Below are 122,775 nucleotides of genomic sequence, written 5' to 3' on the forward strand. Positions count from 1 at the left end.
ATGTACTCAGATTCATGAAAAAACTTCCGCGCAGAGATATTATTACAGCTGAAGATATCAATGCAGCTGAATTACTGATAATTCGCACAGTACAACGCTCAGTCTTTCAGACTGATATTGACAACATTAAAAATAATAAACCATGTTCGTCAAAATTACGAAAATTATTTCCTTTTGTTTCTGAGGACATTCTTCGAGTGGGTGGACGTCTTGCTTACTCGTCGTCAGATTACTCGCATAAACACCCAATTTTATTACCCAAGAAGGGACACATAATAGATCTGTTAATTGATCACTATCATCGTAATCATTCACACGCTGGCCCTCAATTGCTTCTGTCTATATTGAGACAAAAATATTGGATATTATCCGCTCGTTGTGTGGTACGTCAACGCATACATAAGTGCAATGCATGTTTTAGGCATAATCCTAAGCCTACATTTCCACTTATGTCTGACCTTCCTAAGTGTAGGATAGAGAAAAGTAAGGCATTCCTACACACAGGTGTAGATTACGCTGGACCTCTCTATATCACATTGACTAGGAAACGCGGCTTACGTAGTCAGAAGGCATATATATGCCTATTTGTTTGTTTGGTTACAAAGGCGGTTCATATAGAGCTAGCCTCTGATCTGAGTTCTGCCGCCTTCTTAAATTGTTTCAAAAGATTCCAGGCCAGGAGAGGAAATTGCGAAGTCCTGTACTCAGACCAAGGGACCAATTTCGTTTCATCCAAGGCTTATTTGAATGAGTTACATACCTTTTTAAAGTCAGAAGATTATTATAAGGACTTTAGTTCCGAATTAGCTAAATATCGTATAGATTGGAAACTTAATGCACCAACTGCAAGCCATTTTGGAGGAGTCTGGGAGAGTAATATTAAAAGTGTTAAAACTCTACTTTTTCGCGTAATCGGCAAACAAATTCTGACATACGAGGAAATGCTTACTGTACTTAATGAAATTGAGGCTGTACTTAACAGTCGACCTCTGTATGTTTTAAGTTCAGATCCCTCTGAACCCTCCGCGCTAACGCCTTCGCATTTTCTTTCAACCGTACCTTTGGAATTCATTCCAGCTCCAGACGTAACTGGAGAACGCGCTGGTCTTTTGTCTAGATTTTCTTTATTGGATTCTCTGGTTCAGTCATTCTGGAAGAGATTCAGAACGGAATATCTGCACAATTTGCAAGTGCGTCAAAAGTGGAACACTCCCACGAATCCGCTTACAATAGGGACTGTTGTGATAGTTATTGTACAAAACGCGCCGCCCTTACAGTGGCCACTTGGGGTCATTACTAAGGTGCTACCTGGCAAAGATGGAGTTGTCCGCGTAGTTCAAATAAAAACTACGAACGGGACTTATATCCGGCCTATCGTTAAGTTATGTCCGCTGCCAACTCAATAATTTTATCACTAGTTCTCATTTAATCTTATTATGCTTTAGTTAATTTATTTTATTTCTCTTTACGCATTACTCTTGTATAGTATACTTACAATATTAGGTCGTATTATGAGTTGCAATTATGTTTATATCCGTTTTATGAAGGGTTCCTTCATGTCCGGGGGGATATTTGATAAATTCTCATTAATCTGTGGTCGAAGTAATAGATAATGGCTACACTATGGATTTCCATCTTCCATTTTTTATATATCCGCTTCCCTTTTTCCCGCATCACGCCGTTAATTAGTTGCACACCTATATCCGCGGCAAACGCACGTCAATCTTCCGCTCATCCATTCAATAAAACCACATGGTCGGCCGGCCAAAGAACCTTATACTGGACGATTAATAGTATTTAAACCTACATCAGTGCTTTAGTGTTTAGTGATAACTTGTGAAACCTTGTGAAGTGACGAGAAATCAAGGGAAAACTGCATTACGAAGAACTGTAAGTCCACGTGCAAATACTTTTCTGTCCAACCCTAGTTATCCCTTGTTTTATATCCTTTAAAGCCATAGTTTAACATTAAAAAGGGGAAAAGAATCCAGCAAACCCTAAAATATACAGTCCACTAAATTTACAAAGAAAATACCATTTTATGGTGATAATTCCCCGAAAGTAAAAATGGCGTCACCAATGATAATGATCGATGCTGTAACTCGTACATCGCCTGTGCTTCAACAGGCAAAGCTGCCGTTGCCATTGACGGAACTACCGTACATACTGCCCTAAAAATATCTTTGTCGAAATTACTTCCACTAAGCACTGAAGTAGCACATCAATATAGAGCACTATTCAAATACGTCAGTGTTAATCATTGATGAAATAAGTATGATTGGTGCTGAATTACTTCTTCAGATTGACTCTAGATTGAAACAGATTTCTAGAGATTTCAAAACTAATTTTGGTGGTTTAGATGGTATTTTGATTGGAGATCTACGCCAGTTACTACCAGTACGAGCTACTTCAATTTACAAACAGCAGAAGCAGAAAATTGTTGGACCTATTTTATGGCGTGGATTCAAATTTTATGAGTTAGATCAAGTTATGCGGCAGGCAAACCAAGAGTTTTCTTCAATATTGACAAAAATTGGGAATGGACAACTACTCAACGATCGCGAATTAATTTTATTGGAATCGCGATTTGTAACAACTCCAGAGGCCGAAGTAGAATGTCCACATGGAATCAGATTATTTAATACAAACGAGGCTGTCACATTGATACTGGAGGGTTGCTTTATGAAACCGTATTTGTGCCGAATGTTTTTTATATGATTACAACAAACATCGATGTGTCAGATGGCTTAGCAAATTGGAGCTGTTGGAAAATTAGTTCTACTTGAATTTAATGATTAAGGAGATGTGAATGTGGTATGGCTTGATTTCCCAGACTCACAAAAAATTGGTCAAAAATAAAGAAAAAAGTCGCTGGACATGTAGCTTCTCATCAAATCAGTACAACTGCTGTACGATAAATATTAATCGATAAATGTTAAACGATCGCATCTACCTTTAGTTTGCGCTTGCGCAACTACGATTCATAAATCTCAGGGAAGTACATACCCTGAAATTGTTTATGAATATGATAAAACACATCAACTGTCATTAGTGTATGTTGCATTGACGCGGGTGACTAGTCTTCAAGGTTTGTACATTACAACAAAAGACAATGATAAAACTTTTTATCATGGCCGAAGAGCATCCACAGCTATAAATAGTCTTCAAGAAGAATTCCGTAGACTCTCGCTTAATCGTTTACAAACTACCACCAATGATCTGTTAGATTTTATTAATCAAAGGAGAGAGTTGGCAATATATACTTTTAACTGTCAAAGTCTCCGTGCTCATTCCATTGATCTCATTGATCCAATTATGCAAAAATCTAATGTTTTACTTTTAAATGAAACCTGGTTAGCCAATGAAGAGTCGATTAGTATACCAAATTTCAATTGCATAATACAATATAAGCGATCAAATGTTCGAGCTGGGGGAGTTGCGATTTATCAGAATATGCACGACACTACCAATATCATTACTCCAAACATTGATATGACTGTAAGACAGGCGGAATTGGCAAGCTCAACAGTGACATCAGTTGGTGAGTTTTGTGCAGCTGAATGCAAAATGGAAGACGGCGACAAAATAGTATTGATGGTAATTTACATTACTCCAAATCAAAACATGGACGACATCATTCATTTCCTGAAAAGAATATTAGGGCCATATACAACAGCTGGAGGAGAATATCTTGGTAGAGGAGAAGACAAGTTACCGATAATTTTAAGTGGAGACTTCAACGTCAATTTTTCCCGTGAAGATGCTCGTCCACTTATTGATTTTCTCCAAAATGACTTGAATTTAGCCATGAATAATAATACTCTGATTTCGACAACACGACATGGCACTACCATAGATGCTGTATTTTTACGATATCTCAATGCTGTTAATACAAAACTTTTCGTATCATATTTTAGTTATCATAAGCCACTGATAACTGAAGTTCCGATTCAGACATTACCGGAAGATACTATGGAAGTGGACATCATTTAATTAAAAATACAATTCGAATAATAAGACAATTTATGTTATACTTAATGTAAGAAAATAAATATTTATTTATTTAATTTTTCTAATTTAAACTGAACTTTGTTGATTATCCTTTTCCAATCCTTCTATTATTTTATTGTAATTAATTATTTGCATGCAATTAAAAACTATTTTTTTATGATGCCAAAGAAGTATAACTTCTCACGCGCGTACATAAGTACACGCACCCATTTTTTTTCTCTAGGTTACGCTGCCAGACATAATATAGCACCGCCTTTCACAGCAAACAAAATGTTGACATAAATACATGAAGCTTGTGTACACGTAAATGCCTATGATTGGAAAAAGGTAGTTGAGAAGACAAAAAATGTGATTCAAAAAGGTTGGGAGCATGATCTTCAGTTTGACAGCATATGCGATCAAGAATTAATTATTAATCTGCAGGACTGCTCCAGTGATGAATCTGAATTTTACTTTGACGTTGATCTTAGCTGTACACCTTTCAATAATTAAATTTTTAAATACCCTCCATTTCATCTTTCATTTTAATTCTTCTTCCTTTCTATGTCGTTAAAATGTATTTTTTTAATTAGGTCACTCATTTCGATATGAATATCGATAAAATACGAAAGACCTCCCTATACCTATTAAATGTCATTTTGACAAACGTCTCAGGTATCAAGCTAATGTACTATAGTGTACTATATTTTATGTACTATTGTGTGTAGAGTCCTTTTTATGAAAGAAGTCCCGCGGTGATTTTTGGAACTAAATTTAACAGGTTGGCCATGTTGTCGTTCGTCGATGTTATCAAGTTCGTTTATTGTGTTAGATTTTGATAGCTTTTAACTAGCTTAGTGCATTTTAAATATTGTTTACAATGCCAAAAGTTGTAAAAAGTTCGGCTCGAGAAATGATATTAAAGGTGTAAGAGTTCTGTGAAGCGGAACAAAAGAATCAAGGTGTTTTAATACGACTAAACAACGTTCGGATGAGAATCGCCGCCAACGTGATGAAACTAGGTGCCTAACTGAAATTAAAACAAATATTACATAGTACATAAGCATTATACAACAGTACATTATAATACAGCAAACTTAAATTTACTATTATTTTTAATTGTTCATTATTTAATTGCAGGTGTGTCAGAGAAAACTGTAACAAGAATTACAAAAGAAGGTGTAACAGCGGCGAGTACTTCGAAAAAAATTGACATCCCGGGGAAGAGTCGCTCGCATCCGAAAAAGTTCGACTTAGACGGGTTCGATTTGTGCGCTATCCGGCAAAAAAATCACAGTTGTTACGTTGTGCATAAAGAGCGAATTTGAAAATGATGAAAGTATGGTAATTGGCAGTAAAGAAAATAATGTTGAGATTATTAATAAAACAAAAAAATCAGTAAATTGCAAAAATACGAAAATAACTATTTTATCCGATATTAAAAATACCCCGGAATACCAGCACTATTTTGATTTGACTAAGTACGGGCCTTTTAAGCTTCAAGAAGTAAATAAAATTTCAATACATAAAAAACATGATACAAGAAATATTTATGATAATCCAACTCCATCTACATCAGGCGTGAAACACGAAAGAATTATTAAAGAGTATGCTAAGGAAAGGAATAAGATTGCGAAAGAAGAATATAATATTACGGCTAAGCAAAAGGAAGTAGATGGATACGTAAGACTGCAGACAGCGAAAAATACTGAACTTCAAACTTCAAACAGATCAGGTCAACTATTCTGACAGAGAAATTGAATAACCGACTAAATTAAAACAAGAAATTAACAAGTGTTTAGATAAATGTGCCTATTTTAGGTGTGACACAAAAAAGAATTATTACAGGAGCTGTTCTAGAAGATAAAAAAATTACGATGGAAGAAAATAATATTATAAAAAAACAATTGGATATTTATCAATACATCGAAAGACCTTCTTCTAGAAGGCATCGAAATTAAAACAGATGTAACTTTTTACACTATAAGATTTTTTAAATCTGTTAAAAAACCCTAGTTAAAATTTATAACTTCAAGAAAATCGATTCAGTTCCTGCTGAATGTGTTGTAAAAAATGTGATTTGAGAATATTTTTTAAATGAGTATAAGTTAAGAGTCTTGCGATCACATTTATTTTGAGTGAAATTTTAGTACGATTTTAACTAGCAATTGCTTCTATTGTACCTATATTTTATACTTACACATTAGTTTTTAGTTTCAACTAAATCCAAATTTTGTTTAATTACCACTTTTATAATACTTGCGAATCTTTCAGTGGATAGTTAATTTATTTATTTATGTATTTATTTAATTACAAGAATATGTTTTGTAACTAATTGAAATAATTTTATATTAAGAGTAGAAAATCGCGTTAGGGGACTCCCGTAGGTACCTACCAACCTCATGATTATTTTTTGAGCTCTTTAATTACCATATTGGAGTAATAAGTTTAATAAATTTATTAAAAAAACACAATTTGTTTTATTTTACTTTTTTTTGTCTAAGAGAACCGCAATGTGAACTTTACTTTATAAATTATATTGTGTAACGTTATATAACATTGTGTAACAAAATAAGTAGAATCCTTTGTGTTCCGTACATTTTTTTTTTTAAATGATTTATTTATCATGAATAAATCAGACTCGAATTCATCCAGTCATTTTGAAGAGGTTAATAATAAAATATAACCTCAATTTCAGCAACTTAAAAAAAAGATTTCATTTAAACCTGGGTGAATAAATGAAAATAGTTTGCAGATATTAATATAATTATATTTTGAAAGATAATTGTTTTTCTACATAATAAAATTAACCCAGATAAGCCTACTGTCCTATATTTTCTGATATTTTTTTTCCTATATTTAGGACAGTAGAAATAAAAAAAAATATCAGAATACCCTCTTTATCTAAGATTATTTAGTCTTATGATTTGCAGTAAGAAACGTGTCAGCTTTATTAGAAAAAATAAAAAGACAGTTATTTTAACAGTTTTTACCTTATATTTTACCTTATAAGTGTGTAATAAAAGTGCGTTGCAGACATGGGAAATGACAGGTATGTATAAAAAGTTATATTTTACTCGTGAGTTGTTTTTTTCTGTGTTAATATCTAGTTGATAACCTTAACTTTTGTACTAAATAAATATTCTACCAAAATAATATGAATAAATTACGTATAACTTGTTACAAATACTAGCGTACTATATATAGGACAGTAGGATAATATACATGATTTTAGTACAATAATACAACTTTTTCTTTACAGACCGTTAGCTGCGCATGAAATTTTAGATGCTTTAGAAAATGTTTCTGATAATGAAGAAGATTATAGAGAACGACTGATATGTATTCTACCTCCTCCTGTTGATCCTGACTGTCTCACTGACGAAGATTCGGGTGAAGAAGATAATGTAACTTTGAATAATTTGCCACGAAACATTCTGCTTCAACCGGCTGAAGTAATGATTCAAGGGCAGATTATGGTGAGTGATACAGAAGAAGAACCTTCTGATTCTACAGGTCGAACTAAACGTAGGCGTACCTACGCATGGAGAAAACGGGACTTGGCAAAAAATCCCGTGAATTGGCCAGATGTTCAAGGCGCTTGCGCCCAATTGAGTGGTTTGAAAACTTCTTAGATGAATATGTTATTTCGTTGTTGGTGTCAGAGAGCAATAAATATGCTGTCAAAAAGAATTTGCCTGGAGACATAACCACTGAAGATATGAAATGTTTCATCGGCATATTGTTGGTTAGTGGTTATTCATGGCTCCCCCGTAGAAGAATGTATTGGGAAAACTCCCCTGATACAAAGAATGAATTGATCAGCTCGGCTATGACTAGGGATAGATTTGACTTTATTTTTCGCCACCTTCATGTCAATGATAATCTGGATTTGCAAGACAAAAACACAAAAGTACGCCCCCTAGTTACACTTCTAAATAAAAAGTTCTTAGAGTTTTCTCCTCTTGAAGAGCATTACAGTGTAGATGAGGCCATGATCCCCTACTATGGTAGCACATAAAAGGTAAACCTATTACGTACGGGTTTAAAGCTTGGGTTGGTGCTACACGGTTAGGGTACGTTTTATGGATGGAACCATACCAAGGTGCTACAACTATGTGCAATCCAATATATAAAGAATTGGGGCTGGGTGCAAGCGTTGTTCTCACTTTTTGCGATGTGCTGATTTCACGTGGCTTCGACCTTCCTTACCACGTAGTTTTTGATAATTTTTTTACTGGGACGCCCTTGCTGGAAGAGATAACAAAGAAAGGCCTTCGTTGCACTGGGACAGTTCGAGAAAACAGGACATCTAGTTGTCCTCTGATTACATCGAAGTTACTGAAAAAAAAAAAACGTGGTGCTGTCGATTACAGAACGACACATGACAACACGTTCATTATTGCTAAATGGCATGACAATAATATATTTAGTATTGCTTCTAATGCTGTAGGAATAAATCCTAAACAATCTGCCAAACGCTTCTCACAAAGTGAAAAGAGAAACATTGTGATAGAAGAACCACATATGGTGTCCATCTATAACAAATATATGGGAGGAGTGGATCGGTCTGATGAAAATAATTCACATTACCGAATTGGTATACGAGGTAAGAAATGGTACATGCCGTTGCTCACACACATGATTGATCTTGCCGAACATAATGCATGGCAGTTATATAAAATAAATCATGGAAAACTGGATCATCTTGGCTTTCGCAGAAGGGTAGCAATTGCTTTGATTGAATCAAACAGAAAAAATGCCAAAAGAGGGCCTAGCCGACCCTCCCATCATGAACATGCTGATAGTCGTAAAGACCAAATGAATCATCTGGTTATTCCTCAATCGAAGCAAACACACTGTCGTAAATGTCACAAAAAATGTTTGACACGTTGCAAGAAATGTGATGTTGGAGTGTGTGTCAAGTGTTTTGAAACATATCATTCATAAATAGTGTTAATCTAGTAAATTACATATAACAATGGGTAATATAATCAATAGTTATCTAATAAACTACATTTTTTGATTACATTCTGTTTTGTAATGAATGGTCTTTTATTTCCTCTTATTATCCTACTGTCCTACATATAGGACGGCTGTTTCCCTGAAAGCCTTACACTTAATTTTTTTTTCATAATTTTTTTTATGTTGCATAAGATCTAATAAACTAAATAATGTAACTTTTTTCAAAATTTTAGTTTCAGGCTTATCTGGGTTAAAACCACTGTGACATAACATAATGTCATCGGGGCCCAAAGCTTTTAAAAAAATGGATAATGTCCTGTATTAATCTTATTATTATTATTAGTTTTTTTTACTATTTATTGACATTTTTGTTTTAATATTTCATATTGTGTTTATATTATGTATAACTATGGGTCCTGTAACCTGAAAATAAAACATTATTATTAAAACCCACCTTAGTGTAATAGCAAGACGCTCTCTTGTAGTAATTGCTTCTCTATAATTTGTACTTTTTTCTTGATGTCACATTCTATTAAACTGTGCAAATATTCAAATTCATTTCTTGTCATTCTAAAAATATGAACGAAATTGATTATCTTGCAATTCATAGAAAAGTTTGAACTCAATGAACTGTTTTCTAAAAGAATTAAAATTTTCCATCCAAAATCGTCTTTTTTCCCTCTCATTTTCCTCTTCTTTTCAGAGTTGCCACTGCCACTATAGAAACACTATCGTAAAATATATCATCGTCGTCGTCTGCGCTAGACAACCATGAGAGTAGCAATGATTTTTTGATATCCATACGTCTATTTTCAATGCAGCATTGTAACCTCTTTGTCGCTAGGAAAACTAACCACGACCAAAGCCTTACACCAGAGCAGTCCAGAGCAAATTCAGAATTAATAAACTCCCAAATTTCCCATGCCGGGAATCGGCCCCGGGAGCTCCAACTTAAAATTACAGCGCTCACCGCTGCGTCAGGGAGGTAATCAAAAGATTATTTTACCATATAACTTAATTATTTATTAAAGCATAACTTAAACGAAAAAGTGTGTGTGATAGGTGTTTTTATTGATAGAATTGACTATTAAAAAAAAAGGTAAGTACGAAATCTACAGACTGATCTCTGTAATTCACCAGCGGGGCGGGAATGTGATATTTTCTAACTACAGTTTAAATAAAGGACGCCAATTATCGGATATGAAATATAAATTACAAATGCTTTTCATTTTCATAAAAAATACCCTTGTGTTGCTACATGGCTGGTAAAGTGTAACCATTTTTGACACATAATTTTCCCTTTAGTAGCGCCTGAACTGTTTCCTAAACTTTTCATAGTGATAGTCATCTGTAGCCCGTTCACCCTTTGCTTTTTTAACTATTTTATTAACACTATCATCTATTACATTCGCTGCTGTCTTTGTAATTTCTGGTTTTTCAACTTTTCTCTTTTTAGAATTAACACTGTCCAAATTAAATCTATTGTGCTGTACAAAATTTACTGCCATATTTGTAGGTACGAATTGGGAAGGCCCATCTTTTTTATTGTGCCTTTCCCACAACAACTTCATTTTGGCTTCCTCTGTAGCTTCTATGTTCTTAATTTTGGCATCAATACCAAGATCCACCTCCGGAATTCCACTAAGCATTTGATTAGAAAGCATTTCTTCAGATCTATGGGTAGAAGATACTCGTAAGTGTTCAGGTAGGGACAGTAATGCAGCTTCCTCAGGTGGAAAATATTTTAGTGTGTCACTGTCATCACAATCCTTTTTATCATGATCGTGCCCCTCTGCAAATAAAAAATAAGAAGTATGAACAAAACAGAAAAATTGCCTATTGAAATAAAAATACCTGTTGCTTATTAACAAACTAAACTTACGTACATTTTGTATTATATTTTACCATCGATATTAACAATCTCTGAATGGAAATTTGTCAGACAGTTGTCTAGCACAATGGTCAAGTGTGAATTTGTTAGTCACAAAAAAAAATGCGCCAGATCTCTTGGCTTTAAGCATGAAACTTACAATAAAATTCAAGGAAAAAATAATACACAACTTCAGGGATATTAAAAGTACATTAAAAAAAAAACTACTTTCTATTAGCCTAATTATTGACGTGCTAATTACTTCCTGAGATATATTCAACAATACATAAACGGTTTTGATAAGTCCTATTTGTTTTATTTAATAGCTGTTGCTCGCTTCATTCACGTTAATTATGGCTTTTATACAAATAAAAAATACAAAAAGATACCTCCCATATCTATTATGTATCACCGAATTAGCGTATCCGAAATTTATACAAATTTCTAATTTTAGAAAAGGTTTTATTTGTAAATTGAAATAAAGCTTCTTTTGGAATACATTTTATGTGTCGGTTACGCTAATTCGGCGATAAAGGTTTGATATTGAGTGGTGTAGTATCAAAACCCATTGTAATGCCTAACTACCAAATTTTTGTTAGTAGCTGCATCATCAATCAATTTTTGTTAGTAGAAAGATTACTTTTACCTCTTAAAATTGCCTTTAAAATTGAAACAAAACAAAATCTATTATAACACAGAGAAATCAACTACAAAAGAGTGATTTAGGTTCGAAAGCCGCTATAACAGTAAGTGTCAGTATCAATATCTCCTATAACTCTATCGACCAATGACAGAACCGTATTAGTGTCACGTGATCAAGCAAATAGTATGGCGATTCGCGAGCGTCTGTAAGATGCTGACTAAAAAATATTATGAATTATGGTATTTTGTCCATAAATCAGATCCTTAACGTGCAAGGACACGAACACGCGATCCTTTTTGAAAAAAGAGAAGTGGCGCGCAAAAAACGGTGAGTTAAATGTTTGTCAACAAACTCTTCGAAAGTAAATAAAAAAATTGTCATGCAACTTGTTAAGTCCTACTAAGTTGTAACTTTAGTTAGGGATGTCATTTAGAATCTTGTCAAAGCTATTATTTTGTTTTCCCACTGTTTCATAATTGTATATCCGTGTAAATTGATTTATGAACCAGAATTCTCAACTCTTGAACCTCAATCCAAAGACACTGGCACTTCTTAAACAAACACGATGATTGACAATTATGAAGGGACTTTAGGACCCGAAGAATGTTGAACTTCAACATCAGGGGGTTGAGGAAATACCTTTGGCATCCTGTATAAATCTTACATCGACAAACGATTCAGTACCAGAAGCTGTACAAACAGTTGAGGTTATTTCTGAGTGTGAAAGAGAAAACAAACACTAGTATATTATGTAATACATGCCAACCGATGGACTTCAAAGAGTCCAATAAAGAAACAAAATATAAAAGATTTTCTAAAGTTACCAAAAAAGCTGGTGTGGAACATCGCTTTTTTGTTATAACGAGTAAAGATTGGGAAGCTGTTGAACTAGAAAAATAACTAAAAAAGATGAAACAGATACAAGAAAAGTAGAACAAACGTATTTGATTGATCTTCTTTTCTCTCGCAAGACTAGAAAAAGCCAAAGAGAAACGCTTACTCAAAGAAAAAAACAGGCTCAAACTTTTAATAAAAAGAACAAAGCAAAAATTAAAATGTAATTAAGAAAATTAAATCAAATTATGATAGTATCAAATCAAAAATTGTTATCCAATCTAATTCTTTTTGCAGCTTTAATCAAATATCTTTGATTAAAGCTGCAAAAAGAATCTCAAGTGAATTGAAGAAGAGAATTGAAGAAGAGAATATACAAAGGAAATAAAAAATAACGAAGTTAAACCTGCAAATATTACTGCCCTGAAGAAAATAAAAAAAACAGACCAATTGTAGATGCAGTTGAAAGAACCATTAAAGAATCGGAACAAGCAATCGTAATCGGTCAAAAAAGAATTGAAGAAGGGACCAATTTTAGATGAACTTATACGTCCGAACATAACTTTCCGAGATTCAAGGGAAAGTGGAAGTGATAAGATAAAAGTTAAAGTAAATAGATTGAGAGCAATGACAGCGAGATTATTAATGGACCTAGGCACGTAGGTGTGCCTGCATTGGTAAATACCACTGCCAATCGTTATACCAAATTCACTGTGCCAATAATTATACTTCAGTGCCAATGATTGTGCAATAGAATAGAATTAGTTTCATGTTAGTTTTTAAGCAATAAAGCAATTTTATTTAAATATCGATGTGAATCATTGTAATCTATACTTATATACCTTTAATTTCATAAACATTATATATCCATCTATTAACCATATCGGGTGAGAAATTCTCAAGCAACGAATCTGCAGTGAAGCCATTTATGAATCAATTTTTTAAAAACAAAGTAGAAGAACTGGGTCTTCTTCCTGACCAAATCTATAATGCAGACGAGAGTGGTCTGTTCTGGAGACTGTTGTCCAATAAAACATTTGTCTCTTCTGAAGAAGCAAGTGCACCAAGTCGTAAAGTGAGTAAAGATAGGATCACATTCATGCCGTGTTCAAATGCTACTGGAACCCACAAATTGGATTTCTTAGTGATTGGCAAAGCGAAAAACCCCAGAGCTTTTAAGATTATTTGTCTGCCAGTCTGCTACAAGAATCAAATAAAAAGTTGGGTCACGAGAGAGGTATTTAGTGAATGGTTTCATAAAGACTTTGTCCCAGAAGTCAAGAAGTTTCTGAAATGATCAAACTTGCCCATAAAAGCTTTACTCGTACTTGACAATGCTCCAGGCCACCCAAATGAACAAGACCTTAAATCAAGTGATGGGAATATCCAAACCATCTTCCTACCACCAAACTGCACACCTTTACTGCAGCCAATGGATCAAAATGTTATTCAAAAAATAAAGTCTTTGTCATATTGTATCTCAGTATGGTGATATGACGCAGAGCCTTAAAGGATTGAATTTGAAGGCTGTTGTATTCTCTCTCGCTCATGCTTGGAGGTCTGTTTCTCCTAACCTTATCCAATCTTCATGGAAAAAGTTGTGGCCTACAATGAATGATGTTTCAGAAACAGATGAATGGGATCCTGAGGATAATGTGCCTATTGCCGATTGGTTACAAAAACTATCAGAAAAAGGGTTGGAGACAAGTGAAGAAAATTTGAAGGAATCAAAGAAACAGAGGAAATTATGACTGATGAAGAAATTGTATGTGAAGCAGTACAAGAAGAAAGCTCTGTAGAAATATTTGAACCACCAACTACTACAACTGCTGTAAGGGTTAAACCAGATGATGCATTGATTTGTTTCAATACCTGCATAACATGGGCAGAAGAAAACGGCATGTCTGCCAAAGATATTATAATTCTTTGCAATATGCAAGAATAGGTTTTTAAGCAAGGACTACAAGTTGCACAAAAGCAGACCTCAATTAAGGATTATTTCAAAACTAGTTTATTACATATTATGTGCCTACATGTTAATTCAATTGTTCCGTAATACATAACATACATTTATTCTCTCTATGAAATGCTTTATTTTATTTATTACCGATGACTTTTTCAGTATAACCCAGTAATCCCAACATTCCAATAATCCGTCACCCTCCGGTTTTTAATAGTGCTGGATTAGTGAGATTACACTGTATAGGTATTTATTTTACATATTGTTAGTAAGGCATCGCCACTTAGCCTAACTAGAAAAAAACTACATAATTAATGGATAACTATACAACAAATGAATGAAAGATGACATTAATATATAGTGATACTCTCCAATTATTGAAGTAAAGGTCATTCAATATGCTCAGAGTTTTCTACAATTCACGAAAAATGCTGTCCACCTGTCATTGAATGACGACAATGAACGCGGTATAGGTGCCATGCTTTGTGCAACAGTGTTACAGGAAGGGACAACAAATAATTTGTATTTTCGTGGAAGAAGGTTATTGTCTTTTGGTACATATAGAACACATTTGGTTTTGAAGATTAGCGTCTCCTTGTAAGATTTGACACATTATTTTTAGATGGTTGTCAGTCTATCAGACCTCCAGGGAGTTTGACCCTAAGCAACCTAAAATAAATTTGGTTGGATACATAAAGGGGTAATACTCATAGCAGCGCTCGAATAAGTATCAGGAAGGCCTTCTGCACTTTTTCTAAAAGCAGTCTGTATTTTTTTTTGTAGTGGTGCCAGACGCAACTTCTTGTTTCTAGTTTGCTCTGGACTAGAGCATGCATAATAATAATATGCTCTGGACTACAGCGTAATAATAATAACTTTGTAAGGTATGGATTATGAAATATGCAGGGAATTCATATCTGGTAATAATTGATTATTTTTCACATTGGTTAGAAATAAGAACTTTGTATATAAGTTATTGATAAAACACAGGAGGTTTTTAATAAGATTTGGGGTTTTTAAATTTAACATTTTATGCATTTGGGATATAATTTTAGGCTCAGCTTACCTCAGAGATTCAGCATTAGAAAGCTATTATTTGGCGTGGATAATATACATATTAGTCACGCCGACAAAGTGGTGGAAAAAAAAACTTAATACATGATAATAATAAATAATCGAAACATGTGGTGTGGGATTTTTTCCACTCTTTTATAAGTATGAAAAGTTTTTCAAAAATTAATATTTTTTTTTCGTGTTACTAATATTAGTTAGTATATGTTACTTATCCATATGATTGAACATAACTCCTGATCATTAGGGTCATTATTTAATAGTGAAAACTTTATTGGCTTATTTACAAGTTTTAATTAAGTTTATTCATTGTAACAATTTATTTATGTTTGTTGTTTTCCAAATAAATTTAAAAAAATGCTTTTCACTATAAATATACTTGGGGAAAGATAGTGATTACCTTTTCGTTTCGCTAGCTGTTCCTCTATGTACTTCATCATTTCTTCATCTTCATCCCGTTTATTAGTTTCAGCAGAAAACTGGGTACCAATTCCCGTGTCATAGGCATCCTCTACTTGTTTCACTTTACCACTCTTCAAAGCCTGCATATTTACCATGCCCCCAGCTTTAACATTATATGGGTCCTTACACGACCCTTCTTCCACCAAAGAAGGTTTCTGTCCAGTCGCTAAAGCAACAACACTAATACCATTCGGCCTTTCTCGAAGTTTCTGGATCTCCTTCGCTTCTTCCAATCTAGCTAAAATAAACTCTTCCTCCTCAGATTCTTCATCTTCTAGTTTCACTCTTTGTCGTAAATTTTTCTTCTTTTTGGGCTTAAATTTAATCGCTTCCTCCATTACGTCCATTTTACTTTTCAGGATCACAATAATTCACAATTTCACAATATGACAGAATTTAACACAGATTAATATGATACCAATTGAATCTGTGTCACAGATTAATTATTTCAAATATGATTTGTAGTTTTAGTATTTTTACTTAAGTTATTATTTACCTATCAATGCTAAAGGTCCCGTCCTGTATATCTGAGCAATGAGCCAATGGCCAATGATAGGATTTTTTTACCTACTAATTATGGAGGGTAGAGGTAAGGAGAGTCATCTTATATGGGAGAAAAGTTGAAAAAGTGTCCAGTTGTTGCGCTAAATAACAGTTCAAAAATCCTCCACAATGGCGCTGGTGGATGCACAGGGTATGGTATGAATGTAGCAATCGTAGATGAATTGAAGTATGCCGAGTTAAAAAATTTAATTATGGAGGGTAGAGGTAAGGAGAGTCATCTGTGTATATGAAAAAGTGTCGTCAAAATGTATTAAATTAGGATGGCGCCACATTTGCATCAGGGTAACTCTTAAAAGAAGCGCCAAATATAAATATTGTTAGAGTAGGCTTGAAAAATAAACAAGGAAGTATGGAGATACAAGGAAGTAAGGTTATATTTACCACAATATTTTGTACAACGTAAGTTGTTGAAATTCTCAATAATTAACTACTTTAGTCGATAATGACATTAAATTTTTTAACTCGGCATACTTCAATTCATCTACGATTGCTACATTCATACCATACCCTGTGCATCCACCAGCGCCATTGTGGAGGATTTTTGAACTGTTATTTAGCGCAACAACTGGACACTTTTTCAACTTTTCTCCCATATAAGATGACTCTCCTTACCTCTACCCTCCATAAATTTAATGTCATTATCGACTAAAGTAGTTAATTATTGAGAATTTCAACAACTTACGTTGTACAAAATATTGTGGTAAATATAACCTTACTTCCTTGTATCTCCATACTTCCTTGTTTATTTTTCAAGCCTACTCTAACAATATTTATATTTGGCGCTTCTTTTAAGAGTTACCCTGATGCAAATGTGGCGCCATCCTAATTTAATACATTTTGACGACACTTTTTCATATACACAGATGACTCTCCTTACCTCTACCCTCCATAGCTAAGAGTCAAAATATTTGAATCAGCAACATTGTGTCGAAAATTTGTTTTCCTCCAAATTGAGTGGAATGACACTTGCGATGTATATAACTATCTGACGATGTAATAAATATTAAGTTTTATCAGTTATATAGTGTTATGCGGAGTAGAGACTCGTGTATGAGTTATTATTTAATTAAATTTTGTTCTCTGTGTAACCAGTGATAGTTTAAATTTTATCATGTCAAGTATTTTGCTGTTACAATCTTCCCCGCCAAAACTAGAAGATGTTCAAAGAAAATTATACAATAAGGGTGCGCTTGAATTTCTAGTCCACTTGCATAGAGAATTTGATTTGAAAATAGAACAACTTTATAAGAATAGAGTTCAAAGGGCGGTAGATACGAAATCAGTCTGTAAAGTAGATTTTAAAATATCATCGGAAAGATTGGACAAATCTTGGAATGTTGCTCCGTTGCCCACTAGGCTTCAGTATGTATTTATTAATCATGTACGTTGGTGTTTCGCTAGCCACAAGCATTCTACTTCTTTCATAATCATCTTTGCATTATTCGTAAGTAAATCATTTTTCTTTTATTCCTGTTGGTTTGAACTATAATTTCTCTCATTTTTATTTTGTGTTAAATTTACTTGACAACTTAGTTTTACAAGGTTTGCAAATAAGTAAATATTATTGAGTCATCATCACACCAACCAATGGATGTCCATTGCTGGATATGAATTTTGGACCAAATTCCATTGTCTTGCGCTGCCTGTATCTCTGCCACTGCATGATGTTCTCCATCCACCTAGTTGGGGTCAACACACTTCTCTTTCTGAGCTGACCTTTCAATAGTAACAAGACAAAAACAGTATAGGGGCTTTTGTGTCTACACTGACAACTGCTTCTTAACACTGAGACTCAAAAGTTGTTTTTTGTAATAATTGTTTGGATCCACTTTTCATTAATGAGAATTTTTTATTATATATAAATAATATCAGACCAGTTTCACAAATGTTTATATATAAATTAGTTTGGATTAGTAGATGGCTTTTGATCAACAAACGCTGTAAAGTATTCTAAGTTTTCTATTTTGGATAGTACCAGTTACTGATTATATAGTTACAGAATTTTAATTAATCCTAATTAGTCTCTGAAGTTATTGCATTACATTACATGCTTCCATTAAATAATTTGTACCTACTGCATGTGCTTTACTTGTTTTTTATTATAAATATTAAATAATAATGTATTAAAAATTTTGTTATCAGCAATACATTAATATTTTAGAAATCGTCATTTGGATTTGGGAGATGTGTCAGCATCAAATACTGCACATTTCGTAGCTGCTTTAAATGCTGATATCCAAGGGGTCCAGGTTGATTTTGATGATGGGCATTGCCCTACATGGCGGAATCAGTTGGTGGCCTTTAATAATATTTATTTGGCTGTAAATGGAAAACTTCCAGGAGCACCAATTAGCATCACAACTTGTCCAGTACTGATGCTCAGGCCTAGGGCATGGAATATGATTGACCATGATATTTTGGTTTGTAATAATTGGTATTTTAAATATATTTTCAAGTCTTAGCTTCTTATTATATTTTGGCACATGTATTTTAGTTTAAAGTATTGTTCCTTATATCATAGAAATTTGAATGAGTTAACTTAAATTGTAGCTTTCTGCAATGTGTACTTATCCATTTATACTTTGACCTGCCAAATTTTTCATTCTTTGGTGCTGCAAATCCTATTATAATATTATATATATGATAAAAAAAGCCTGGGTATGAATTACTGTAACTTTATAGCTAAATTTTAATTTGATTTATATGGTGATACTTAAAAAAACTCCTGGCTAAGTTTGCTGTGGGCTTTTAAGAGGGTCCGTTTATAACCCTCCTAGAATTAGTTACAAGTTAACAAATGTAGTTATCACCACTCAATAATGGTAATAATATATTATGAAAGCATCAGAATAAAACCTTTTTGAATTTGATTTTTTTTTTAATATACTTTCCAAAGCAATATTATTCATACGGAAGGTTTCTGGAATCGATTTCACATATTTGGTTCAAATTGCCATATCCTTTTGTTGATGCTGAGATCTATATTACTTTGACTCTTCTCAGCATTAAAAGGTTCTGTTTAAAAAAGAGCTGCAATTTTTACAATATAACAATTATTTTTCCAGCAAACTCATCAATTGTATATTTGTATGTTGTTTTATGTAATAAAAGAGTTTTAACAACTAATGTACTTCATTCTGCAAATGATTTATGTATCTTTCACAGATAATATATGTATATGTATGTAGCTTATGGCAGTTTGTAGTGATTTGATTGTTTGTTGTAATTTGATTGTTCACAGTAATTTGATTGTTTATGTTGTACTTTTCAAATAACAAAGCTCATGTTCGATCTATCTATAATTTAAATTGAATCAGTGTCTATATTGTCTGCGAAGGCCCCGGAGATACTGATGAGATATTGAATAATAAAATGAAACTGAGAATATCAATGACATAATTAACAATTCCAGATTGATGGTAAGGAAGCAATAGGTCCTCTAGTTGATTTTGGAATTCTCATGTATCATAATGGAAAGAAATTGTATGAGGCCAACAGTGGGCCGTACTTCTACTTGTCCAAATTAGAAGGGGCTTCCGAAGCTCAACTCTGGAATGAGATATTTGTATGGACTCAGAACAAACTCGGATTGCCCCATGCAACAATAAAGGCTTGTGTTTTGATAGAGAATATTATATCAACCTTTGAATTAGAAGAGATATTATTTGCACTAAAAGACCATTGTATGGGCTTGAACTGTGGGATATGGGATTATTGTGCATCAATTATTGCAAAGTTTGGTATGTATCTGTTTTAAATTAATAATTGTCAGAAGATATTATTTTAATACAAAATAAAACTGGTCTGCTAACCTTATAATAATTATGAATGCACAATGCAACTTATGTCTATTTTCTTTTTACTTGTCTTATAATGTAAACAATCTTTTCATAACTTTTAAGTATAAAGTATATATTAAAAAAAATTAAAAAACAAGTGTGATACAAAAAAGAAATAGCTAAAAATAATGTGTGTGTTCTTGTTATTTTTTAAACAATTAAAAAAAAAATTACACTAAAAAGTATCAAAAACAGTGTTTACATTATAAGACAACTAAGAAAACATAGACAGTAACTAATCTATTTCTATGCAGTTCTTCACAGCATTGTTGCTGTTATGTACGATGTTATTTATTTTATGAAAGTTTGAGATCAAATAAAAATACTTAGTACCTTTATTTCACATTACTGCAATTAGTACTGTTTATTTCGAAATAGTTTGAAATGTATTCAGCATATTTGGGGTACCTACACTCACATTTTATATCAAAGTTAGTAGTAGTTGCCTTATTCTTCGCGGCTGGAAGCTAGATGTAACGCTATTAAGGTTGATTTTGTAGATTTAAAAAAAAAAAAATTGAAAATTTTTTGTCTATGTTGTCAGGTGACCGCAAAGAGTTCCTATTGCCCGATAGGAACAAATACGTCAATATGGACAAGAAGTTCCTCAACAGCTATATGAAGCTAGTGGTCAACACTTGCCACGAGCGTGGTGCCCTGGCGACGGGTGGCATGGCCGCAGCCATGTTGAAGCCAGGCAGTGATGGCGCCGATGACAAGTGAGTTTGTATGAAATTATGTTATCATTATCGACCTATTACCGGCCATTGCAGAGCACTGATCTCCTCTCAGAATGAGAGGGTTTGGGCCGTAGATAGTTTTAGAACGTCGTAGAGAACTCTCAGGCATGCAGGTATAATTGAGCAAGCAATATTTTAATTTCTTAAATTAAAAACGCATGTAATTCTAAAAAGTTAAAGTTAAATCCCAGGAGACCAGGGATCGAACTTGGTCCCCTGGTATAAAAAAATTCATCTGATAGCCTTTTCTTTTTTAAATCTTGTATTTAGTGCATTCATCCCTTATTGAAACTTGTATTTTCGCATTTTAATCAATAACTATATAACAATTTTATTAAATTACATAATTTTAGACAAACTTCCATCCCCTATTTAATATTTAACAGTAGTAGTATTATTTATTACTACTTTTTATTTGTTAACCACCGCATCATTAATATATATATACAAAAAAAAAACGGAAAAATTAAGAAAGAAGTAGAATACAAAAAGCAGCATTACAGCTTAATAACTTTGGTAAGTTCTTTCCTGTGGCTACAAATGTTTCTGTTTTGTATTTACAATTTTACGGTTTTTAATTTTGTATTTACGTAAATACCAGGAACGAAATCTTGATAATTCCCTGATGATCCTGGTGATCTGATAAGACATGTCCATATACAAAGTGTGGGAATCAATACAAACCTCGTGAAAGTTTACTGCCTATTAGCGTTTTAATCTTGCCGATAATTAATGAGATTTCATCAGGTATTACTATTGATTGCAAATGTTTTAAACTGAGTACGTACCTAATTGTCTGTGTAAACAACATTTATTTACAAGATCTCTTGTAAATAAATACACAAATCACACATATATAAATCATATATATGGAAATTTTCAGATCAATACAAGTGAATTACTGGCTATTAGTTTTTGTCTGCTTACCTCCTTAGATGATTAATTCGATTTAATGAGTTTTGCTTTGTGATTACCAAAATGTATTTGTTTTTAATTAAGTATAAAATTACCTATTTTATTTTTTGCAACTTATTTTCACACTGCATTTTATTTTTTTCATTTTATATAATGTAGGTATAATTGTAAATAAACTTGACAATATATCTATATCTTATATCTGTAAATCTTTAAACGAGTAATTCTTGTATATATATATTTAATTGGAATCTCGGAATCGGCTCCAACGATTTTGATGTAATTTAGTATACAGGGAGTTTCGGGGGCGATAAATCGATCTAGCTAGGATAAATTTTTAGAAAATGTAATTTTATTCGTGTTTTCCGGTAATAACTGATTTGGTGTAGACGAAGTTGCACGGGTCAGCTAGTATTATTATTATTAACCCACTACAACTAAAGTGGCACAGTATCCTCTCAAGACAAGAAAGGTTTTGGCAATAGTCTACCACGCTGGCCAAGAACAGATTAATAGACTTCATACGCCATTGAGAAATTTATGGAGAACTCTCAGGCTTAGGTTTACTCAATCATTATCATCATGTCAACCCATCACCGGCCTACTACAGGTCACGGATCTCCTCCTGCAATGAGAGGGGGTTAAGGCCGCAGTCCACCACGCTGACCTAGTGCGGATTGGTGGACTTCACACACCTTTGAGACCATTATGAAAAAAAATCTGGTATGCAGGTTTCCTTTCGATGTTTTCCTTCACCGTTGAAACAAGTAATATTTTAATTGCTTAAAACGCACATAACTAAGAAAAGTTAGTTTCATGCTGGGATTCGAACTCGCCCCCTCCCCGAAAGTGAAGTCGAAGTCCTACCCACTTTGCTATCAGCGCTTCATTTACTCAATTATAAACCCTCAAATGGCTGCAATTGCAATAAGAATAAACCACGTGTATAGACTACGAGTGAGAATAAGAGTGCTTTAAAGGTTTCTTTTTTTTTCATTCATAGATCAAAGGCAATAATAAACAGAGTACTGGAGGCGAAGTCGAAGGAAATAGAAGCTGGAGTTGATGGCTTCATGGTTTACGACACCAGAATAGTTCCCCATATAAACGAGGTAAATATTTTAATAATGTCGCTTCTTGAGGCATCCAAGGTAATTTGATTTTAACCACAATACTTTATCTTGCGCAATAGAAAGGAAGGTCATCTGCCAAAAGGTAGTTTTTTTTTTGTTTTTAGTGAAAATAACTTTTTATCCAAACAGGAATTGCGTAGTGAATCTGATTTCTGTTAAGCAATTTTCTGTTACCTTCGTATTTTTTTTTTATCGATAGTGCAATTATTTAAGCAATGACGCAACTGTGTATAATTATCTAACTAAGGTAAATAAAACCTGGTACCGCCAAGTTTACATTTAGGTAAAATCTTGTTTTATAGATTTTTAGATCTCTCAATCTAAAAGTCTATAGTTATCTAAATTAAAATTCAATTTTTTTTTTATTCATGTAGGCCTATCACAGGCACTTATGAAGCGTTTATACATATATGATTACATAATTGTAAGGGGATGGTGATAACTTCGTACGCCAACTTAAACCTAAAGCTACGAGGGTTCCAAACGCGCCCTGGTCTAAGAAGAGCCCACAACAAACTTAGCCGGGTTTTTTTTTTGTTATCACCATCTCACAGTTTATTTATCAAAAAATTAAGCTTTGAAGCTAGAGCAATTCACACCCAAGCTTTTTTATCGTTCAAGTAATCCTTAATATTATATAATAGGACTTTTCTGTAAGCTTACGTTTTTTTTTCTATATCATTCAATCTAAAGTATTCGATATCTCTTCAGGCTATGGAGAATACTGCCAAAGATGCTTTGAGGGTATATCATATACACCTTTGAAGCGTCCTTGGAATTTCTATTATACTCGTCAAACCAAGTATAGCATCGTTTTGAAATGCTAGCATATCACGCTCGTACCCACGTGGCGCTTGGGCTAGGCAAGTGCTGCCGAAGCTAAACTTTGCGGAAAAAACGCAATAGATGACGCAGTGTCATAACAATTTAAATTTTATTTAATCCAAGTAGGCCTAATATAATATTTTTCTAAGATTGCGGGCTTAGTGTTTCCGTATCAAATCACTGGTTCATTTTGGTAACACTAAGAAGTAGGTACATAGTGGTAGGAGCACAGAAATACGACAATAATCCTATCCTACTTCCTACTTCCCTACTTAATATTATAAATGTCAATGTAAGTTTTTTTGTTACGCTTTCACGCAAAAACTACTTAACCGATCCTCATGAAACTTTGTACACATATTCTTGGAAGTGTTAGAAGTAATGTAGGATACTTTTCATTCCGACATTAAGCTCGGTTCCTTTGGGGGAGGGGATGAAAGATTTTGACGATTTTACACCATAACTCCGACAAATTCACCGATCTAAATGCTTATTTTTGTGCTATAGAGGTCATAATATGTGTTTAATTTTGTCCTAACTGTGGTTGGAGATAGAGGACAGAACTCCCTCAGTGGACAGCAGCAAACCCCTCATTTAAGGCTTAGAAATACTGAATACTTTAACTTTTTAAACGGTTTTATTTAGCTCACCCCGTTTGTTTTATTTATTATTCTTGGGTCAAATTTAGTAATTCGAATTTCACCCTCTTCCTGTCAACCGATTAATCTGAAATTTTGTATACACTTTGGATTTTGGTGACAATACAATTATGTTTATTCATTATCATTATAAATTCAAGATGGCCGCCGCTACAAAATGGCGGATAATTTATGTTTTATTAATCCCATCAATATGGGTATCAAATGAAAGTGCTCAACCAGTATAATACAATGTACTATATAAAATTAAAATCCAAGATGGCGGCCTCTACAAAATGGCGGATAACTTAGGTTTTATCAATCCCATCAACATGGGTATCAAATGAAAGGTCTCAACAAGTAGAATACAATTTACTATGCAAAATTGAAATCTAAGATGGCCGCCGCTACCAAATGGCTGATAACAATTTTTTATCAATCCCACCAATATGGGTATCAAATAAAAGGGCTTGACAAGAAGAATACAGTGCACTATACAACCTCAATATTTAAGATGGGCGCAGCCACGAAATGGCGTATAATAATAAGATTTAAATTTAGTGAATTAAACAGAATGCGAAATAAAAACTAAAAACTAGAAAATAAGAATAGGTAAAAAAACTTTTTAAGGTTAACGGTTTTATGTTAAACATACATTGCAATGTTTAAGATAAATGTACTAAAAACCAAAAAATAATAAAATAGATACAGTCGTGGGAATTATAAACATATGCATAGACTAGACTAAAATAAAACCGTGGGGCACGTCAATTGTCTACAATCGTTGATTAAAATGCTTGTTTTGTAATGTTACACTATAATTAGGCAGTTGTTCAACCGACAACGATGGCCGTGTGATAAGTAGGGCTAGAATGTGGAAACAAGCTAGCAAGCTCGATTATAAGCGAGTTTTAGGGTTTCATAGTGGTGAGCGAGTAGTACTTTTATCATATGTTTTGTCGATTAAAGACAAACTACGAGCTGTGAAACGATTCCTCGCCAGCCAGCAGTGTGAATGTCCAACGATAAACTAGTTGAAACATCTCTTTTATTTACATGGAGTGTATAACTATTGGAATTTCCATGAGAAAATAGTAAGTAAATTCCTCACCGTCTGCGGGCAAACTGCCTGTTTTAACGACGAATTAAACGATTCTTCTATCGCACATTAAGTCGATAATTTGTAGACAATTGACGTGCCCCACGGTTTTATTTTAGTCTAGTCTATGCATATGTTTATAATTCCCACGACTGTATCTATTTTATTATTTTTTGGTTTTTAGTACATTTATCTTAAACATTGCAATGTATGTTTAACATAAAACCGTTTAACTTAAAAAGTTTTTTTACCTATTTTTATTTTAGATCTACAACAAAATTTATGCCACATCAAAAAACAAAATCAAACGCAGACGAAGTCGCGGGCAACAGCTAGTACAAAATAAACACGAGCGTGGAACGGCCGTTTTCCACTTTTGATATTCTCTTGAAATACCGACAAGGAAGCAAGCGGCGCCCGGCGATGAGCTTTAAACCGTGCGTGAAGATGTTTCACATTCGCCGCTCTTCATTTGCCGAGCGTGAAGTGCTAGAAGTAGAATAAGAAATTTTACTTATATTTGTTCGACAATTGCAGCTCTGGAAGAAGACTAGCGGAACACTGAACCAGCTCCACCGCATATTTGACCTTAACATAGCACCACAAGAGCTATTATCGCTTCCAAGTGGCGGTGTGACAATGCAAGGTCTCAAACACAACGTGGCGGTATCTATACTGTTTGTTTATCACTGGTTGGCAGGGATTGGACATTTCTTCTACAGCGGCAACATTGAGGATTCAGCAACCGCTGAGATATCTAGAGCGCAGATTTGGCAGTGGATTCGATTCTCGGTGAGTTAATTTCAAATCTTCAATATAGATCTTCTATTAATACTTATTTGATGAGACTTATCATCAATCATCAATGCGAAGCGGGGATAGCCCAGTGGGTAGGACTTCGACTTCACTTTCGGGGGAGCGAGCTCAAATCCCAGCAAGCACTTCTAACTTTTCTAATTTATGTATGTTTCAAGCAATTAAAATATTACTTGCTTTCAACGGTGAAGAAAAACATCGTGAGGAAACCTGCAAACCTGAGAGTTCTCCATAATGTTCTCAAAGGTGTGTTGAGTCCACCAATCCGCACTGGGCCGGCATGGTGGACTACGGCCTTAACTCCTTCTCATTGTGGGAAGAGACCCGTGCCCTGTAGTGGGCCGGTAATGTGTTGATATGATGATGATGACTTATATGATTTTCGGAACCGGTTGAGAACCAGGATAAATCTGATGTCTAAGGTGGCTGTCAGTCAATCCAGTCAATCTGTCATAAATCCTCATTCATGACCATAACTTCACACGGGTAGAGTAATTTAAAGGTGAATTTAACACGTAATATATGTGACGTCTGGGAAAGACAAATTCCGGCCGACAAAGAACGATTCTGTGCGAATGTAGAAGCTTTCGTCACTAAACCCTCCACCCTCAGTCATCTAGATACTAATACGTTAAGCAAAAACTCTGTATCTCTTTTTACTAAAATTGCGCACGAGTGTGAATTTTCTTACACTTATAGTTTATATAGGTTATATATATTCTTTAGTTTTAATAATTCTTTGGATTATAATTTCTTCCTTGGGTTAATGGCAGTTTGTTTTAAAAATATAGGCAAATCAACAGTGTCAGTGTCAGTGCTTTGGCGAAATCTGTGATTACAGAAGTATAGTGCTTGACAATAGAAACTTAAAGTTATAATTTAAATTAATTATGGTCTAGTTATAATAGAACTGCATCTTATTTTCAGCCTATGCTAGAAGACAGTCAAAACCAATACGTTACCGCCCAACTGGTGGATAAAGTGGCGACAAACTTCGCTTCACACGCGCACAAGAACCTGTGTCGTTCCAGCGCCGAACGTAAGCGCCTCACAGCGGCTAAATACATGTGCCTGGAACTGTTCCTGGCTAGAAACCCACCGGAGTTTATCACTACTTATCTTAATGATAACCACAAGTTCAGAACTTTGCATAACAAGGCGCTTTTAAGCAATCTTTAAACATCAATAAGTAACCACCGCTCGTATTCAGTAGACTCCACGAGCGGTCAATCAACCCAGTCAACACTCTCAAGGAAACTGCTCACTAACCGGTTAATAAATTTCGTTCCCTGATACCCGTTAGTATTGTTAATGTACCTGGTATAACAATACTAACAAATTTAGTCATTCCAAAAAAGTAAGTGTATACATTCCAGATATGAGAATTAAACTTAAAATAAAAAGCAGATTGATTGCTATTTATTACTTAGTCGCGTAGTTATAGTGTAATAAATATGAACTTACATATTTGTAAAAAAGAACGATGTCAAGATGAAGGGTCATACGACAGAAACGCAGCTTTTAGAAATCGCTGGACTTACTTAAAATAAATAGGCTTGCTCGCTCGCTCGTTTCAAATAAAACCCTTTCGACAATCGTTTAATATAATCCTTTCTTGATTGACCAATGAACGATGCCAAATTAAAATTGTAATAGTAAATAATAAGTTATATTAATTTTTTTTTGTTAATCATTATGGGAAGAGACAGGTTTATAGGTGAATTCGTCTAATTTATTCTTATTAGGAAACAATTAAAAATCACTACTAATATTTTATGCCCAGTGCTTTTTTGACTTGTTAAAATAATTTTAAGTATTGTTTTGTTATTACAAGAATTCGTAATTATTAATGGATCTTAAATTAAGATATAATGCATAACAAAAATTGATGGTAATTTTCTTGTACACAAATCTCTTAATTAACTAAATTCAAATGTTTAAAAGTAGTTTAGTAGTAATTGAAATGTTTAAGTTGTAGAAGAGCGTTTTATGAGAGGGCTCTTCCAGGGTAGTACCACTTTTTCTGTCGCTAAGTAGAATTGCTGTGTTCAGGTCTGAACGGCGTGGTTGCCGTAGTAATGAAAGGTACACGAGGCTTAAAACCTAGGGCTCAGTTTGATGGACCCAGCGCGGCACTTTGCAGGGCGTTCTTATTTACTAGAGAGGGTGTACAAAAGAATTGGTACCATTAACATAAACATACCAAATTATTAACCAAATTTATAAAATATTATATTTTTTTATTGTTACGGATTGTATATGGGACTTTAAATAAAACTATATTTTTTGTTATCGATGTTTTATTTTCTCAAAAATATATTTGGAGTTTTTGTATTAGCTCCAAACTTTATGACCGATCGTAACGAAACCATCTAATTGCCTTTTTAAAATTTTAATTTCCTCTAGTCTCCAGAGATAAAAAAAACTGTTTATTTAAAAGGAATATTTTCTGCCCATCCCCTGGTTTATTAATCCTTAGTCCACGGAAGAGGGACTAAACTAAGATACTGGGAACTATGATGAAGCCCGGTTGCGGCCCGAAGGAATAATTGGGAATAACGCCTATGGCTGAGATAAGGATTCAAGGTTCGGAGCGATCATTAAGTAAGGCGCTAGTTTTAGTAATGAAAATGGAGCGCATGTGTGCTCGCTTCAATGTAATATTTGTATATAAATGTTATACATTGAAATGATAAGGCTGATTGCACGGTTACTATAATTAATTGCTCGTATATAAGGCATCACAGAACTCTTATTTTGGTTGAATACACTGCAATTTCTCAATACAAATTGGTGCGAAAATGTTAAAAGTGCACCATTGTGAATGCAGTTCCATTGTATCCATGTCCTTTCATGTGGCCATATTACTTTTTGTAATGGCGTAGAGGATGTAGCATAATATAACCAACAATCTCTCTCCTGTCACGAGATATTTTCGTCAATAGTCTCACTTGGTTCGTTCGTGTTAAGTTTTATTCCACTACAAGTAAGCCCTGGCCTGCAGTTTCACCTGGTGGTAAGTGATGATGGGTTTAAAAAAAATACCTTTCAATATATCTAAAATATAAATGAAGTGAAACATTACATTATAAGGTTCGAATAAATTGAGTAACTATTAAATAAGATTGTTCAAACAAATTTTTACGTAAATATTCATTTAAATATATATTATTTTGTTTTATGAAATACGCTTATACAAATAAAATTAAGTACAAAACAAATTGTACATATTTTAAAACAAATTAAAATAAATTGAAACACAAATTAAGATAATTGTTGAAATAAATTTTATTGGAAATGGATATGCATGCATGCAAACATTTTTTACGAAATAAGCTGTTTAAGAAATACAAAACCAAAAATATTATACATAATAAGTGTACATATCCTATAACAAGTTCGAATAAATTGAGTAAGTAATAAAATTGTTTAAACAAATAATTTCGTGAATATCAATTTCAATCTACACAAATAAAAATTAAGTTAAACAAATACGAATACGTAGTTATTATACAAATAAAATTTGTATAATAACTACGAAACGTTGTTGTTGTTTAAACAAATTTATGGGGATGCATAATACATTACATGTTTTTTTTTTTGTTTTACGAACTAAACTTTTCCACATTATTTATTAACTTAAGGCCTGTTTTTTCAATCGACAGAAATTTTCAATTTATTTGAGGAATAAATATGCCTAATTATGACAGTTGCCTCAAATATGACAGTTTGTCAAAAAGTCAACAGGTGAGTTGGGGTTCTTTTAAAAAGGCGTCTCAATAGCTACAGGTGCCTTTGTCGTTGGCAATGTACCGCCCGTGTGGAAGAACCGTTATTCAACGATTGAAAAATCAGCCCCACTTGAAACAATTCTTACAAAATATTTTGCAAGATTCAAATTGTAGAAGTGCCTATAAGACTGTCGAAATAACATCATCAGCTTTGTTCGGAGATTTTGTCGGCTTATAGCTCTACAAGCGAAATCTTGGCTCATTATATAATACATAACTAGAATTGAACTATTATATTATATTACCAGTATCATTAATTAAACCTTAAATAATTGGTCTTTTAAATTCTCAACATCCTTTAATAATAATTATATCAACTTTTACACAGTATATAATAACGGTTCCGTGATCTCCGAGGCACGGAAGTCCAAATTCATGACTCTTAATTCGGTTACCCATAATGTTACCGAATTGAATGTTTCTTTACTAGCGCAAATTTACGTAAATCTCGGTAGGTACTTAACAATCTCTAATCGCTTTAAATATCTCTTTTTTTTTTCTAACATGTCTTATTATGTAAACAACCTTTTCATTACTTTAGTATGTTTTAAAAATGTGTTGATTGGATGTTTTTATTGTTTATATAATCTTAAAACTCACTTTTTCAATATAAAGTAATGAAAATATTCTTTACAGAACGAGTTAGAAAATATTTACTATGCAAAATTTTTTATTTTTCCTATAGCTAGTGAAAATTCTAGCAGTATGTCTATTTTAATATATCACTGAAGTCTCATTAAATTATAACATACTTTCAAATGTTTAGACAGCTAGTTAATTAAAATGTGTGGTGTCCTTAGATTTAAGGAAGCTACTTCGTTTTAGTAAAACAAACTAGCGCTATATTATATTAGTCATAGCACGTTACGTCACCGTCACGTCACGTCACCTTGGGCCTTATTAATAAAAGTGGCATACCGTCGGAAGTTATACATTAGGGAGATCCAAAAAAAATTTTTTTTTCAAACAGGCTAAAAAGTATCTTTTGGGTGTAAAAAAAATTCTGTGAAAAGATGAGCCATTAATATTAAGATTGTCCTCATCGCGATTGTCCTTCTCGAGCGGGTGAAGATCATTATCTACACCTATGTACACCCAACAATAGAATATCATCATAGTAAATAAAAGCTGTATTTGACAGTTTGACAGTTCAAAAATAGGAGTGCTCCGATCGTCACCAAACTTTACAGGATTACTCGAGATTCCCTGAAAGTTTCATTGAAATCGGTCCAGCCGTTTCGGAGCCTATACGGAACATACCCAACACACTTTCTCTTTTATATATATAGATAGATAGAACGCTTTGAAATTTTTTTTTGGATCACCCTATTATATATATATTTATATATATGTATATAGCTTCCGGTATTTTGTCTGTGCGATGTGATGACGGTAGATAAGTAGACCTCACCCTTAGTCTTCTTGTGGGTGTCGTACGGGACTAAGGCAATGTAACGTAGAATGGGCAGCAACGCCCTTTGTTATACTTCTACCATCTATTGCAATCACAAACCTGTCTGCGCAGAGTGGTTATTGGTTGGAAGAGGCCGTTAGAACTCCAGTGGACTACTATGGGCTATTGATAATGATGATTTTATGTCACCTCCCCTGTCACTTTCAAGTGAAAGACACGCTCTTACATTTGATGGTGCTGACAAGAAAAATGCACTAGCTATTCCAACGTTATGCCACATTTTTTACTGGACCACCAGACAGGGAATCACCACTGCTGGGGGATTAACCCGGGACACTTATAAGACCGCAACGCCCACTACTGCACTAGGGGGTCAATAATGTCATTGGAAATATTAAACTACTTGTTGGTAGCCCTTTCGCCCTTTTGAGATGCCCTTAAACTTTAAGAAGCTATACATTCCTTTGTTTACAGTGCAAACTAGCGATATGTCTTTTAATTTGCTTTTTTTTTACACAATAAAACAAAGTGGTTCACGCTGTTTGTACGCTTAAATCTTTAAAACTATGTAACGGATTCTAATACAGATTTCAGCTATAGATAGAGTGATTCAACAGGAAGGTTTATATGCAGTTAACATGAATATTACAGTAGAGAAAAGCAAATAAATTCAAAGATTTATAAAAACATATATTCGTGCGCTTTTCTTACAAACGCCAACTAAACTTACGATATAGACAAACTGCCCTACACTATCTATGTAGCACCCGTGCGATGCCGGGGCGTATAACTAAAGTCCTTTAAATTTTTCGGTATCAGCACGGCTAGCATTGGCAGAAGACAATTATATCCCCGGGGAAAGAATAAAAAGTCATCTTCTCCCACAGCTTTTTCAACTAACAGAGCACTGGAAGTGGAAATAATATTCAAATAATATTTGTGTAATAACAAACGGGGGTTAATTGTTGAGTTTACGATTCCACATGACGATAATCTGGAATTTGCTCACGAGATTGCCTTGAGTTATTGTTGCGATAGTCGTTTCAGTCAATGGTCTTCTCGCGAAAAGCTTCGACCAACATCTTAAGAAGCTTGGATGTAGTATCTAGAGTCGAATTCAATCTGGATCCCTGACCGCTTGCTTGGGCATTCAAAAGCCACAAGCGGAGAGTGGATGTTTTTTAAAGAGTGTTGTTTTTATTTATATAACTAGCTGATCTGTGCAACTTTGTCTGCCTGCCAAATCGGTTATTACCGGAAAACACGAATAAAATGACATTTTCTAAAAATCAATCCTAGCTAGATCGATTTATCGCCCCCGATTTTATATATATATATATATATATAAAAAATCTTGTATATATATATATATATATATATATATATATACAAGATATTGTTAAAAATAACTAGCTAGGGGTAAACTTCTCCTATTCCTATTTTCTAATTTTATATATATATATTATATATATATATATATATATATATAAAAAATCTATATATCTATAAATCTATAAATATATATATATATATATATATATATAAAAAAAATCTTGTATATATATATATATATATATATACAAGATATTGTTAAAAATAACTAGCTAGGGGTAAACTTCTCCTATTCCATGTTCCAGTTCTTTAGCAGATGGACACGTTAAATATATGCTGTGTCAGGGGATATAATTTTTGTCTCCTGTTTTGCTAGTCCTGCTGGGCGTTACTGTCAATTATTTATCGCACTAACTGGCGCTATAAACGTGCTCCGCTAAGACACCGAGCATCGGGAGTTCTGTTCACCGCCCACCCGCTGACCGAGCAGTTCCCGTACAACGCCCGATTCGGGGTCACGATTCTCCTCCTGCATCGAAAGCGCTAAAGCATGTGCCAACGCTTCGTCTTCGGTCTGGAAAGAAATATAATTAAAAAAAAAGCTTAGTATTTAAAAATAAAATAAATAAATAAATAGACTACGACAATACACACATCGCCATCAGTGGCGTGCATAGAGGGTATGCACAGGGTATGCAGATGATATAAACTGAAGAAAATCTCCAGTACGAGTTATGAAAGACTTTATGATAGGCATTGTAAGAGTTATAAAAAGACTACCCATATGTTTTTTTTAACTCGTACTGGAAATTTTCCTAATTTTATATCATCTGCATACCCTGTGCATACCCTCTATGCACGCCACTGATCGCCACCTAGCCCCAAAGTAAGCGTAGCTTGTGTTATGGTTACTAAGATGACTGATGAATATTTTTATATATAGGTAATATACATAAATACTTGTAATGTAAATATAAACACCCAGACACTGAAAACATTTGTGGTAATCGAACCCACGGCCTCGGATTCAGGCTGCGCCAATCGGCCGTCTAACCCTTTTAAACTTCGGGACTTCGACTTCACTTTCGCGGGGAGCAAGTTGGAATCCCAGCTCTAACTCCACCTCTAACTTTTGTTTGTTTGAAAGCTTTATTGCACACACACATTTTATACAAAGTAAATACATATACAAAAGATACTTAGAATAGAAAATAGACGCTCTATTTTCTATTCTAAGTTTCTTTAGTAGGGCGGTCTTTTCAACTTTGACGTTTTTTTTTATAATATTAATAGCGGGCAAACGAGCAAGTGGGTCACCTGATTTTAAGTGATAACCACCGCCCATAAACATCTGCAGCACCAGAGGAGTCACCGATGCGTTGCCGGCTTTTGAAAGTTACGTACGTTTTATGCAATTAAAATACAACTTGCTTCAATGGTGAAGGAAAACATCGTGAGGAAACCTGAACATGCCTGAGAGGTCTCGATAATGTTCTCAAAGATGTGTGGAGTCCACCAATCCGCACTGGGCCAGCGTGGTGGCTCACCCCTTCTCATTGCGGGCGTAGTAGACCGGTAATGGTATATAAAGTAAAAAGGAATTCGGAATTCATTTATCACCACCCACGAAGGCAATATAAAGGAGAACGGCCATCAATATTCTCTGTGCTACTACTACCTACTACCATCTTCTGCGGCCACCAACCTATCTGCCCAGTGGGGTGATAATAAGCAAACCCTCCCGTTGGTGGAGGCCTTTTGTCCAGCAGTGGGCTTTTATAAGTTATTGTTATTGATGATAAGTAACTCACCATATTCCCTTGCACTGTAGTAAAGTTTGCAATAGAAGCCACGAACCCTCTATTTTGTATGTTCTTCTCGTTTTGTTTCATACGCGCCATCGCTGCATTTCTGGGAACATTATGTTATCTGTCATTTATTTATTCTATCATTACACAACTGCTCAACGAATTAGTGTATTATATGCGTTTCTTTATTCCACCATAACTTCAAATTGCTTCAATAAAATCGTAATTAAAAAAAAAAAGAGATTTTCGGAGTTCAGGCGGTACAAAAATATGATTATGTAGAAGTGCATGGCGGATCGATAACGATCATTTTGTTTCCTTTAAACTTTTACCTTTTAAACTTATAAATTACTACTAATGTTTAGTGTTGCAAAACAGATAAACGTTTTTTTTTTAATTATTTCTTTCCAGATCTACAAAACCAAACATTATCCCCTATATTTATTACCATCCAGAAAAGTGTGAGTCGGACTTGCGCACGACGGATTCCGTACCGTTATCCGTAAAACAATGTCTGTTGTATGGGAGTCTCTTAAATATGTATTCTATTCTGTTTTTCAGTATTTGTTGTTAAAGCGGCAACATAAATACATAATCTGTGAAAATTAACTGTCTATCTATTACGGTTCATGAGAAACAGCCTGGTGACAGTCGGACAGTAAGACAGACAAACGGATGAAAGGACAGCGGAGTCTTAGTAATAGGCAGTTTTACGGAAATAAAAAAAACCAATACTCACGCAGCCTGTCTCTTCTTGGCTCCTAATTTACCGTCGCAAGTATGATCTGCCGTATGGCGATGCCGTAAGCAAAAGTTGAGAGAGCATTCCGCGCAAACAAGAGGCACCATTTCTTTCGTCTTGCAACCCTTGTATGAACACTTGTTTGTGAACACCTGTAAACGATAATATGAAATTGAATGAAGAATAAAAAAAACCTTGACACTAGTCCAGCCCTTACATTTGACATATTGTTTGTTTGTTTGTTTGTAATCTTTATTGCACACACACATTTTTGGCGTTTTTCCTAACGTCAAAGGAAGGGATAGGGAAGGGTAGGAAAAACGAACGAACGGGTTGGTGCAGCAATTTAAGTTTAAAATATCTAAAATAATATTTGAAATAATAATAAATAACTACATACTCATAAATTCAAATACTACACACATATTATACATAAAATATATATATAAGTATATACATATTTATGCAGTATACCTACTACATACTATAATATTACATAGATAAGAAATGGATTTCCAAACGCTTCTTGAACATATTGAGAGTGTAGTGGAAAGAAAAATGTAATTCGCAATTTTGTTGCGGCGCCTATCTTGGATTTAAAATTAATCATTTGGTAACCTTATTGAGGCAGTTGGTTAAAATATATGGAATCCGCAATTTTTTTAGCGGTGGCGGTCTCGGACCGATTTTCATCAAAAAAAGCTATGAACATTCCCGATTTATTATATTATCCTCTCAGACACAAATCGGTTCATCCGTTTGGAAGCTACGATGCCACAGAAAACCACCCATACACACGCACACCCACACACAAACACTTCAAACTTATAACACCCAATAGTCTTTGCGTCGGGGGTTGTGACAGTGAACAGCTGTGTGTGAGCTAATGAGTGGCTCAACAAAAGTGATAAGTTGTTATTCAAAGTCGAAGTCAAGGGATTCTTTATTTAAATACTAACTAACTGAGATTTCAATGGGGTTAAGTACATACAAACAAATAAAGTTGGTCATGGATTTATAAGTAAATTCATATTGAGTTAAACTGTCCATTCAATCCTACTACTCCTTCTCTTGCAGTGGCAACTTAGGGAAAATGACAGAACAATCTACTGCAATCACATACTACCGTCTGCCCAGTGTGGTGATTATGAGCAAACCGGAAATTCCTTTATTGTAACAGTGGACTGTTATAGGCTATTGATTATGTTTTTATCTCAAAAAATTGTGGTTATTTTAGTTATATAAGTTATTTTACTTATAGGCTACTTATGATGATGATTTCTATTCAATCAAAACTTTTAAGTGACCAAGTGAAGGTTGCTATTTTTTAAGCTAACATATTAACTTCACCGCAATAAAAAAAAATAACAATAAAAAACCAACATGAAATTTATTTTGACCAGAATATCCATAATTTATCTAAACTGAAATATACATATAGACAGACATAATCACATTGAGAGAGATCTAGGTTGAAATGTAGATAATCTCAGTTATTAATAATATGTTCAGTTTATGTGTAATTTTAAATAGATATAAAATTAAATGTAAGTAATTAATATCAATGAGGTCAAATTACCTTTTTTCTCCTCTCCCGGGCTGGGTCGGACATGCACTGGTTATCTATGTGAGCGCTCACTGCAACGTCAGGAGCCTCACCTCTTTTCCCAGGAACAGGGCTCCCACATAAAGGGCATTGCGGCACTTGTACATCTCTGGCAGTGGATGCAGTACACTCATGTTTTACATAGGCAAAATGATCAGAACTGCAATTAAAAAAAATATATATTTAAATGAGAACACATTGGTAAGGGGAAATATAATAATCTTAAACCAAGCTTAATTGTAACTTTAGTATGTGAATTGGAAACACAATCATTGTTGTCTAGTATTGTAACAGTGTGTAGTCATAGTAAAATTAACATTGAGGCGGGTTACATTGTCCATAATATTCAATGCTCAATAACCCAACACATGTGTATTTTATAATCTTGTTATTATTTTTTTGTCTCTCTACTTAAGGATCATCTTAAAATATATAATTATGCTTGCCATGCACTGTATTTTCCAATACTGGATTGCATTCCCAGAAGATACAATGCACATAGCACTTGCCTAATTTTTGTGAATATAATTTAAAAATATAAAAAAGTAATTTACCAATAAACATCTTTGCATGCATCACACTTCATTGGCAGGAAATCTGTAAAATATTTAATCATTTGGTGAATAACAAGTATTAAAATGAGTATGCTTTACATACAATGCAATCTCATTTATTAATTGTCAGACCAAGATTTATATATGCTGGAATTTTAATGTATTTGTTTTTAATGCTACTGCACTAACAATTCCAGATAAGTATTTTCCAGGTCCATCATAACATAGTTACATACATCATTTATATTATCTTATTCAAAAATGAATAAAATTTCTAAGAAATGTTGGGTTTGGGTTTTCCATTAAAAATCCTGTTCGACTGGGTTATCACTATGTTATGATGATAATCATTAAAACCTATCAACATACATTAGTGCATCATAGTGGGTCTGTGCTCTCAAAACCCTCATTCCTATGCAATGGAGGCCTGTAGTCATCAGAAGCACAAAAATGTTAGTGGGAATTAACAGATTTTAATGAAGTTTTTTAGGTAGGTATACAAGTTTCTTGTCAACTTCTCAATAGAATATTTGAAAATATCAATCATATTTTTGGAATAGTGGTTGAGTTATGTTATGATGAAAACATAAGTCATGATAAGACGGAAAAGTATGGTGGAATTTTAAACATTCTTGGCCATTATTTAACCCAAAGAGACACTGTTTGACACTAATGAAATAAGTATATTTTTTTTTATTAAATATAGATATTGTTATTACAATTAAGGATATGCTGTTGCAATAACAGTTTTGTTTTGTTCTACAGTCAGTCAGTTTTGCAAGGCTAGCATGGGCCAGAGACAGTTATGTCCCCAGGGAAAGGATAAAACATTATCTTCTCTCACAGCTTTATAAACTCTCAGAGCACTGTGGAAATAAACTCCTACTATTCCATGTCCAGTGCTTTAGCAGGTGGATACGTTAATTATATCCCTTATTAAGGGATATAGTCAGGGGATATAATTTTTGTCTCCTGTCTGTGCTAGCCCTGCAGGTTATGTATGTAAAATGTATAATATTGCCTTCCCAGATGTAAGATTTTCTTACTTTGATAAAATTATGGGATACAAACAAGGTGCACTCAACTCATACCTGTTTGCCTTCTCCAAACCTGAGTATTTACTACATTATTCAGTAAATTTCATGAAGAAAGATTAAGTTTAAATTTTAGAAAGCCTATAGAACTTAAATTAACCCTATATATTATCTCTACATATATCATATACTGGTTATGTGGTTTATAAAGTACTGCAAATAGTAAAAATTGCAAAAAATTGCTAATCAATCACATAGTAGTACCTATTAGTATTTCTTTCTCTACAAAGTGTGGCAATACAGATTATATTGCCACACTTTGTAGAGAAAGAAAAGAGGTTATTTGTATTTATTATAAATTTTAGAAAGAACATTTCTAATATTTGTTGTAGTTTAAACTCTAAATCATACGTAGGGTACTTCTTTCTAACTTACCCAGTTTATTACATGACTGGTAGGAACAATTCCTTCCAATGTGCGGAAATTCCATTGTCTATATAGTATAACTATTTAGTCACAAAATTATGAAGAAATAAAGAAATCCGAGTGAACACTTTACAGCACTGTCTTTACAAGTGTGACGAAATAAGTTTCAGAGTATAATTTTTATACGTGAACTAGTCATTCGTCATACTCTTAACCCACATATCAGTTATTTTTTACGTTTTGTTACGTTTAAAGTAATTTCGATTTGTCATCATCACACATTCACACATTTGATCTTGAATATTCTGTTCTATTCTTTTGACATTTCACAATTATCTGACATTTGCAGTCATCATGACATAGAAATTGTGATCGTTGAAAGGAACGTTTCGTATACAATCGTAACAAAATCGTATCCATAAATTAAATTTAATAAATTTTCTTCAAAATTTTCCTCTGTTTCTTTCTGAAAATAAGGTTAATTCAAATGGTAAGCTTTTGAGTGGTAGCACTATCACTCATAAGTGAAGTGGTGCGATTAGCACTCTTAACGAAAACAAAAGACTTAAGGGACAGATAGTGGCAGTTTATAAATTATATATAATTATTAATATGTTAATTATTATTTTTTAGGATTTCTACCATAGTGGGAATCTGTCTAACAATAGTTTTATTTATCGATACCGACAATTTTGAAGGTACATTGGTAAATTCCTACTTTATTTCTTATCTATTTGACCTTTCTTGCCATTGACAACAACAATACGCCAGTTGTCAGTGTCATCAATTTGTCATTGCAATTTGCATGTTGTCGTTTGGCTTTTGATCCCCAATGTTCGGATCTCGGGGCTGGTCGAAAAATATATATTACAATTTCCAGCACGAATAAAAAGTTTTTACGAAATTACACGCTGTGGGTAACTAAATAAATCTGGGTTTCATAGAAATCTTATTCGAAAAGATGAGTAAGCTTCTCCCGTCCGCCGCTAAGCTCTTTAGTGGACCTACAATAACGGTGCGCTTTTAATTATAAGTTTATTGTGCTTTAATTATGCCCAGAAGGCCGGTTGATATGTAAGTAATGTATTTGTTTTAGAAAGCTGCTGCCCCAGTGGCGATTACGTCGAACGCAAAGTATAGTACAAAATCGGAGGCTACATTTGAAATTAAGGTATACTTCTTTAATTTACGGCTGAAACAGTGTTCAGTTTTAGTTATACTTACTGCATTTTGTATTGGATTGCATTAAATATATAATGTTAGTTGTATCACAGTGTAAATATCAGTGAAAGTATAATTTTCCATAATTATGTAACTTAACCTTCAAAGTGTCAAGTGTACAAATGTTTTGTTTCACTGCTGTAAGTGTTGCTGGGACTATGGAATTCATTCCTAGCTTTCCAAGGGTGCCATCTTGAATGCCTTATATTTTTTTATATAAAAAGTAAACAAACCATAATGATTCAATTAGGTGCTAAGTTGGTTGTAACAAATCTCATATTAAGATTCTTATATGAGATATGATATAATAATTCTTATATGATATAATAATATAAATAAAGGTTTACGATAATTTGTATAATATAGCCTGTTTCCTGTTACAGGTTTCCTTTAAATCACACCTATCATTTTTATAAGTTTAAAAATTAAATATTAGCCAATGTTTTGGTGCACTTTTTATTTGTATGAGGTTGGGCTGGACTGTAACTTTTCCATATTAAGTGTGTTATAAGGCAATTAGTATCACTTTCCTTAATAGTTAAGGAGTATATATTAAGGAAACCTGGATGCCTGACAGTTCTCCATAATGATTGTATGAAAAATTTCCCTAGCTTTACCTCCTTACCCTAGTTGTTAATCTTATACGCATTTTTCATCTTATACGCTTTATACGCTTTCTAACAAAAACCAACGACACAATAAATGTTGAGAATTGGTATAGTTTATTTAATAAGAATTTCATTTTCTCATTTATGTAAGCCAATTCTTAGTAGGAAATTTAAACTTTGCAAATAGATATTCTTTTTTTGAATTCATTCAATGCATTTTTTTTAATTTAGTTTAGGTTTAAACTAGATAATCGTTATCATATCTATTTTTTTTTTAGCCATACAAACTACACAAGTTGGAAAAAGGTCCTGCAACATCTGCTTCCCTGACAGCCGAAGATGCAGTCAAATTGTATGAGAAACTTGCAATGATCAGGCGAATTGAAACTGCTTCTGGAAATTTGTATAAGGAAAAGATTATCCGTGGTTTCTGTCACTTGTATTCAGGTAAATCCGCCAATAGTTAGAAAAATATGTTTAATCAAAATAACTTGACCAGTAATTTATGCAACTAGTGCAATAAATAAAAATAATGCTACATATATTATGTGGTAACATGGGCTTTGGGCATGGAAGTCAATGCTAACAATACCTGAATAATACTACTTAAACTTTAATTGCAATTTTGGTTATGATTACAATTTTATGATAAAATGTCAGCACTATCATGTAGGATTTGCAAATTTGCAACTTACATGATAAGTTTATTGTTAAAAATTATCATAAAATTTACATTTTTAATTTTCTGAATTGAATTGCAAAATTCAGATCCTTCATCCTTTATAGGGTGATAAATGATGTTTAACATAGACCTTTTCAACTTTTTTGCCTCAAATTGATGAATTGTATTGTGAAAACTGAATTGACGGTCCTAGAAAATAGTGCAACCCTGTACCTTTGCAAATGTTGTGGAAAGGTTACACAACTTTAAGACCAGACCAATTTTGTTTTAAAGGATTAAAGTCAAAGTCATAAATATAAATATTAAAGTAGGCCCAAGATGGCACTTTTAATGCGTACTTTACATTAAAAATGTGTACATGTGATGGGGATAATATATGATGGATATTCTTAAACTTAAAATTAAAGGTAGGAGGGTTCAAAATGCACCTTTGTCTAAGAAGAAGCCAATAAGAAACTTAGCCTTCTTTTTGCAATTACAATCTTACATTCCATCATTTTAAATTATTACAAAAGCAAATTGGTTAGGGCAATAAGTCACCAAATTATAAATCTTAATTATAAATATTATTATAAAAAAAAATCTTGTATTTTTCCTATTGTGTTGTGTTGCAATAAGCTTTTTCATCATTTACAATATAATCCTTTATACTATAAGAGAATTTCATTTATTATCTATTGTTGTAAATTTATAACTTATTTTTATTTATTTTTTCCCTTGCTGTAACTAGTTTTTATGTATTTTGGATATTTAGATATGTATTATATGTATTTTTATTATTTTATATATTATCTAGCATGTATTAATTAGTGTGTATGTGTTTGTATTATTGCCATCCCCCGCCTCTCAAGTGTCTCATAAGCTTACGTTTAATACAAACTTTGAAATATTTCAGAGATATATCTCAGATTATTTATTGATGGCTATAAAATTGTCTTTTATTTATAGGCCAAGAGGCTGTAGCAGTAGGTATGCGCGCAGCAATGCGCGATGTGGACTCCGTAATAACAGCATACCGTTGCCATGGCTGGACCCATCTAATGGGAGTCAGTGTAGTCGGCGTTTTGGCTGAACTGACCGGACGATCGACCGGTTGCTCCAGAGGCAAAGGTGGATCCATGCATTTGTATGGACGAAACTTCTACGGTGGCAATGGCATTGTAGGCGCTCAGGTATGTTAACACTTTGAGCCAACTGAGTGCAAAGTGTTGGATTTTCTATTTACGTTTATTTATTCGATTGCGTGAAAGGTAATTGTGATTTTTATATTGTCGTCACTAGATGGCGCTTTCGTAATGAGAACGTTTCGTCACGATCGAATAAGTAGGTAGAAAATCTAACACTTGGCACTCTGCTTACATACAACCAATCGGAAACACCTGCAGACCTTGCTACATACATTACATTCAAGTTGTTATTGATATGATACATCTATTGGCGCGTATTGGCAGTAAAATCGACCAGTATGGCATCACGGCAAACGGTTTGACGCTCTTCTGTGCTGTCATGTCCTCTCTCTTTCTTATTAATTAAAATTTTGTGTTTTGTTTTTACGTGTATGTGGTTAACATTTTCCGGACATCTAGCAAATTTTTGCAGACTATTTTTATATTAATAGCTGTTTACTCTGTTGTCTGCGTTTTTTACGGTATTTTACAAATCCCCACGGGTCCCACCGTTTTTTTTCTGGCATAAAAAGTAGGCTATGTTACTCTCGGTCTTTTCAAATAACTATGCCAGATATCAAGTTGACTGGTCGCGCAATTAGGGCGTAAAGAGGCGACAAACAAACAAAAACAAACACACTTTCGCATTTATAAAATTATAGTAAGGAAGTAAGGATTAATATATTATGGGCCTTATAACAAAGCTTGGAGTCACAACATGATCAAATTAGTAATCAATAAATCCGCAGAAATTACCGCCATAGCTCAGCGAGTCGCAAAGCTGAAGTGGCAATGGACGGGACACACATTTCGGAAAACCAATAGACGTTAGGATCTACTGTAATGGCGACCCCGTAACGGTAAACGATAAACTCAGTAAACATATCCCTCCTCATATGTTTCCCTTCTAAGAACAAGACCCAAGTCCAGCAGTGGACGTCATTCTGTTTATATGATAATGATGTTGTTGTTGTTGTCGTTATTGTTGTTGTTGTTGGTGATGATGATAATGATGTTGATGACGTAATAAAACAGCATTAGTCCAATGCTTTTAATAAATATGTAATTTAACTTTTTGTTGTAGGTGCCTTTAGGTGCGGGCCTAGCTTTCGCCCATAAATACAGAGGGGACGGTGGTGTAACATTTGCCTTGTACGGCGACGGTGCAGCCAATCAGGGCCAACTTTTTGAAGCGTACAATATGGCCAAACTCTGGGATCTACCTTGTGTGTTTGTGTGCGAGAACAATGGTTATGGTGAGAACTTGCATACAATTAGGTACTTGTGCTACATACCCTTTTACACATTCTTTGTTTTCGCCACAAAAAATCTTAATAACAAGACACTAGAAATGTTGTGTGCCTACGCGTCACCTTCTCGTCGCGAACGAGACTCAGAGCAAACATATTAAAAAAAAAACGTTTGTAACGGTTAGCGACTTTATTGTAGTTTTTAAACTACATTGCTTCACGCTCTTAAAGTACTAGTGTACGCCGTTGTGAAAACAGAAATGTAAATAATACGATGCACATATAAGTAGATAGTGGTGAGGTCGCTAGGACCCGTCGTAAAGCAGTGCTTAAGAAATTTCTATGATTTTCGTAGTAAATAATCAATAAAACTCACGTATGTGTAGTTACTGAGTTGTGGACTATTAAAATAAAATAAGAAGTGTTTGTAGACACAAGCTTCAATTTACGTTCATGACACAAAGCTTATTGTATGTTGTCCGTGAAGATGTCATCCCGAATGTGTCAGTGTATCTCGAGCACACCCGCCCGCACACCAGTTCCCTGTACGAGCGACTTAGATTGCAACAAATACCACAACACAGTTGCATCAGCCATTAAACGCTCGAAATCGTAGTCTTTTTTGAGTATACATCAAGAGTTAAATATAACTTATGTTTATTGTATTAAAGCTCAAAATTTGCAAAGCACTTTCTAGTAGTGTTTTCCATTACGATATAATGTATTAATAACCAAAATAGACTTTATTGAATTTACGTAAGACAGTCTGCGTTTGTGATGGTTTTTTACGTAAAATGATCAGCACAACAAATTCTTGTTGTGCAGATCATTTCACCACAACTCTTCAAACTTGGAGTCAGAATTATGGCATTTTTTTACGATCGACCGGCAGACGTCAACGTCTAGTAGTAGAAGGGCTTTTTGTGACAGAGCTCGTCTGGGTTCCACCGCCATGCTTATATCTGCCGCAGCATTACTGCAATAGTCTGAAAGGCGTGGTTGCCGGTGTAATTACGGGCGCATGAGGCTTTACGGACGTGTCCCATGTACATTCATAAACCTTAAAAATATTGTTTGTTTAACTCACGTTAAGTACAACATGTCTTCTTCAAGCTTGAAGACAGTTGACGTCAATGTCCTTGGAAAAGTTCTTGCTGGTGGAATACCCTCAATCCTTCGGTTCAAAGACGGCGCAAAGACTTACTCAAACTGAGCATCCAAATCACAACACATCACAACATAAGTCTAATTTTGGGTAGTTACGTAAAGATCTTATTTTTTCCTTATTTATTTAGGCATGGGCACAAGCGTGGACCGTTCGTCAGCCAGTACCGACTATTACACCCGCGCGGACTACATACCCGGAATTTGGGTTGATGGCATGGATGTTATCGCCACCCGCGAGGCGACAAGGTTCGCCATAGACTACTGCGCTAGTGGGAAGGGTAAGTCTTTTATTATCTACTATAGAGAGAATTATCATCCGCAATGCGTCAGCATTGGACCAAATCTGTAAAGCCAAAGGTATTATAACAAATATGCAAAAATTATTTTCTATGGCATTTTTCGAAAAACGATTATATGTTAACGATACTATGTTTTTCAAAGTAGATACGTTTTTATTAATCCCATAGTATTGTATGGCATTGTATTCAACTGTGTTCATCCATCCGATTCAGCATAAACGTATAGGCGCATATAAACAGAGCTTATTGCAGCTCACACGAGCCATCTGCTTTGTCCGTCATTTATTATTATAAAGAAACGGTAGAAATACCAAAAGTTGACGATAGTCAACGGTACTACTGTTGATGCCACCAGGCACCGCTGCTGAAGTTTTATGAAACTAGTTGTTTAAGTGAAAGTGAAGGTACTGATTAATTAAACTAGGAGCAGTTATAACATTCCTGTTCCGCAGGCATCTGTCTACACACTGAAAATGCCTTATTGGTTCAGTTTTCGTGGAATCGTTAATTCCTCTATATCGATCTATATTTGCGGTGATTAGTGGTCAAGATTTCAATTTCTCCTTAGCTTCTTGGGGACCTAGGGCTGTTACTTTTCGGACTTCCTGGAGTTACGTCTTATTATCTTATTTTATCTTATTTAGCCAGCATGCTGGACTGTACATGAACCCTTTTCATTCTGGGAGGAGCCATGTGCCCTGTATCGGGCCGGTAATGAGATGATGATCTTTATTTGTTTAAATTCCTGTCAGGACCCTTGGTTATGGAGATGGAGACGTACCGGTATTCCGGACATTCCATGTCCGATCCCGGAACATCGTACCGTACCAGAGACGAGGTTCAAGAGGTTCGGCAGACACGTGACCCCATTACGTCGTTCAAAGAGAAGATTCTTTCCAACGAACTCGTCACGCCTGATCAGCTCAAGGTATTTCATTGCTCCTTTCCAATGAGCTCGTCAAATCTAATTAGTTCAGGGTATTTCATTAATGCTTTGCAATGATCTTGACAGGCCTGATGAGCTTCAGGTATTTTATTGTTTCTTTATAATTAACTCGTTCATTCCACCTAATTATTTTATAGATGATTTCCAATGAATTGTAACGCCTGTTCAGCGCAAGGTATTTTATTACTCCACCAATGAACTCATCAAGCATAATCAGTTCAAAGGCATTTTATTGATTCTCTCTCATTAACTCGTCCATCCCGCATGATAAACTCAAGTTATTTATGCTTAATTTAAATTTATTTAAATCTCACTTTAATTTTCTAGGAAATCGACGTCGCAGTTCGAAAAGAAGTAGACGAAGCTACGAAGCGCGCGAAGTCCGATCCCGAGATACCTGCAGAAGAACTCGCCGGTGACATTTACTACAATTGCCTCGAAAAAGAAATACGAGGCATACTTCCGGACACGCCGTTGCAACACGTGCAAGTCGTTGCACGCAATTAGTATAATGCAGGTTATAAAACGGGCTAGATATTGCAATTCCTAGATACAATGGTGTAGCCGGCAAGTTGCCGGCAATAAGCGTTTTCACTCAAAGGTGCGGGGTTGTGGCGTGCGCAAGTATATTTTCAGCGCTCGTGCGTTTGGATCAACAATAGACATTTCACGACTGTTATCGGGATTATATGCTTGCGCGTCAACGTGAAGTTCAACAGAATTAGTGCTAACTGCTTTCGTATGCTCGAGCACTTTTACAACTGTCTAATATCGATGGTCTAGAAGACATTATTGAATGAGGATTTTGTATCAATCGCTCTCACCAGAGTGACTGAATGAACTAATAAATGAATATAAATTTGTGTTGTAAACCACGGATAAAAATAGCAAAAACGCAAATGTAATAATGTGAACAAATATAATAATCAGTGATAGATTCTTCGTCTCTAAGAAAAGTGGTGGTTTTACATCAATTGCCAATTGATGATAGTAGCTTTTCATAAAACTTTGAACTGTTCTCAGGATAAAATACAAACTTGGTTTTCTAGACCCAATATATTATTCTAGTCTTTGGCTCCAGTTATCTATATAAAATTAAATTAATTCATAATTGTATAATTTGGGAAGACAAATTTGACATTTATCGTATGACCTCAAAATACCATTTCCTCGAGCAGGTACGATTCTGTAGTCAGCAAGTTGCCGTCTAGATTATTATTTGAATTAGTGCAAAATAAATCGTAAACTTTCTGTAAATTGGCAATTTTTTATAGCCCGTTAAGTATTGTTACAGGTTAAAACTGGTCGCACATGAATGAGAATGCGACGTACGTACGCGGTGTACGTACGTCGCATTTTTATCGCGCATTTTAAAACTTAAAATGCGGCGTATACGGCGCTTGCTATATATGCGGTCAGCTTAAGGCGAATTTACAAGTAGTAAGTAAATCGTGTATTCCAGGTCCAAGTCTATAGGGGTATTAGTTATGAATCGGTTAGTTGATATTTTTTAAAACTTCATAGATATATCTTGCTGTCACAGTGTGAATTCGCCTTAAGTGGTCTAGTGCCATTATCCCGTTGTAAGAAAACAATAATTAAAAAATAAGCAATACGTAACAAAAATAATTATATATTTAAATGAAATATGTGTTTTCTTTCAATCGTTTTTGTTATAATACGGTGAAGTAATTTATGAAGAGAAAGTTTGTTACCTGTTAAAGTTTAAAATTAAATTTAGAAACTTAATTAAAGGTTATTTTGGTGTCAATAGTGCTGTGCAGAAATGTGTTAACTAAATTGACAGGTCTGAAAGTAGTTCTGTAACAACATCCTCTGTGGACAAGGACAGCGTTGTTTTTAGATTTGTCAATTTAGTTTAGTTCCGAGATTTGTGTACAACAGATTTGATACTATTATGCTGGTAAGGCTGCTTTTCCATCATATTTTTGTATTACTCTAAATGTTGACTGAAATCTCACCCGGTGGTAAGTAATCATGCAGTCTAAGACGGTAGTGGGCTAACCTGTTAGGTGCATGGCAGTGGTAGTTTAGTTGAAGAAATTAAAAATCTCCTTAACTCTTAAAAGTTTGAGCTGTCTGTCGGAGATCAAACTCGTAAAATCCCCCCCGGAACATAGCGCATTTTTGATCGAAAAGCAGTCTTAAGGTTGAAAATTGTATTGTTAGTATAGCAGTAATTGCGAGTAATTGTATTTTGTGAGGAGTTGCATTCTCCATATCCGAAAACGTTTATCAAATTTAAAAAAAAAACCTCAATCAAATCACTTTTATTCATATGCGTGAATATCGTCTAACATAAATACACACTAAAAAAGCTATCTGAAGTTGGTCGCAAATGGTGATTAAAATAAGTGAGATAAGTCTCCCCAAATCAACACCTCACAACCTCAGCACAGATTTCTGTACTAAAATAGACCTACTTATAGACCCTTTTGAGACGATCATACATAATTTTTTGATTATTGTAAGGTGAAGGTAATATTTATACCCATACTTCGTGTAATGCTGTATTCACTGCTTCACACCGCACAGTTTGAGCACAGCGCATTATTCGTTCCGCGCAATAAGCCATCTACTCTAGTATTATTTTTGCTATCACCATCTCTCAATGTTGTAAATTATTGAATAACTAAACTAAATTGATGTGGTTTTGTTCTTTGAACATATATGCAATGCATTTACTGAAAATTTAAATTTTCACATCTACATAGAGACGAAAAACATAACGGTAAACAGTAGTGGTATAAAACAGTACCAAAATGTGTATTTCAATTGTCATTCTGGCACAGATAAAATTATAATTCCATGGAGAATCAGGGTCCAGTTATAGTTGTATAGTTATCAACGACATCAAAATTTGACTTTAAGCATGTCCCAACTCTTTATGTAGATGGAGGCCATTTCTATACCCCATGCGATGTGTGTCAGTGACAGCAGTTTGTCAATATTTAGCGGGATAAAGGTACGCATCCATTGAGTTGTACCGTACACACGGGGCTCGTTTTACTTTGTCACGCTGCAGCCGCTATTTGCCCGCAGTCCGCACTGAGCCAATTCCGTACAATACGTTGTGCGCCATGCGTACGTTACGGCCGGCGTGGCTTAGTCTACGCGTACCTTAAGAATTTACTTGATTTTTTAAATTGATCTTATATCTACATTTAATGTAGTATGTTACCATCTTAATAATTTATAGAAATAATTATGTTACATTTAGTAGAAAATATTTTAAAAAGATCTTATTTGTTATGTTTAGAGATGTTCTTTAGTTTATTTCTTTTTTGTCATTTTTTTTATTATTTTCGCAATCTGAAACTGCCAGCTGCAACTGCTTAATTCATAATTTTTCAATAATGTACGTATTTACATCACTTTAATTGTATTTATTAAAAAAATATATGATGAATTCATAATCTTTGTTTATATCTTTAGTAATATTAATGTGATGCCTTGCTACTGAAACGGAAAATTTAATAGACTATTTTTAATGAAATTTAGTACAAACGGAGTAGGCTAATATCGTTAAAAGATCGATAATTTAATCATACTAGTATTGAGTACCAGTATTGATGTGCGTCGAAAGCTTTAACTACGGTAGTTTATAAGTAGATACTTATTTAGAGTACGCAATCAAAGCGTTTGCGTTCTCGTATTTGCGCACTTCCATCCTTAAAACAAAACATAAAAAGCAGAACAAAAGAAAACAGATAAATCAAATTCACAGAAACTTAAGGTAAGGTACAGGTAGGTATAATATAGTTTAATATATTAAAAAAATATATAATTGGAGGCAACCGTTTATTAAGAAAACTTGCAACGAGAGAGAGAATACAAACTGCCCTTAATTTTTTGAGATACAAGATGCTGCTGTGAATTTTAAAATAAAACAAAACAAATCAATTCCACAATATATTTCTTTAGTATTCTACAGATTACAATTTACAACTAAATTAAATACATTCGCAAAACGCGTCCTGGTCAATAGAAAAATATCTTTAAAACCATCACAATCACTTTGTTTGAGCATGTTAAATGGCTATTATAGTACAATTGGCTAGAAATGCTTAAAATATTATTAAATCAATAATTTTCAATCACGTCCATATCTAATCAATTCGATTTAAAAATACATCTATTCAAAGCAAATTAATTTAGACATTATTACAAAAGACGCATTATTTTAATGAAGGCACGTTATGGTCAACACTGATCTAGACAGCACTGCTCCTACAGTTTCTATTTCTGAAGAATGGAATACACAAGTCAATTCGTAGAAGCGAAGGATCTTGCAGATCGTTCGGTACTTTCAGTACCTTTATTAAGATTAAAATTGTTTCCAGAGAAGAGGGCGAAAGGCGATCAAAAAATGTTACCCCAAAGTGCCACGTTACAGAGATATTTGCAGGTAAAGATAGACATATGAGGACAGCGACAATCAATAAAAATAGACTCAATTCGCTTCTACAGGCGATTGCATCTGAATAATCGTTTCTGGGTTGATTATTATTACTACTATCTATTGGTTATACACGTTTCATTTGCTCAGGTCTAAATAAAAAGTGATGCAAAATTTCGTCAATGCTTTCAAAGCTTGTGATGAAAAATAGTTACGTGTGATAGTAATCACAAAATGTGGATTCTAATTTCGTAAAAATGCATATTGCGGGATGGGCGCATGTTAAAACAGCGCAAACGTGCGTGTACTGTTCTTGAGCGGTGCGGTGTAGATCAGTGGCGACCTTTTAAAGCTGACTTATACAACAAGTAACAATGGTTGCCTTTTAATATATGTTTTACACAATTGCATCATAAGGGAGATTTTATAGATCAAGTGGTTTAATAAGATGTGCGTATAAGCATAACCTCCAAATTAGGCGTGCTTTTAAATCCGTGTTGCAGTAATACGTTCTCATTAATATTTGACGCATTACATCCGGTCAACGGTTAAATTTTGAGAAATCCTCAAATATCATAAAGCCCGTTTAGTGTTGGTTGTAATAGTTTAGTGTAATGACAAGTAGATTGTACATCTGTACGTTGAAACAATAAATCCCGAGTTGCAGGACACTTGACAATAACTATATATACAGCGTCTTCTGTGGCGTTCAAGCGTGCGTTCTACGTGCGACCATTGACAAGCCATGCTGTTTTGATTCAAGTGTTGTGATTGGCCAAACGCAGGACGCAGATGTAGACGTCGCTAATGACACCATTTGGACGCCGTGTGGTCTTTTGCGGGCGTACATAACATGTATCCATTCGTACGTCTTCATTGCATTACTCAGATGTCAGCCCTCAGCCCGTCCTAACATCCAGGACATAGCGGCCTGGCATGTCCATCCCTCCGACAGGAGAACATACCAATAAACGGCCACCCACCCCTGCCGTAGTTGCGGTACGCGGATAGCCCACCATCCGCCCAGAGACCCTATAGTACAAGATTTGCTCCCTAGTAATCGAGGAGTCGTTTTCGAGTATTTAATTAGGTATCATCAAAGTAAAAATTTACCTAAAGTCGCTCGTGTTGGAATCGTGAATTCTGTCCTTGTGATTTTTTGAATCAACGTTTTGTCAAAAGCCCGAGCTAAAGAAATGGAGAAGAAAAATTCGAGCTTTGAGACAATCGCAATAAGATCCATTTTTTCGATCCTAGAAAACTACTTCTGGCTTGCGAAGGAGCAAAGCTTTGACTGTGGCCACTTAATGAGAAGTAAAGCGATTAACGGTCATTTCAATCTACATTTACTATGGCGTGTAAATAAACATCCTGTTATCAACCAACCGAAAAACGCGTTATAGCCAAACGGTCTTTATAAGATAGAAGAACTATACCTACAAAGGAACAAAGGTCAATCGATTTTAGGTTTAAGGTTTTTCAGAGGAATTAATTGTGCATGGAACAGGACTTTTTATCATACAAATTCAATTTGTATACAATTATTTACATTAGGGATTTTAATTGACTACAAATAACAGATTTATAAAAACGGAATTAATATTTAAAGCACTAAATACTTATCAACTAGATAACTTTTATGAATCGGTCTACATTATAATTTGTCTATTACGGTTTCATATAAAAAGCTTAAAAAATACTTAGTCCAGCACTAATTTTGTGCTTCACAATAGCAAAGATTTAAATTTTAAGTGCTACGTTCAGATAGAAAAGTAATACAATTCTTTTCCACAAGCAAATTGTGAAAAGGACTACACTATTAGATGTACCTATTAATATACTACGACAATACACACATCGCCATCTAGCCCCAAAGTAAGCGTAGCTTGTGTTATGGTTACTGTCATATTGAAGAATTAGCACCATTATCGCTGTTTATGTTATGTCGTCATACACTAAGGTTTTACCGCTTGTCTAGTGCAGTTAGAACCTTGAAACATAATCTTGACTATCTTTTTAGTTTGTCGTACACATTATTTTATTGTATCTTTGTAATTAAAGAATTTTTCTCTCGCACGTCTAAAGATTGTCAATAAGGTAGGTATTGTGTTGTGGTTGTGTATGGTGGCACCATTTTATGCAAAAATTTAGATTTTTTTTTTAAATTAAAGTTAAGTCGAAATAAATATAAATGTTTTACAAGCAACAGCGGATGTTCTGCAAATCACATTATTTATCAGTTTACAATGAACACTACAAATCAAAATGTGTTAATTACATTTTTTGTAAGTAGGCACCCAAAATAATTTATAACTTCAAAAACAAGAGATTAGGTAGTATTTTATTTTATATGTACCTTTTCCATTTTTTGGACCGTCTGGTTCTGTGATGAATAGTTTGGTTACACTTAGGCGTTTTTTGAAAGGTTCTTTCACGTGCGGAAACAATATAAATAATATATATAACCGAGCGTTTAACGGTTCGAAAAACATAACGTAAGGAAATAAATTAACAGGTAAGTATTTACAAACTTTAAATCCTTCCTTATATTGAAAACATTAAATAAAGACTAAACTGATTAGTTACAATAATATGTGCCTTGATGTGCCTTGATACAAAAGAGTTATATTAAAAGAGAATATTTTTGACCTGTTAACACATTTGTTGAGAGATTTACAACCAAAATTAGGGCTAGGTATTGAAATACTGGCTAAAACCCTAATGTTATTATACTAAACTAAACTTTTAGAGAAGAGACCGCAATCTCTCCTCACTGATGAAATAAATTGCATTGTTTTTAGAGCCGTCCATTTAGGTTATGATATATACAAAATAAGTGCAATACATAGATAGATATTATGTTAGTTTTAAGACTGTCTTTTACTACAGGAATGTAAGAGGGTTTTGCTTTCAAGGGAATGTACTAGCTAGGGTGTTTTTCGGAATGGTAAATTGGTTGGTTTATACAATGTGCAAAGTTAATAATAAAATAAGTGGACGAAAAAAAGATATTTATAATGCAAAATTTTAAAGAATATATAATGACTAGAACGTTATTTTATTAACTTGCCATTTAACCTTATAATTTAAGTAAGTTCGGCCAACGTTTATTATAATAGGTACTTAGAATTCAGGTAATGAAGGACAATAAATTGGCGAAATTGCGTCGAGTGTATTTGCGTCAACTATTTTATAGTCACAACTTTTCGGTTACACTTGTGGATATATTTTCTGATAGATATCGACAATTGGCATTAAATAACATTAAACTAACCTTAAAACTATTGAGGGTAGGTTACTACTAGTTTAAATATTATTTAGGAAATTTAACTAGTAGTAGGTACCTACTTCAGCATAAACAAGGATGAAAATTTTTTACTGGTATAAATGTAATTTTCTTCATTTCATATAATTGGAACTTGATGTTAGAAAATATCGTCATAAAAGACGATTTTCTTTTGTTTTATTTCAAGCTTGCTTCCACGTTTGTGCGACCTTCTATAATTTTGCTTGTCTATGTTTCCTGTTCGTCGGCTAGATTCTCTTCGCTCTCTTCAACAAATCCGCACTGCAGTTCATAGAGCTTTGCGTATATTTTCCTTAATGCGATAAGTTCGTTATGCGTTCCCATTTCGGCGACCACACCCTGGTCGATGACGCATATGACGTCCGCGTTCTTTATAGTAGCGAGGCGATGGGCTATTATGAGGCATGTTCTGCCTTCGCTCGCTCTGTCTAGAGCTTCTTGAACCACCTAAAAATAAATGTCCATTAATCACAAAATTAAGAAAATACAGAAACCGTCTACTCGACTATATATAGTAAGTCATTTCATACCATTTAGCAGTTGATAGTTATTATTTTACCTCCAATGATCTACACCTTTCTCATAAAATGGGATAATAGGAAAAAGCTAGCAACATTTTGCGGGTGTGAAGTGAGATAAGCGCGGGGCATTTGCACTGTTTTGTGACACAATGCACTGCATACAATAATGGCGGAATGAGGGTTATTTATGGTCTTAATTTTGTGACATTAATATTAGTTTTTATAGTCGAATATGTATGTTGTGATATTATGAAGCAGAAGAGGTGATGATGAGTTTATTACACTTGGACCTTCGAATCAGTTTCGATGTGTCGTATCGGAACGCTAAGGTATTTCTTTGGCTGAAATCTTTTATGACATTAGAATCTTAATTGCGCACGATATGTAGTTTTCGACGTTTATTCTGTCAGCTTTCATACTAGCTAATTGTGTGAGAGCTGCTAAATAATTAATATATGTCTGTTTCAAATTATAATGGCTGAGATTGTATTTCAAACTGAAAGTAATACAAAATATCAGCATGTTATTAACATAATAAATTATTATTTACAAAGAAAAAAGAATTTGTTATTATTTGATAATCTGCCATATTTTCCTACTGTTTATAAACAAAATAAACTAAGCTAATCTTAAGTAGTATGTACCTAACCAAATACATAATTAGTAAATAATATGACATTAGTTTGTCATACTCAAATGTTTATCGAAATTTATCTATTCATTATTCATTGTTCTTAGTTTATCCACCTATTAATATTGCATGTCATTTGACGAAACCTATTACGTCTAGTAAACGATATTGTACCATCATTTTACAATGTTTCTTGCAAATAAAGATTATTATTATTATTAATAACTAGCTTTCATATTACCCTTTCGCTGTGAGTGTCCAACGCAGATGTAGCTTCATCGAGCAGCAACACGCGTGGGTTGCGCACAAGCGCACGGGCGATGGCAATCCGCTGTTTTTGTCCGCCGGACAGTTGGGACGCGCGTGCACCGATACGCGTGTTGTAAGCCTTATTTTTGATATAACAAAAAAACTTTATTTTTTATTTACGGAATGACATCGTATGACTATAACTAGGCCTGAATCCTGGTTATTCTGCTGCAGACAATTTTTTAGACTAAGTCATAGATAGTTTAGTTGGAAGATTTAATGTAGGCAAAACTAAATTAAAGCCATTTAACATATTAGATCTTTACATAATTACTTTACATAAATACATGTATGTCACAGTTAATATAGAGTAAAACTAATCATGTATCTCGAGATTCAATTGATAGTGCGTGCGCATCTAAATGTATTGGTACCCTTGTAGAATGACACCTCGTTAGAAAGGGCCTCCTATGTTTTTTTCGTTGGCTAGTAATTTCACTTAAAACTTTATAAAGATCATTCAACTCACTTCAGGTAATGCGGCGATAAACGTATGAACATTAGCAGCCTTTGCAGCTTTAACGATCTCTTCGATAGGCACGTCACGCGTGTTGTCACCGTACGCGATATTCTCAGCGATGGTGCGATCAAAAAGTACTGGCTCTTGAGACACGATACCTAAGTTCCGACGGAGGGTTGATAGTCGCATGTCGCCCACTATGCTGTGATCGTCCAAATACTGTAACATAATAAATAATACAGATTCTCCTGCCTTTTGCGGAATCATGGAATTCCGCAAAGTAACGCCTGCTTATATCCAATGATAAGGGGCACGGGCGGTTGCTTGCATGTAGGGTATGCACAGGGCAGTGGCATGCATAAAGGGTATGCACAGGGTATGCACCAAGCGGGAAGATGATATAAAATGAAAAAAAAATCAAGTGCCAGTGATAAAAAACTTAAGGATAGGCATTGATAGAGTAATAAGAAGTGTACCCTTAAGTTTTTATAGCTCTGGAGATTGTCTTCATTTTATTTCATCTGCATACCCTGTGCATACCCTCTATGCACGCCATTGGGTATGGGCTTAATATAACTTCCATACTCCAGGTACGGAGGTACATACAGGTTTGTAGAAAAATAAAAAAAAGTGGAATAAACTTAGATTTCGATTAGGGTATGCCAAGCGACCGTTGTGAACGTTGTGAAGCGTTGTGACTATGGACGTGAATTTGTTACTGTTATTATATTCCACCACAAGTATCCCCTGACTGCAATCTCGCCTGGACGTTTGTTGCATTGTAACTCCTAAACGAATTAACCGATTTCGATTTTGTTTTTATGTTTGTAAAATGATTTAGTCGGGAGTGTCCTTAGCTAGATGTTATTAAAATCGGTCCAAGATGGCTGCCGTCACAAAATGGCGGATTACATATTTTTCACAACTTCTTCAATATGCATATCAAATCAAAGTAATATATATGTATATATTGTAAGCCGGAGATTTTCATTACTGTACTAATTATTTTGATACGTACCACATTACCGTCGTCGGGATCGTACAGCCTCTGTAGAAGTTGTATGAGAGTGGATTTTCCGCAGCCACTAGGTCCAACGAGTGCTACGCGTTTTCCTTTGGGAATCGCCAGTGAAAGTCCACGCAACACTTGAACTTCGCGACGCGTTGGATAACGGAACTTTATGTTTTTGTATTGGATCTTACCATCTGCGACCTAAGGGAGTAAAAAAAAAAACCTTGAAGACGCTACGTATAACAATGTAGGTTTCCACACAATTAGAAAGGTAAAAAAAAATCTAGCAGGTCTCCTCCCAGAATGAGAGAACCCACTTTTTAGAACATTATAGAGAACTCTTAGGCATGCAGGTTTCCTCATTATTTTTTCTTCAGATAATATCTACAGAACTCACACATATGTGTACGCATTCACATACCTATAATACCTGTAAATCTATACATAATTTTAATTTGGCTTTTGGCGGGGATTGCGTAATTTAAAAAATCTCGACTTTAACTCACATAGTTCTCAGATACGGAAGGAGCGTGTGTACTTTCAACGAGTGGTTTCCTCTCGAGGAGCGTCATGACACGACCCGCCGCTAACACAGCTGCGCCAAAGTTAGGTGCGAACGCTAAAGCTTGTCCCATCATCCAAGCGCCGAATATAAGCGCTTCTGAGACTCTGGAATTTATAAGAAGGCGTATAATCACGTTAATGCGACTTTTTCTAGTCTATATGCAAATCTCAGGTCAAATTAACTAAAAACTCTATCAAGTTATTAAGGAATTGTGCTATAAAAAAGAAAGCTTGCAGACCGCAATCTGATATTTTATCATAAACATTTTGATGACTTCTAGCTCTTCCTATTTTTTGTTACGAGAAATAAACACTTTTGTTTTTTCTAGATTTTCTTCATTTTCATATAATTTAAAAAAAAACCTAAATCGTAAGATAAAAACAAAAAGTAGCAGCGAGCAATTAAATCGTAGAAAAGGGTGAATAAAAGCAACACAATGGGCAGCGAAAGATCTGCGATTAATGAAGTAAGCTTCGTCTGATTTTATATCTATATGTAAAATGTTTTTGTTACTAAAAGATCAAATGAGTAGAATGAATAACAATTGAATGTCCTTGGACCTGAGGGCACGCAAAGGTTCATAAAACAGCTGGAAGAAATTAAAAAAAAACTATAAACAACTTACTTTATAACATCTTTGTAAGGCACCTCCCGATTTGCCACAAGAATACCACCATACCATAGAGACAGCGCGTAGCCAGCTACGGGAGCAGTTTGCCCGAAAGCAAACACGCAACCTCGCCAACGTAAACTCTTTCTAGCCGCTAATCGTGCGTTTATCCCTGCCGTATTGTAACGAGCGAGTATGCTCTTTTCGCCACCTATAAAGTAGAAAACAAACGCAATAATATTACTCCATCCATCATCATCCATGATCCAGCATGGATATGAGCATGAAGAGTTTTTAACCGGCATACTTTTCCTAAAATAGATAGATAGATAAAGTCTTTATTGCACAAATTAAAAGCGAAAACAAGAAATAACAAAACAATAAATATATATATATATGATGCGCAAAGGCGGTCTTATCGCTTTAAGCGATCTTCTCCAGACTACCCTTTATGGTAGAGACTTAGGTTAGGTTAGAAAAAATAAAAATAAAAATAGTTAGTTTAAACAGTGAATTCAAGCTGTTCAACTCAGTTTTAATTCAGTATGAAAAATTCCCCGTTTCTATTAAAAACTGAAGCATATCTTATACTAATATATAAAGTGGAAGAGTTTGTTGGTTTGTATGTTAACTTGAACGCGTTGATCAGGAACTACTGGTCCGATTTGAAAAAATCTTCTAGTATTGGATAGCCCGTTTATCGAGGAAGGCTAAATATCATCACGCTAACATCAATAGGAGCATAGCACCGATGAAGAAAGTTTCAAAATTGGGGCTTTATTTAACTTTTGAAGACTTCCGCCGCGTGCGCTGCGTAAACGGTTAAAGTTTCGATAAAATCATGTATATCAAAGTTGTTTCGTAAAAAATGAATTAATAATGTGGATATGACTCACAAAAAGCAGACACGGTCCTAATATTGGTGATCGCTTCTGTCGCTATGGTTGTCGCTTTGTTAGAAGCTTCTCTGATCGTCGCAATACCCTCAGCCAGTATTCGGCCCTCGAGCACCACGGCTATTATCACCATCGGTACCGAAACGAGGGAGACGAGAGTCATGCGCCACGTGAAGTACATTGATACTAGGATACCAATGGAGATTGTGGCGGCCGCTTGCATCAGCGCACCGATCCTCGTGCCAGTTGCCTGGAACAATTTGCATTTTTACATTCAGATTTACTATGCTAATATATGACTATCGGTAATAGCCAGGTCCCAGATTCTGTATGATATAGAAATTTTAACTGCATAACGATTGCATTGTCTTATATTTGGATACCTTTGGAATTTTATTGGAATTTTCATTTTTGACACAACTATGGTTGATATATTGGTGCCAAATCTATTGTATAGAAGTCTCTAAGCTAAACTAAACGGACAGGTCTAAAAGTAGGGCTTTATATAATAAGAATACCTCTACTTTAGGACCTGTAAACTTAGTGATTATGTACAATAAAAAATTGCGTCATATTTCCATGCTTTTGTTAGTAAGTATATCAACTATATAAGTTATAAGTTACTGTGTTAAATGATTCAAGTCAATACGCACCCCCTGCACAGCTGCAGCGTCGGCAGCAAGGCGGGCGCACAGAGCTCCGATGCCGTTAAGAGGGTGGTCAAACCATCCCATCTCCTGCGCCAGCATTGTTTTAAAAGCAGCTACCCTGTACGTAAACATTGTCATATTTGAAGTCCATTTAACTCTGCAATGAGATGTGTCTAGTTCATCACATCCATCATCCCATCAACCCATCACCGGCCCACTACAGAGCACGGGTCTCCTCCCACAATGAGAAGGGGTTAAGGCCGTAATCCACCACGCTGGCCCAGTGCGGATTGGAAAACTCCACACACCTTTGAGAACATTATGAGGAACATGCAGGCATGCAGGTTTCCTCACGATGTTTTCCTTCACCGTTGAAGCAAGTGATATTTTAATTACTTAAAACGGACATAACTTGGAAAAGTTAGAGGTGCGTGCTTCGACAATTCGACCTCGGCCGCCCGAAAGTGAAATCGAGCTCATACCCAATGCGCTAGCACCGCTCTACGTTGTGTGTCTAGTTAAATTCAATAAAATTTTAAATTAATCAATCTTAAATCAATCAAACCATGGCCGACAAATAAAGGGCACGGGTCAGAATGCGAAGAGCTTAGTTCACCACGCTGACCAAGAGCGAATTTGTACACCCCAAAAAGCTTTTGAGAATATTAAGAAGCACTCTTAGGCATGCAGGTTTCCTCGCGATGTTTTCCCTAACAAGCAAGCAAGTGATATTTTTTAGCTTTAAAAAGCACATGACTCCAAAAGAGGCGCGTACCGGGGATTGAACTCGGTACCCTCGAAAGGGAGTGGCCATAAGGATAAAAAATAAATAACGAGTACAAAAAAGTTTTTATAAAGTAAGTCACACAGAATATAGTTTTTGCCAGGTAGGTACGGCATGCAAAGTGCCAGGCTAATAAAAATAAAATAAAATATACCTGAGCCTTGCAGTTAGCCTTACGCCAGTCAAATTGAATATATATATTTGGAAGAAAATACCGAAGCCAGTGTACACGCCAACCAATAGAAAGAGCACTGCGATCCAATTGGTACCACCACGTACGTAGTCTTCATCTTTACTTTCCAATAGCTGTAAAACAACGAGCAACTGTTATCAGAAATTATTCTAAGATACATAATGAAGGTAATATCAAGTAGAATCATCATTTGACATTTTTTAAATTTTAATCACAATTTTTTTTCCCTCACGCTTATTAAAGTCCTAAGTTACTAATATTATCCATACGAAAGCGCGTTTGTTTGTTTGTCCCCACATTACTCCCTAACTACCAATCCAATCGACTAGTTAGTTGAAAGGACCGTAAGTAGCATAGGCTAATTTTTATCCCAAAAAACAAACTGTTTGTGAGAAACCGAAGCAATGAAACGTTCCGTATCGTTAAGAATTATTGTAGTACTTACACCATAAGTCTCTCCGAAAAGGATGGCAAAACATGGAAAGGACGACCCAACAGCAATCGCAGCAATAATTCCTATGGTCATTAGATATTTCTCGGGTTCACACAGTTTCATAATTTCCCAAGTCGTCGGTTCATATTCCTTCACCTCCTTCTGATCCGGTTCTACCTCATCTTCGGAGCCTGAATCTTCATCTATATCGACACTCGTCATTGAATCAAGCGAGACCAGTTTTTCTAATTTCGGTCTTCGTATCCTAGCATCTGTAGTTGAATTAGAGTTAGCTGTGGATTTTTAATATTTAACTTATTAGTCCTAAGTAGAAAATGCCTACCTGAAAGAAATTTGGCATAAAACATTGCATGCAGATGGTCCATGATAGAAAGCGTGAATTAATTATTTTTTGGAAGCCATAAACTATTCAATTTGCGTAATTATGTTAAGCAATTAAGAAGGTGCTTTCAAGACAACGTCTCAAAGCATGCGTTCTCGTATCATATTTAAATCAATTGCATATTTTACAGATAAATATAAAGTACGTGTATTTACTTGAAAAGGGATATTTATATCAGAGAAAAGCTTTCAATTGGCAATTCACCAATCATCAATTCACCTCAAGAAGGCATCAGTTACGCATAGAATGAGTGTGATTGTTTAAGCTACAAAACATCAAGTTCTCAATATTCTTACGTTTTTTAGAACTTTCTGGGGTACTAGCATCAGGTGCGATGCTGGGTTCATTCTCAAGTACTAGTTGGTAGTAGCGTCCTCGGAGGACCATCAGTTCTTCGTGAGTACCATCTTCTACGACTTCACCTTTCTCAATGAATACAATTCGGTTTGCATTAAGCACAGTTGCTAATCTATTAAAGTAAAGTAAAATTTAATTTTAACGAAGAAACTACTTTTTGGCATTATAACTCTATCAATAAGAATCGCGATTGAATTTGTAACTTTTATCCATGGTAACATGGAATCCACACAAAATAAAACGTCTTCGATATTATGGATTAACTTTAAGTTATTGACACAACCAGTTACTTATTCATTTCACTAGATTTGCTATATGTACCTGTTTTTGTACAACCTTATTGCGGTTTTGGATGCAGCCATCGAATGGCATGACACTTCAACTTTTCAGGGGGAAGTCTATTATTATAGGGGACATACGCCATGTGTAACATTACCCCCTTGCACCATAGATACCTGTGGCTCACCATAATGGTGGTCCTTCCAGCAGCGGCAGCATCAAGAGCCCTCTGTACCTTGGCTTCACTTTGTGAGTCCAGTGCTGAAGTGGCTTCATCCAGGATGAGAATCTTTGGTTTCCTTACTAAGGCACGAGCGATTGCAATACGTTGTTTCTGTCCTCCTGATAATTGGGCACCTCTCTCGCCTATTAATGTGTCATAACCCTGGTTTAGAAAGAAACCAATTCAGAGACTCAATGTTATGACCACGATCATAGCAGGCTGGTAGTTTATTGTAGTGCACTTAATAATAAGGCTTTACTGGTAGAATAGTAAATCATAATTAAAGGTAAGGAGATAGATCTTACATTTGGCAGATGCTTTATAAAGCTGTGGCAGTACGCTTGTTTTGACGCCATAATTATTTCCTCATCCGTGCATTGTGGATTACTCATTCTGAAACAAATAATAATTTATTTTGAGCTATTTTATAAAGCTTTCACCCAAGATACAATGGTATCTTGAGTGTTTTGAGTCGTGTATCCAAAAATCCAAGTTAATCCAAGCGTAACTTCACAAATGCTTTACTTTTATACAATATACTTTTTATCAAAGCTGTACATAAGTTTTAAACTTACCGAATATTCTCCTTAATTGTCCCAGCGAACAACACTGGCTCCTGTCCAACTACAGCAACGTGATTCCTAAAGTGATGCACATTGATATCTCTTAGGTCATTCCCTGAAGCGATCACTGACCCCACGTCTGGGTCATACATCCTCTGAAGTAGTTGTAGCACTGTGGATTTACCGCTTCCACTGGCCCCTACTAGTGCTATTGTCTCATTGCGGCGTATCTCCAGAGATAGCCCATTAAGGACCTGTTTGGAAGATATTTACAATGTTGATCAAATATCCGCGATATTGTTGTAACTAAATTGTCACAATAGTGGAATAATATGATTGATGTGACTAAAAATATAATGTGGGTTCAGTTCTAATATGATGTAAGAAATTGCCATGTAAGAAGTTTAAGAACACCTTGTTAGAGAAACAGAAAAGAAAGTATTAAGAATAAAGATAATCTTTAGGAGATTACTTAGCTGAGCAATTTGTGTTAAAAAAGTATGCATGTTTTAAGTTAGGTACAACAGTAGAAATTGGTATCGCAGGATGGAATCTTTATCTCTAGATCTCGAGGAAAAATTATTTTACTGCGATCCTTATTACATACTGTATACATTTAAAAATCAATAGTCTATTTATCTTGCTATATTATTTTTTATTTCCCTAACTTTTTTCCTGTGGTGTACATTAAAAGTGTATTCATTCATTCATTCATTCATCTGTATCGGTGAAATTTTATTCGGTAAAGAAGTTACCTGGACATCTGGTCTTGCTGGATATCTGAAGTAAACATTCCTTAACTCCATGTTGCCGTCTAATGTAGGTTTGCTACCTTCCTCCGAGAGACTGTCAATAGCGGGTTTTCTATCAATCACTGCAAATATCGCACCAGCTGACGCTCGAGCGCTGGCCATGGCTTCCAGATGTGGGGCCGTGAGACCTACATTCTGGGCACCTTGCAGGACACTGAAGAATACCTGGGAATAATTTGTTTAAAATTTGTCCAATTCTATTTAAAACTGTTAATAGATACTTTTAATATACCTAGTAGACTATGATCGACTTAGAACATTTAATTCATCTATTTTTATAATTTTTCTATCAACAGTTAGAAATGTAGAAGGCAAACGACTACGAGACCGATCTCTAACCCGGTTATCTGATGAACTAAGGCAAACCCGTGTTCGTTTCTTTTACAATGCAATAAAAATAGCCAGGGACAGACAGTACCCCATGGAGGAATATTACACATAGCGAGATTACTTTGAGTAGTTATAACCATAGTCAGTAATGAGGTAGTATGAGACTGTAGGGAGAGCGAAAACACTTGGCAGTGGTTAAGTTTCAAACATTGTGTGTTTTGCCTTTTTTGTCTTGGTTGCTTAAGAAAGTTAGACGGCCAACACTCAAGAATAAATTATTGCTTGAGACCCATTCACGTGCTTGATAATGCACGAAAACAACCACAGGTTGCTAGCACTGAGGGCTTTCTGTGGTTAAAAGGAGAAAGCAGCACTAAAAAAAATATCTATCGCTTACAATCATCAGCACAGCAGGCGTGTACACCGGTTCTTCCTCATGTCTGCTATCCAAGATCAAGCCTACACCATACCAGAAGGCCAGCGCGTAAGTTGCGTAGATGATAAGCCACATTACCCCACTGCCGATTCCCGAGTATACTCCCTTCCGTATGCCCATCTTCTTTGCTGGATCTAAGCGTTTTTGGTATCTGTAAATGATACATTGGTTAATGGGGGCAATAATGTTAACTTCTTGATTTAATCTTAATATATATAAATCTCCTGTCACGATGTTTGTCCGCGATGGACTCCTAAACTACTTAACCGATTTTAAATTAAATTGGCACACCGTGCGCAGTCTGGTCCAACTTAAGAGATAGGATAGCTTAGATATTTCATTATAGTCGCAATTTTATTTTATTGCAAATTATTTGTCTATAATTAATTGACAGTCTCATGTACTCATTTAAGGCTTAGCGATACTGAATACGATAAAAACAAAATCAAACGCAGACGAAGTCGCGGGTAACAGCTAGTTTTTATATATAACCTAACACAATGTATCGATTACCGTCTTACAATTTTTTATACGTTATGGTAATCTACGGTTGTTTGCATATAATTGTATGATTACTTTGTAGATTTACAATATTTTTCACTATTTAACATTTTTGGCCCACAATCCGTATCTAATCAATTACTACATTATTACTTTTCTAAAAGCCTGCTGGATATTGAAGTGTGGTGCCCAGGAAACTTTCGTATCACCTTTGTATCTCCTTTTCTTCACCCCCAAAGGCGACAACCGTACGTATCGACGACAGTACTTCTTCGGCAACAACGCCAGCAATGCTGTAAGCTTTCAGCTCTTGAGTCGTCAGTGATGATTGTACCTGAAAGATTTCAGAGACGTTATTTTGTAGTTTTAGGAGGGCTTAAAGTCCACGCCTCGGCCGTGACAATGGTGAATTCATTGCGAGTTGAGATTAAACAACGTTGTACGCATGGTGACGATGATGCTGAAAAATGAACGTTTTAAATGGCTTCTGTAATATAGTTTCCTTATTTTTCCGCACGTTAATTCAAAAATACTTGGGTTGTTTCGAAGACGTTTTTGATTTGATTTAGTTTTATTTTTGTAAGTATATAGATTACTTTTGTTTATCAATCTTTTAATGATTAATAAGGCTATAATAATAAATAACCTAACCTTAGCAACGATAGCAGTAGTAGCTATAATGATTGGTGCACACGACAGGATTACAAGTGTCAGTTCCCAGCCGTATGCGAACGATATAATGACCGCAGTCACAAACGACATCACCAGGTAGATGAACATTGGCACCTTCTCGCCGATACCTTCGCGGTATTTCTCCACGTCACTGAGAACAAAGATGAAATAAAACATTATAAAACGTCCTTCGAGCCGGATTTTACGATACAATTTTCAGTTGTTTCATATAAACCTAATTTCCGCCTAGCTGTATAAATCGTGTAAACGTGGTTTACAATAAAAGTGTATTTGGAAGGGTATATTCATTATCTGGAAGGGTATATTCACGAGATATTATGTGCGGTGAATATAAAAACAACGGATAAACAAGAATATAAACTACGTTATAGTGCACTGTAACGTCTGCTGATCGGTATTCAACATTCAAGAAAATTTCGAAGAATTTGCCGTGACCTTTCCACAATCGATGATAGAACCTAAAGGAATGCATACCTTTAGGATACCTAAAGGATCTATTTTTCGAAATATTGTAGAATGGTTAATGAATACCGATGAGCAGTTTACGATTTTCCTTATTTCGGAGCTTTCCATCGGGTGTCATAGCTTAGCACCGAATCCAACGCATTGAGCTGGTACGTGGTAGAGCCTCAAAAATGGCATCAAAAATGGCATCTTTAAATTATTCGTCATATAATATTTTAGTGCAAACTCACTCTGACACTTTCGTCGCGAAGTTCATTGATGTATTCAGGTCATACCAAGTAATATCTTGACGTAGCACGGCTTCTAAGAACCTTTTTTTTACTCTGTCAATCTGTAAAAAAGCAGAATATAATTTATTTGTTCCACGTTTCGAATTATCGTTACAAAAGTTAAGTTGAGTTATAAAAGCGGCGTTTTATTGTGTCGGGTTCATTAAGAATGATTTGTAACACAAACCTTGTCAGCTTGTGTAGGGACCTACTTATTATAGTTTATGTGGTGGTAGTAATGACTAGTAAGGCTAGTTTCTAATGAGCCTTAGTGTTAGGTTTATATTATAAGTTAGTTATTAGGTCGAATAGTAGTATGAATGAAGGTTAGTTAATTGAGTATATATTTTTCACCATGGTTTCTGAGGCTATTGTAGATCTTACGATGCATAAAATAAAAATGTGCTAAAAATCCATAATAGATATACTGGACAAAGTTTTCTTATAACATTTTCAGCTTGCACGCATGCTGCTCGGCTATCATTCCTCAATGTATAAATAATTTGCTTATTTCGATATTTAGCTAGAACAACTGTTGCGCGAAACTTATTGACTTCTTCTCAGTAGAACCTACCTTCTGAACTCGTGGTAGACTAACAACTGATAGACAGAGTTAGACTTTTAAAAGGTGCTTATAAAGTACCCAGGATATTTTAAAAAGATAAATATTTTTTTTAATTATTCTCAAACAATTGTGTATATCAGTTATATCAAATAATATCCAAGATTGTTCGAGTTAAGTTTTCTGCGTGGTGCTTATATGGTGGGAATTAAATTAGCCTCGCGATTCTTACCTGTCTAAGAGCAGCATAGTTGAAAAGGTCCACACTGATGGCCGACACGATGAACTGCAGTACAGAGAATATGGTGCATCCGATGCCGAAAGCTTGGGAGTCCTCAATCAACGCCTGACGGTTCTCTTCGGGGCTCGCATTTGTACTGTGCATAAAGATTATTATGGTCTACTGTAATATAGATTCTTCATCATAGCGTGACCAGACGAAAAATTACCAGATGACAAAATCAAAAACCCGGAGATTTTTTTACAGAATTTCATCTTAAGCGTACCTACTCAAAAATTTATGAAGTCATAATATTATCAAAATTCTAACGTAGAAACTTTTAATTCAATATAATTTGGAAATTTTAACTTGTGAGGCATTTTAAAAATCAAGGATTAAAGAAAAAACTGCTAAGTAAAGTAATTATTATTAAAATTCCAAAAATCCTGAAATTTCATGAGTATCCTGAGAAGAGGCCAAAAATCCTGAAATCTCAGGACAAATGCTGAGATATGGTAAGCCTGCATGCGACTGACGACTGGTGCGAAATACAATCCTCTCATTCTCTCTCACACTGAAAAACCAAAGCAATCTACTTTGCTTCCAAAAAACTTGAATCTATACATACTCATATCTATAGCAAAAAGCTTCGAGCAACATGAAAAGATACTTACAGAATCCTCCCACCACCGAACCACGCGATTGTTAGGGTAGGTGTAGACGTCCCGTTCATAACCGTGCGGTCTATCAGCAGCGATGTGAACTCTCCGTAGACGATAACGCCAACCGGTACAAACAGGCCGCTTAGAGTTGCGAAGATGACGCCCGCGAATAGTAGTACAAACTCCCATGGTTTTGCGAAACGAAACTGTGGTGATAAAAAAAACAATAATCGTAAATAAACATTTCGTCAGACTCTCGAATAGCGGGTAGATAATTTAATTATCCCACGCCCTTCATTAGATAGGCACGACAGCTTCGAAATTGTTTAAAAACTACACAGAACTATTAAGAACGTACAGAAAGCGTGTACACGACTGATAATGAAGCGTCAAATCAGTCGTGTTTTTGATTTCCACTTTAGAAGAGTTTGTCGAACAGGCGGTTAGTCACTTCATTCGATTTAGCAATAGTTGACAGTAATTATTTTACTTCTAATATTCTAAATGTTGGACACGAATTGGGGAAAATGGGAAAAAGTTAGTGAGCTAGCAACATTCCGCGGAGACAGTATCTCTGCAGGGAGACGTGCGCGATTAGTTTTCACTTTTTATGGACACAATGCACTGCATGCAATAATGGCTGAATGAGGGTTCTATGTACATAATGGGTATGTATGGGTTAATTCTGTGACGAACCATTTTTGAACCAAAATTTTAGCAATCGTGTCCGTGAAGAATACGAGTACTAGGTAGATACTCACTAGTTTACACCAAGAAACAGCTGGCGCTTGGCTATTAGGGTCCCCACTGTAATAACATAAAATCTTATCGTAATTACAGCATTAAATTTAAAGCAATATCGATGGAATGACTACTGAATGTTTGTGTCAGTAACTAATTCTGTGATTGATATGGAAAGCGCAAAATTGAACGTGGCTAATTCGTACCGTTTAGAAGATTTCATATCCAATGGAAAAGCTATAAAAATATCCTTGGGCTGCTGCAGAAATCATTTAATATTTCAGTTAATCATGTGTCAAGATGTATTTATAATAAGTATATAATTTAACTAAGTCTACCTTTCTTCTAAACTTAATCCATATGCATGCATCATAATTTGTATATTACATAATACTACGCGCGATTTAAGTTGGCCGATCTGAAATGGGTCACAGGAGGCAGTGCTGATATAGTTTTTCAAATACGATGGTAACATTAAACATGGTAAGTATGTCTCCGAGAGCCTACTTCCGGCCGGCCAAGTAAGATCTTGCAATTTATTATATCTATCTTCTTTCTGATAATATCAATATATTATCATCATCATATCAACCATTAAAGGTCTACTGTTGAACATAGGTCTTTTGTAGGGAGTTCCGAATTCCACGGTTTTGTGTCGCTAGCGTCGGATCTCTGGGAGTGGAATATGAGCATCAGACATCATCTTCGTAGTTCATAGTTCTTTGAATACTCTTAGACCTGACTCAAATATTATATGTTTGTTAGTTTACAAATTACAAGTCAATTTATGTAAAATAGATAATATAATACGGTAGCCAAAAAATACCTGACCCACGGTGCGTATAAGTGTGACCAAATGTTGCGCATTTGCGAGGGTTTGGCCACACGTGCGAATCGATGTCGGTAAATGTGATTTCACCCCAGCCCCAATGCACTCGTCTTTACTTCATTAATAGAAAGTTACAATGACTCGAGTTTTATTGAATGCATACTAACGACCCGCTCCGGCTTCGCACGGTTACACTGAACGTATTTACAGTTTGCAGAAAATTATTTTAATCTATCCCGTAAGGTTTAGTCTTTGTTTGTAATGAAAGCTCCCAAAAATATGTTAGTTTCTTGGCTTTTACCTCTTATAATACCTATGTAATGTTTACTGCATAGGTATACACCTTCCTCTGTCATGACTCTATCTATGGCTGAAGACTACATTAAAAAAACCTTTGCGAATTGCAAAAGAGACTTTGTTTTATGCTATGTAAAGATTTATATACTTTTAAAGGAGAGACTAAAAGAGATTAATTAGTATTGAATACCTAATTGGGTCACAAATCACGATTAGGTATTGTTATAGAATGTACCTACTACTTAACTAGATAATAGTCTTTGAGAAAAATACATCATGTATCAGAAATTTGTCTCTTGGCAGTCTTCCAAATGTTATGAAAACATTAATCTTTATCGTGAGTTTGTGAAGCCCTCAACTTGTTCACTTCGCTTCCATAGCTCTTGGGTTACGTAACTTGGTAGTTTGATAGTTATCTACCGGTCCTGACCTTAGCTTGCTGTATTACCATGCGACTTTTCGCAGTGACGCAGTATAAAGCTCTAATCGAGGTCTACCATCTTCTGACAACAACAGTAGGTACCCACCCCTTTAGAGACGACCAGAATCAAATCGGAGCACTAATCAGTAGGCTTATTAATGAACACCATTGCTCAAAGCATTATTTTTTATATATTGTTGAGGTTCTTGTTCTGAAAATATAATCAGACAGAGGTGAGACAGTGTCAGAGGACGATGTCAAGGTAGGCAGGTATGTCATATACCTAAACCTGATGTTTGAAATAATAATGATTTAAGCCAACAGGATCCGAGAACCTTCGTTTAGTAAGTATACCAGTTCAAAAAATCTAATAATCTAATAAGTCTGAAGATGGTATTTTTAACACGCAAACACACGGTATATTTATTTCATTTATTTATTTATTTATGTAAAACAAGTGATATTAGCTGAATTTCCTTTAAGTTAGGTAGTGTGTCTAAATTGTAAACATCTCTGGGCTTGCGACTTTTGTTGATCAGACGATAATTTAGAAATGGGTGTAGACATCACCATTATTTCAGGTAATGTTTAATTCAGTTTTCATCTTTAAAATAATGTAAATATATATCTAAAATAAAACGGGCAACAATTGTAGTGACTTGACATCACAGTTACAAGTGTAGGTGTGTGCTAATTAAAGTGTCTGTAATTTTATTGTTTTAATATTATTTAGGAACTTAATATTTATTTAGTTGTCTCAGTAATCTAAATAATATGGACACAGAGGATTTCATGGTTGCCACCGTATATTTTTTTATGAAAAGTTTTACCTATTTATTAAAAGGAATATAATGGTACATAAACTATAATGAATACTATAAAACACCAACAGCATAGTAACCCTTTTCGAAAGGCTAGTCAACAACCACAAATCGGCATATAAAGGAGGACTCATGGACGTATTTATCCGAGATGCCTGGAGCGGCAGGCTGCATGGGGCGGCGCAAGAGGAAGTTAGAGAAAATATATTTTTTTGTCCCCACAAAAATGCATATTTTTATGCATTCCATATGCATAAAAATATGCATCGGGCTGTTATGGCTTAGGGCTTGTTTATGTTGAATCTCAATCTCACTGGTACTACTGCTCTAGAAATAAAGTACTCACGCTTCTTCCTCCTTGTAGGCTTTCTGAGCAAGATAAGCGGAGTGTTGAGCGAGCGAGCCGATCGTAAGCGAGTTCTGGCGGAAGCTCAGCGCCAACGCCGGCCGCTGGTGGTCGCTCCTGAACCTTGTGACGCTCTTCACGGACTCATTGCGTTTCATTCTTGGGTTAACCTCTCTGAAACCATACAAAAAACATCTTAAATATTGTTTGCCTAATCTACATATATGCATCGCTAGCGGAGATAGCCTAGGGCTTCGGTCTCCTTTTTGGAGGGTCAGAGTTGTTTTCTCGGCATGCACCTCAAACTTTTCGTAATAATATGTGTTATTAATGAAATCAAATAAAATTTTCCTGCTTTAAGGAAAGTGCCTGAAGGATAACATAGTGAGGAAACCTGTACGCATGAGAGTTTTCCTGAACGTTTTCAAAGGTCTGTGAAGTCTACAGATCAGTACTTGGCCAGCACTGTGGACTATTGCGAAAACCCTTCTTATCATGAGAGGAGTCCCACGCCGTAGTGGGCCTGTAATGGTGGGTAATGATGAACTATTCATCATTATGAGGGTTATCTCACCGTTTTCCTCCTTTCTTATCATCATTATAAAATCATTAGTGGCCAACTAAATTCAAAATTCATTTATTTCAAGTAGGCCTAATATGAGCACTTTTAAAAAGTCAAGTTTGTCTGTTAGTAGTGTCTCTACCACCGGTTCGGAAGGCAGATTCTACCGAGAAGAGGCCGGCAAGATACTCAGCAGTTGCTGAGAATGCCAGAAACTTCACACAGAACCGAAAAAAGAAACCTTCCTCTCAGAAAGAGAATGGTTTAGGCCGTAATCCACTATGCTAAGAAATTACGGATTGGTAGTTTTAGCAAGACTTTTAAACATTATCTAGAACTCTCAGGTAGGTATGCAGGTTTCCTCACGACGTATTCTGTCACCGTGATATTTTATTCCTCTGAACGCATGTAATCTAAAAAGTTAGGGGTAAGTGCTTGGGCTCAAATACAGTTCGTCCGAACGGGAGACCGTAGTCTTAACCGCGAAACATCCATCTCCCATAGGCAACAGCAAAAACACTCCAGCATCTTCAATGCTGTTGGAGATATTTCCTAACCAGCTAATTAGGAAGGTAAAAGGTACGCGTACCGGTTAACTATAGAATAGGATCCACTAAAAATGCTACAGGATGAAAAGAAACTGATGAATATTTGCCAATAATTTCGAATCTGTGAAGTTATTGTACCAAATTGCAGAAATGGTTGACGCATTTTTCAAATATAATTTTATTTTCACTTTAGGTAAGCACTTTATTCGAGGATGGTTACGAGCACAAATGCATGTAAAATCAGAATATAGAGCCATTTTAAAGACACTGTAGAGCAACATTGTTGTATTGTAAGAGCAGGTGAACCATTACGGGGATACGTTGAAGCGAAAAATATAATTATATATATATATATAAACTTGTCAAACCAACTAACGTGAAAAATCAAGTATCGAGACAGGGATGTCAATAAGGTAGACCATAGACTGAACAAACGTACTTACTATTTTAAAAACAAAGATACCTTTGATGAGATGGGTCCAGAAATAATAATTATCTCTAAATAGTTTATCTACATAAATAAAAAAAAACATTGATAATATAATAACCATTTTGAACTTTTAAATTTTTTATGATTAGGTACGTTCAAATTTATATACTTACTTATGTTTATGGTTTTCAGATAATCATGATTTAAGTTTTTGAGTTGCGGCTTAGGAAGTAACCTGATAATATCAGTGATTAGGTTGTTACTTTTAAGAATGTTTGATAGATAGCCAAAACGTAGTGTTTACCAACTCTTCGCCTATAATATAGGATAGGTATCTCATTTAAAACAAATATATGAGTTTTTCATAGAATTAGAGTAAGAGTTACAACTGACAAGTTATTGTTTACAATATTACTACAACCACGTGTTTCGTTTTCTAGCGTTTATTATTATTTATTGAATAGCGGTCACTCGTGCGAAAGTCTCGGCACAATCAGTAAATCCCTTTCAAAGAAGTGCCCGGGCAAGTGTGCGAAGTACCTACGCTACGCGACGCCTTAGATTAAATACGTGACAGGAGTCACTTGATTATATGATGAGGCTGTATCTGTTTTTTTTTCAGTAAAAACTATGGCAGTGGTTTTTTTACTCAATATTTATAAGCGTATCGGTTTCTCCGATAAGTCTCAGAGACAGTTAATAATATACCTCTAAAGCTGGTGAAGTAATATTTCGATTGTATGTTGTTCAACAGTAGAAAGCAAAGAACCTTTATTATCTTTGACACTCAAATTTTCAATTAGTAGTCTGTACAGACTAGTGTTATTGCAGTTTAAAATAAATAAATAAATGTACTAAGCAATACACATCGCCATCTAGCCCCAAAGTAAGCGTTAGCTTGTGTTATGGGTACTAAGATGACTGATAAATATTTTTATGAATAATATACATAAATACTTAGAATATACATATAAACACCCAGAAACTGAAAAACATTGATGTTCATCACACAAACATTTTCCAGTTGTGGGAATAAAAACCACGACATTGGATTCAGAAGTAGGGTCGCTGCCCACTGCGCCAGTCGGCCGTAAATAAAAAGTTACTTTGTTCGTAGCGCTTCTAAGCCTTGACAACTCAATCATCATGCAATTTTGCATACAAGTGCTTAGGGGTACAGAATAGGACATCCAGAATAAAAGCTACTGCTCCCGAGGGATGGTATACTTACATTTTAGAAAAGCAAACCGTAATTGATTGACAAAATTTTATATTTAATCGAGTAAAGCCGCGAGTTTTAAAGAATAGGGAAAAAAGCTTTTAAAAAAGCTTTTAAGGAAGGAAGTAGGGAAACTGTTGACATTCAGGTGAAGCATAGAAATATTATAAATATATAAAAGAGAAAGTGCGTAGGTATGTTCCGTATAGGCTCCGAAACGGCTGGACCGATTTCAATAAAACTTTCAGGGAATCTCCGAATTGGTCAATCCGGAGATTCCCTGAATCGCGACTAATCCTGTAAAGTTTGGTGACGATCGGAGCACTCCTATTTTTGAACTGTTAAACTGTCAAATACAGCTTTTATTTACTATGATGAGTTCTATTGCTGGGTGTACATGGGTGTAGATAATGATCTTCACCCGCTCGAGAAGAGAATAGAAGAGGATGAGTACGGAGAGAAATAAATGATTTGACTTAAATTAAAAATTTAATGATGAAGTTTATTGTTTAGATAAAATAAAGCAAAATCTAGCCCGGCGAGGCGGGCCGGTTACGCTAGTTATAAATAAATAAGTAAATATACTACGACAATACACACATCTCCATCTAGTTGCAAAATAAGCATACCTTGTGATATGAGTACTAAGATGAATATTTTTATCAATATAATATACATAAATATATACTAATACGCAGACACTGAAAAACTTTCATGTTCATCACACAAACATTTTCCAGTTGTGGGAATCGAACCCTCCCACTGTTTCGGCTGTCAAAACATCCTTATAACCAAAGGAATGGATGGAGGAGTACAATACTAAAGGAGGAGAAGCTGAATACCCTCCACACTTTGTTAAAGTGTTTAGCTCTAGATTCCTCTCTCCTATGAACAAGAAGTATTGTATACCCTTTACTGGGACGAAGTGTAGCGGTCTCCACGTTACCGAACTAATGTTCACTAAAATTTACTATAGTATATACAGCTTCCAAAGATGAATGTTCAGAGCTCGGTCCCGCAGCACGATCACCCTCTCGGAGGAAGATCTTCCTATTGTTACGGTCGAGAGTATCACGGCAATAGCTCCCGGAGTATAGGGTAACGATTTTAATAATAATTTTGGATCTCCGATGCATGCGAACTTGATAGGTAATACCGCGCTAGTAAATAAAGAAAGGTACGTGTACTTACCATCTCAATTCAAAATTCACAGCAAATTTCAATATCTTTAGATAAAACATTAACATAATGTTAATCTTTTATCTAAAAACTAAACTGAACAGTAGGTATATTACTTAATAAATAAATAAACACTACAAATTTTTTACGCCACGTCGAATTTTCTTGACATATTTAGCTATTGCTTACTTTTTTTTATGTTCTCTAGGTTATTGAAGTGCAAACTTTTTTCGCGTCGGCCTATGTAATTTCAATAACAAGCGGTAGCGTGTCACTCTTTTGCTACATTTTTGATAATTTTCTTATAAGTACATCATGAGTTTTTTTTAAGGCAATAATTGGCGAAGCGAATGCAGTACAACAATACTTAGAGTATGCAAAGAACACCCCCTTCAAAGTGACACTGTGTCCATCAACCTAAAGCGTAGGTGTAAATCGCGCCATTCACGAAACCTGAACAAAACAATGTTGCTTGGCAGCGGTAATAAATATAGCGGGAATAGCTACCTCCCCGGGAGAGGCTTCGGCAGTGGTTGGTTACCACCCTACCGAAAACGAAATATAGCCAAGCGATTTAGCGTTCCAGTATGACGTGTCGATTATTACAAATAAAATAAACAACAGTAGTAAGTTTTGAAATTGATGGTAAAAGTACTGTTTTAATAAGAATACATTTGCAAGACTACGAGTGAATCGATTGCCATAGAACAGCTCGCATTACTGCATTGCGACGCGACGCGGCGTTTGCTGTCCACAAAAATTTCCCTACTGTTTGTTCCTTGGACAATATTGTATTATTGTAGTAATTTTTAGGGTTCCGCACCAAAAGGGTAAAACGGGATCCTATGTCCGTCCATCTGGCCGTTTTTTGCGCTTTGTCCAGTAGGTACTTATTAGTGGTAGTTTATACCATATTTAAACAAATTAGGATCCAAGAGGTTTTTTAACCGGTTTTCAAAAGCAGAGGTTCTCGTTATTTACAAATCTACCGATTATTTGCATGTTTTTTTTTTGCCGAGGATGCTACTAACATCGCTGTCCGTCCGCCTGTCTGCCCGTCGGTCACCAGGCTGTATCTCATGAACCGTGATAGGTAAACATTACTTAAAGTCACTGACGACATTCGGTTCTATCCTCAGCTTTTCATCCACCCACTCCCCTGCACATTATGTCGTTGGTTCATTGTGCTTGAAGGTGTCCCACACTACGCTTGCTCTGCTGCTTTGTTTGTGATCATTGGTCTCCACTCTAGAACTTTCCTGATCCAACGGTTATCGCACCTTCGACAAGCATGACATTGTCATTTAACTTGCTGATAGTTTGGGCTATGTCGGTGACTTTGGTTTTCCTGCAGATCTCTTCGTTTCTAATGTTATGTTTGTAACTTGTATTTTGTATGATCCACTACACTACTATGAAGTCATATTGAGCGCTGATGCAAAATAACGTTATACCTGTGGCCCTGGAGGCTTCGGCGTTGGCTAGTTACTATGCTACCGACTAAGACGTGCGGCCAAGCTATTTAGGTTTTCCGGTGAGATGCCGCTTAGAAACAGATTAAGGTCGTACTCGAGCTCAATATAACTGATCAATGTGCTTTTCAAGGCATGGAGCCTGGAGGTTTCCATCCTACCAACAAAGACATGCCGCTAAGCGATTTGGCATCCAGGTGCGATGTCGCGTAGAAACCGATTATGGGTTGAGCCCTAACAGGTTAGAACGCTACCATCTTATCTATTATTTACCACCAGGTGACATTGCCATGTTAACTTTTAGTGGAATAAAAAAAAAACGTGAATTGTGAACAGCCAATTGCGTAGTTTTATGCTGGCAATGAGAATTCTTGACAGAAAAACACAATATAACACTTGGACTTTAACCGGGTATCTGACGTAGGACTTGGAAGTTCTAAATAAAGAAAGTAAATTTTTGGTAGAATTGGATAACAAAAGCTTGTTTTTTTCACTTTGCGTGGTTTATTATTAGGTAACTGGGGTGGGCACTTCAAGCAGTACCTCTTTAAAATGACGTTTCTAAAGGGTTTTTAGTAGGCCTACTTGAGTAAATGTTGTAAATGTTTTCATTTGTGTATATTTTGTTTATGTATTCGTATGTAGTTATTTGAATGTAGGTTTATAATAATTTTACACCACCTTTTTGTTCTCGCTCTTGTTGTCTCCTAATCCTAAGGTTGCCTGGCAGAGATCGCTTTTAAGCGATAAGGCCGCCTTTTGTATTCTACTCCAGTTTTTTGTGTTTCTCTCTATTCGTCCTTTATTTTCCTAACTGTGTAGTGGTGTACAAATAAAGAGTTTAAATAAAATAAATAAATAAATAAATGAATTTTGAGTTTTGATTTTGTGCTTCAATAGCTCAACTATACAGAGGTGCAGAGGGGACGAGGGGTAACCAAACGCACAAGGCCATTCGAAGCTTTAACCACCATATAGTGCGATCTTTGGGATACTTCCTATGGACTGCCATTATTTGAAGCAGTCGGAATAACCGATTATGAACTCTACTCTGATCTACTCTAAGAACACAGGCCTCATAAAACTTCTGGTAAAAAAATCTGATACCTAATTAATTAATTAGATGTGAAGTCGGTTACACATTTCTGGCCTGAGTCAAGGTTGCTTTATCAGTGCAATCGATTAATACCGCTTCCGCATCTAGGTTTATAATATGGGCCAACCGGCACCCCACCCTTACTAGGCTACCTCAGCGTTTTTCAGTTACCTACTGATTTAAAAAACGCTGAAGTATGCAACGTCAGACGTTAAGTAGAAATTAAGCTTTAGAGATGGAGTCATATACCGTACATCTCTTGTACTTTGGTCTTATAAATCGTCTTAAAATATGAACACAATGCAAAGGGGATAACCCTTTGTATTGTGTTCATATTTTCATATATTTTAGATATGAATGCTAAACCCATAATACACCGGTCGCTTTTTAGCGATTAGGCCTCCAATTGCACAAATTGTGTTATGTCCTTGTTTTGTGTGTTACTTGGTGTGCAAATGCGATAAAGTGTACTTACTGGTAAGTACCACCTTTAAGTAAGCACAAAAATCTTTAGAGGACTTTTTAAAAGTAACTGCTACTTAAAAGTAGGTATCCAATAGAAAACTCCTGGAAAATAATTTGTCTTAAACTGCCCTAGAGTTAGTTGTATGGCGCGCAGGCCAATTCTGTATCTCAGATGACAACAAATTTAGCTACCCAATGTGAAAAGTTGCCATGAAATAACGCCCAAACCACTATTATGCATCACGTAATTGCATACCGAGTTGAGTTGATATCAACTACCGAGTTGATATCAACTCAGTTGGAAACTTATAGGTTTCGAAATGCAAAATATGTATTAAACAGGTTAGGTTATTTGGTGGCATTTTTGCACAATGGCTATGCTTAATTTGGTATCAACTGAGATACAGAATCGGCCTGTTGTTCCGACACGCTTCTGAATGCCGAAACTGGGCACGTATTGGGTGGGTCTGCTTCAGCGGACATCCTCTGGTGGAATCGTGGTTGCGGAAACCCTCCCATGGCTTTGTTGTCAGTCGGTGGCAGTGAGAGTCTGAAAATATAACCTTTGTTCCTTTTTGTGCCAGATCAAAAGGATTTACCTTCTCACGAAAAAAAAAAAGTATCTATAAATAACCTATGTGCCTAATCTAACCTTACTTCAGATAATAGTCAATAAAGTAGGTAGGTACTTGCCAAAAGACTCGGAAGGATATGTTTTTTTTATGTAAGAATTCAGGCTCTCGAAAATATTATTTGGTAGTCCTTATATTGAATTCCAATTACTTACAAAAGCAGCTATAAAACGTGTAACGGAATTATGAAATAAATTTAAAGGGTACATAAGTATATTTCATCTCCCCGTTAAAATATGAAATCGAAAAAAGCTTATTTATTTTTTCATACAAAATAATTCAAAACATTCTCAGTATCATATGACAACCCTATTGAAGATAAAAGAACGACACGCGCATAACCTACGCTACGCGACACGTACCTAATAAAGTGACTGGAGTCACATGATTTTAATTTTGCATGTGATGTTAGGGCTGTATTTAAATTCTTTGAGTAAAAAATATGGCAGTGGTTTACACAAAAACTATGAGGTTTTCGTTTACCTCTAAATCCTGTTAAGTAGTAATTCGGTATTCATTTACACGTTGTAGATACAAAGAACTAAAAACTAAGTAAGTATTATATTAGTTTCACATCTGCAAAATGAATAATGTCAATATATTATCAAATGTTTTATTCGTTTCTTCAAAACAAATATTTAAGTAACTAGAAAAGCAGAAATTCTTAGCCGGAAAACCAGGTTACGTCATTACGGGGGAATGAAAGTTCCCCAACTCACAAACATCAATGAAATTTGTGGACCAAAGCTAAAAATGCGTACAGGCAAATACTTGAGCCTTGATTACACAGAGACATTTTAATGAGCTCACCTCCCTCTACTTAATGAGTCTAACTATGTAAAAAGGGTTCCAGTCGAAAATAGCACAGTAGGTTATAGTTGCAGTTAGTGGATTACTATCAAATTAAACAATTATAGGCGGTAAAAGATTTTCAGTGAGACGTCTCCGTAAGGTTATGCGTCGTGGTTTATTTTTATTCCACTACAAGTTCGCCCTTTACTGCAAGAAAATTGAAAAACATCAGCGTCGCAGGAAACCAAACTTTTATAACCATTAACCACATACAGTCAATGAGAATTGCATAATTATTGAATTGTAACATAGCAGAAGAATTAGATCTCAGAAAAATTACGAATTTTGAGGCGACAGAACAGTAAACTTATAGTAATTACGCATTGTAGTATTTATAAAAAAAAAATATGTATGAGATTCTAAATCGACTAACTAAAAATGGTCATAACGTGACGACTGCACATCGTCTGCGAAAGGTAAAGTGATCATAGTTTATGGGATATGAGTAGGTAAATGTTGTTATCTACCAATGTTTACGGGTAAACAATGTGTTAAAACACATTTATTGCAGCGAGGTGACTATACAATTGACCATAGTATCCTACTTGATATATATGTTTAATTTAGTCCCGTAGCGTTTCAGACTGCCTATTCGGTTTGGTAGAGTTTTAGTTTATGAAATAGTAAATTACCAGGAAAACATGTAGAGGAGGAAATGTACGGATCGTTTACATTGTGCGACATATTATATCGAAAACACCTGCAGCATCACAGGAAACGAATCTTACATAACTACTAACGTCAATGAAAATTGCTTATATAACTCGCCGCTTACCTACCTACTAGCGCACCGAGTCACTAAAAGTTTTATGGCGAAACGCGATTGTCTTCTTTTCCCTAGAGAAAATTTATTTTATTAAATAGCTAATTACCAGGAAACCATGAAGGGGTTGAAATATATCAATCGTATTAGTTCTGTGTACTAACATATATTACACCGAAACATCAGCACGCTGTTGAAAAATGAAAGTGGTCGAAAAATACAACTAGTATTTACGTTTTTTGACCACTTTCATTTTTCCTCGTAATGCTATTAATGCAATAAATTTTCACTACTACACAAGGGAGAACACATACATTACGTCAAAGAAATATGTATAAATAATATAATATACGACGCAGAAGGATTTGTTTCCAACAACGACAGAAATTATTGTCGCGGTGTCAATTCATAGGAAAACTTTTTTATTGATTTTAATAGTAAGCTACCAGGAAAACATGAAAGGGTTGTAATGCATGAATCGTTTGTGTTCGGTGCAATACTTCGTAACATGAAAAACACCTGCAGTGTCACAGGAAACAAACCTTACGTAACCGCATAACGTCAATGAAAATTGCATAAATAGCACCTGCCTATTATCCGTTACAATGATTTAATCGCCGAAGAAATAACGATCAGATTCGTCCGGCCCATGTAATAATAGCATAGACACTGGCATAAGAACTTGGCTTGTTACGATACGATTATAACAAGCCCTATGCGGTTTTGGCCAGCCCTTGATCTAAATTAATTTTGCTAACCGAAATAAAACTGTCTGCCGTCTGGCGATCTGAACAAAGAATTTATATGTAAGTACCTAATTACCGAACGTATGTTTGGACACAACTGATTATTTTATTTGTATTTGAAAAGTTGAAACTAGGTATGACCGAACCGAATGGAAAATAACTTGCCTATCTAAACATCAATAATGTAGAAATAATTTCGAAGCAGGAATAGCTCAGTTTCTGTGGGCCGAGTTCCAATTCCAGCACGCAACTCTTACTTTTTTAAGTTTCGAGTATTTGCGTTATAAGTAATTAAAATATCACTTGCTACTTGGTGAAAGAAACTTATCGTACGGAAAACTGTATGCCTGAGAGTTCTTCATAATGTTCTCGAAGGCGTGTGTCACGACTACTCTCAAGTGCTCAAAAGTCAACGAGAAAAAAGGGGGTTTACCACATGTAAATGGGGGTCAACGATAGTGGTAAACATTTACTGAAAATAGCAGTATTTCGTTACGTTTATAGACCCCTCGTCTATCCAAAATCCACAAAACATTGGAAACTTGTCAAACTTAAATTAAGGAGCTACTGTAGTAGAAAAACATAGATATACTAGGTACTACCTACCGAGGAACCTCAAAAGCTTTTTAGTAAATCCCTACTAATATTATAAGTTTATTTATTAGTAAGTTTGTTTGTTACGCTTTCATGCGAAAACTACTAAACCAATCATCACGAAACTTTGTACACATATTCCTGAAGGCATTAGAAGTAATATAGGATGCTTTTTATCCCGAAATTAAGCTCAGTTCTCTCGGGAGAGGGGACGAAATTTTTTTTATCTAGGCTTAGTTATCCTAAATACATAAAGTGTTGCCACATTTATGAGGCACATGTCTTTCGAAAAACAAAAACAAAAGCGGACGAAGTCGCGGGCAACAGCTAGTAAGAAATAAATAAATATACTACGACAATACACACATCACTAGGTAGCCTCAAAATAAGCGTAGCTTGTGTTATGGGTACTAAGATAGCTAATGAAAATTTTTATAAATAAAATACTCAGTTACCGTGGAATTTGGAACACCACAAAATACCTATATCCAGCAATGGACGTCTATCGGTTGATATGATGATGATGATGAATACACAACAATACTTATAATATACAGATAAACACCCAGACACGGAAACACAAACATTTTCCAGTTATGGGAATCGAACCCACGGCCTTATATGCAGAAAGCAGGGTCGCTGCACACTGCGCCAACGGGCTGTTTTAATTTGATTTAATTTATTGGGACGCATTCACTCGTTTATTGGTTAACGCTTTCTGTATTTTTGGTACTGACGTCAAGTGATTTTTGGTGTAATTTTTGTCACATGCATAAAAACATTTATATCAATTATTTATGCCTTAATGTTTACAAATGTTCATATTTAAACTTTCCATTGTTGTGTGTAGATGATGGTAATCCAAAGTGTAACCAAAGCTACTCGTGAAGATCGACCTTATATTAGATTTTTTTTCTATTTATTTTGGTTTATACTTACATAAAAGTATCTATATAATTTGAATGATAGATTAAACGCAATTTATAATGAATTTTCTGAAATAGTGCCTTTGACTGATAATAGATTGTCCTTAAGTGCATTTCTAAGCTAATATTTACGGTGGTACAAAACAATTAGTGGATGTGATTATATGCCCAGAAAACACTTTAAAACTCCATACCTACTACACCTCGTGTTTGTTTGTTTTCCTTCTTTTGAACAGCAATGGATTGGCGCTATTAGAGTTCTTACATCTTATAATTAAGTCTTCAATCAAAGTTACTTTTTAGATTTTTTTTGTACTCCCAGAAGCAGTGGCGAGCGTATAAGTTATAAGTGGGATCCCCAGTAGAGCAAAATAATCTGCATTTGCTCTGGTCTGGCGGGAGGCTTTTGCCGTGGCTAGTTCTATGTTGGTATTAGGGATATGGTATTTAATGCGTATCTCATTCCTCATAAGTCATACCTACGAGTATATAGCTTCAGTGATACACTAGGCTTCGTAACTGACGGTCGGTTCATTTGCCCTCATACATCTTAGTATCACCACCCTACTCCTAAAAAGTCAGGCCTTTACTCAGACTGCATCATCACTTAACACAATTACAGGATTACAGCCAAGAGGAAAAGTAGTAATAGAATAAAAAGAACATGTTAAAAAATTATGTTATGCTCGTAATCGGACTTTCCAATGAGAAAGGATGCATCAGTCAGCATTGAGACCGTTCTTAATAGAGACTATATCAAAGTGTTATAAAAAAAATCGATTTCGGGACAATCTAACGCTAAGAAATTATGATGTACATTCGTTTCTTACTTAGGTAATTGCAATAAGATGTAACAGTGGACATTGCAAAAATTAGATAATAAAACAAGTGCATAAAGCAAGTGATTTTATACACCCGAGTCAAACCAAAAAGTGAAAGTCGAGGACAAAGTGTATTTTATAAGCACTTTTCTTCACACTTCCTCTATTTAAAGCGAGTTTTTATTTAAATTGTCTATTGTGACATTATATTTATAGTCAGTAGGTATAATATATGTGACCTATTATAATGGAGTAAAAATTACGTCTGGGTAAAAAACAGCTTATGCCTGTTTTTACTATTGATGAACAAGGTAATGTCCAAATAAGAAACGCTTATCTAAGGATAATCCGAGGCAAACCCTTTGCCCAATAGTTATCTAAGAGTTGGCGAAACTTTTTTTTTCAATACACATCTTATCAACCAATTATAGCAATTTCTAGGTTAAGTGAAAACTGGCATCAGTCTTTAAATATAAACAGGCAATAGCGCCAGCGTTTTCATTCATGCCCTGTGAACAGTTGAATGATATACTTACCTATATTTTTAGTCAATAGTAGTGGGTTATTTTGTAGTACATATTTAATGTATATCTGTTTTATGGAAAATGTTACTGGCACTCTTAATACAGTGGTCACCACCCCTCCTCATCCCGCGGGTGGCTACTAAGGGAATATAACAGAGAATAGGCAGCAGCGAACTCTCTGCTATGCTTATACTGCTACCATCTACTGCGATGATTAACCCGTATGCCCAACGTTGTAATTATGGGCAAACCCTACCGTTGGGAGAGGTCTTTAATCCAGCTGCGAACTGGTATATACCGATGACTCTTGTAACTATCTTTTGCCAGCAGATTCTGTTCACCCTCTATAAATTATAAACCTAGAAACACTTATGCACAAGAGCACAAAAGCAGTTCATTGCGCTTACACCTACTCGTAGCAAAAATAATTACGAATAGAGTTTTCCCATTTTTAATCATATTCTGATCCCTCTCACCCCAATAAATACTCTATCATCCATGATGGATGAATAATTCGATCGTAAATTTAAGTAAGTACTTGTGGCGCCTAACGTCGCGACGTCGACGCCAACGAACGTTGCGTTGGCGCCTTTGTACTACACCAGCCTATGAACTCGTGACCCCATAAAATAATTGAAGCAACGTCAAAAGCTTTTTGCTGGCACTTCTTAGACTATGGAACCCGAGTACTTGCTTCAGGTTTTAGGTTCACCAATACGAAATATTATAAACTATACCTACCTCATTAAAAATGAATAATATGTAGATATTCAAATGGGACTTTTGATGCTATTCTTTGAATAGCAAACATTTTGACTTGCATTACTTATGTCCTAAGTAATATTACTGTACGTTATATAAATTCTTTCGACCTCTTTATATAGTACTGGCAGTTCCCGAACTTGTTCTAATTATGCTTTTCTATAATTCGCGGTATACAGAAAAGTGTAAGTTTGTGCTTCTTGCACGCAGCAACAGATCGGCAGATCCAATTTTTCGCGCACCAGAAATTAACTCTGAAAACTTCTCGCAACGTCTAAAACAATATCTTACTATCTTACTGAGAACGTTTCGTTGAAATCTGTTCGGTTTTCGATTAGAATTCGGTTAAGACGCGCGGTATTAATTAAAAATTCATAAGTTATAAGTAAAAAGCCTTTGATATGATGATAATGATGATGAATAATTTATTTTAAATTAACTAAAGCGGAAATTAGTGATTATGTCCTATTTGTGCTACTGACACAAGATTTGCTAAAGAATTTTAGGAATTTAATTCCACCGTTAAAGTTGTTTTCAGTCATGTTGGCAGTAGAGAAAATTTGACTTGAAATAATTTGAGAAAACATTAACCAAAAAACATACGTGTTTATATAGGTACCTAGTCTTATAAAAATTTAATTTTTCTCCCTCTGGCACAGTGGTAAGCGCTGTGATCTTAAAATTGGAGGTGCCCGGGTTCGGTCAATAGAACTTGCTGGTGAAAATGGTGAAAATGGTGGTGGTGGTGGTGCTCATGCGATCTCGGGGATCGCCTGCGATGTAGGTATTTTATTTTGGGCATACAAGTGCAATTAGTCTTCCGATTTTGCTTAAGACGGGTTTTTTATGGTATGGGTTCCATACCATACAAAACCCGTACATACATCTAACTTATGGCAAAAGCTTTTTCAAATTAAATACTTAGTTAGGTAGGTACACATTTCTGAATAGATTTATCCCGGTACTTGAAAGGTATAGATACCATTATAAGTTTCTACTTATACCACAAACAGTGCGCATTGAAGAATCAAACCTATCACAGTTTTTGTTATAGTTTAAACCGCCACTCAAAACTCTGTGCATAGAGCTATTCATACTTTAGCTTTTTTATTATAGCGCTTATTCCTTAGGATTTTCCCAGAAGCTTAAGATATTAAGCGGATAATAGATATAGCAGTTAAGTGGAGCTGTAGGCAACGCTATGTAAAGAGCTCGATTACCTAACACCTACCCACTTAGGGTCTCAAGTTTTTAAACTATGTTTAAGAGACTGTAAAATGCCAAAGCGTTAATTTCTTTTAAATATAGTGCGGTCATTAACTATAAATTTTTCATAAAATATACTGCTATAATTCCAGACAAATTCCAATAAAAAACATACACATTAAAATTAAATTAAGATGATCTTTGAGATCAAAATCCACTCATAAATGAAATACTAAACAATATGAGAATTTAGTAGATACTGAAATCATGGCTAGGTGAATTAATTTTGTTATAAACCTACCTATACGTAGGCAGGTAGGCACCGAGATTCACTTATTTTTCATTATTTAAGCATCTTGATCATAATAGACATTTATATGACTATCCTATAAATTGTACGAAATAAAATGTTAAAGATCGTATCTCAGTACCCATATCTACTATTATGCAGTTTTATGAATGTGAAAACATTTCAATTCTTGGATTTCTGCCAAACGTTTTCAAAGGCTGTAATAACTAAAGTCAGGGTTAGAAAATGTGGCACCTTTCATTTCAGTTTGTTGCAAACAATGATGATACTAAATGTGGAACATGGAACATTAGTTTTATTAAATTAAAACCTTTTGGTGTTTGAATTATATTAGATGCTAAGTAATAGTTGGATGTTTTTACTAACGATGGTAAAATTACTTGGTGATATGTATAATAATTGAAATAATTAATAACGTACAAAATCTTGATTTATTTATTTTATAATTAAGTAGTCTGATTAAGAATTATTATAAAATAAATAATTAAGATAGTTTTAATTTTTGAGTTCAGCATGTTTCTATTTATTATTTTAGATACTTATTTTTGGTTATTTTCGTGCCTAATTGTAAAAACATAGGGTTAATCTTTTGGTAATGGATCTCATAACTTACCTAGTATTCGGTAAAAATTATTATCCTGAAAACACCGGCTGTTTGATAACTCCCAAAGTAAATCTAAAATTACTTCCTTCATAAGGACACTGGGAATTTCAGTACGTGATGATCGCGAAAATGTGGGAAAACGCGCGAAAAATTAAAAATGGCGCCGGGCGCGAACGTTCACCCTGCATACCAGTTGGCAGCATACTGGGGTGTTTTTGGCAAACCAGAGGTTTATCTACTAGCCGCCCATAATTCTTTTATAGCTATATTTAACATCAAGAAGGCATAAGAATTATTATTCCAGTGAAAAAATGGTCACTCAAACTTACGCACTGAAATAATTTGATGGAAATCTATACATGGTAGTAGGCATGGGACTATGCAACCATCGATTGTCTGCATACTTTTTTGCTTTGGAGACTGTTTTTAAATTGTGTTCCTCGGTCATTACGGCTTCAGAGTATTGTTGGGGCTGCCGCGCTTCTGCAGTGCATCTAAAATGTTTGCGGAGAATCACTACGATGAATCATGAGAAAAAGATCTGCATCAATAATGAGCAAATTGCGCGGTAGCTTACTACAGTATTTTGAAAATATTAAGCACTAAATGGGAAAATCCCTGTATGAAGCACTGGGTTGGTACACACTCCTACACCAAGTGCTCAAGAGGGTACTAACCTTAATTAGGAGATATTTATAATTATAGGTTTACTTTTTAATTTATAAAATAGTAAATAAGATAATTTTTACTAGCTATGTACCTACTACTACTTGATTTCCCGAAATAAACGTTATTATTATAACCACGTTATTATTATAATTTAATACCTTTAAACGAGCAATTCTTGTATGTATGTATGGGAATTCTTAGGTGTTGTATTTACGAGTAAGTACATCTAGCTCAAACGATTTCATAAAATTTAGTATGCAGGAAGTTACGCGTGCGATAATTCGGCGTAGCTAGGTTTCAGTTTTAGAAAATGTCGTTTTATCCGTGTTTTCACGCGATGAAAAACTGCTACAATATTATTAGAATACGAAGGTAAATATTGCCACGATCTAGGTATCTAATATCAACAATAGCCCAGGTGGGGAATCGGACTGTCCTGAAATCAGATGTCGTTTTTTTTTTTACACGGTATTTTTTTCATTTACAAAAAAAACAAAATACCAGTTATTCAAACAGTAATCAATATCTAACATAGCCAGTACGTTATCTAATAGCGCCAATTCGCCAATTCCATCTTATATCTCATCAAGATTTCCTCGCTCGCAATCGAGGAGTCGGTTTCCAGTATCGAAATACTTGAACGTCACACTAAAATACTGTACTATATTATCTTTAAGCTCAAATTTGCCAAAATTTGCGTTCTTCATTGGAAGAACGTTTGTAAATTTAAAATTAGAAGTACTCAAAATTGGTATAAGTAACATTTTTTTCACAATAACCAAAGACCAATCTCTATTACGTTCGCCTTATTTTTGAATACTACATTTATAAAAAGTATAGTGCTATATTTATATACTTTATTGACAATATCCTTTGTGGATCTTCAAAGTAGGTATACCTACGTGACATTGGCGAAATACAACGTGCTGATTTGGAAGAAGTGCTGAAGAAACCAATGTCTAAGGCAGAAACCATTTTTAATCAACCATTTAGTGTTGGCAGCTCTGTTTTTATCATTATCAGCCCATTACAGGGTACGGATCTCATCTAAGAATGAGAAGGTTTTGGACTACCACGCTGGCCAAAGCTGGATTGGTAGACTTCACACGTCCTTAGGAACACTCTCAGGCATAGTTTCCTCCCGATGTTTTCCTTCACCATTAAAGCAAGTAATATAAACCTTATATAAAACGTAGTTAGTACAAACCTATATAACTCGATCTAAATTAGACCCCCGAAATAGAGACCGAAGCTCTAAGCTTTCAGATTTTCACCACTCTCTTCCTGTTCTTGGCCCGAAATAATTCCAACACAGCTCCTTCGACCCTTGCTTAAAAAATTCAAAAAATTCAAAATTCATTTATTTCAAGTAGGCCTAATATAAGCACTTTTGAAACGTCAAGTCTGTCTGTGTGTAGTGACTCTACCACCGTTTCGGAAGGCAGATTCTACCGAGAAGAAGCCGGCAAGAAACTCAGAAGTTGCTCTTTTCCAACATTAACAATTTACATTTTACATTTCAAAATTCATTTTTCTATCTTGTGGGAGATGAAAGCGGAGCTGGATGCTTCCAAGCAACCTTGTCATTAAGAAATTCATCAATTGTATAATAACCTCGCTGTAATAAATGTGTTTTAACACATTCTTTAAACTTATGCATTGGTAGGTCCAAAATTACCTTAGGAATCATATTATAAAAGCGTTATACTCAGTCCCACAAATGAGTTCTGCACCTTTCGCAGACGATATGCAGATGTCACTAATTTATGACCATTTCTTGTAAGTCGACTGTTTATATCCACTTTTTGTTTATAAAGACTAATATGTTGTGTTACAAATACTATATTGTTATAAATATATTGTGAGGCTACCGTAAGTATATTTATTTCTTTAAATTTTTCACGGAGGGATTCACGTGATTTAAGTTTATATATTGACCGTACAGCTCTTTTCTGCAATATGAATATAGTTTCAATATCAGCAGCTTTGCCCCATAATAAGAACCCGTAAGACATCACACTATGAAAGTACGCAAAGTAAACAAGTCTTGCTGTTTCTACGTCAGTAATCTGTCTAATTTTCCTGACGGCGTAGGCAGCCGAGCTTAGTTTACCTGCTAGTGTATCTATATGGGTACCCCACTGAAGCTTGCAATCTAAGGTCATGCCCAAAAAAACTGTGGAATCTTCCATTTTTAGTGATTCTCCATTTATTATTATATTTTTATTAACTTTCTTTACATTTGGTAAAATAAATTCCACACACTTCGTTTTTTTTGCATTTAAAAGTAAATTATTGACAGTAAACCAGTGCGACACATGCGACATAGCACGGCTTACATCGTCAGTTATCTCTACCTCTATCAGTTTTAAAAATTAGAGATGTATCATCTGCAAACAGTACAATGTCACAGGTCTCACTGACATGGTGTGGTAGATCATTTTAAAAATACACTATACAGTGGCGTGCACTTCATACATGTACAAAAGCACTGCTTACCCTAAAATTTAAACATAACTCTTATAAGAGGAGGATTTTTGCCGCCAATGCCTATACCCAATATTGACAGCCTCCCTTACGCAGCAGTGAGCGGTGTATATCCTTGAGTGTGAGGTCCCGGATTCGATCGCCGGCAGCGGCAATTCAGAAATTTCGTCTGGTGGGAGGTTTTTGCCGTGACCAGCTGCAACCCTACCGACTAAGACCATTTAGTGTTCCCGTAAAAAGCCGCGTAGACACCGATTCAAAATGGTCCATCTTAAATATTTAATCTCGCTACCATCTTAGACTGCATCATCACTTACCACGTGGAATTGCAGGTCAAGGGCTAACTTGTTGTATAACTGATTAGACCACGCTTCGCGCCGATAATTCGGTGTCCCACAAGAATAATTAAAAAATTAGTCTCCGAGGTATAGGAGCTACCTATTGCATCTTCTCCGCCTTATCCCACTAAGTCCCGGGTTCGAATGCTTGTAGGGTTCATTTGAAAATTTATTAAATCAAAATTTTCTCTGGTCCGATCTGGAGCCAAACGTCAACTGCTCGTAACCTTTTACGAAATATTTACTTTCCTGAACCTAATGTGTTTCCGGGTCTTTTTTTTTTATTTCAGGGCAAATAAAAATTTCACCAAGTATATAATAAAACAAGAAATTATTTTCACAAATATTATTTTAATGTCAAATGAGCAAGTTATGCCACGCTTTTACAGTGTTTTAAGGTGACAAAATTCCACAGACATTGACAAACTCGTGCAATAACTACCTTTTACTCACTAAAAATACAATGTTTTCACGAAAATTTACACTATATGCAGCGTAAAACTACTCATAATACTCTAAAGTAATATAAACAGCGCCAATCGAGAATAGATTTATAAAAGGATGATGTTATGCTATCTCTGTCACACAATAAATATGTGCGAAAAAGATAGCACGATATCGTCCGCCTTTCTTAAATCTTTGCTTTCATGACACGCGTTACATAATTAACTCTTTAAAGTACATTTAGTAGGTATTGTTCGTTCTTGATTTATGAAGCTAATAATTGTTCAGTTTTCAAAGTGTAGCGAGTTTTACTTCAGCGAGCGGTGCAAAAGATTACATTTTTAAATAAATCATTCACTCAGCACCAAAATTTTTTTTTTTTAACGTTCTGTTTATTGATTTGCAAAAAAAAAAATCTCAATAATACAAGAGCCTATACATGCAAATATTGCAGCTATTTCTACAGAAAACGCAGGAATTAATTCTTTAGTAATTTTATTTTGAACATTTTGGTAGTTTTTTTTAAACATTTTTACTTGATTTTAAAACGAAGCCTAAGTACTTAGTAAATAATATGCCTAAAATTATTCTATAAAAATAATATACTATCTAGTTATATTTAATTCACATTCACGTTAAATTGAAAATAACATATATTATACGTAGATTTAATGCTAAGTGTGACACTATATTTATGTGACGTTTTATTACATAGGCATAAACAGTAACGGTGTAATAATAGTAAGGGTAGACAATAAATTATAATATCGATTAGAATTTAGCAGACAGTTTATTGAATTATTCAAATGAAAAAGAAATGTTTTTTATGATTTTGCTAAAATATTGGTCCAACTACATCTTAAAGTGCAGATAATATGACTGTCCGGCTGTTCAATTATTGTTTCCTGTTATATTAGACGTTCATTAAGTTCATGTAACGTGTGTAAAATTTAACGATTTACATCGATGTATTATAATTTATAGTCTACCTATACGTTCATAAACTCTGACAACTAGATCTTTATTGCACTAATGTTAAATTTTTTGGACGTATGATTTATTAATAATAGAAATCATACATTCGCGAGTGCTAAATAGATGAAAAAGCACATTTTATTTATATCCTAATAGTTAAAAAGTATTTATGCATCATTTCGGTATAGTTTTGGTTTCATCAAATCACCGATTATGGTGACATTAATAATACTGTCTTCTTATATAAAAATCAAACCGTTTACTCTCAGTCTATAAATGTAGATGTACGATTTTATTTTGACACTGAATATCGTTATAGCGATGATGAATTAAAACACTACAGTAAAATCTATGTTGTTTATAAGTTGCTTCGCAAGTAAGAGTTAGTCCGATTTACATTGCGTGATTTACTGACTCCAACTGACAAAGTGAATAACTCGTCTTTTCATGGCAGATTTATTCAGATTTAATATACATTATTCGTATAACCTTTAATGATATCTTGTTTATCAACTGGCTTACACTATTGATAGCCGTAAGTAAACTGATTTACGCTATATTATGAGTGAAGATAACCTGTATGTAATAATCACATTGGGGCACATTTCAGCTAATCAGACTTAGTGTAATAGAATTTAATCCAGTCGATGTAATGGCTCTTCTATAAACTCTGACAAACTAGATCTTTATTGCACTAATTTTTTTGTCGGATGTAACGTTAACCTGCAAGAAACAGAGATCACCATAGTAGTGATACACGAAAGCTGTTCACTTTGATCCAATTTACCGCGTGGACATTTTTATAAATTCCGAGTCAGTAACTGACCTAATGTAAATATGGCTTAATATTCCAGATTCATAAATATTTTTTTCTATACAGCAACCACACAACTATTAGAAGAGAATAAGAACAACGATCTAATAAATTGAGATAATTTTATAACTTTTATTCACAAAATCACCTTTGGAGGTGCTAAAAATTCTAACTAAAAAAAACTTTATGAAGATATATTTTCTATGCTAAATAATACCCAAAGTGATATTTTAAATATAAAATAAGAACTTTGCATAAAAAATAAGCACTGCGAATAATATCTTGTTATAAAGTTTTCAGTGTTCGCAGGTGATTATTTTTTGTAGTAAGAATTATAAGTAAGAATTATAAAAAATGTACGGTAAAATAATAACATGCTTATGTTATTCCGGTAGGAAACTAAATGCCTTTAGCTTTAAAGGGATTCAGTTTCCTACCGGTATCAGATATTTTTATAGATTTTTGTATATTTTCATCTTTCAACTGGGTACATTTTGCACCCTGTATAAACAAGTTGGAATGAAAAAGGTAGCATGATTTAATCATACGTCCCTTTCCCTCTAACATGGAAAGAAACAATGCACTGAGCTGTGAAGTTATTTAACGCCCAAATCGCATCATTGTCAAAATTAAAATTATTAAGATTTTACTTCAAGGTCATTCGTAAATCAATCAGCATAACAATAAAATATATAAAATAAATAACAAAAAATAATATTTCATAATATATTACAATGATTCGTTAGTTAAACCTTACTTATGAAATTATAACTACGACTGTAAACATAGTAACTGTGCTTATACGGTAAGATAGAAATATCTAAACTAAATTTAAATTAAAGATCTAAAAGTAGTATTCCATTTACAATGCTCCCGATGGAAAAGGTTACCACTAGAAGCCCATGACTCCGTAAGGCATATTTCTGAGGGCGGCGTTTCGTTACACAAAAGTCGAGGCCTAAAAACTCGCTACTGCCTCAGTAGCGTAAAGTATTACCGCTTTTATAAAAAAAACTACAGACTTGTACAGAAGTAATTTTTTGTTAGGGTCAATCACAAGATGATGATGATGATGTACGGGGAACTGAAAGTACTGTACATTTTACATCAAAATTTATCCAGAGTTTACGCACACTAAAACAATGAGCATGTATCACATATAAAACGGATGAGATAGATAAACTATAACGTATTTTAATAACATACAATGTTTAATAAAATTATAGTGTACACTATCTATAGCGACGTACATTATTTTAAGTGCAAGTCTGCTAATTGCAGTATGGGTGCAGTTGACGTAACCGCATCGACTGGCAGTTGGCGAGGCATGCAGACTGTTGAACTTGCATGTTAACTTAAAGCAAAGTTGATCACCAATATCAATGAATCCAACCGCAATATAGCAGATGACTTGCAGTTAAAATGAAGCTAAATTGCATTTCCATCGAATGTATTATGTACATCAAGCTAAATTTTGTGCAATTTAAGATAAATCTACTAAACACTCCCTATAGCTACTAAAACACCAAGATACTTGTAGATATTTAAGATTAAAAGTATTTACAATAGAATATTAAACTTCTTTTCAATAATACATAACCATCTATGTGGGTAAGGTAAGAAGGATATTTGAACTGATTCGGATATCCTTAAACAAAAGCATATCACCAGAAATGGACTTTTTTTATTATGGAGTAAAAAACATTATAGTAGGTACACAGGATTTTAGTAGTAGTATGAAAAAACTTGATATTAATGATCAAGTTTTTCACAATAAATTTTGTGAATTTATACTGAACCTCAAAGGATACTAGTAAACATTTCTTTCAAGTGAAGGATATTTAAAAACGCTCTTTTATGAAACGTTAGTTTTTTATGTGGTCTTATAATTCGTTTGAGAGATTAAAATTAAATGTTCTTTAATTAATATTCTTACTATATATGAAAACATGCTATACATTATTTTTATTTAGCTTAGGTACGTCCAAATCTGTGAAATTCCTTAAGGGGTTATTAGGTAATAACATAAATTGGCCAATTTGTTTAACAAATCCTAAACGAAATATCCAGTGCCTTGTTATCAAACACGAAGTAATTTTCAATAATTCACTTAAAAATATAATATAATTATGTTATGTTTATAATAATTTTAAAATATCAACATTAATAAAATGCCATATATAATAATTAAAGTTAATTTATTTTATTTAAGATATCAGATGACTTGTCAGTCTGACATAATATACCATCTTTATCTGGTACAGTACCATATACATAATGTATACCTCAAGTATACGTTTTTGATACGGTATAATGGGTTAAATGGATGTTGAGCTTGCTCGGATATTTTGGTCTGCAGTATGAAGTGAAGTTCGAGCGCGGTTTACATTTGATTAGCTCATCAAGTTATGAGCTAATCAAATGACAAATGATATGGTAACATTATATATGTGGACAATAATCTGTGACGCAATATTTTTGTTTTTAAAACAAGCTTCTTAACATTTTTCTCAGCAAACCCTTCGATACCCACATCGTCAAGGCGCGTAACAATAATTGGCCCGCCAACTTTGGGAGTCCGCCTCCGAGTCCTCCGTCCTCCGCCGAGTCATACTGGATTTAAAATGACGTCACTTAGTCACCATACATTGTCATCGAAACCAAGAATTGATATACATTGCAAATGAATAAAAGCTTATAAAATTGGCAGACCCTAGCAAGAGGTGTCAGAAATTCCGTAAAGGTAAGTTAGACACTTTTTATTGCCCAATAACACGAAACTGCGGAACAGATAAACTTGAATATGTCGTAGGATGATCACAGGTTTTATTTTTGAAATAAACATTTCCCTTTACTTTTTCGCATAAAAGGAAACTAAGGTTTTCCGATCCGATTTTATAATGTATCTCATTAATTAACAGTTCAAAAAAATTACTGACATACCTGGCATACTGCCATATTGGACATTTAAACCTGAATATGTTACCTAATAACCCCTATTCAAGTTTATCTGTTTACGCAGTATCTAAATGTTTCTCGAGCTAGATCAGTTCACATATTTTATCATTCACAGAATCGGGGTCCAGAATGAAAAACCGCCGAGCTTACAACATCCTTACCCACCATACCGTATATACTTATGGTGGGTTTTATCCAACGAGAAGCAACGAAGTACATATTACCAGAGTGAAACAACAGTAGCTGGTATAATAGAATATTGATAATTATATCGAACAATATTTCACTAGATAGCAACTAGATTCCGCCCGAGACCGATATAATTTTCTATCACGGCAATTCTCGGTATACTAGATCATGTCCATTACATAAAACTTTTTATTTTATCTGCATGCAGCTTTTTAACTAAGAATTTCGTGGTTAACTCTCCCGGGAGTCCCGTGACCACGATCCATGCAACTGGGTCGAAATATCGACAAATCGAAAAATATTATCGTGTTATGTACCCGTTTAACTATATTTAAGAAATGTTGATTAATCACAAATTCTTAGTTATTTGCAGCTATTATTATGTAATTTTAAAAAATACAAAGTAATTTCTTTCTTAGTTGTCTTATAATGTACACAATCTTTTTGATACTTTTAATGTAAAGTATGTTTACAAATTGTTAAGAAAATAATAAAAACAAATATACATTAAGAAAATGTCGTTTTAATATGTTTGTTTTCATTAGTATACGCAATTGATTTTGTACATTCTTAAAACACACTTTACACTAAAAAGCAATGAAAAGATTGTTTACTTCACGTGACAAGTTAGAGTAAATGGAGTGTATAAATTTTAATACAGATATGAAGGAATGGACGATAGGATTCAATTTACGTATGTGTACTTTTTCCGAGTATATTAATGAGAATGAGTGGACCCAACATAAAGTTTCCTTATGAAGCATGACCTATATGAAGCATGTATGTCGAACACTCACCCAGCATTAAAGTCAGCAATATAATTTGAAAGAACATGGGAGTTTTCTATATCAGCAAAAAACCCTATCTAACGAAAACATCCCGAGATTGTACCGTCGAACTAAAGTCAATCAAAAAAAGAATCTAATACGATTTTCGTTGTTTAGTTCCTTCCTTCTTTTACCGGTCTCGGGGTATTCCCGTAAGACATTGCAGTGGTAGCGGAATAAAGGGGAAAGTGTGTTCAATAGAAAAACAGTAGTCTTTCCTGAGCAGTTCCGGAGAGAAGACGCCATCCGCGCTTGATATTCAGGTACTGGATAACAGCACGTACGCAGATCAGAATACCTGAGGGTGATAAAACTCGTGTTTATTTTAAAATACTATAAGATAATGACAGATGCATATACATAGGTCCAAAATTTTTTTTGAGCAAAACTAATTATAAATTCAACAATCCTAATAATTTTACTAGCTTATGCCCAGCATGCATTGTAATCGAGTAATGAAATTTTGAAAGAAATAAATATCGTTTTTTTGTATATCTCATAGTTTAATTATTTAGTGTTAATAGTAATATATAAGCGAAGCCCAACGAACACAATAATAATTTGCTTGAGCTCAAGTATTTAATACTGAAGATTCAGAATTTCAAAGTTTAGAATTTCTGTACTACTAAAACTAATTCAGAATGAAGACAATATTAAAAAAAAAATTACCAAACGCCATAATAAGCCACCACAGCCAGGAATTCTCGTGTGATGCGAGCTCCGTAGAATGTTTGACGATGAGCGTCCACTTGGCAAGCGATAGACCAAAGCCAGCCAGTGCACCGTAGCGACTGGCAACAGTGTGACAGAAGCACATCAGGAGGAGAAACCCGATCCAGTTGAACAGGAATGCCACTGTTGGTATAAAGGAAAAATGCCATTAGTGGTTAAATTTTCGCTGAGAGGTTTCCTTCCTACCGCAGCCCTAACCGGTTAGCTTGCATCATAACATCAACCAGGCGAGACTACAAGTCCAAATAAAAATACCACTTTGGTCTAAAATAAAGTTACAAAGTCAAGGTCAAAGTCAAAAATATCTTTATTCAAGTAGGTCCATAGGTGGCACTTTTGATGTCATAACACATACATAAGAATTACACGGTAGTGAGATGATGGCGATAACCAAATTCGTAAACTTAAAACTAAAGCTACGAGGGTTCCAAACGTACGTAAAAAGTTCTTAAAAAAATTATATTCTTAAACTTTATATTGATAACATTTCTGATGATCCCACTTCTGATGATGCATAAAGTCACAGAACACAGAGCTTTTGATATATTCACTCAATGAGAGGATTCAGTATCTTCTTCTGAATTTTTTTGTTTGAATTTATTTGTTTAGCTTAACTGATTTTTATGAAAGGTGCAAACTTGCTATCCAATAAAAAAAACTATTTGTTACTATGCACGGTTTACTACTAATAATATTACTAGTCATTAAATTATGTGTCTAGGACAAAAATAGGTCTTTTACATGTATGAATAATTACTTCCTGTGTTGGCACACTTCCAAGATAATTAGGCTTTAATTAGGCTATAATAAATAATGCAAGGGACATAGTTAAGTGACATGAATGTCCTTTATAATTTTATAGATACCCTAGTTTATTTTCAAAGCAACGTTTTGTAAAGGTATTAAACACTAGCACTAATCTATAAGCGTAGCATCCATCTTGGTAAACACATAGTATGATATATACACAAAGATTTCGCCTTTCTCCTATCACATATGATCTGCAGTAGTCCTGTAAAACTGGATTAGCTTACCGAAAAATGAAGTGAGGAACATGATGTCCGTGCCGAGCAGACTGTTCTCAGGGTCTGCTGCAGCCTCGGTCGTTTCTACGGTGACGAATGCCGCGATTGGTGGGCGTGGTGGAATCTGTTAACAATAAAATGTATGGACTTTCTACGCTGCATTCTTTTGGGGAAGTATATAATACAACCAGAAGATGCTAAATTTCTTCCATCTATGAAAGCGGTGCTGTTCTATGCGGCAACCAATGCTTTCTGGGAGATCTAGACGCGGCGTCACAATAGATCGTAACCGGTCGACGTGACACCAGGGACCAGGCGAACCTGAGCCGCAAGCTGAATAAGAAGAAGGACCGCTCCATAATAAGAGGTCTAGATCTTATCTCTAAGACCTGTGCCCTGTAGTGGACAGGTAATGGGTTGGTAATGGTAATTATAATAATGACGATGATGACGATAATAATGATAAAATACAGAAATTTTAAAATGACTCACCGGTGGTGGTGTGTCATCCCCTTCCATTTGCTTCTCCCGTTGCACCTCCTCATATGTTGGGAGCTTGGAGTTGGCAGCCACATCGTAGGGCGGCGGGGCAGAAAAGTCCGCTATGGGCGGCGGTATGTCATGCATATTATCTACAAAGATGAGACAAACGTAATATGAGAATGACAAGAATGCTAAATCAAAATAGCATATATATCGCGCGTTCAATAGGTATGGCGAGCGCACGAACGTTTACCTAGTTCCTCGCCTTATTAATGAATTACCCACTGATGTACGAGACAATATTAATCCTCGTAATATTAAGAAAAAACTGAAGTCCTTCTTTTTAAGTAACTTATGATCATTTTTATACACAACATGGTAAACTGGCAATAATGTTCTGTAGTTAACGTACCTAGACTTAATTCTCTGTTAGCATATATTACAAACCTGGGTGGTTTTCTGATGCTAGCTATAAGTATTTTTAATTTTTTTGGAAACTTTATGCAATAAATAAATAAATAAATAAATAAATATAAAATATCATAATTTGTTTGAAAGAAAAAGTGTGTAAAAGTATCCTATGTACATATCCTATCTACAGGATAAAAACCAGCTATGTCAAATTTCATTGAGATTTTATAAAGCTTCAGACTTCAGAGATTTTATAAAACTTCATTGATTCTGATGATCCCAAACTTAACCTGCATTATAATAACCCAAAAAAACAGATAGGTCTGTCCTGTTGTACAAGGTCTGATTCTTAAGTGAGCATTCTTTTGTAAAGAATCAAAGAATGATAACCAAACATACACTTTGGAAAGTTTTTTGTCTGTTCATAAAAATATCACCAGAATCTTTATAACTTTTGTGCGGCCAGTGAAGTATGTAGAAAACCATTAATGTTTGTTTAATATAACTGCCTCAGCCCTAACAGATTAGATTGCAGCTAAGGGCTAACTTGTAGTTAAATAATTTCATTAAAACTAAGATTGTGTACTTACAAATCAATTGATTTTATTGATTAAGCACTGATGTGCCTTGTTGGCAACTTTTTCTTTTTTTTCTGTTCTTTTACAAGTTAACCTTAGACTGCAATTCCACCTGGTGTTAAATATGATGCAGCCTAAGATGGTACTGTAACATAGGAAGTATGTCAGTTATATATTAAACCCATAATGCTAAATTTCTTAGCCACATGGTAACTAGCCAAAGCAACAAGCCTCTCACCAGACCAGACTACTGGGACTCAAACCTAAACTCACAGAGCTCACTGCAGTACCATGGAGCTTGTTAAACTGAGCTTTTGTGTTACTATGGAGTGTGAAAATTGCTGTTTCCTTTCCTACATGCAGAATATATTAAACCAGGGTCAGGTCTGACTATCACAAGCATCTTATAATATAACAAAGAGTTGCAGTATTTTGCATCATGGTTGGTCTAAGTTCAGTATCCCCATCTGAAATAATGTCCCACTTCTGACAATGGGATATTAATTTAGCTAATGTTTGATGATAGGATACTATTGGATAGACTGCTCAATATAGGCTGTCCTTATTTACATATGAGTTAAGTGTCAATTACACTGTATTTCAAATTAAATTTTAATCACTGCTGGTTTTTTTTTTTTAAATACTACAACAATACACGATGCATTGATTTCTGGCCAGTTGGCTATTTATATATGAAATTAAATAAGTGAAATACATTAATGCTAAATAAGAAGGGATAGAAAATTTACCAAAACTGTTGGTACTAAAAATTTCTACAATGATCCGTAGTCAAACATGTTAAAAAACCTCCTTATCATTTCCAAAATGTAAAATCTGTTGCCATATTGTTTCACATTATATCTCAATACATACTGGCTTGAGGAGATTCAGTTTTGTCCACTCCAGATTTATGAAATCAAGTGGATAAAAAAGGTGGCAAACTTGTTGTGCTATAAAGATAGACTGATAAATATGTGATTACAATTGTTTTACAAACATTCAAGATAATGTGCCCTACCATAAAGACATTTTGTCATGAATTATGAATCAGAATACTAAACTAAAGTGACGCGTTGGAAATATTACCATAGTAATATTGTATTTTCTAAACTTACTCATGTCTATAAAGGGTGGAGGTAGGTTGTTCTCCATTGAGGAGGGCAGAATTACCCGAAGGTGCGTCGCAGGGCACATATTGTCAACCCGAGATTGGCTCTGAAAGAAATAAAGATCAGTAATCACTTTAACACACAGCAATTACATAAATAAACATAATAAACAATTAGCCACTGACACGGCTCACCATTTTCGCTTCACAATACACAATTTTGTTTATCACAATGATTAGTCTAAAACACAATTAACATACAACATTCAGTGAATTGTCGCACATTATTCAAGGTCCTCTGGTATAATATTTATCAAAGCAATCAATTTTCAAACTGGAAAATTGCAAACGCAAAACCGAAACCTTGCTCCTTGCGATGAGCCACAGACTATGTATCCTATCAGCCTGTTTCTAGCCTTCTGCGCTGCGATTTCTTATCACGTAATAGTGTTGTACGTTAAGATAGAAACCTACTGTAGGTTTACTCGTAGTAGAATTCAAGCTGGCAATACTTGCAGTCGAATGCCAATGTCATATTTTTCTTATATTGTCATTTGTCAATGTCATAACTAAAACACCGTCGAATGTCGAATGTCGATTCGATTCTGATTTTCGGCGTGCTAACATGAAGATGAAGTTCTATTTATTATAAATTATATGTACATAGAGTCATATTACGGACTGAAAATAACTTCTACACGATGAAGACAGCTTTGATGGTGGCTGAAAAGCCTTCCTTAGCACAAAACCTCGCAAATATACTTAGTAATGGCAAATGCAACACCAACAAGGGTTTGTGTCTGAATCTTAGACGTATTTTAAGTTGTGATTGATTTAAATTTAATGTATTAATTGATAGGCGGATGATTGTAGTAATGTGATTAAAGGAATGCACTTGTGTGGGAAATGCACCTTGTGAGATCCAACACATTATTAGGCTGAGAATAAATAAAGACTATTTTTGTAATGTAATATAGTTAACTTTATATTTTCTTTTTTTTTAGCTTCCAATGCTGCTTGTGCAGTACATGAATGGAATGGAACATTCAAAAGTGAACCAGTTCGGTTTAAAATGACATCAGTATGTGGGCATGTGATGAGTTTAGATTTCAGTGGGAAATACAATAACTGGGATAAAGTGGACCCTGTTGAGTTGTTTAGCTGTCCCACAGAGAAAAAAGAAGCCATGCCTCGGCTTAGAATACCGGCTTTGTTGGCCCAAGAGGCCAGGGGTTGTGATTATCTTATACTGTGGTTGGATTGTGATAAGGAAGGGGAAAATATCTGTTTTGAGGTAATATTCTCACATTATTGTTGATATCATTAATTTTGGTTAGGATTGTAATAATATATTGTTGCTTTGCTAATAATACCACATGATTTTTGTATAACATTTGAGACTTATTTTATTTCCTAATATAACTTGCTATTTTTAGCGAAGCAACAATGACTAATTAATTTTTTTTACCCAAGCGATGTTTGATGAACATGTTTATCTTTTAACTCATATTATTTGGGTTGTTGATTGTCATCGAATAACAGCAACAAATTGACCATTGCGATGTTTTCTGATTTTCTGACCCTTGTATGTATTCATTAAAATATGTTAGTTGACCAGAAGAACCACCAATTGAGTCACTAAAAATGGAATGTCAAAATACCAATTTTATTAAATGATAGTATTGCCAATCATTTTACAGGGAAAGTTTTGTGTCTTTTTTAGTTATCAAAATATAACTGACAGGTGTTTATTTAGCTACCTATTTGGTTAATACAATAAGTACCTGTAACTTATTTCCAGGTGATGTCCTGTGTACAACAGGCTATGAAAGGAGATATATTATCCCCTTTAGTGACTTTTCGTGCACGATTCTCTGCCATCACAGATAAAGATATTAAAGCAGCCATGATGAATCTTGTTAGACCTAACGAAAATGAATCCCGCAGCGTAGATGCACGGCAAGAACTTGATCTACGTATAGGATGTGCCTTTACGCGATTTCAGACAAAATATTTTCAGGGTAAAAGATTTCAATTTAAATAAATTAGTACATATTGTTTTGTAGCCTAGGATGTAACTTGCTTTAATTTTGCTTGCTTTGTCACTTATAATGTTAGTAGGATCTTTTCCATTTGCCCCATCCTTAAGGCTTTTAAGCTAGCTGAAGCCCAGAAATCAATCAACGATTATTTCAGTTTTCATAGCGGGATACATGGGTCCTCATTTCTATTCCTAGAATGCTATGCAAAATTATGCCCTTATTAGTGTTGCTGTATAGGTGAAACAGCTTGCATAATCAATCACAATCGCTTTGTTAACAATATTAGTATTTTTGTGAATTTTCCAAATGGTGTACATTAAAAATGTAATCATTCATACAGCAGAAAATAAATATAAATCAACTTTTCTTTTAGGCAGATACGGTGACCTAGATGCATCCTTGATTTCCTACGGCCCTTGCCAGACGCCTACTCTAGGCTTCTGTGTCCAACGTCACGACGAGATTCAGACCTTCAAGCCGGAGACATACTGGGTATTGAGAGTCACTGCCTCTACATCTGAAGGTCGAGAGTTGCCTTTAGAATGGAAAAGAGTTAGAAGTTTTGAGAAGGACATTGCCCATATGTTCCTAGCTGGTATAAAAGAGATTAAGGAGGCAACGTAAGTTTGTTATAAGACACCATTTAGCAACAAATTGTCCAATAAATAACAACAATAAACAATAAAAACATGATATAATATGCTCAAATTCGAGATATCTCTTTACATATTCTGTATTAATATATTTCTCAAAGCTCGCTTCAGAATACTGTTAGCTTTCTTACACCTAACCATAAATTGTGTGTGCTCAACGGATAGTTACTTATTGACCAGTTGCGATTTTCATATAATAGGATTATTAAAAAGTTTTTTTATATTGAACCAAAATTTTGATAAATAACTAAGAAAAGCATCCTTCTAATTTTTTTTCTATTGGTTAAGCGAAAAACGGGTATTCTTATTTCTTTAAATATCATTTGCTATCAAGATGTGAAGGAAAATATCTTGACGAAATCTTCATGCCTGACAGTTATCCATCATAATGTGCTCAAAGGCATGTGAAGTCCACCAATCTGCACTGGGCCAGCGAGGTGGACTATGAGCTTAACCCATTCTCATTGTGGGAGGAAACCTGTGTTCATTACACAGTATCAGCGTCACACAGTAATGAACACAAAAAACAAAACACAATGAAACACAACAATAACACCATCATATCAACCCATTGGTTGATATGATGGTGTTATGTAAAGCAGTTAATTAAGTCAGACATATGACCAAGAATAACGTACCTCTTTTTTGCTGTGAAAAACGACATAGTTTAAGTTCTTTCAAACTTATTTAGCAGCACTAAGAATTTTAAGCAAAGCCTTTTTACGCCTTATTTAAAAAAGTCGTACTTAAATCTTAAGCAATTTCTACCAGCCAACCAGCCCGCGAGAAAAAACAATTGTGGGTGTGGCAAAAACAAAACTGTTATGATAAAGTATAACATGATATATATAGAGATATTGTTTGTACGTTTATCTTACAAAGATTTATATGCCTATATATATTAAAGACAAAAAAATATATATAAATACATACTGCAATTCTGTAAATATCATATAACTAATGTATATAAATTAAATTTATTACATTCTTTACAAATTACAAAATTTATTACACACTTATTAGGTTGGGGAATAAGTTTCTTCACATTTTTTAAGAAAATTAAAATCATTTTTTTAATATAGTTTAGATTCACTCATCTTCACAGTACGAAAAACAAATAAAAAACAAACATTTTCCTAATTTGAATTTTTAAATTATCTTCTTTAAAATTTAAACATTTAATGATACCAAAACCAATCAGATACAAATAGTATAGCCAAAGAGATTTTATTACAAGTTTATACATACTATAATGCGAAAAGACTTTTTCCCCAATCTATTACATAAGATAGTCGACTGAATACTTCTCTAACCAGTATATGCCCATATTGTGATAGTGTGGTGTCCATTCAAGCCAAGGAGAAGATAAAGCCGCGTCCAACTGCCCTGAACACTGTTGAGCTGATGAGAGTAGCCAGCGCTGGATTGGGCATGGGACCCCATCACGCTATGCAGGTGACCTTTAATTTATTTTCGTTCTAGCATGGCGGTCACTAGAATCTCCCATTTTATTAGAGACTACCTGTTTCCCGCGGTTTCACCCGCGTCATTTAAAGTTATGATATGTTTTTAAAATAATGCGGCTTAAAAACATGCTGCAAAGGGCAAGGTTTGTCTACGTGATTTTTGATTGATAATAACTCTTTTATAAAATAAATAGATAAATAAATTAATATTCTACGACAATCACATCTAGCCCCAAAGTAAGCGTAGCTTGTGTTATGAGTACTAAGATAGCTGATGAATAATTTATAAAATATATAATATTAAGTATATATTATTATATAAACACACAGACACTGAAAAACATTCATGTTCATCACACATACATTTCCCAGTTGTGGGAATCGAACCCACGGCCTTGGACTCAGAAAGCAGGGTCGCTGTCCTCTGCGCCTGTCGGCCGTCAAGATGGCATATCATCGTATGGTTTTCCACCGGCTGACCTCCGAACTTCAATTTGAAGATGGCACCTAATAATGATCATATTTGAACTCTAAGTGGTGTTAGTTAAACTTCAACTAACAATATTAGACTAATTTATAGTCTAATATTTTTAGTCTAGACTATTAATAATGATGGATTGTTTGTCCTCAGATTGCTGAGCGCCTTTATACGCAAGGCTACATATCCTATCCCCGAACTGAAACTACAAGTTATTCTGAGAACTTTGACCTCATGTAAGTCACAATTACTATCATCATATCATCATCATGGTGACCGTGGCGCTGCGGTCTTATAAATGGGAGGGCCTGGGTTCTATCCCCGAAAGGGCGGGGAGGGGATATACGGGGGGGAGAATTAAGAATTTCAGAATTTTCTCTTGTATGAGGGGCTTCGGCCGTGGCTAGTTACCGTCCTATCGACAAAAACGTGCCGTTAGGCGACTTAACGTTCCGGTAAGACGCGTAAGACCTATTTTGGATATGGAGATGGATGATAAAATACTGGACTGGACATTAATATATGGCGGCCAAGGTACAGATATAGACTGACAGAAAAGAAAAATAAATACAGTTTTGGCTTAAGTATCGATAATAGAGGGTCCCCTAAAAAAATCACAATAAAACCGTGGACGAACTGACCTAAAAAAAACTCACTTGCACCCAGCGCCATGACAGATACCTGTGTCTCTCTAGTAATAAATCTAGTGTTTTTTACTTATTCTAATTTTAGTTTTTAAGTTGTTATATCGATATAATCAGTTCCCACGCGGCATCGTACCATAACGCTACCTCTCTACGGCTTTGTCAGCAATAATAGGGAGCAGTGATCCAGTCCCAAGTAAACAAAATGTTTTGTTATATAGTGGTACATTAAGACAGCAGCAGAATTCAAACAAATGGGGTTCGGACGTTCGCGCCCTTATATCTCACGGTATCAATAGGCCCAAGAAAGGCCACGATGCTGGAGACCATCCGCCCATAACACCGATGAAACCTGCGAGTGAGTACAATATTTTTTTTAGTACTTTTAGCCGCGACTTCTTCCGCGTAGATATTATACTTTAAACTATAGTTGATCGATAATTTCGACTTTAAACTTACATTCTTTGCACCCCACGTCAAATTAGCTCGTAGATTATAGATTTTTCCCGACTTCACCTAGATTGGTATTGTTGCCATCAGTGGCGTGCGTAGAGGGTATGCACGATGTATCCAGATGATATAGAATTAAGAAAATCACCAGTACGAGTTATAAATACTTAGAGTAGGCTTTTGATAATTCTTAAAATAGACATTTTAAGAATTATCTTAGATCTATTAGGATAGACATCCTTAAGTTTTTTTTATGAATTACATAAATACTTATAAAATACAGATAAACGCCCAGATACTGAGAAACATTCATGCAAACATTTCCTGTTGCGGGAATCGAACCCACAGCCTTGGACTCAAAAAGCAGGGTCGCTGCCCACTGCGCGAATCAGCCGTCTAAAGATCTACTGCTGCTACTGGAATCTATGACACTAAGTTGTTTGTGCTTACACCGTGATAGAAGTCTCACTGACTGACTATTTTCAGCGGAGTCGGAATTAGACGGCGACCAATGGCGTATCTACGACTACATAACTCGCCACTTCATCGCTACGCTGTCGCGCGACTGTCGCTATTTGTCAACCACAATCACTTTCCAAGTTGGCTCTGAGACCTTCTATTATACCGGCAATACGCTTGTCGACGCTGGGTACACGGAAATTATGCATTGGCAGGTAACTAATATACTACCATTAAAAGTACTACTAAGTGCTAGATGTAATAACTTATTACAGTCTTTAAAATTGGTTCCGGCCAAGTTATCACGGAGACTTGTCCAAGAAAGAAGAATGGAAGAAATTTCAATTGATAATTGGTGGGATAAAGAAGTATATATGCGCTGTTTGCTGAAAATAAAAAAATAAATAACAGCACTCAAATGTTTATGTGTAATTCTGGTGTCTTTTTATAGCACCTGAAAAGCTATTAAATCATTGTAACCAGCCGCGTTCCAAACGTTCTTTTCCTTCTTAACCCCTTGTCATTGTAGGAAGAGGAGACCCGTGCTCTGTAGTGGGTCGGTAAGGGATTGATGTGATCATTCATGTGATCATCTTTTAAAGCGACAATGTTTAGGATAGTCATAACACAGACAAACATGGTTTTATGAGAATTGTTTCCATGTCCAGGCATTCGGCAAAGACGAGTTCGTACCGCCTCTAAATGTGGATGAAATCCTGCGAGCGCACGATCATAGGCTGGTGGAGTGCCAGACTTCGCCGCCCGACTATCTAACTGAATCAGAGGTAATGCTTAAATAAATATATATAACGACAATTCACACAACGTCATCTTCATAATCATGTAATGGGTTTCAGATGAGTGAGTGATTGGCTCCCTGCATCCTAGATTCGGAGATGGGGCTGCCATCTTTGGCGCCGATTCACGCCAGGTTTTATCTCGGGTTTATCCATCCCTATGCTAGACTCAGTATTAAGGTGCTGATGTTTCATCTAGCCCCAGATTAATAAATAATGAAAAATGAACAAAAATACTTTTTATAACACTCAGAAACTCAAAAAACATTCATACATTCATGTTCATCACTCAAACATTTTCCAGTTGTGGGAATCGGATTCATTCCTTGGACTCAGAAAGCGGGTCTCTGCCCACTGCGCCAAGATGGCGTCATTAGAATAAAAAATATGTCGTTCATTTCTTCGCTCGATCGCAAACGTACATTAAACCTTATTAAATAATAATAATAAATAAATATACTTCGACAATACACACATCGCCATCTAGCCCCAAAGTAAGCGTAGCTTGTGTTATGGGTACTAAGATAACTGTTGAATAATTTTATGAATATAATACACATAAATACTTATAATATACAGATAAACACCCAGACACTGAAAAACAATCATGTTCATCACACAAACATTTTCCAGTTTATTACATAGCCTGCTATAGAAAGGTTACTACATTAAGAATGATATTTGATCAGGTAATCACCCTCATGGAGAAGCATGGGATCGGCACTGACGCTTCCATACCGGTTCACATAAACAACATCTGCCAACGCAACTACGTCAACGTCGGCAGCGGTAGAAGACTAGTGCCAACTAGTCTAGGCGTTGTGCTCGTTCATGGATATCAAAAGGTAATATATATTACAAGAACACACACATAAAACCCATACATTCTGAAATGTATACCAGTACACATAGCACATAGTAAAACGTGCGTAGGAAGTACATTGCCGAAGATATGTTTGGTGTGGAGTATTGAAGAGAATATAAATAACACCATACAGATTCTCCTGCTTTTCTCGGAGTATAGCAAATTAAGTTTCATTTTCATAATAAATACAATAAAATAAGATTTTTGACTTTAAATTTAAAGATCGATCCTGAACTCGTATTACCAACGATGCGAACAGCCGTCGAGGAACAGTTAAACCTCATCGCCGTCGGCCAAGCCGACTTCCACGCAGTACTCACACATACCGCGGAGATATTCCGCAGAAAGTTTCAGTACTTCGTGAGGTCTATCGAAGCTATGGACCAGTTGTTCGAAGTGAGTTTCTCCTCTTTGAAGACCAGCGGGAAGGCTTTGTCAAGATGCGGGAAGTGTAGACGTTATATGAGGTATATTCAGGTAAGTGTTCTATAATTAATTAACAACCTATTACCGACCCACTACATGGTACGCGTCTACTCTCAGAATGTGAAGGCCGTAGTCCGCCACCCTAAATGCGGTTTGGTTGACTTCACACACATATATCAGAACATTATGGAGAAGGCAGGCATGTGGGTTTCCTCACGATGTTTTCCTTCACCGTTCAAGCGATAAAGCAATTTGTTTACATAAAAAATTACATAACTACGAAAAGTTAGAGATAGATAGATAGGGAAAGTCTTTATTGCACAAGGAAAAACCAAAACAATATATAAAATTCGCAAAGCAACGGTGATCAAACTTGGTCTTCCCGAGAGTACGAAGCCACTAGGTTATCAACGGCTCCGAGTGTACTGTATATGTGGTATATATTTTTTTTAACCGTTAAGTGACATACCAATTTGGTCATCTTTTCGTCTATCCACCTAATACGGGGTCTACCACGCTCTTCGGTACGGGGTCGCCGCTAAAGCATCTTGTATTCACCACCGTGCCTTGGAAAGCACGTTAAACGGCTGATTTTTCGCCTCACCTCTTAGCTGTCGTGTCGGAGCTGTCATCTCAACGCACTATGACAGTGAGAGAATAGAGAGTGTGTGTTTTTGCGCACACTCTTGTGCACTACAATATCTGCCGCGTAGTTTGAAAATCTCTCTGGAGATTGACCACTGTGTCCGAAATAGGTCTGGGAATCTGGCCACTTCTCCAAAAAAGGTGAACTTTTTAAATTTGAAACCATATAATTCACTTAAACTCTTCAATTTCTAGGCGAAACCAGCACGTCTCCACTGTTCTCATTGCGACGATACGTACTCTCTACCACAAAACGGCAATGTACGCATTTATCGCGAGCTCAAGTGTCCCCTGGATGACTTCGAACTACTGTCCTGGTCTTCCGGGAGCAAGGGTAAAAGTTACCCGCTGTGTCCCTACTGCTACAATCATCCGCCATTTAGGTAAGTGTCGTATTAAACCTACACCTTTTTGTTTTTAACTATTAGGAATCAAAGTATTGCCGTTTAATAATATATTGGAAAATTCACAAAACAAAACGCACAGTGCCTTCTATAGTAGTATCCTCTTTTAACGCAGCATTGTTATTGAAAACTGTGTGCTTTATATCATACTAAACTCTTTTACGCCTTTTATTTCCTGAAAGACATACCCATGAAGCGATAAGGCCGCAAATGAGTACCTCCTACTAAGTTAGAAGGTACAATTTGTCATTTTGGATATTTTCCCATGTGGTGTATAATAAAAGTGTTTTCATTAATTCGTATTTCTAATCAGGATATACAACTACAGTAAAGGGCGGTGAAGGCTAGCTAGGTCTGTGCTGTTTGCCGTTTACTTTACGAAACGACCTTATTTTATACGGTTGTGGTGAAGGTGGTCGAGGCAACCATCACACCACAAACTTAGATTACGATTATGTATCATTAGAAGTTATTCTATTTAAATATATACTGATACACATTATAAAGGGACATGAAGAAAGGATTCGGATGCAACTCGTGCACGCATCCAACGTGTCCGTACGGTGTCAACTCGACGGGCGTGTCCGGCTGTGTCGAGTGCGATGGTGTTCTAGTTCTCGATCCATCTGCTCCCAAGTGGAAACTCGCTTGTAATCGGTAAGTATTTTTAGACCTTTTATTGTTTGTTGACTTTATGCCGGAATAAGCAGAGCTTGGAATAGGTCACCACCCTTCCCCTTCCTGCAGATTTCGTTCAAGGTGCCTCAGGGGACATAACGGAGGTAGGGTAATGAGCAATGATGCAGAAATGAGATCCGTAGAAAAACCGTAAAATTAACGACTTTACTCGAGTTGCGAAGCTAAAGTGGCATTGGGCTGGGTACATAGCATGGATCGAGGGATATTGAGTTCCCAAGATGATCATTCAAATTCATTTTTTTGATATTCTTAGACGTGCAATCTGGCCAGAGTGGTTATAATTTCTGAGGTACACAGAAAGAGTTTTTCAAACCGTCATTACTAGACGAGTGGCCAGCATATATGCTTGCGAAATTACCGTAAAATAGCTAGAGGATCAAAAAAACTCCGAACCCCCTCCAACCGTGGCCCCCTTTCTCATTCTAAGACAAGACCCGTACCCTGTAGTGGGTGGATATGTTGTAGGCCTGTTTAAATATGAAAAGTGGTTGGTCAATTTTTTCCCACCATCTTTATGTGATGATGAACCCTATTATTGTTTTCAAATCAACTCAAAAGCAAAATCAAGCCAGAACTAGAAAGATACCAATGAAATTGATTTCCCAAAGAATGCAGAACCTTTTTTTTCGCAGGTGCGACGTGATCATAAACATCTTCGAGGACGCGTCGCGGGTTACCGTGTGCGAGACGGCGTGCGGTGCGTGCGGTGCACAGCTAGTCAGCGTGGAGTACCGCGCCGAACGCACTCGTCTACCCGCAGCCTTGACTGAGATGACGGCGTGTCTCTACTGCGAACCCAACTTTAGTGCGTTGGTGAGTGGAGTAGCAGATCTTAATCCTGGGCTTGATCATCTTTATCAACCTCCACACTACAGGTCTCGGGTCTTCTCCCAGAATGAGAAGGCCGCTTGCCAAGTACGCATTGGTGGCCTTGACACACCTTTGACTCAGCGGGCGATGGAGAGAGCAATGCTAGGAGTATCTCTTCGTGATCAAATCAGGAATGAGGAGAACCGTAGAAGAACTAGAGTTTCCGATATAGCACAGCGAGTCGCCAAGGTCAAGTAGCAATGGCCGGGACACATAGCTCGGAGAACCGATCGACGTTGGGGTCCAAGCTGCTGGAAAGGCGACCCCGCACCGGAAAAATAAATATGCTTCTTTTGATTTAATATATTTACAGGGTGATTCCGTATGAAATATATTTAAGCATCCTTCTATAATATTTCGTAATTCTGTTACACGTTGTATATTAAAATATTATATCGCGTGAACAGGTGGAGAAACATCGGGCGGTGTCGTCGCGGGGCGGAGGGGTGAGGGGTCGCGGAGGGCGCTCGCGGGCAAAACAGCGCAGCAAGCAACCTAAAGACAAAATGGCGCAACTCGCCGCGTATTTTGTTTAACTATGTATGTTGAATCGACATGCGTATAAGCCGTGTCATTAAATAATAGTTTTGTTGTGAAACATGGTGGGACAGTACTAGTATAAAAAGTTTAAATAAAAATTTAAAATTTAAAAATCGAAGTATTTTATTAGTTTCAGTGATAACTCAGGAATCACCACTTTAACTTCAATTAACAACAATAAAAATTCAAAACGAAAATTCGGAAAGAATAATATATTAAGAAAACAAAAACCTTAACTAATAACTTCTAAACAATAATTAGTCTTGCTTAATCAACTCAAATTGCGAATTCAAGCAGATTTCAATGCTACTACCGTTTTTACCGCTAAGAGTACGTGGTGACAGAGTTACAAATATGGCGGTCTATAGGCCACCATATTTAATTCTATACTTTAATACCGCGGCTTATAGTGCATGTATTTCTATCGCGTTAACGCTATTTTCACATATGTGTTAATAAACTTTAATAACTGATGTGAATAACCATTTGAAATATATAAGCATTTGAAAATAAGCCAACTATGATTTTTAAACTAGATTAAGATGTGTATATATACATCTTAGTTTTTTTACATGAATTAATCTACAATAATTCATCTAATCACAAACTGGCTTAAAAATTGAATGAACACAATTACAATTAATTAATTAATTGCAATTCAAATATATAAAAGTACACATCACTAAAGGCAACTTTTTTTTTTACTGCTTAACTTAGGTTTATTTCTAAATGTATCTAGTAAAATATTGTTATATATAGGTATATGTTTATTTATTTTTTACTGTAATTATGTACCTTTAATACAGCAGTGGATAAAAAAGAGAGAGACATATTTGAAAATAAATCTGCTTGAAAATGAAATAATTAAAATTAATTAATTAATTGCAAACATTGATGTATAAAACCAGATACACATATTTAAATGTATCTGGTTTCTAAATCTCGATGTACACTGCCTAAATTAGATATATTTATACCGAAGTGTAACTAGACGAATATTATTATTTAAAGTATGTAATGTGTTTATTTATTTTTCACTGTATGTTTTGTACGTTTAATAAAGCAGTACTAATATACTTAGTTATCTTTTATTTTATTATCCTGCGTTTGCCAGCGACTTAGTCCGCGTTCTACTTCTGATTAGTATTCTATACAAACTTTCATCCGTTATTCTTCTACACTACTCGTAGAGTGACGTTAAATAGCCTTTGACGTTTCTCAAGAATCTATACTTCGAATGGAAAAAAGTCTTCCAAATCCGGCCTGGCAATGCCAGAGATTAGAGCGTAAAAATATAAAAAACTAACCCTTTTTTCATTAATAAATACTACCTGTACTCTGTCTCGCTTCGCTATATTCGCTAGCTCCTGATAATTATTTTCTCTTCCTGTGGGAAATTATGAATAATAAAATCTCTCAAACACTCATTATTCGAAATGCAATATTGTGTGACCAAATCAATCCATTTACTACTTTTACGATTTATGCAAAATTATTATTTGATCGCTTTAACTTAATATTATAACCTGCGCCATTAAAGAATCGGTCCTGCCTTAACCGGGTGAGAAAAATAGCAAGACATTTTTCTCCCTGCGGAAAGGTCATTTTATCTCCTCACTCATTGGCGCACAAGTGCAAATAATATAGGTACGAATAATAACAACATCTTAATAATTCAATATTACATTTTAATTTTTAATTATTATTTGATATTTTATATTGCTAATTATTTCTTTTCGTAGTTATACTTCTTTAGCGGCGTTAAGAAAAAATCATGGGAGTGAAATTATGCCATGTAACGAAATGCACGCGCACACGACTTTAACTCATTCCGGTGATTTAATGTATTCAATTGTACAAAAATCTCAAATTGTAATGCTCAGTGAAACTTGGTGGTCCGTTAATGAGATAACTAGATAATGCGATACATAAAACTTTTAATGTATAAAATCCGTTTTTTCTATTGTTAGTGTCGTTTTCACTACAAACGTAGAATAAGGCGTAAGATAAAATTTTTGAAAATATTTTTATCTTGTTACGCCAAAGACTTCTAACGCGTGTACATAAGTACGTGTACACACGTTTTTTTGTATAACTATGGGCTATGCCTGAAATAAAGAGATCATTATTATTATTAATAATAACAAACGTGGATAAACTTTTCGTATTGTCTGTTGCCATGCTTTGGATGTTGTAGATGGACATGCTAATTTTATCGCTTGACCCCTCAAGCGATAAAATTAGCATATAATCGGGTTATATACATTTTTCTCCTTCCTATTCTAACCGTGCTGGAAGATTAAAAAGGCCGCCGGTGTTGTGTTATCTCGAACGTATATTATATACACTGTTTAGTCATATATACTGTTTAGTCTGCTAAGGATTAATATCATGATACAAATGCCAACATTTTACAAATTTTGATTGCTGTAGGAAGCACGTTGGTACCTGTAAATTAGGGAAACAATGTAGGAAATTTATGGATATTTTTATTTGCGAATATTAAACAAAATTATTATTTTAGTCTTCATTTTATTGTGAAGGTTGTTACGTAACATAATATATAGGTACAATATTTTATAAGCTTACAATTTATAACTGTATATGTCGTTACATTTCGTTTTGTATCAAGCAACAGTTACTATTATTATGTTAAAACATAAACGGATAAAGTAGTACTGGAAATGCATAATTTTACAATAATTTTAATTTCATTTATTTATCTGTGCGATGAAGTAAGCGTTAAAATTATGAAAGTACCTACTCGCCACTAAGTTTTTATTCTAAACTGAAATCTTTTACAAATATGAAATAAAAATAATATGCCAATTCCATTTTACAATTATTTCTTAAATAGATCGTGCTAGGTCGGAAAATATGGCTATCCTTTTTACTCATCTACCCTGTAGATACTATAACACTATTTTTAAACCTGTCAATTTATTATAATTTAGAGAATTTTATTGCTGTCAATTATGTTTTAGATAAGTGATTTGTAAAATTGAATTGGCAATGGTAACATAGAAAATATATTTCGAAGAATAAATATTAAATTTATTCGATTTATTGATAGTGTCGTTTTGTATTTTTATTTTAATTATATATCACAGACAAGCCAATATGAAACTTTTTAGCAATCCAATATTTACTGTATTAAACATATGTCGTTAAATATGTACAAAATATAGAAACTTTCATATTGTAAACAGAGTTTAGGCAGCATGTTGAAAATGTAAACTTTATAATAACATTTTAGGGCGGAAAATTAATGTACATAAGCCTGTTGTATAGTACATTTTTTCTCATATTAATTTTGCGAAAATAATCCAAAAAAATTGATATTAATTACATTACAACAACGTAAGCACTGTAGTTGCTTATACGCACGTAGATGACGCACTGTTTAACAAAATACTATACACAATGGTTTAATAAGTTAAAATTGGTATAATTGTTGTTAATGCAACCTGATAAAAGTTATATTCACAACAATTAGTGAAGTCGAAATGGCATGCCACTAATTTATAATATTCTTACATCACACAGCTTAACAGCATGCACGTTTTTCAAACAAATTAGGATGGCAAGTCTTTTAAACGCAATCGAAAACTTACAATAATTTTTACTTATAACATCACTGCGTATATTTTGTTGCTTAGAAAAGGAATGTATAAAAACAGATTCCATATTATGCATGGGAAAATATGTACTATTACAGAATATTGAAAAGAAAATACACCTCAACTGATTTAGTTATTACAATCCTCATTTTGGTCACTTGGAGATTATAACGTATAATAAAATCTATTTAAAATTTGTTTCTACGTGCATTTTATAGTTTTATCATGGATTTTCGATGGATATTGGTGCTTATTTTGTTGCCCACAAATCTTTAAACAAAAATCATTAAATTAGTTATGTTTTCTTTTCTGTGTACTGCCGTCATAATATTAATTGGTGCGAATTCGTTTGTACACAAAACAGACAGTAAAATAAATTGACAAGTGTCATGTCGTATTCTTTGTAAGACCTGTCAAATAAGTAAATTTAAGACAGCGTTCCATGGAATTAGGACAAAACAGTACTTATGCTTGTGAACATAAAACTTAAATTCTAAAATAAATTTACAGGTGTCATACAATGATGAAATCTCCGTTATACTCTAAAGCGGCCTGAGTTTGGGCTCTTAAAATAAATGAATAGTTAAGTAATAATATGTGAGTATTACTTTCAGACATAATGGATACAGAATTAAACACTTGTTTAAAAATATTATTCACAATGAGGAAAATTCCGAACACTAGGATCAGTCAATTTAGTTACGTTTAGAGTTTGTGTACAACAGATATAGCACCACTATTTCAAAAAAACGTTTAATAATGAATATTTTATATTTACTAATTTAAAATAGCATGATATGCGTGATTTTTATAAACTAATACATAGCATTCATTGGGCATGATTTATTCTTAAGTATAGAATGATTTTACAGATTTCTTGGAATACAATGAAGCAAGTCAAAAGTGAATTCGTGCCGTTTTAATTATAAATGGAAAAGTGGGACTGTTTGCTTGTTTGTTACCTATGTTCGAACCGTTGAAAAGTTACCCGCGAGATTAAAAAATAAAATAGCATTTTTTTAAACTGTGCATGGCTTGATCGCTTATGTTTATGAAATAATACATAGAAAAAGTTTGCATCCTGGAGACGGCTATAGGAAACATTTAATCCGTAAAAATGGGTTTGAAAAATTTCGATAAATCTAAAATAAACTCTAACGAAGTCGCGGGAAATATTTAATAGTAATATAATAATAATACATCATAAGTTGTTAACAACAATTTTGCCAAGGGTAATCAAGGTTGATAATAAGTCAGATCTTTTAAATTAAATGTAAGTAAAGGACTCCTACACATATAAAGGTCTTCGTTGATATCTAGGTTGATTGAAAACTTCTTGAATTGAGTACGACACGAGTTCACTTAAATAAGTAGACAATTCACTTTACAACTTATTTACATAAATTTAGGCTAGTTGAAAAGGGTTTTTTTTTTTAATTTTCAATTTGTAATATACGTATACGTAATATGCAGTGACAATCAAAACATTATCTGTGTTTCCAGTGGAATTACGGATTAGTATGGCAAAAAAAATATGGTACGAGATATAATTAAACAATAATGCCCGTTTTCAGGATGTTCACTAAATCTAGGATACGTTTAAACCGGATGCCTAGTACCTCTTAGATGATGACGAAAGACGTTACGACACCGATTTGGTGAAGTAACGACTAGGGAACACTGACATGACAGGTGAAAACAAATCAAATGTTTACAATAAAATAAAATTCAAGATTACTCGAACACGAGATGAATTCATAGACAAGCAAAGCAACTCATGCCATAAGAGTTGCCTTGTAAAATTAGATTAATAGAAGGATATAGGTTCAGGAATCTGCTTAAATTAGGCATTACCTCAGCATTGTTTGTCGTAAACGGGCATAATTTACACACATTTTAATACGCACTCACATATAATTACTCGTACGTGTAAATGCGATTTATAGGAGATACTCCTTTTGCAACTAGCTTTGTTTAAGGAACAGAACAATTGGGCGCCAATGGTTTGCCTGTCAGATTGTATTATGTGGTGCAAAGATTCAATTCTATAGATAGGTACGTAAGCTCTAAAACAATGTAATTTAGTTCTCCAGTATAAGAAAGACCGTGCCCGTAATACCGCATAATATAACGATTAGTAATAAAACAGTTTCGTGTCAATAAGTGAGCTCAATCATTTTATAGTACACTCATGTCCACGTGAGATTCAGGTGAGGAAAATCTAGCAAATTAAATCTTTGATTTCTTGAAGATATAACACGGTCGAATTCATTGCGCATTTGGAGTCAGTGACCTTATTAAAAAAATGAAGTTTTAAGTTTCTCCAATCTCTCTTTTGAATTTCGATTACAGCCATACGACGAAGAGACTAAGCGCAAGGGATATCAAATTCCTAAAAGTTTTACATTACATTCGATCATGTTATATATACGCTAGAGTTCCTTATTGTTTACGCCATTTATACAATAAAGTTAACAGTAAATAAACGAATCAAAGTTTTAAATATGAGTTAATTCCCGTATTATTTTTTGTACAAAAACAATCATCCTTATTGGTATATTAGCAGGCTTTGGATAAAATTATATGCAGTAGGTAAATAACTCCTATGCTTAAACTTAAATAAACTTAAATAAACTCAAACCACTAGCGCCAATAACACGCTTTTAAGTTTAAACACAATATGATCTCTTAAGCGAACTTTAAAGTATTTGTATATAAATATTGTGCATTTTTTTTTTACATAATTTCGTCCTATATACTACAGTATTTGTATTATTTACTAGTTGCGTATAATCCTAATGTGATCCTGCACATTTAATACTTCCCTTCATAAGGTCTGATTGCATAAAAACTATCAATGAACTATAGTTATATGAGGCGAAAATACGGTATGTATAAAAAATCGAGAGAATAAACTTCTAAATAATAAAAGAGTTTCGGAACGAAAATATCTACCTTCTATTTAACTTGCTCTACAATGGATTTCTATGGAACTTAGGTTTTTTTCTTTATGGTTTAATAGGAATGTATGGATTGATACACCATTTGTTCGGTTTTTAAACGAATAAGTTGACAGCAATAAACGTAAATTTCAGAATTAGTCTGTTGTAATTCAACTATGGAGAGCGCTATGTTGGGAGTTTTCCTGAAGGATTGAATTAGAAACGAAGAGATAAGCATCAGAACGAAAGTCACTGACATAGCTCACACTATCAGCAAGTTAAAGTGGCATTGGGCCGTTCACGCTTGTCGTAGATGCGATGGCCGTTGTAATAGAAAGTTCTAGATTGGAGACCACGAACAAGCGAAGTGTGGGACGCCCTCCAGCACGATCGACCGATGATATAGAGAGTAACGGGGAGTAGGTGGACGAGGAAGGCCGAGGTTCAGGTGTGGTGGCGCTGCTTGGGAAGTTTAACAGTGGATGTCCGGAGGCTAAAATAAAATAAATAATAACTAAAAAAAAAATAAGAAGTTATGATGGCGCATTGGGTAGGAGCTCGATTTCACTTTCGAATCCCAGCGCAACCCACCTCTAACTTTTGTGTGCATTTTTTAAGTAGTCAAAATATCACTTGCTTCATCAGTGGAGGAAAACATCGTGAGGAAACCTGCATGCCTGCGAGTTCTACATGAAGTTCTCAAAAGTGTGTGGAGTCACCAAACCGCACTGGGCTAGCGTGGTAGCCTACGGCTTTTACCCCTTCTCATTGTGGGAGGAGACTGGTGCTCTGTAGTGAGTGTGATGAACTGAAAAATAATATAAGTAGTATTATTTACGGTGTTAAGTATTGGAAACGTAAATAGGGAGACGCCTTAGGCCTATTATTAAGTTTAAGTAGACTTTAATTGTTTTAAAGAGAATTTATTGAATTTCTTAGTTCGTAGTACTTCGTTGTAATATCCAAAATATATTCTTATTTGAATACTTACTGCAAAAGACATGAAATGATATATATTATAATGTTATTCCGGCCCGTAGATCTATGTGATTCATACGTACAGTTAGTACGTACTTATTTTGTGTATAATTTTCGTTTAGACTTACTTTTTTCAATATTGTAATTAAACACATTTGAATTGGTAACCCATTTTCCTTTTTGGCCAACTCTGTTGTACACAAATTTTCAAATAAGTTCTAAAGTGACAGCACTAAAAATAGTTTGTCCTTTACCGCGATATAAGACACGTAAAATAAACATATTGGCACGAATGGCACTTATTTTTCGTGGACCTGTTAATTTGGTGTTGTATAGAGACATTTGCCTAAAACAGAATTAGCAACAGTTATGTCCGTGCAAAAAGTCAGAGTGTAGAATCGTATTATAAATACCTAAGTAGGTAATATTTTTAACAACTATCCGATAATTTTGTATAATTTACTTTTAAGTGACAACCAGTCAAATTTTCTGTTTGATTTTGTATGTGATTTTATAACTAGATCGACACACATTGGTTGGGGAACATGCCAATGTAGGTTTCTTCCAATCTTAAATGAAATGCGTTGGGTTACAGAATATTGAACCTTATTTTGATTCGACGTAGATATTAGGTATACGTCACGACCCAGTAAGGGAGTTGCGTACTAAATGTGCAGTTGTGTTATAGTACTATGCTAATTTTAATTTTAATCTCACTGTTTTTTTGATAACATTATATTTTAATATATTCCTAATAGCTTTATATACTTATATAGCAATTATTTACAATATCATAATGAATACATTTCCGATCTTCGAATACACCTTTCTCTTGTATGCACGTATTCTAGTGCCCATATTGTCTGGGATAGTATGGGGATATCCTAAACAAAACCACTGTCTTAAGACAATTTGAAATTTTATGGCAGCCTTAACTCAATAAACTATATTTTTTAAACGAATTTCAGTTTCATTGTGGCCTTATATTTTCCCCTCGTCATGATATCCAATTAATTTCAAAGGTATCTAACCAACCGAATTTGACAAACTTCCTCTGCTCAATTTTTCCCCGCCGCTACAAATATTTACTTAACAATTGAAACAGAGTATTAATTCCTTTAAAAGTTAATTTTATTTATTAGTATACTATTATTGTTATCACCATTACTGTTATCATGAAGATTAAATTTGTTTTCTCTATATGTTTGTTTAAGGTTACCCCGAACTATCCCAGATATTTGGATCATTTTACCTTACCGTTTTTGTGGTAAGATTTGGTATACTGTACAACACATAGTTACACTCTGTTTATAACTTATTTATAAGATAATTTAACTATCTAAAAAGTTATTGAGAAAAGAAATATTTAATTCGTTTCCTTCGCTTATCGATAATCGAGCGCTCGAGCTATGGTAAACTAGAGAAATAATATAAAATTGCGCAAATACACATTCGATTTAGAGATCAAAAATGAGAATGCTTGATAGTGTTTTATAAAACGTACTCTTAAATAGGTACATATTGAGTATTTTGTACTCTCAAGTATAGGTACCGGGTGATTTTTGAGACGGTGATGGTATTGTAGCGCAATCATTATCTATAAAGATATTCAGATTTGATACTTAAAATTCAACTAGAATTCTTTAAGTGCTTTTAAGCTGCATTCAAGGTTATTTCATTTTTTTTAATAATTGTAAACATTTTGGATGAATTTTATTAGATACGCTGTTCAATGCAAAAAAAAACGTCTGTAAGGTCTCTCAACCGTGAATTTTTAACCAATTTGTCTATCAGCTACAGAAACATCAGACACCGAAAATGTACATGTGCATGGAATACTTCTTAATGAGAAATCTCAATATTTAAATGAAGAACAAACCTCTAAGTTATATTCAATATTTTTTTAACTGTTTCCTAAATTGACAGGTTTAAAAATAGCACTATGTTTAGGCCTGTCAATTTAGTTATGATTAAAGATTTCTTTACGTACAAGCAGTCCATATACGCTTTTCCTGTTGGATGGGTTTTTTTTAGATTATATGAAATACTATGAGTATATCTACTTAATAATCGAATGCTTTATTTGATTCATTAAAATTATTTATAACCCATTGACGCACCAGCACAACTAATAAAAATTAATAAGCAAGTTCAATTTCTGCGCAAAATGTTTTTTGATCATTTTGTCTTGAATGCAGTTTTGATCAGTTTGAAAATTCTAGGTGCATTTCTTACACTAAATCTTTATATCTTTATCGTGTAGGGATGTTTGCTATACGATGTCCATCTCAAAACCTCACCCGGTGTAAATATGCTGGAAAATAATCTACGATACTAACTTGACTATGACTTCTAACCTCACTAAGTGGTCCGATTTTTTTTGGATGACAGCAGACATTATAGCGGACATTGAAAATAATATGGACCCTTATACGTATGAATAGGTAGGTAGGAGACCAGCTCATTGGAGAATTTAATACTGAAAACATTTTCCAATCATAGGTAGGCAGGTAGGTACATTAGTTATAAATATTCACACGATTTATACCATAAGCCAAAATCGAAAAGCGTAAGGATAAAAAAGGCAACTCATATCTTCTTTTGGAGCGATATGTTA

The 122,775-nt window shown here is 34.8% G+C and overlaps 7 protein-coding genes across 14 annotated transcripts; 3 read left to right on the forward strand and 4 right to left on the reverse strand.

The window, feature by feature from the left end:
• Window positions 1-9,955: 9,955 nt before the first annotated feature.
• LOC120625284 (telomere length and silencing protein 1 homolog) lies at window positions 9,956-16,332 on the reverse strand. Its single transcript, XM_039892303.1, has 2 exons — window positions 15,734-16,332; window positions 9,956-10,747 (listed from the first exon to the last, which is right to left on the reverse strand). The coding sequence occupies exons 1-2, from the start codon at window positions 16,140-16,142 to the stop codon at window positions 10,257-10,259; spliced, it is 900 nt and encodes a 299-aa protein (XP_039748237.1). The 5' UTR covers window positions 16,143-16,332; the 3' UTR covers window positions 9,956-10,256.
• A 947-nt stretch (window positions 16,333-17,279) lies between these two features.
• LOC120625263 (malate synthase 1-like) lies at window positions 17,280-28,622 on the forward strand. Of its 2 annotated transcripts, XM_039892276.1 has the most exons (7): window positions 17,280-17,721; window positions 18,521-18,779; window positions 19,772-20,099; window positions 20,743-20,917; window positions 22,857-22,965; window positions 26,086-26,340; window positions 27,292-28,622. In XM_039892276.1, the coding sequence occupies exons 1-7, from the start codon at window positions 17,471-17,473 to the stop codon at window positions 27,541-27,543; spliced, it is 1,629 nt and encodes a 542-aa protein (XP_039748210.1). In that variant the 5' UTR covers window positions 17,280-17,470; the 3' UTR covers window positions 27,544-28,622. The 2 variants fall into 2 exon arrangements, with proteins under 2 accessions (XP_039748210.1, XP_039748211.1); XM_039892277.1 differs by lacking the exon at window positions 18,521-18,779 and having other exon boundaries at window positions 17,280-17,803.
• Window positions 28,623-33,185: 4,563 nt separating this feature from the next.
• LOC120625107 (AN1-type zinc finger protein 2A-like) lies at window positions 33,186-39,383 on the reverse strand. The gene is made up of 6 exons (XM_039892038.1): window positions 39,081-39,383; window positions 37,612-37,654; window positions 37,031-37,217; window positions 35,449-35,603; window positions 34,713-34,812; window positions 33,186-33,475 (listed from the first exon to the last, which is right to left on the reverse strand). Exons 1-6 carry the CDS (start codon window positions 39,133-39,135, stop codon window positions 33,338-33,340), a joined length of 678 nt encoding a protein of 225 aa, XP_039747972.1. The 5' UTR covers window positions 39,136-39,383; the 3' UTR covers window positions 33,186-33,337.
• A 487-nt stretch (window positions 39,384-39,870) lies between these two features.
• Window positions 39,871-49,791, forward strand: LOC120624960 (probable pyruvate dehydrogenase E1 component subunit alpha, mitochondrial). The gene is made up of 8 exons (XM_039891804.1): window positions 39,871-40,086; window positions 40,168-40,242; window positions 41,179-41,347; window positions 42,531-42,754; window positions 43,833-44,004; window positions 45,294-45,443; window positions 46,217-46,392; window positions 46,738-49,791. Exons 1-8 carry the CDS (start codon window positions 40,033-40,035, stop codon window positions 46,915-46,917), a joined length of 1,200 nt encoding a protein of 399 aa, XP_039747738.1. The 5' UTR covers window positions 39,871-40,032; the 3' UTR covers window positions 46,918-49,791.
• A 539-nt stretch (window positions 49,792-50,330) lies between these two features.
• LOC120624932 (multidrug resistance protein homolog 49-like) lies at window positions 50,331-87,346 on the reverse strand. Of its 5 annotated transcripts, none has more exons than XM_039891759.1 (24): window positions 87,152-87,346; window positions 71,432-71,605; window positions 68,738-68,783; window positions 67,989-68,182; window positions 67,327-67,471; window positions 66,494-66,594; window positions 65,757-65,928; window positions 65,315-65,439; window positions 64,566-64,755; window positions 63,782-64,003; window positions 63,039-63,280; window positions 62,769-62,856; window positions 62,417-62,625; window positions 61,901-62,073; window positions 61,214-61,494; window positions 60,730-60,881; window positions 59,795-59,909; window positions 59,142-59,391; window positions 58,261-58,456; window positions 57,577-57,739; window positions 57,077-57,271; window positions 56,068-56,277; window positions 55,531-55,677; window positions 50,331-54,584 (listed from the first exon to the last, which is right to left on the reverse strand). In XM_039891759.1, the coding sequence occupies exons 2-24, from the start codon at window positions 71,587-71,589 to the stop codon at window positions 54,345-54,347; spliced, it is 4,014 nt and encodes a 1,337-aa protein (XP_039747693.1). In that variant the 5' UTR covers window positions 71,590-71,605; window positions 87,152-87,346; the 3' UTR covers window positions 50,331-54,344. The 5 variants fall into 5 exon arrangements, with proteins under 5 accessions (XP_039747693.1, XP_039747695.1, XP_039747694.1 ...); XM_039891761.1 differs by lacking the exon at window positions 87,152-87,346 and adding an exon at window positions 80,666-80,683; XM_039891760.1 differs by lacking the exon at window positions 87,152-87,346 and adding an exon at window positions 75,382-75,445.
• A 9,354-nt stretch (window positions 87,347-96,700) lies between these two features.
• Window positions 96,701-101,560, reverse strand: LOC120624945 (NEDD4 family-interacting protein 1). Of its 3 annotated transcripts, none has more exons than XM_039891782.1 (6): window positions 101,376-101,560; window positions 101,188-101,287; window positions 99,093-99,232; window positions 98,610-98,724; window positions 97,513-97,698; window positions 96,701-97,141 (listed from the first exon to the last, which is right to left on the reverse strand). In XM_039891782.1, the coding sequence occupies exons 1-6, from the start codon at window positions 101,376-101,378 to the stop codon at window positions 97,038-97,040; spliced, it is 648 nt and encodes a 215-aa protein (XP_039747716.1). In that variant the 5' UTR covers window positions 101,379-101,560; the 3' UTR covers window positions 96,701-97,037. The 3 variants fall into 3 exon arrangements, with proteins under 3 accessions (XP_039747716.1, XP_039747715.1, XP_039747717.1); XM_039891781.1 differs by having other exon boundaries at window positions 101,367-101,560; XM_039891783.1 differs by lacking the exons at window positions 101,188-101,287; window positions 101,376-101,560 and adding an exon at window positions 100,085-100,199.
• Window positions 101,561-101,767: 207 nt separating this feature from the next.
• LOC120625190 (DNA topoisomerase 3-beta-1) lies at window positions 101,768-113,694 on the forward strand. The gene is made up of 15 exons (XM_039892172.1): window positions 101,768-101,972; window positions 102,185-102,474; window positions 102,982-103,201; window positions 103,596-103,842; window positions 105,213-105,330; window positions 105,973-106,055; window positions 106,685-106,821; window positions 107,400-107,587; window positions 108,041-108,157; window positions 108,859-109,014; window positions 109,257-109,511; window positions 110,301-110,488; window positions 111,017-111,166; window positions 111,841-112,021; window positions 112,486-113,694. Exons 1-15 carry the CDS (start codon window positions 101,882-101,884, stop codon window positions 112,612-112,614), a joined length of 2,550 nt encoding a protein of 849 aa, XP_039748106.1. The 5' UTR covers window positions 101,768-101,881; the 3' UTR covers window positions 112,615-113,694.
• The last annotated feature ends 9,081 nt before the right edge of the window (window positions 113,695-122,775 follow it).

Source organism: Pararge aegeria, chromosome 7 (assembly GCF_905163445.1).
Source record: "Pararge aegeria chromosome 7, ilParAegt1.1, whole genome shotgun sequence".
NCBI lineage: Eukaryota > Metazoa > Arthropoda > Insecta > Lepidoptera > Nymphalidae > Pararge > Pararge aegeria.

Excerpts from the sequence above, each read along its gene's own strand:
- LOC120624960 (XM_039891804.1), top strand. The coding sequence starts at position 40,033 with ATGAGTAAGCTTCTCCCGTCCGCCGCTAAGCTCTTTAGTGGACCTACA. Across the intron at positions 40,243-41,178 it reads AGGCTACATTTGAAATTAAG|CCATACAAACTACACAAGTT; the intron begins GTATACTTCTTT and ends TTTTTTTTTTAG. Across the intron at positions 42,755-43,832 it reads ATGGCATTGTAGGCGCTCAG|GTGCCTTTAGGTGCGGGCCT; the intron begins GTATGTTAACAC and ends TTTTTGTTGTAG.
- LOC120625107 (XM_039892038.1), bottom strand. The coding sequence starts at position 39,135 with ATGGAATTTCCGCACATTGGAAGGAATTGTTCCTACCAGTCATGTAAT. Across the intron at positions 37,655-39,080 it reads CCAGTCATGTAATAAACTGG|ATTTCCTGCCAATGAAGTGT; the intron begins GTAAGTTAGAAA and ends AATATTTTACAG. Across the intron at positions 34,813-35,448 it reads GCCAAGAAGAGACAGGCTGC|AAATGCAGCGATGGCGCGTA; the intron begins GTGAGTATTGGT and ends TAATGTTCCCAG.
- LOC120625190 (XM_039892172.1), top strand. The coding sequence starts at position 101,882 with ATGAAGACAGCTTTGATGGTGGCTGAAAAGCCTTCCTTAGCACAAAAC. Across the intron at positions 102,475-102,981 it reads GGGAAAATATCTGTTTTGAG|GTGATGTCCTGTGTACAACA; the intron begins GTAATATTCTCA and ends ACTTATTTCCAG. Across the intron at positions 109,512-110,300 it reads GTTATATGAGGTATATTCAG|GCGAAACCAGCACGTCTCCA; the intron begins GTAAGTGTTCTA and ends TTCAATTTCTAG.
- LOC120624945 (XM_039891781.1), bottom strand. Across the intron at positions 97,699-98,609 it reads GTTCCTCACTTCATTTTTCG|TGGCATTCCTGTTCAACTGG; the intron begins GTAAGCTAATCC and ends TTATACCAACAG. Across the intron at positions 97,142-97,512 it reads GTGGCTTATTATGGCGTTTG|GTATTCTGATCTGCGTACGT; the intron begins GTAATTTTTTTT and ends TATCACCCTCAG.
- LOC120624932 (XM_039891757.1), bottom strand. The coding sequence starts at position 72,704 with ATGCGTCAACCATTTCTGCAATTTGGTACAATAACTTCACAGATTCGA. Across the intron at positions 64,756-65,314 it reads GAAGAAAAGGAGATACAAAG|ATACCAAAAACGCTTAGATC; the intron begins GTGATACGAAAG and ends TATCATTTACAG. Across the intron at positions 64,004-64,565 it reads CGCCTGCTGTGCTGATGATT|GTATTCTTCAGTGTCCTGCA; the intron begins GTAAGCGATAGA and ends AATTATTCCCAG.
- LOC120625284 (XM_039892303.1), bottom strand. The coding sequence starts at position 16,142 with ATGGACGTAATGGAGGAAGCGATTAAATTTAAGCCCAAAAAGAAGAAA. Across the intron at positions 10,748-15,733 it reads ACAGCTAGCGAAACGAAAAG|AGGGGCACGATCATGATAAA; the intron begins GTAATCACTATC and ends TTTTATTTGCAG.
- LOC120625263 (XM_039892276.1), top strand. The coding sequence starts at position 17,471 with ATGTCAAGTATTTTGCTGTTACAATCTTCCCCGCCAAAACTAGAAGAT. Across the intron at positions 20,100-20,742 it reads ATCAATTATTGCAAAGTTTG|GTGACCGCAAAGAGTTCCTA; the intron begins GTATGTATCTGT and ends CTATGTTGTCAG. Across the intron at positions 22,966-26,085 it reads TAGTTCCCCATATAAACGAG|CTCTGGAAGAAGACTAGCGG; the intron begins GTAAATATTTTA and ends CGACAATTGCAG.